This window comes from Lonchura striata, chromosome 1A, assembly GCF_050655825.1.
Source record: "Lonchura striata isolate lonStrDom1 chromosome 1A, ASM5065582v1, whole genome shotgun sequence".
In the NCBI taxonomy this organism is placed as follows: domain Eukaryota; kingdom Metazoa; phylum Chordata; class Aves; order Passeriformes; family Estrildidae; genus Lonchura; species Lonchura striata.
The window spans coordinates 56,009,836-56,114,570 of NC_140741.1; the positions used below are offsets into that span (position 1 = coordinate 56,009,836).

At 36.7% G+C, this 104,735-nt stretch overlaps 3 protein-coding genes across 7 annotated transcripts; all 3 read right to left on the reverse strand.

Moving 5' to 3' along the window:
- Nucleotides 1–13,363: 13,363 nt before the first annotated feature.
- EPYC (epiphycan) lies at nucleotides 13,364–49,870 on the reverse strand. Of its 3 annotated transcripts, none has more exons than XM_021528069.4 (7): nucleotides 49,733–49,870; nucleotides 30,171–30,351; nucleotides 20,001–20,154; nucleotides 17,541–17,699; nucleotides 16,745–16,947; nucleotides 15,076–15,171; nucleotides 13,364–13,827 (listed from the first exon to the last, which is right to left on the reverse strand). In XM_021528069.4, exons 2-7 carry the CDS (start codon nucleotides 30,336–30,338, stop codon nucleotides 13,657–13,659), a joined length of 951 nt encoding a protein of 316 aa, XP_021383744.2. In that variant the 5' UTR covers nucleotides 30,339–30,351; nucleotides 49,733–49,870; the 3' UTR covers nucleotides 13,364–13,656. The 3 variants fall into 3 exon arrangements, with proteins under 3 accessions (XP_021383744.2, XP_085426348.1, XP_021383743.2); XM_085570222.1 differs by lacking the exon at nucleotides 49,733–49,870 and adding an exon at nucleotides 48,287–48,420; XM_021528068.4 differs by lacking the exon at nucleotides 49,733–49,870 and adding an exon at nucleotides 32,399–32,582.
- A 614-nt stretch (nucleotides 49,871–50,484) lies between these two features.
- Nucleotides 50,485–70,074, reverse strand: KERA (keratocan). Of its 3 annotated transcripts, none has more exons than XM_085570220.1 (3): nucleotides 68,568–69,361; nucleotides 67,220–68,114; nucleotides 50,485–62,759 (listed from the first exon to the last, which is right to left on the reverse strand). In XM_085570220.1, the coding sequence occupies exons 2-3, from the start codon at nucleotides 68,103–68,105 to the stop codon at nucleotides 62,587–62,589; spliced, it is 1,059 nt and encodes a 352-aa protein (XP_085426346.1). In that variant the 5' UTR covers nucleotides 68,106–68,114; nucleotides 68,568–69,361; the 3' UTR covers nucleotides 50,485–62,586. The 3 variants fall into 3 exon arrangements, with proteins under 3 accessions (XP_085426346.1, XP_085426345.1, XP_021383598.1); XM_085570219.1 differs by lacking the exon at nucleotides 68,568–69,361 and adding an exon at nucleotides 69,654–70,074 and having other exon boundaries at nucleotides 55,752–62,759; XM_021527923.3 differs by lacking the exon at nucleotides 68,568–69,361 and adding an exon at nucleotides 69,439–69,728 and having other exon boundaries at nucleotides 55,753–62,759.
- Nucleotides 70,075–78,649: 8,575 nt separating this feature from the next.
- On the reverse strand, nucleotides 78,650–89,411 carry LUM (lumican). Its single transcript, XM_031507654.3, has 3 exons — nucleotides 89,220–89,411; nucleotides 85,290–86,186; nucleotides 78,650–79,685 (listed from the first exon to the last, which is right to left on the reverse strand). Exons 2-3 carry the CDS (start codon nucleotides 86,164–86,166, stop codon nucleotides 79,531–79,533), a joined length of 1,032 nt encoding a protein of 343 aa, XP_031363514.1. The 5' UTR covers nucleotides 86,167–86,186; nucleotides 89,220–89,411; the 3' UTR covers nucleotides 78,650–79,530.
- Nucleotides 89,412–104,735: the final 15,324 nt, after the last annotated feature.

Below are 104,735 nucleotides of genomic sequence, written 5' to 3' on the forward strand. Positions count from 1 at the left end.
TTATCAGTTGTAATTGCCACTATAGTATCCTTTCTTCAGATGTTTTTAACTGAGTTTGGACAGAAATTTTCCATCTTAGATATATTCTTCAATTTTAACCTTTGGGAAACTTATAATCAAATTTATTTTAGCTCTTTCTGAGAATATAGAAAAGTGTCATGTCCATGTTAAAAATCCTTGTGACCCTTCTTTTTCAGCCTCCTGAACTTCCTCTAAAGGGCAGGAACTTGATATTGAACTGAAGTATGACTTTTATTTTAGGGCACACCTCTTCTTTTGCGAATGAAAAATACATCAGCATTTTTTCTTACTTTTATGAACCTTAAAAAAAAAAAAAGTGCAGTTTAGTTATGACTATAGGAGGCTTGCAAAGGTTTTACAGTTTGGCTGAAGATTCTACTTGCTCTGAGTACATGAGTCCTATCCACACAGACACATGTACCAGCTCATATTCCAGGTCTGGGTTGAAAGGGCTACAAAAGGATTTGGGCAGCTCTGATCTTTTATGGGCTGACTTGAGAGTGCGGACTAAACTCAGAATAATAGGAAGCTTACTGCTGTGCTGCTACCAACAAGAAAGTTTGAACCAGGAGGAGATAAAAGTTGGCTCAAACAAGGGAAGGAAAGACATAAAGATAGCAACAAAGTCTCTGAAGCTGCATTTGGACTTGAGGCCTACTGACACAGCATAGCTTATTTCTATAAAACTCTGTCCCTTCCCACCCAAATATAGCCTCATCCAGACTGCTGGCTTTGAGCAGATGTCAGCCCTTGCTGACTACAGGTATTGTGTAGAAAAACATTAATTCATTCAGGTTAAAAAGATGGCAAGTCCATATTGGAGGTATACACATCTGCACAGCCAGTGCCTTGTGCATTTTACTCTTCTCATGTAGACAAAGACTTCTGGTGGTAGTGAGGTGGAAACAGAGAAAACATTGAACAGCTCAGTCTGGGAATATTAGAGAAGATGACTAAGTAAGGAGTCTAAATAGAAAACATAAGTTTGGAAGAAAGCTAACTTTAGAGAAAGTGCTTACCATGGATGAAAAGCTGGATGGAGAAGGCTGGGATATGAAAGTAATTTAATTGCAATATTTATAAACAACTATATCATTTTCAAATGCTGGATACTTATCTCCTAGACATTTATCAAAGCAAGGTGCCCAAATCTCTATTCTGACATAGCAATAACATCAGTCAGACAGAATGATAATCAGTCTGGGACTTTGCAGTCCCAGATTAGATTTCATGGATTTTGAAAGATGTTGCATTCTTATGTTTTTGTAATGACATCAATACATAATAAAGCATAACTCATGGATATCTCATTTACAAAAAAATCTTAACCAAAACCAAATTTGCATTATTTGGATTTCTTCTAAGCATATCCTTCATGTTGAAATTTCTTACAACTATATGGCATAATTTGTTTAATGTTTACATTTCAGATGTATATTCTAAGCCATACCTCCCATTTAAACTGTAATTCCTGCAGGAATTTTATTACTTTTTGAAAAGTTAATTCATGATCAGTAGGAAGGTAAATGCAAGGGAGAATTACTATGCTCTTAATTAATGGTGTGGAACTGCTTTTTCAGTGGAATCACAGATTTGCTGAAGTACTTCTTTAGCAACTAATCTGTGTTGCTAAAGGACAAAAATACAGCCAAGGTAAAGTGCTTACAGAATGACACAATAGCTGAGCCTGACATCCATTTGGAGACTGTGGAGCCAAACCACAATGCTCAGAGCAAGGTCTGCTAGAACAGGTTGCCCAGGACAAGTCTTAAAGATCCAGAGACAGAGATGCCACAGCCTCTCTGGGCAATCTGAGTCAGTGTTGGAGCATCCTCACTGAGGTGGTAAGTATTTCTCATATTTACATGAAATTGCTTATATTTCATTTTGTGCCCCTTGCTTCTGGTCATTACTTGGGCACCACTAAGAAGAATCTCCGACTCTGTCTTCTGTACTGTCTTCCTTGGATGTTCACAAACATTCATAAGATCTTCCTCAGCCTTTCCTGCTCTTCACCAAAATACTAAACTAGTGGCTGCAAGGTTCTTCTCAGCTTTTATTTGGTCACTCTTTGCATGCAGTACCTAAAATGAAACACTGATCAGCCTGATCTCTGGCCTCTGACCATGCAAAGGAAGAGACACCACCTTGCCGTGCTGCTTGTATGATCTGCTCCCAAGGAGAAGGAGCAGAAAGGCATCCCTTGTTCTGTCAATAGCCCATTTGGTAAATGAAGAATGGGTCTCTCTCAACAGGCACCACTGCTAGGGTATAAGGAGTAGTAAAAATGGTCTTGCTTCATTACTGTGCAACAGAGAGATATTGCCAGGTCTGTGGACTGCCATTAATAACATTCCATAGCAATATTCTGTCAGGCTCATTTACTAAATTGAGTATATATTTAATTATGTACAGTAAAAATATTAATGATTTAGATTTTTGTGTAATGAGCTTTTTTTTAGTGTGAACACCAAGCTGATCTTTACGTATCAGATCTTTATGATCTTTACATCCAATGTCATCCGAAATACCTATTAAAACACAGTGCACAATAAATTCCTTGTTTAGGAAGTGTGTATTGTGAGAGATATTAAGACGTTTTATTTTGGAGGCCTTCTGGTGATATGCCACAAATTTGAAAGTATTTAGAAAACTTGAAATTATTAGCTACTGGTTGTCTGGAGAACTTAAATTGTAGTTTGATACATTAGATAAATTCAAGCTATTGCCATAAAGTTAGGGTTGATTAATTCTCTAGCTGTGAGAGCACTTTAGAGAAAACTATTACTCTATATTAGCCTGCATTAAAAAAAAAAAAAAAAAAAAAAAAAAGGGGAAGAGGAGGAAGAAGCTGTTATTTTCTCTCAGCTAATGTTTTTTACTAGAAATTAATATGTGTAGCTTATACCTTCTTGGGGTATCATTATAGATAATCAATCCCTTTAAAAGAATTTGCCCAGACTCTTTACTATTAAAAGAAGATTTTTTTTACTTTCTATCTTTTTTACTTCTCCAATTCACAGCAGTAAATTAAAAACCCACAATTTTTTCCTTATGCTCTTAAGATAAAGTAATATTCCTGAACAGCTCTCCCCTAACAGCTGTAGCTTCTTTTGTCAGAGGATGAAGATTTTAAAAGTGCAATAAGCTGATTTTCCTTAGAAACACTTTAGATAGAAAGTCAATATTTAAATCATTCTCTGAAACATTATTGAGCAGTACCCAGAGCTGTTTTTCCCAATGTATCACAAATGCAGATGAAATTCATGAAAAAATCAGATATTCAAACCTTTGGATTTAAACGGTTTTATTGCCAGATTACAAATATGTCTAAAAGACTAATATATATATATATATATATATATATTTAAATGTCAGAATTTTGAAGAAAGGCATTTCAACCTTATAACTTTTAAAGTTGTAGAGTTTAAGAGTCTTATAGAGTTTTAGTCTTTAAAAAATATCTTCTATGACCAGTACAGTGTCAGTGGTCCACCACTGAACTCAAAAAGATGACATACAACTTGTACACTGTGAATGGAGAAAATAGTCTGTAATAATTTGAACTCAATCAACTATGTATTAAAATGATAAATATTTTGTACTAACTGTGGTGCAGTCACCCTTTCTAGTGTGATAACAGAACAGGAAAAGGGAATAAGCAATTGCAATTTTATATGGCCTTGGTATTGCATTGACGAAAGAATTCTTGAGTTAAGAAGCCAAATTTTTTTTCCTGAGTTTTGAATGCTGATTGATGTTGCTTGAAATATAAATTCAGCTGTTACAAAATAAAATTAAATAAATTGGACAAATCTTTCTTATCCATAAAAGAAAATAAAGACATTTATCTTAATCTTTCGATTGAAAAAATAGTAAGAAAATTTGAATATAAACAGTCTGAATTAGATTGTGAAATACTGGAGAGCTACATTTGAAATGCCTTTGGGGAAGGTCTGTTTTTTGTTTTAGTGATACTGCAGTTCTTGTTAACCTTCCAACATTAGAATAGAATAGAATAGAATAGAATAGAATAGAATAGAATAGAATAGAATAGAATATTTTCAGTTGGAAGGGACCTGCAATGATCATATAGTCCACCAGCCTGACCATTCCAGGGCTGACCTAAAGTTAAGGCATGTGGTTAAGGCTATTGTCCAAATGCCTCTTAAACATTGACAGGCCTGGTGCCTCGATCACCTCTCTAGGAAGTGTCTTTCAGTGGTTGACTGCCCTCTCAGTAAAGAAACACTGTTACAGTGAGCTCATGGGCACTCTGTGCCCCCTTCCCCGGGACCCTGTGACTCTGATCAAGATAACCCTGGACCCCTCGTTCGTGCTCCAACAGGGTTGGTGGAGAACCAGGGAAGCCCTCCCTGTCCAAAGTCTATATAGACCCCTGACATTTCCTGTTCACTCTCTTTTGTCCCGCTCTCCCCTTGGACACCACAGATTAAAGAGAGCTGAACCAATGTATATCGGGGTAAGAGCCTCTTTTGGAAATCTTTGCCATCTCCTGATATTCCTCCCTTCACAGCCTCAGACCTCTGGGCTAGCCTGATATTCAGAGGGGCTGTGTGAGGGGGGGAACGTCAAAACACTTCTCAATGTCCAGGCTAAACCTCCTGGCACAGATTCAAACTGTTCCCATGAATCCTGTCACTGGATACCTGGCAAGAGAGACCTCTGCCTCCTTGGGAAGCTCTAGAAAGCAATGAGACAGCCTCTCAACCTCCACTTCTCTGAATTAAACAAGTCCTCAGCCTTCCAGCCCTTTCCTCGTCTTTGTTGCTGTCCTCTGGATTTAAGGATCTCCACAACCTTCTCAAATTGTGGGCCCAGGATTGCACACAGTGCTCCAGGTAAGCCCACACTCAGTACAATGGGACAATCCCCTCTTTTTCCCAGCTGGTCATGCAGTGTTTGATGCAACCCATGCGTTTTTCCGTCTGGGCTGACAGAGCTCACTCACTGCTGACCTGTGTCAAGCCTGCTGCTCACCAGCACCCACACATCCTTTCTTGAAGGGCTGCTACTTTTACTTTGCAGGGCTGCTGCTTTCTTGCAGTGGCTTTCTTGCAGCCACTCCTCTTCCAATTTATACTTGTGTCCTTCTCTCTTCCTAGGAGCAGAATTTGTACTTGTTAAATTTTGTCCCATTGTTGATTGCCCAGTGCTGCAGTCTATCAAGTTCCCTTTTGCAAGCCAAAGTTTTAGGAAGGTTTTTATTGTCTCTGAAAGACAAAAATACACTAAAAGAGATACTATAAGCAGACTATTAACCTTACATTTCTTCAAATTGTTTTCTTCATTATTAGTGAATTTGAAGTAATTTTTACAGACAGTAAAAAAATAGAAAATTACACTGAGGAATAAATTTAGTAACATGGTTTTCAATTAAGCAAGGGTTTGATAAGTCTAGCATAAACTTCTACTCTTTACTTTTGGCATATCAAAGCTTTTCTTGCTTTACTGCCTCCCTCTTACTCCCTCTATCTCTCAACACCACCCTATCTTATTACAGTCCATGATATTATCTTTTAGGGCTATGTCAGGATATGGGAGCTAAAAACGAGGCTTTTTGCCAAATAAGAGATTTGCATCCTGCTAAATGTTCAAGTTCTAATAGTTTAAGATGGTTTCTATTAACTAGCTGTGAAGAAGAGTGTGAAGGAAGAAGACCAAAAAGTAGGAAAGCATTATGAGATTTAAGGGTGGATGTGGCAAGCACATTTCTCTCCCTCTCGGGATTTTTCATAGAGGGGCACAGAGAGAAATGAAAGAGAAAACAATTTCTATTTATGCTCCTTGTTTTTCCTATGTGGAATGTGTTTGGAGAATTGTTTACCTGGGGTAATTGCTTGATTGGATTCTGGTGAGGATTGTTTGAGCCTGATGGCCAATCCAATCCACCTGTGTCTGGACTCTCGCGAGCAGGTCATGAGTTGTGTTCAGAGAGTCAGAGATAAAGTAGTATGTAGTAGTATGTAGTTTTAGTATCTTCCTTTTTATATAGTAGATTAATGTATTTTAGCATAGTTATAATAAATTGAATCAGACATCGTCATTTCTTCCCATTGGGTTTGCCTGCATTTACAATAGGTGAACTGCAGGAGGAGAATTTAGGACTTTTAAAAATTAGTTGGAGAAAAAAGCCCAAGGAAGAAAAATAGATCCACAGATTTAGGTGGGCACTTACTTTTATGAAGGACTCAAGAAATTTAAATATGTCTATTTATATATACAAATATGTATAGTTGCTTTGCACAGAAAACCTATCAACACCTATAGCAACATTATATTTAATATTGATTTTATTTCCCTTTTTTTAGTGACTTGTTTCCCTATAAACTGAAAAATTTAATACTTGCATAACAAATCAAGTTTTAAATCTTCTCTCAACTTAGACCAAAGTTAAAAAAGGCTTATGGCACCTCATTTTATCTTTGGCTACAAATATAAGGATCAGATCCACACCCTTTCCCACTAACATTTTTCCTTCTCCCCATTTAAAATCCCTAGCCCACATCAGTATCATTCTCTCCCAAGCAGCTTCTTAAGCCAAGAGACTTGACTGTTGGGAATACTAGTATATTTGTGATGGTTTCCATGCCTGTAATTTCTGCCACTTTATAAAGCAAAGCTATGTCATATCACCAACCATCTGCTTCTTGACATCTTCTAAAAGGAAATCTATATGAGCATTCATGACAGGTCAGGGTGCATGGTCTGTGATCTAAATGGGATTTTTTTGTTCTCTTTCTCTTATTTTTGCGATACATTTAATTTGCTAGTATATATGCAAATGCACACTTCAGTCATAAATAAACAGGTTGTAGTGTCTGTTTATAGCAAAAAGTATATTTATGTATCAAGTACTCTTTTTTTTTTCCTAATGCTCAAAAAAGCCTCCATTCTGATGTTTGCTGAAATACATGTTGGGATCTTTAATAATTTAATAATCTAGTTAAGCTTTCTCTTTTCATTATAACATAAAAATTAAATATAACATAACTTAAATAAACATATAACTTAAATATTATGTTAATAATAATACATATATAATATAATAATTAAATATTTAGTACTTCAGTATAACTTGAAAAACCTTCCTGAATGGGCTATAAGTATCTGAGGGGAACAAAAGGTCTCTAAAAATAAATCTCTAGGGTAGCAGTTTTGACCTCTTTGACATATGTAACGTTAACCTTCTGGTTCTGGTTCTTGCCAGCCATCTCTTAGTATATGTGAATCATTAGACAGAAGGCAGCAGGGTTGTACAAATATATATATTTATTTAGGGAGCTGAATGTCAAGCAGTTGCCTGCTCTTAATAGCTGATGATTTTACAAGTCAGACACTTTCCTTGTGCTGTCACTCTGGTTTGGGTTTCACACAAGATCATCTTGGCACTTGCAGTCTTGTTGGGCAGGCCGTGTGCTCTCCTCTTCCTCATCTGCTGATGTGGCTTCAGCTTACTGATCTGTTGGAGGGAAAGCAGCCATCAGAGGGAAATCCTTATCTTCAGTGTTGTGGTCACTAACTTCTCCAGACACCACCTCCACTGCCGCTTCTCTTCCATCTCTGTACGCGCGGTAGCTCATGAAGTACTGGTTGGTGTTGTGGGGTGTGCACATTCCTGGCAGGCGGTATCCTGCCAGGTTCATGGGCCGGAGGCGTGCTCTTGCCTCTCGCTGTATTGCTGCGGGCAAATGTGAGGTTGTGATCCAGCAGCACTTCTTTGCATTCCAGAGCAGTTCACTCTTTTCATCACTGCCACTCTGCTCACCTGCCTGGTCTTGGTGCAGGGGCTCAGTGCATTGTAGTGTTGGTTGCTTCCAATTCCTGCCGCACTTGTGATCCTGCCACTGTGCCTTCCCAAGCTGCTTCTGCTGTGGTCCATGCACAGGGCTACTGTGCCGGCCACCCTGTCTCTCACAGCCATTTGAGGAAGATGCACAGGGGTCCTGCTCCATGAGGTGCTTCTCTCTCTTCTGTTGCCCTCGCTGACTGCCTCCGTTAACATGCCTTCTGCCCCTGTGCTTCCATTCCTGCTGTCGTCTCCTGCCCCTGCCAGCCCTGTTGCTACACAGGAGCACGATGAGCATGTCTTTTGCCTGTACTTGGAGGCGCTGCCTTTGTCCCTTGTGCCTGTCCTCACCTTGCCATGCCTCCTTGCGCTGCCCAGCAGTGATGGCAGCCGGCAGCATGGCGGGCCGGGGGAGCGGTGCGGGGCTGGTTTGCCCTCAGCTGCGGCCTGGCCCTGCAGCCATGGCCCCGTGGGGTGCTTGCCTGGCAGGCCTGTGGAGGAGCTGTGTACCGTGCCCCCTCCATGCTGACAGCCTGCTGCCCTGCAGGGACCCTCGGTGCAGGCGCTTGGTGACAGACTGCCGTGCCACTGCCTGGAGGAGCCAGCGGTGCCTGGCATTAGCACGGAGCTGGTGACAAGGGCACAGTCCATCGGGCAGGAGGCCGCTCCTGTGTGGGCCCTGCTGGCACAAGCCTGCCTTGCTGGGACAAATCGGATCTCTGACTCTGATGCCATCACAGCCCTGCTCTGTGCTTCCCTCCAAACACCTCGTGGGACTGAGGGAAAGTTGTCCTGGGCAAGAAGGGTGAAGAGAAGGGTGACAAAGGGTGTGGAGGGACTAAGTAGCTGTCATGAGCTGGCACAGAAAGTCAGCACCTGCAAAAAGCCTTTCTCACCATCCTGACTGAAAATCCTGTATCCAGCCCTTTGTGTCAGCTGTTGAAATGAATTCCTACTTTTTCATTGTGGAGCATGGAAAGATAGATACCAAGCTTATCTCGAGATTAATTTTCTGTCACCCTGATTCTTAAGATTTTCTAAAGCCGTCTGAGTTTACAGTCTGTTGGAGAACTTTCCCACACAATTTCTATAAACAACATATTGTTCCTTTATGGGGGTGGAGAAACTTGATGTACTAGTGGTTTGTCCATTGTCTTTGGAGAGGTGGCCCATTCACACTCCAATCCAATGTCACCTTTGGGAAAGTATCAAAGTTGGAGTCAGAGAAATAAACCCTCTCTTTTACCTTGCAAATAGCAGGTGGCTCACATCGTGCTTTCACGTGTCCTATAGCGACAATTTTCTATACACAGCAGATTTACATAACACCAGGTACTATTTGTAGCATTCTTCTTGTGATACCAAATAAAAACTAAAAAATCACAGAATTACAGAATGGTTTGGCCTGAAAGGGATCTTAAAGATCATGTAGTTCCAATCTCCCTGCCATGGGCAGGCACATCTCCCTCTAGACCAGGCTTCTCAAAAGCCCCAACCTGGCCTTGAATACTGCCAGGGATGGAACTAAATAAAATAAAAACTTTTTTTTTTTTTTTTTTTTTTTTTTAGTGTGTCTGTTATAGTGAGAGAAAAAGCTTTATAGATGACAGCTATGTTAAAGAAAAGCATGTCCTCATTCTCACCACACAAAGATAAGAATTGGAGTTTTTGGGGCTGTGTTTGTCTTTGGAAGTTTGCACACTTTGTGTTGCTGGGAATAGGTGGGTATTTAATGTTTTAGACTCCCTGTCCATCCACTGATACTGTCAGACCAGGCTTATGGTTTCATAGTAAGTGATGCATATCCACATTCAGACCAGAAACTATATTTATCTTTTGCTGAGAGATATCATCAAGGACTCTGAGTTTTTGTATTTAATGATTAGAGAGATTATCTGTATAGTATCATGCCCTGCAGCATAAATTCTTTGGATGGCATTTATAGTCTACTTTTTTAAATAAAAAAAAAGTAGAATTAAAAAAATATATAAAACAATTATTTGCAATATGCTATACAAAAAAGGAGATTTTCCTCTTTTTAATTTTTTTTTATTTTCTAGGATGATTTAAAAACCCCAAACAAAATACCAAAGCCAAGCAAACAACCCCCTCAATAAAAGCAAAGGCAAAAACATTTCACATAATCTTCCTTTGTTTTTATCATCAAAGAGTTTTCCATTCCTTCAGCTATCATTAAAAATGAAAGGGGAAAAAATGGGCATAGGGTCGAGTTTACCAAACAAGTAAAGAGAAGCCTTAGTGTCAGGCTTTTGGTATGATTTCAAGCATCACTATTTATCAACACATGATGGCAGTAGCAGTCCATTAAATGTTTAGATGACACTGTACATTAGTGAAACAAAATCTGCCTAAGGCCTTTTTTTCTAGAGATAGCTACAGTCTTTGCTTATGAATATTGACAGTTCTGAGCCCAGCTCCACAGAGAAATTAAAAAAAAAGAAAAAAGAAAAAAAAGATGAAGGTTCACAGTCTTTTCTTGATCAAGGTGACCCTAGACGTTGTCCAAGGTACAGTTTGTTATCCCAAACTCCACGTAAGAGATCAGTGCTTTCATTAAGCACAAGACATTTTGGAAAGCTTTCTGGCTTATAATGTTAATTATAGCAGGTTCTGTAGTCAGTCTTTATCTCCTGATCAGATTGTATTTTGGGGATCTTCTTAAATCAAAGATTTCTCTAGCAGCCCATTTAGCTAATAATGCTTCTTTATCTGTGATCAATTTTGAGTGAGGTATCAAAGGTGCTTACTGGAGAGCCATACTGACTAAGCAAATACAACCTATTTCAAACTGCATAGGCACTTCAGTTTCATTTCAAGGAAAAGTCTTTTAAACATGTAGCTTAATCCTCACAATTAGGAGTTTGATTTAATGTCATTACTTGTCTCCCAGTTGAACCCTGGTAGCTTCAGCCTTTCTGCAGAACATGTCTTCATGTATTTATTTTCAGGTGTGATATTTACTAGAAACTAGACATTTAACATCAACTCCCTGTAACCGTAATTAAAGTAATTACATGATTGAGATTCTCTTGGGTCTCCCAACTCGAGTTTGTAGCTGAAGGAGTATTTGTACTGGTCAATGGATTGTGCTGCTGAGGTAACCCTGTGTGTTTCCCAGTGCCAGAACCCAGCAGCAGAAATAGCTGCACCACTCCAAAAAGCCTAAGTTAACAGGATTTGCCAGGAAGATCTCAAGGGTAAGATAGGTTCACTGTTTCAGACACCTTATATTCTACCAGTGCTGTTCAGTTCCCCCAAGAAATTATTAACAAGTTCTTAATTTCTCCTATGATAGTCCTTGCAGACATTCTTAAAAGATGTCAAGCACACAACTGCTGCACTGAAGATAAAATATATGAAATCTAATAATAGCAATCTTTTATTTTAAAATCAGCACTGATTTTACTTTTGTGATTCACTAACAGGAGCTATTTTAAGAACACTGTCTTTCCAGCAGAGGCCAAGTGGCAGAAATTACCCCTGAAGAGACAGGACTTTGGTATACGTCTGGACAGGAATGGTAGAAAGCAGTAGCAGATTGACCCATATATGATTCAAACATGTAACCTTGGCATTACTGCTGCTGCTAACCTTTGAACTGTTATCTGAGGTAGCAAGAGCAGCAACCTCTGATAACACTCTAATGCAGTAAGGGAAAGCACACACCCACACAAAAAAGGAGAATGTACACACAAAACCTGTGAACTCCCTGGCTAGATTTCCACAACTGAATAATGTCTATATTAGATGAGTACAGTTGACCACTACAAAAGAGAGAGAGCTCGGATCTGTGATTTTGGAGGTTTCTTCCAAGGCAAAGTTTAGAGAGATCATATTCCATTTAGTATTTCTTGACTTCTGGAACACAATAGTTGGTTTTGTTTTTTTTTTTATTTACAGTATGCCCTTTACATAAAGTAAAGGGCATACTGTAAATAAAAAAAAAAAACAACAACTATTCGAAGAGTATCTTGCAAAAGTGATAGAGTGATCTAAGAGTATTTTGCAAAAGTTTTGACATTGCAGGTTTGCACCATAGAATATGCTTGAGGACCAGACATCTGAATATCCATATTCCTTTGTATAATTGAGGTGCACCATGTTCTTCATGATTAGCAAGGTTTGCCCTTTCCAACAGAAATGCACCTTCTTCCCTGAAACAGATGTGGTATGGGCAGCAAATCCATCACCATGGCGTGGAGCTTGACCTCTGTACAATAGCTCAGGGGCTGATTCAACCTACTGCAGCAGCTGTGGGAGGGGCTTTAGTGCTCTCCCTCACCTTCCCCTCAACCTTTGAATTTTTATCTTTCCCAGAGCACATGTGCTCTGCTGGGAACATGAGTTCATGATGGCATGAGAGGTGGCATGTGGATGGAAAGGAAAGACTATAATTTCTTGAAAATAAAGCTAAATGCAGCTAGGGTCTAAGACTTTTGGAATTTTGCTGATCTGCCTTTCAGCAAGATAGAAGAAAACAAAAATGATCTGTCTCTGGTCTCAACACTGTTGACTTCTTGTCTTGCTTCATCATATGACTCCATATCCTGTCCTTACCTCTCTGCACCTCCTTTCTGCCAGCTCAAACCATGCAAACTTTGTCTGATGCTCAGTGTGTGTTCACTTCTAGAAACTGGCACTGAGGGTGAAGAGTGAGGTCTCTGTGAACAGTTTCCATTGTCTGGCCCAACAGAAATTTATAATTTACATTTTAAATGAGCATATATGTTCAGCACGATTGAAAGGGAACTTAGATATAGAACAAATACCAGATGGTTTAGGTTGATCTGTTATGTTTAAAGGGAATTTTCTTTTTGCCAAAGCATTTCATCAAACCTTTATCACTGAAGGTGTGCAGGGGTTATTTGCTGCTTGTCACCATATAACAAAATGAACAGGTTATATCTAGTGCATCTTTCCTGGGGGCCTTCTCTCTAGAAAAAGGTATTAAATCTCCTCATCTGAAGGAGAAGACTTAATTCTAGGAGAGAAATTTTCTAATATTTCCCTGGAAAGCCTGTTAAACAGTAAAGCAGGGATTTTTTTTGTGTGAATCAAGTAATTGGAAATTGAGCTCCACAAGGTGATTTTTGACTTTGGTCTCGGAATCCTGATCCTTAGTGTATTGATCTGCAAAATTTTGTCTATATAAATATGACAAAGGGATTTTTTTCCCATTTGCTATGTAGAATAAAATCTAGTATTTCTCAAATAGGCTATATTATGTGATATTTTTATTACCACATAATCTGTCAGGCAAATCTATCAAAGATACAGACAACAGCTTTTGGTCTCATCAGCATTACAGAGATAAATTATTGCTGCAAAAATATAGATAGATTATGGGAGGGTAATCTGAAGGAAAGATTCTGTTTTCTAAAGGAAAAAATAGTCTTTTTTGGAATGTTACTTGTACTTTTCAGAAATGAAGGAATCTTTAAGGAAATAAATAGTAAAATGGATGTATCTCTGAGAGAATGATAGTTAATTAAAATAAAACCCAATAAATAATCAATTTTGTACACAATTTTATTTTTATTTATTTATTTACTATGTAATATTTTGACTTTAATATGTAAAATTATTTAAATTTAGAATTCATACATTAGATCTGAACAATTCAGCAAAAATTTTGCAATTGCTTTTGTAGTAAAGTATTTTTCTTGATATCACTAAATAACTTGCAGTTGGGTAGATAATGGATTTTATCATTTAATAATCTTCTTCAGTAATCAATTCCAATATTAACAGAAATATTTCCCAAATAAATGATGTTTGTAAAAATTAATCTAGGTTAATGTCGCTTAGATGAGGTTACCAACTGGCAAACGGGGTAGACACATGTATGCGTAAGGTGTTTTGCTCAGGTTGATGGGATTACCATCCAGTCTGATGTCTTCAAGAGCCTTACGCACATAAGTAAAATCTCTCATTTTGCAGAAAGTATCTTCATGCATCTCTTGAATGTTGTTGTTCTAAAAGAAAACAAGTAAACAAAAAAGAATCTATCAGAATAGTTACCTGAAAGTAATTTTTTACTCTGAAACATCATTTATGGACATATTTTCAGTGTCTAGAGGGATACTTGTTTGAGCTCAAGGGCCCAGATTGTGGTGACAAGTCATCAACAGAGAAATCTTCCAGGCAGGGGTACATTTCTTGGCCAATGTAAAGCTTCAAAACTAAGTAACTCAAACCATGTAGCAGAGACAGGCTTTGAAGGAGGAGCCTGGTAGAAGTATAGAGCATTTTCATTTCCAGATTATAGTGAAGAGCCATATTAAGACAAATTTGATCCACAATAGGACAGTCCAAAAAATCATAGAAACATAATAATCATCCTGACATCTTAATATGCCTCAACCTGCAAAGGTACAACACTGTAATTTGATCTGCGACAATTTCTTTCCTCCCAGCCCTCTCATTAGTTTAACTCACACCTGTATATATACTGGCAAAATTGAATGCTTTTGGTTTTATTCCTTTGGTATAAATTTCTCTTACATGCCTTATATTCACTGAGCTTCCATTCTTGAAGCGAACCATTATCAACCATGAATTGCTGGAATACAGCATTGTCAGAAAACTGGGACTAAAAAGCTCATTACCTAAGGTGAGGGCTGTCTGAAAATTGTTCCCTTCTCCATTCCTTTACTATTGAAAAATTGGTGTGACAAAGTCCTGCTTACTAACTTTTTTCTGCAGCACATAGCACTGAATATTTAATTTACAGACACACACAGGTGAAAAGTCAGCTGGCAGGCAGAGAGTTTCAATAAATTTACTTACTGAAAGATCGAGGTTAAATGATGTGAGGTACATTACATTGCTTACTGAAAGGTTTTTTTCTGTATGATGCAATAAGTAAAAACAACTGATAAAACTGTAAGTTGGCACAAGAGGAGATAAAGGGAAATAAGCAGAGCTGGAAAAGGCTAAGGAAGGATTCAGAAAGAAACTATTAGATCATAGTAATTCTAGAATTTGATTTTTAAAAAATATTCTATTACAAATTCTGAAAATTAATGCTTAGCTGAGCTAAATTTTACTTCTCTAAAATATTTCAATCACTAGTTAATTTTATGTTTCCCATAGCTTGTTTAGTCAAAAGAACACTGTTGGATAAACAGAAGAAACACTACAAGACAAATATTTGCCCTTCTGAGTTGTGCATACTCTTTGAGTGTGATATAAAAAGCCATTTCATGATGTATAAAGCCTACCTGAAGATGAAGAGCTTGGAGGCTTTCAGGGAGTGGCAATGGAATGTGATCCAGGTTATTGTCAGTGATATAAAGATGCTGTAGTTCGTCTAGATTCTAGAGGAAAATGGAAGAAAACAAAGGGAAATGACAGATATATTTCAAAATCTCTGGCCAATAAGTTTGAAATCTATCACTGCAATGAGCATCACTGGATTGCAAAACATTTTATTTCAGAATGATATGGTGAAAAGGCAAATTCAAAGACAGTCATGAACTCTGATTTGCATAGGTTAAGAGTTTTGCTAAGGGTTAGGTGTTCAGATTAAAATGAAGGGGAAAATGTTTTTCAAATAGCTACAGAATTATTAAAGATGTAATTTTAACGATTATGTTGTTTCCTTTCTTTTGTGACAAGTCTACTCAATTTTGCAGAAGTGTATTATGTTGAAGTAAATTATAACTGTATAAAAAATGCCTGAGTTAAAAATACATTTCTCATTCCATTACAGAAGGTAGATAATTTTCTCCCTAGACTTCTTGGAGGAATGAGTGCTTAGAAATCTGGCAGACACCATAGCTAGGCTGCTCACAGTGGTCACAGGGATCAGGAGAAGTGGCCGAGGACTGGAGGTAAGCCAGTGTCACTCCAAGCTACAAAAAGGGCACGGTGGATCTAGGGAACTACCATTCAGTCAGCTTCACCTCCATCCCTAGAAAGGTGATGGAGTGCCTCATTCCAGAGGCCATCTTCATCCCCAGGGATGATAAGAAGGTAATCAGGAGTAGCCAGAATGGATTCACTAAAGGTAAATCATGCTTGACCAACCTTATTGCCTTCTAAAATGAAGCAACTACCAGAATGGATGAGGGGAAAACACTGAATATATTCTACCCTGACTTCAGCAAGGCTTTCTCTCATAGTATACTCTTAGCAAACTCAGGAAGTGTGGACTGGAAGAGTGGAGAGTGAAATGGGTTGAGAACTGACTGAATGGCAGATCCCAGAAGGATGTAATAACCAATGGTGCAGTCTAATGGGAGGTCTGCCACTGATGCTGTCCCTCAAGGTTTAGTGCTGGGCCCAGTATTGTTTAACATGTTCATCAATGACTTGGGTGGAGGGACAGATGCCTTCTCAGCAAGTTCACTGATGACATGAAGCTGGGAGGAGTGGCTGATACCCTAGAGGCTGTGCAGCCTTCCAGAAGGACCCCAACAGGCTGGAGACGTGGGCTGAGAAGAACTGTCTGAAATTCCATAAAGGCAAATGCAGGGTCCTGCACTTGGTAAAAAGTAACCAGTACAGAATGGGGGCCAATCTGCTGGGGAGCAGCTCTGCAGAGAAGGACCTGAGGGTCCTGGTGCACAACAAGCATGAGCCACCAGTGCCCTTGTGGCCAAGATGGACAATGGAGTCCTGGATTACGTTAGGAAAAGAATTGCCAGTAGGTCAAGGGAGGTGATTCTGCCCCTCTGCTCAGCCCTGGTGAGGCACATCTGGAATGCTGTGTCCAGTTCTGGGCTCCTCAGGACAAGACAGAGACATGGAGCTCCTTAAGCAGGTCCATTTGATGGCTACAAAGATGACTGGGGGACTGGAGCATCTTTCTTATGAGAATAGGCTACACTTCTAAACACATCATCTGGGGATAGGAAGAAAATATTTTCCCATCACACCCAAACTTACTTTAAATGCCTCATTTGGTATCCCTCTGCGACCAAGCCTGTTCTTACTAACATCAATGAATGTTAAAGTAGATGGTAACTCAGGGAGTTGCCTTATCCTGTTGTCACGGAGCACCAGCTCCTGAAGTTGAGGCAATCTCCAGAAGGCATCCTTGTGGATATCTGATATGACATTTGCAGTCAAATCAATCCTCTTTAAATGGTCTGCCAGAGAAATAAGATACAACAGACTTATAAGAATGTATTTCCTGAAATTTTAAAAAAACCCTGCCTGTGTCATTTTTTGTACATCTTTCAGTGAAAGACTTCAAAGTTGAGTTTTAAGATTTCTGTGCATTTTGGGAAACTTATAAATTATTGTTCAGAAAAATGACACTTAAAGGGAAATAAATGTATTTTCTACTACTTTTTTCCACATTTCTTTATTTCAACACTTTCCTATATGAAAGAAATTTGATATATTAACTTCTTTATAAAATACACTCAAACATTTTTCCAATTTAAAAAACACCAAAATTAAATTGACTATTTGGGGGGGTTTATTACTTTTCTAAAGATGATTGCAAGTATCCGCAAAAACATTAATGATCATTGTTTTATCATAATTTGGAAGTTTGACAGAGAATCTGCATCTAATGTATGGACCTTTATGCTCCAAAGTAACAAAATTATTGTGCATTTATGTGTAAAATTTATCATAATCTAATGTTATATAAAATATATCACTATATATCTGGTTGATATGAGCCAGAAATAATCAAAATTAAAGCTGAGTTCAATGATAATTTTATCCATACTTAAGTTAGCAAAGTCATTTCTGCTGATCTTCTTGATTCTATTATAGCGTGAATAGAAGTATGTGGTTTCCTTAGGCAATGGTGGAACAGCATGAAGTTCACGATCATCACAGTAGACTGTGGTCCCTAGACATGTACACAAAAGGCAAGTGGGAAGACCTATCAAGGAATTTAAAAGAAAACACTTTGTTAGAAAGGACATGAATAAAAATCATATTAAATTACTACAATGAAATGCTCACATAAGCAGCTAATGATCAGTCTTTGTCTATGGTAAAGTTGACTTCCCATTCTGCTTTGATCACCAAATCATATCATTGCAACACTAAAGTGACTAAATTATTTTTAAAATGATTTTGTTTTTCTCCCTGTGCCTAGAATAACAATTAATTTGTTCTAATAAATTGTTTCTCAGACTATAATAGGATATTTGGTGACAGCAACCAGCCAGATATTGATTTCCCCTTAAGCGAGATTTCCTCCCTCTCCCTCTTTATATTTCTTTCTACCTCTCTCTCCCTCCATCTCATATTTGCTATTAAATAAAATCCATCCTATTGACTTTGGTATATGGCCTCATTTACATCTCAGTTCAGGCAGAGGCATCCCCCTAACAATTTTAATAACTGGATTATAACACTTGTGACACTGATTTTTTGATACATCTTTTATGAGTGTATTGTGAGCATAAATCAGCATATCTGTTTATCAGTTTTTAATCCCATGGAAATACTTTTCTCTTTCATGTTTTGCTCCTCCTTGTAGCAGATGGGGTGGTTTGCTCTTGTTATTTATTTATAGAATAGTAGGAGAATTCAGGAATATGAACATGTTTTTCTCGCAGATTAGTTTTTTTCTCCAGGTCAGATATGGCTACATGAGAGATGTGCCCTCTTAATCTGCCCCATTACCTGTAGGTTATTGAGATGCCTTTTGAGGCAAGATTAAAAAATCATTAACCAGAGTACTCTTATTTTTATGTGATAATCTCTACTTGGACATCCAGAAATACAATTTTCCTAGAGATAAGGAAATTTTCATTTTCATGCTTTGCCTAACTTTCTCCACAGGAGAGATTAAATTGGCTGCAGAGAGTAGGTCTGATACAGGGAAAAAATCATTCACACCTTGAACTATTCTGACAAATCTAGGCCTAAATGAATATTGAGTTAAGGTTGGCTGACAATTTTTCATAATATTGCAACATAGTATGGGGAAAGGGTTTCACCCTGTCCTATTTTTGATCCTGAAGGAATGGTATTTTTCAGCTATGTCTGGTGGGCACTGAAAAAAAGCAGAGGTAGGGGAAGAATTCAAAAAGTTATCAACGAGAAAAATGAGCTTAGCTTAGTGTTACTGAGACTTGTAGTCTTTGATTGAGTACTAGGCCAATAGCAGCAACCCCTAACAGGAAAAAATGTAGCTAAAAAAAGGAAGACAAAAGAGAAATCTGATTTGATATATTACGGTCTTGAGCATTTCTTTAGTTGATGCACTACTTGATTTGCATTCAGTACTCAACAGAATTCATCATATACAATATTTACAGGATATAATGTAAGATATTTTGATTTGTTTTGACAGTATATATTTTTGCCTGGTCAAGCTCACTTGTAGTATGTAACAAAATAAGACTAATATGTATTATTACCAAAATAATAATATGTATTATTAACTTCACCGAACGCACAATTTTGGAGAACTCTGGGTTTTATGTTTGGGTTTTTTTTTTTTTTTTTTCTATTTCATTTTTCTTCTACGGCACTCAGCTCTAGTGTTGGGCATAGTAGAAAGTAGGATTTTCCTGTTATTGTATGTTGATCACTGTGCAACACAAAGATCCCTCACAGAAATTGATAACTATAGTGAACTTTACCTACTATAATTTGGAGGAGCTTCTGCCAAATGCCAAAAATTACAGTGTAAATATTGTGGGGGGGAGGGACAGATTATGTTTCACAATCTTAATTCTCCTGCAAGATTTATAAAGTTGTTATTCCAGTATTGATAGTGAGAGGAACTGAAAATAATCTGCATTAAAAAGTTCTATATAACTCCCTTTCTTTAAGTTTTTCACTTTTTATAGCTTTCATGGTCAAAAATTATTCAACATTTTAATTATACTTTTTAGGAATACATTTCTAAAAAACATGTCACAAATCATTATAAGTAAAGGCAGTTGATAATGATATTGAAATCTAAGACAGAAAAACAAGTACTGGTAGTATTTCCAGCCATCAGCAAATTTTCAAGTCATAAATCTTTGCTGGCACAGTTCTTTTCATAGTGAAATAGTATGGAAATCTTTTGGCTAGGCACCTATCTGACTTTGGAGGATTTGAGATAGGCATGTTGTATCTTATACAGAAATTATGTATTTCATTTTCAGTAAAAAAGAAACCAAAATGAGCTTGCTCAAAATCAATACTACACACAAAAACATTTCTCTTTCCTACTAACCATCTTGAGTCTGGGGTCCAAGAACCCCTGACCCCTGTGCTGAATACCCATCAATTAGTTTTGGCGTTGATGCTTCATCCTCAGTTTCTTCTGTCAATGGCTCAGAGGAATGACTCTCTTGAATTACAGAAGGTAGTTTTGTCCCAATGTCTGTCTAGGGAAAATGAAAAGGAATTGTTACTGGTTATTTCCCATGGAAGCTGTTCCTCTTCCAGTTACTCATATTCTCCCACTAGAGGTCACATTTTTTCTGAGTTTTAGTGCTTGAGCTGCATTTTATCCAAAAGGTATAATAAATTCTGATGGTATATAAGTAATTTATGAAAATCCAACATACTTCTTTACTTTTTATCTCAGTGTTTTGAGTGGTTTTTATGTATGCAACATACATGCACATACTTCACATGTATATACTTCATTACTGAGAATATATATTAGCAAAATTATTTTTATGAAGTTATTTAAAGATAAATTAGATTTGCGATAAAAAATGATAAGCTGCGTGTGAAAAATGAACATTTGCTATGAAATATCAAAAAAGTGTAAGTAATTTACCATAAAATATTAAATTGTACCATAATAAATCAAATCTAGTGTAGGTGTGCAGGCTCTGATTAGAACACTAACATGATTTAAAAATATTACTAAATAATCCTGAACTCCAACTTCACATACAACTTTGTAATATGTTAAAGAATTATTAATTTCATTCATTAGTAGCTGAATTATGTAGTATGAAAAAACTGATATAGATAAAAATACTGAATAAAACCTTGGCTTTAAAACACAAAATTTGGAAGATCCTTGCATGGAACTAGAAAGCTTAATTTTTTTGTCCTTCACTCAATATAACTAATCAAAGCAGTAAATTTGACAGGTTAAATCTAATTCTAAAAATGTATTCTATTGATTTTCCTATATGACAATTCAGGATAAAAATTAGGATTTAGCAATTTTCTTGTATCACACCACTGCTCATAAATAGAGTATTGCAGATTTGCCAGGCTTGTTGCAGAGGGGTCTATGTTAGCAAAGAGACAGAGTTGTTTTCTGTAATCACCCAGATGTAGTTGTATGATACTTGCAAGTTACTTTCCCACCATATCTTCATTTCCCCATGTGTAATAATATTGTCCAGCTGAGCCAGAGCCCCTTTTGAAAGTGCACTCTTTATTCTTCAAAACCAAAACAATTAATTAGTGTCATTATAAGGTTTTGCACGTGAGGTGCTGTTAAAAATGTAGGTAATGCATTTAACCCTGCGGTGCTGCATCATAGTGCTGCAGTTAGCACTCCTTATCTTTTTGTAAGGCACAGCCAAATGTAGGAATTTTGTCACAGTATCATTATTCCAATTGCAAAGGCACCAAAGCCCAAAATTCTGTTTCAGTTTTCATCCACTTCAGCTTTCTAGCAAAACACCACCACAAAACTATTGAATCCTGAGTTTTTCACCTGACCAAGCATTTCCTTTTTTGACCCCATCCCACAGCTACTGCTTTCCTTGCTGTCTCCATGAAGAATTAGTAGTTGAAATCAATCACAGTAGTGTTCATAAATTCTAACTGTAAAAGACAGGCAAAAAGTAATTGCATCCAGACTGGCCAAATAGTTAGAATTTTTTAAAAATTATTTTGTATGTAGACAATAGAAGTTAAAGGAATGAAACCACCTAACATCTGGATTCCAAGCACAGGCAAATCTTTGCTGTATTTGATCCCTATTTGAATCTCTTTGTATGTGTATATATATTTAATATGTAACCAGCAGCTCAAGGGATGGATTCTGCCCTTCTACTCTGTTCTTGTGAGACTTCACCTGCAGTACTATATCCAGCACTGGAGTCTCCAGCACAAGGAGGACATGGGCCTGTGTGGAGCAAGTCCAGAGGAGAGCCAAGAAGATGAAGACAGGCTGAGAGAGTTGGGGTTCTTCAGCCCAGAGGAAAGAAGACCTTATAACATCTCTTCAGTGCCTAAAGGGGACCTACAAGAAATCTGGAGAGAGACTTTTTAGAAGGACATGTAGTGATAGGACAAGGGGGAATGGCTTGAGGCTGAAACCTTTATATATTATTAAACTATTTACTGCGAGAGTGCTGAGGCATTGGAAATAGTTGCCCAGAGAATTTTTGGATTCCTTTGCTCAAGGCAAGGTTGGATGGGGTTTTGAGCAACCTGGGCTAGTTCAAAGTGTCCATGTTCATGGCAGGGGGGTTGGAAGTAGAAGATCTTGGTCCCTTCCAACACAGACAATTCTATGATTCTATGAACTGTGAAAATTTCAGAAAAAAACAATTTACATCTCATAATAGATTATCTTGCAGCATAGCTATTTATAATTACAAGCAATATTAAGCATTATGATCTTGGATTGCCCTAGAACATCTAAATAACTACCTAAAATCTAATTTTTTGTATATAAATAATTTGGTTTAGGCTATATAATGGCAATAGATTTAAATATTTTATATCAATTTGTTTCACTGAAGACAGAGAACATGAAAGCAATAAAAAAACAGTAAGCACTCTGAACCACACAGGCTCAGATTTTGACTAAGAACATTTTAGGTTTTCTGTATATTCTTTAGTTGTATTCTACTAAGCCACAGATGCTATTACTAATTAGAGTTTGTGGATAAAAATTCCCCAATACAGTTACCAAGATTATAACCTCACAAAATACAAGGTAATCAAATGAACATTTGATGACCTTCAGCTGAACTGAGTAATTTGATGTAAGAGTAAGGATGTACCTTGTCCTTTTGTGCAGATAAATACACAATGCTACCATCTGTAGCACTGACAGTAGGCAGCTTAACCAGGAATGGACTTGGGGACAAATCAAAAGAAGGCTTTGGGAACAGAGGAAATGGGACAGCTGTTCTCCAAATGGAGGAAGCCTAGAGGGAGAGATACATTCCAGGCTTTTATTGACCCAGGTTAGTGCTGCACTAAAGTTCTTGCACATGCTGTCTACTTCTTCAACAGATTTGTGGAACTCAGATAAGAATCCCTCTTCTGAACTTCTGATTTAAATCCAGAGATTTAAGATCTGTTTGTGTCTTTATATGCAACTTTTGTTCTATTGAAAGTAATCTGTAGAAGAGTATTTTCAAGATAGGCTTTGTAAATAGCCTTCAGACCAAAGATAATTTTCTTTTCACTTGTTACGAGGTTTGGGTCATCTACACTGACTGCACATTTGGGACATGCTCTATGGAATTTACAATCTGGGGATTTGTTATTTACTTTATGCTTTCTGAGGGTTCTTGATTAATCACTGCAGCTGTTGGGTAGCAAAACAGAGGTGTTAACCTCTAGTATTTCCATTTCTATGCTGTTTTCTCTTTCTTACTGTAGGATGTTACCTAGATTTGCAGATACACAGTTAAAAGCCTCACAGCAATTTCCCTGCAAATACACTATGTCTGGGGTTTAGGGAAGCTGTTCCAAGTAGTTAGCATTATCTATTCTGTCTCCTGCAGTCATGAGTGTCATAAGAAAACAAAAGGTATTGATGTTAACTTAATGATGTTGCAATTTTTATACTTGTAACAGAATAGGAGTTCACTGATATATGTGTTTACCAGACCCAGAGCATGAGCACTATCTTCTTGCTGTACATAACTTGGACTTGGACCAGTGACCTAAAGGTAAAAGTCTGTTTCCCATTATTGGTCATCTGATCCATGCAGCTTTGTATCATCTACAAGTTTGATAAATCATGTGAAATTGTAACAAGACAAAGATGTTTCTTGGACTATTTGCTGTACAGAATAATCCCTCATTTTCCAGATGTTTGTTTATTTTTGGCAACCGGACTTTACTAAAAAAAAAAAAATAAAAATTGAAACATAAATTATTGTATATCACTTAATAGCATTATTTTCCATAGGGCTTTTTGGAGGAAGGTGGGAGCCTAAAATCAGGCAGGGAGTGGGCTTGTATTTCATCTGGTACTTTAAGAAATATTCTTTGTGAAAAATCAGAAAGCAGGAAGAACATTATAGAGAAATACAATAAAGTATGTTTCTCTTTGCCAATAGTTACAAGGCTTCAAATAATAATCTGCCCTCTAAGACACTTTTAATACACAGCATAAGAAAAAACGGAATGGGTATCATGTCACCTATCTTTGGCTATCTATGTGGTCAATAGTTACCCTACTCTGTCTTTGGAATCAATCAAGAGATTTAGAGAATACCAGTGCAGATTAATCCCAGAGCATGCCAAAGGACAGTGATATCTTTCCTAAGATTACATGGAGTACCTACTTTTTCCCCCATCCTATACTTATCCAATGTGACTATTTTCTGTGAAAGTTCTTAGTGGGGCTGGCCAATTCAGAGGCACTTTGAGCCCAAGAAGCCACAAAAGTCAAGAATGAAGAAATCAGAACACATCAGTAAGTGATAAAACACAATTTTATCACTGGTAAATCCAGCTTGCAACTTGCCATCCATAGTCTGGGAATTTAGTTTATATTAGCATCGCTTCACAGTCAGTACAGAAAGAGACAAAACTTCTGGAAAGCAGCTCCAGACATTGGCTACAGAAATTCATTTTAGGGTGGGCTCTTCAGGTATCTGTATCTCACTATTGACAATAAAAGATGCAAGACAAACAAAAGACTAGGAGAGGCTCAGGAGTTTATTTATGTATCTTTTTTATGTGTCTATTTTATGTCTACATCTTTTAGGATCAAAGCTGATGTATTACATGTGATACGTTTAAATCCACAGGAGAATCTGAACTGTGTTCTGTTTCAGGGTTTCTTTTACAGCAAAAATACATTTAATACACAAATAAAAATTCAAAACATAAAAAGAGGCATTTTAACCTTGAATGGACAGTTGTTCCACACACTGACTCATCAAAAGGAACTGGTTTCTCCCATAGCTGTTTTGAAACTACCAAAGACTTACAAGAAAATATCTAATTATGGTGCAAGTTATTCATAGAATCACAGAATGGTTTGGGTTGGATGGGATCATGAAAATCATCTATTTTCAATCCCCTTGCCACAGGCAGGGAGGTTTGCTTTCCTTTTCAAAAGTGGCCTAAACTCATTCTTGAAATTTGCATTTAAAGACTTATTTTCTCCTATTCTGTCTTAAAAAGAAATCAAATTGTTAGTCACTGCAGACAAGTGAATAACAAGAGGTGTAGTCAAAACCTTTCTGAAAAACTAGAAGAATTCCTATTTGGGGATAAAGCTTCTAATGATAAGTTTGATTAACTGATCAACTATGTGGCTATGTGACTTGTACATGACTTGTACCAATTAATAGGGTTTTTTCAAAATGTATATGATATTCTGAAAAGTCATTGCATATCCACTTTGAAATCTCTTTACCAGCCACAAAGATGGGAACATGTAATCTTGTCTAACTGCAGAATGGCAAGAGTGAGTTCTTGTTCAACCATGGGTCCTCTTCATGTGTGTTATGCCAATAGGAGAGACGGTTTGTGTGTACGCACACAGACATGAACAAATGTGTGTGGAACTCAAGTTCTGAGCTTTGTTTGTTATTAATAATTTTATTCAAATTCAACAAACTATCAACTAATGCTAATCAAAATGCATCAAATATTAGACTTCTACTGTGTTTCTGTCTGAATATTTTGTGGATCATATTTTACAGCTCACCTCTTTTGTGCAAACTAACCCAGACCAACCTGTATTTAACTCCCTTGCTTTTCTGCTTATTCAGTGCTAGGCAAACCATTCTTGATTAAGTGCTCCTTTGCTTTTCAGCCTCACTGATAGCCTGTTTTAGCAATGAAAATATTTTTTCTGATGCTCCTATATTTTACTTCTTATTTTTCTAACTTAGTTTTTCCTATCTAAAGAAAAATTGACTGATTATATTTAACACTGTCATAAAATTGCAGTGCCATTTTATTAGGTATTAGTAACTGATATATAAAAGAATCTCTCTCCACAATTTGTTTTTCTCACACATTTTCCAAACAAAGTTTTAGTTTCAAAGAGGGAAAAATTTAGAAGCTCACACAATAATTTCTTTGAGAGCCTGGCTTGATTCTATTCATTTTAAAGAAGGAAATCTCTCTTTGTATATACTTTCAGAGCAGATGGCCACTTGACTGTCGCCTCTGGACCCTATAATGATATAAATATTAATTCAAAATACTAATGAACTCTGAAGAAAAGGGGAGATACATCAGCTCATGTTTATACTGTTACTGTCTGTTTCAGAAGATAAATCCAACACAAAGCTTGTACACTTAGGGTGACATTTCTTTGCCATAGCTTTCTCCTTGGGTACCTTGGAATTCTTTCCTTGATAATAGGCTTTTCTTTTACACTGCTTTTTTTTTAGCCATTTGCTGTGAAAGAGTTGATACTGCTATCTTAATGTCTCTATGCACATTTTATTTCTGAATGATATATAACTTTAAGTTTTTCCAGTAATAATTTCCATTTGGATGCAAAACATTAGCTAGATCTTCTGTGTGTCACTATCCTGGGATCTTGAAAACCATAGATTTTATAATCTATAATGTCACCTAACACGTGACAATGCACAGCTTTGACTAAGGATTCAATACAATTCTCACAAGTAATTCACAGCTACAATTACTTTGCCCCTGCAAATATTTGCATTAAAAAAGTATTCCATGTATACATTACATAACCTTTCCCAACCTTAAGATTATTCCAGAATCGATGACAAAAATGGACTTCAAGCAAAGAATATCAAGAGCCATTATCTAGAAATTATTTCAGAAAAATGTTTTCAATCCAGTGGAGTGTGTGTGTGTATGCACACATACAAGAAACAATACTTCCAGAGATTGAGAATTGGCAAAGTCATGAACTTGGACTCAGTCACTCTTAGTGAACTGCAATAAGATGAAAATCTCATACTAAGCCTGAAACAGTTGTCTAGGGTTTATCAAAAGTTACTTGAGGAAGAACATGTGTATGGGGTCAGGCTGGGATGGAACTAACTTTCCCCATGTCATTGCTCAGCGCTGTGCTTTGTGTTTTCAGCTGAAAAGATGTTGATAATACACCAGTGCTCAGTGGGTGCTGAGCAGTGCTGGCACAGCACCAAGACTATCTTTCCAACATTCCCCTCTCACCAGTAGGGTAGGGGTGGTCAAGATCTCAGGAGGGGATAGAACCAGGACAGGTGACCCAAGCTGAGCAAAGGGATATTCAGCAATAAGAGCTGAGAGAAAGGAGGCAGTGAGGGTAGGGGGTGGGCTTTCTTATTAAAGTGTTTGTCATCAGGAGCACCAGCTACATGCACTCAAGTCCTACTTCCCTGGAAGTGTTTGGCCCTCACCTGCTGATGGGAAGTAGAGAATAAATCTTTTGTTTCCCTTTGCTTCTGCATGCAACCTTTGTTTTTCTTCATTAAACTGCCTACATGTCAACACAAGTCTTTAACCTTAATTTCTTCCCTTGTATGTCTGAGAAGGGGGAGTGAGAAAGCTTTTAGATGGTGACCTTTGTAGCCAGATAAGATCAACCCTCCTCAATACATATCCTAAGAGAATGATTCATACTTGTCTTAGAGCATGGTATGGAGATGCCAAGCCTAATTTTAACCACACAGAATGAGTGGAAAGGATCCCTTTCTAATTATCTTCAGGACTTTCCACACTTTGGTGATTACACATTGAATGTGTGATTACAGTACCTAATGGTCTGGAAAAGGACATGCTGACACAGGGGCTTTAGTTTAACTCCTTAAGGTGCACAGGTTAATTTCTACTTCAGTTCACATTGAAATTAAAAGGAGTAGCACACTAAATGCATCTGAAGTAGTAGAACTGGTCAGTCTCCTGGACCTTCTGCTAATCAGTTGTATACACAACATTGGTAAAGTTTGCATTTTGCCAGTGCATCTAAAAATGAATTAAATAAAATTACTTCTATTTGGACATAGCTGAATTTTCAAATCTTAAATTGAGGACAGCAACAGAAAATGCTATTTGAGTTTTTTCTCCACTGTTTCAGAAGTCTGAAGACATGATTCAGAGCTCTCTAAAGAGAAATTCCAGTTTTAAAGAGTTACTGCACGCAGGCTAGATCTGTTGAAGGCCTGCTGTTTGTCTGGGTCTCTGTGGTATTGCTCATCATGTAAACTATGCATAATAAAAACTAACCTGTGACCTTGAATAAATATTGAATTTTACACATAGACCCACTTGTGTTGTTCACATCATTATCATAACAAGATTTTAAGCAGTAAAATCATAACCACAGTCAATAAATCAAATGTATTCTGCTTAAAGCTTGGGTGACATCAGTAATATCAGTGATTAAAATATAACTTGGAAGACTGACATGCCCTATCTAATAGTACACTGACATGTCTATAAAATTTGCTTGATTCCTACAGCACTGACCACTCATATCTCCTGGGATGTGGGGAACCATGAATGCTTAGGATTCTCTTGGGTGGTAAATGGTATTAGGTATGTAAGCAAAAAAATTATTTTGGCTAAACATCTATGGAAAAAAGGCTCTCACAGGGAGGTCCATCCATATGCAAAACAAAATTCTTTTCAGCTGCTGTGATGGATGAACTTCATCTGATGAATTTTAAAAAGACTGTCTGAAGAGCTCGGTAATGGAAGATAACCTTATTCTGGAAAAGAAGCTTACCAGTTTACCCTGACTTTGCCTATTCCATGCCTTCTAAAAAAACAACCTGTGTTGGGAACTCTTGTTGGGTGCAACATCAGTCATCCTGAATTTCCTTTCAGCTGAGAACACCCATCTTAATCCATTGCTTTATCTCTATCCTTCACTCAGAAACTTGGAAAGGGATAGCCCACGTTTTGGTGTAATAGGACCTCACAGAGAGAGCACAGTACAGGAGAATCCCACCTACCATTAAATACATTCCTAAGAAATCTGTTGTTTGAATGAGAAAAACTCAGTGATGAGGCACATTCAAAATAACTTCTCCCATTTCTGGGAAGTCATTTCTGTAGGAATGATGAAGACTTCACTTCTAAGAGCAAAGAGGGACAGAAACTGTGGTATATTAATCAATGTGAAATAGAGCACTGCAACTAAACTTGATAGTGACTTTATCAGGAAAGTGAGCTCAAAGGAAAGGGAATGAGTGGCACAAGGGAAAGGTAAGGAAAGGCCAAAGGCAAGGTAAGTTCCTTACAGCAAAGTTCTTCTCAATCCCTCTTAGATTGAAAATTTATTTCCTATAAATTATAAGGTTCTGATCTTAGTGCTAGCTTTAAGATTAGTTTTATCAATTTCTATCTCACATTGATGAAAGAATAGCTCCTGTCCCTCCTGCTTTAATCATGAATCTTTAAAAGGATTGTATTTTCATGAATTATGCATTGTTATGTGAAAAACTACTAAAACATTATGTATAAAAATGAAAATACCATATTATTTAAATGTTATATTTGTTACTCAACTTCTATCACACAAAATCCTGAATCACAGGGAGCTTATATTACCTTCAGGGAAGTTGTGCCAATGTCTAATCAGCAGGGTGAAAAAAAAATTAACATAGCCTTTTAGTAACTGTAAAGAAATAAAGGATTGTAAAAGAGGAAGGAAGCATTTAAGTTAACAAAGTGGAGTTCCTTGCTTCTACAGGCAACATATCTTACAGGCTTGTACTCTATCAGAATTTCAACAGTTTTTTTCCAGTAATTTTTCTTACTTTCCTGTGTTTGAATTCAAATGCTTTCCCTTTCTTTTTTGTTCCTTCTGCCACTTTCCTAACAGCAAGAGAAAACATTAGCATTTATAGTCTGACACACTTGTAGTGAACATAAACATAAGGAAACAGCATTTTACAACCTCATTTAATGGGAAATGCTGGAGATCCTGTCTCAACTGCCTCTGTGCATCACCCAGACAAGTAAATTACTATGATGATTTCCAACAGAATTTGTGGAATTACATGGAGACCTGAGGAAACATGATACCTTTCACCTACTCTTAATGATTACCTCAAAAAACCCCAAAACAATTAGAATATATTTTGGCTGTGTTTGTAGGTTAGGGAAAAAGTAAATGAACTGCAAAGGCAATTGAAACCACATAAGTAGATTTGTCAGATAAGTATTTTCATGGCAAAGAAGAACTGATCAGTAGCTACTGCATTTATGCATTTCAGAAAGACAGAATAAATTAAGTTCTAATTACCTCTACTTGCTCAGACTGCTTGTTTTCATCATAGGCAAATGGATGAGGGAGCTCTCCAAGTGGTATGTCATAGAACTCGGAATCATTAATTATTCTATCACTGATAGAGGCAGCTCCAACAGACTCTATGATAAAAAATCCTAGAAAAATATTTACAAAGGTCTGCATTCTGTTTTCTTTTCTGAAAGAGAAGAAAATGGACAGACTATAGGTACTCTAGTACTGACAAGGAATCCATGACAATTTAGTGTTACAAATACAGTACTTATATATATAAAATCCACAGTATTTCTGATGAATACTTCACATTTATTTATGGTGACTCAGTAGTTTAATCTGGTTTTCTTCATTAAGAGTCCCCGGAGCGAGAATTCTTCATACTACTTTGGCCATACTCACATAATTTATAAAAGACTTATGGGATTTTATATTGGTGTAAAAATGAACATCTAAATTTTACCCTTTCATCTAACTTCACCTATTTCCATTGAAATTAGATATGAACTTTTGAGAAACTAGAGAAATGGTAAATTATTATATTACTTGTTTATATAATCTTTTGGAATGTAATATTATATCTCCATAATAAAAAAACCTGAACAGAATCAAACAAACAAAACCAACAAACTGTTAGAAAACATTAGAAACTCTGTCATCCCTGGATAAGCATAATCAAAACACTTTTTACCCGTTAGTTGTTTTGTCAGAACATAATTTTACTTGGTGTAGCACATCTGGACCATACTTTTTCAAAGTTCTCAGGAGCAAAATAAAAAGTAATATAAAAAATAAAAAGCAATATATGTCTTCCATCACTCTGTGGACAGTAGTGCCAGTACTCTTAATTCCTCTGTTATTCAATCAACACCTTTTATAAAGTAGTGTGAAATTGTGGTGTGGTGTAGTCACCTGTTCTCTTTGGAAAATAGAATTGTAAAACTGAATTATCACCCATTTAAAGTTCTCTAAAATTGAATTATCACCTATTTAAAGTTCCAGAATTTTGTAAAACCGTAGAAAATTCATGCTAGGTTTGAACAATAATGTTTATGTATTCCCTTTTCCTTGTAAATGTTGCATTCACTGTTATGAGATAAGATGCCTGACACAAGGCTGTGTTCAGTGTTCTTTACTTACATCTTTATTTATCTACAGCTCACATTAATTTCACCAAAGGCACAGTGATGATGAGCAATGCATAAGTTGAATAAACTGTATTCCTTATGTGAAGCCATGATAAATACTCTTTTTTTAATGTATGTACTGGGCAACAAGCTGAATTTTAGATTCATGAAAAGAGGTCTTTATAAAGTTGGTTTAGGCATGAGGATATGAAATTCCTCTGGGGATGGTCAGTAACACAAGGCGTTCATTTTTCTCTCATATTCTTTATTCAGAAAGACTTCAGCTGCTGCTGGAAGAAGCTAGAGTCACTGGGTCTTCTCTTTCATAAAGCTTAGATGAATTTCACCTTTCAGTATTAGCTTCTCATATTACTAACAGTATTCTGCTTTATTTAAGAAAATTAAATAAAGAAAAAAATAGAAACTCAATCAGTCTCTGAAATAAGCAAGTATGCTAGAATTAGCAGGCTTTTGTCAGTCTTTATGTTTTCTGCTGTCTATTTTTGCCAGAATTTATTTTGGTCTTGTTTTTCCTTTCCATGTCATTTATCTCGGATGATTCAGCTATAGAGGGTGTTATCAACCCAAAATGTAGTACTAAAATATATGGTGTATATATTGCTGTAATTTTGGTGTAATAGCGTAATTTTTCCTCTGAATAAACAATTCTTAAATAAAAAATTGTTCACTATGCAAAATTGTTTTCACATCACAACTCCTAAAAATAAAAGATTTTTAAAGGGTATAAGGCTTGATAAGTATCAATTTTTGCATATATAGAGACAAAACCAGCAAATATCTGTCAAAAAAAAATGGCTATAGTATCTGCACTAATTTGCAGAGTTTGCATGTCTCTGTTTCCCTTTCATGTAATATATTGGAATGCACTGTAGAAATATTGGCATCCGCATTAGCTGTAAGATCAAATGTTTTGATGAAGATTATGTACACCTCTCACAGGAAGGAACTAAGACATATCCAGGGGAAAATAAATAGTCTTCACAATCTGCGAGCCATGAATCAGTATTAAGCATGATAAAATAAAACAACTAGTAGTATTTCCAGCGATAAAAATTCAACTAAGAGAGAAGTGCCAAAACTTACCTTTAGCTTCCACTGTCTCAAATGGGATGGAGTTACTCAGAATGCAGAGCCAGTGCTATTAGACCCTGACCAATGGTAGTGGCATTCTGCAGCTGTGGGAGGTAGCACAGCTTCTGTCCTCAGCTGAAGACCTCAGCCCAGGGAGTTTCTCAGACTTCAAACCCCTTTAGTATATGACTTTGCTGAACTGAATTTTTGGAATGTCAAACAAAGATTTGTTGTAAGGAAATGGCATCGGTTTCACTTGACAGTTTTTTACCTCTTCCTCTCAAATTTCTTCCTACTCCTACCAATAGGGCAATAACACTCTCAGTTGTGCTCTGAAACAATTTTTTTGTATTACTTGATAACCTATGAATACAAATTTGTCAGTGTCCAAAATCATGGCTTAAGCAAATTGAGTTATATATTAATATTTTCCCTATATGTAACATCTCTATATTGTGACTTATTATACATGATAACATTTAATGAATTTCCATGTACGGCAGGTATTATCTGGTATGTATTCAGAAGTACTTCCACCCCCTTTTACTTTTCTTTAAGTACTTATGAAGCAGTGCTCATAGAATATACTCTTCCATGAGGAAATGCCACTTTCTTAATCGATATGAACCTCTATCATAAGCTGCAAATGATGGGCATACACTCTAGTGTGGGCATGTGTCACTATAGGACACGAAAAGCACAACACGAGCCACCATGATGGCGAGGCAAAAAGAAGGGCGTTTATTATTTTGACTCTAAGTTTTATACTTTTCCAAAGGTGACGGTGGATTGGAGAGTGAATGGGCCACCTCTCCAAAGACATTGGACAAACCACCAGTACATCAATTTCCTCCACCCCCACGAAGGAATGCAAAACAATATGTTTTTTATAGAAAATGTGTGGGAAAGTTTTCTAACAAAATGTAAACTCAGAAGGCTTTAGAAAATCTTAAGAATCAGGGTGACAGGCATGCACTTCTATTACACCAGAAAGAAGTTTCACTATATTAGCATGTCTAGCTATCTCTTTTCATAATTGATTGTGTTTTCTTTATTATCCATTCCTACTTAATTCTGTACTTTTATATTATCAGTATTTGCACAACATCCACTTATTCTTCTGAATATTTTAATCATTTTTCCAATTCTTCAACAAAATATGCCTTCTAATACTATCAATGTTAGGAAAATAAGGCCTTTTTGTTCATATAGAGTCTCTCATATTCACAGAATAGAGTTTTAATTAGAGCTTGTACTTGTCTGAACATGTTCTCATCTTGTCAGGCATTCCAGTGTCTATCTCATGCATTCCAGTGACTATCTTTCAAGGTTGACTTCGTTACGAAGTTTTTAGGGAGTTAGAACTGTTTTGAAAAGGCTGCTACTAGGCACCCAAACACCTAAGCAACTAGATATGTTTCAAGGATAGTTCCGTTACAGACTTGGCAAAACATGTAAACGTGCCTCGAGATAACATTTCTTATTTTTGAGGGAATTTCCAGGTCGCAGAGACAACCTTAAAGAAGACCACTGGCGCCATCAAGAGGCAGAGAACAACCACCTAACAACAGGGTGCGCCTGCGCAGAAGAGACACTAGAGCGTCACCAGAGCGTCACACACCCGGAAGAGACAACCCAATAAGTGGGGGGGAAACGGAGAGCTAGGCGCGGTAGTTGAACCGACTGCCGCCCAGCGCGCGCTGGTTTGCTTTCGTTTTCCGCTATTAATAAATCCTTTTAATTGGATTTAACAGCCTATTGTGCTCGTTTATAACAATTTGGTGCCGTGACTCGGATCGGGATCTGGGGAACCTCTCTCTGAGAGGGGCGCCACGATTCCGCTCCCTTGAGCGGACTCAGACCGGGGTTTTTACCCTCATCCCGACCGACGAACCTAAAAGCATAGAGAGCGAAAGCAAAGAAAGGGAAGCGGGCCCAGGGTACCCCGTAATTTTTGTGCACAAAAGTCCGGACGAAGACGCAGGACGCGTGAGTATAAAGGGGATCCGTTCGGGCGGGGTTCGGGATCCCGGAGTACGGCGAGTGTGTGTGTGTGTGAGAGGAGGACTGGCAGCCGGATTCTCCAAGCGAGTGTGGACCCTCAGTAGTGCGTTTTCCAGAGCCCGCGAGGGCCTGGGCCACGAACCAGGGGAAGCGATTGTGCTGTCGTGAGTGACTGAAGGTACTCCGGAGGACATGGGGCAGGGGAGAAGCAAGGATAAATCCCCCTCCCCGGCGGGGGTAAAACTTCCCCCAATTCCTAAGGAGAGTCCCTTAGGGTTTATGCTAACAAATTGGGAGCACTTTCCAGGGGCACCTGGGAAGGATAAGGCAAAGATGATACACTATTGCATAGAAGTATGGGGAGGACAAGAGATTTCTAAAGGAGTGTTTTGGCCCATCTTTGGGTCCTCAGAGGACTGGGTAAAGCAACTATTGAATGGTTGGGTACACGCTAAACAACCTTCTAACCTTGAGGAGAGTGCCTATGCCCAAGTCTGGATAGAAAAGCCGGAGGTGCTCGTGTTTAAACTCTCGGAGGCTTCAGGGGGAAAGAAAAAGAAGGGGCGAGCGGAAGAAGTAATCATTGCACCCCCGCCCTACATTCCCCCTGCACCAAATGCACCCCCTCCTCCTCCACAATCGGATGAGGAAGAATCAGACTCAGACTCTGATCAACCCTCAGGCTCGCGTGGTCCTCTTACCCGAAGTAAGATGCAAGGCAAACTATTTCCCTTAAGGGAAATGCCGATGGGGGGACCAGAGCCGGGGATTGGATTTATTTCGGTGCCTTTAAGTTCGGGGGATGTTAGAGACTTTAAGAAGGAGATGGGAAATTTGCTAGAAGACCCCTTGGGCGTGGCAGAGCGGGTGGATCAATTTCTAGGTCCTAATATATACACCTGGGAGGAATTACAAGCTATACTTAACATTTTATTCACGGCCGAGGAAAGGAACATGATAAGAGTTGCTGGAATGCGAGCCTGGGATGCCCTGCCTGCGCATGCCCAGCAGCCGGCCGATACCAAATGGCCTCTCCAGAATCCTAATTGGGATAACCAGGATGAGGCCCATAGAGCTAACATGCGGGACTTTCGGACCATATTAATTGATGGCATAAGAGAGTCCGTTCCTAGGGGCCAGAATATAAATAAAGCATTTAACGACCGACAAAAGAAGGATGAAACCCCCACTGAATGGTTAGAGAGGTTAAGGAAAAGTTTCCAGCTGTACTCGGGATTAGACCCGAATAACCCAATGGGACAGGCAATTCTCAAAGTCCAGTTTGTCTCTAAATCTTGGGATGATATCAGGAGAAAGATACAGAAAATGGATGATTGGCAGGACAGGGATTTAGCAGAATTATTGCGAGAGGCGCAGAAGGTTTATGTCCGCAGAGAGGATGAAAGTCAGAAAAGACAGGTGAAAATGATGGTTGCTGCAGTGAGGGAAAGCAGGCGGGTAGAGGAAGAACAAAAGAGAGTTACTCGAAAAGGGGGGGGTGACAAGGGAAAGGTAGGAGAAAGGGTATGCTATTATTGCGGTAAGAAGGGACATTTCAAGAGGGAGTGCAGGAGGAGGCTAAGGGACGAGGAGGAGTTCAAAATCGAATAGGGGAGTCAGGGGCTCTATTTTATGGGGACCAAGAAACATCAGAAAGAGCCCTTGATAAAATTGAAGGTGGGTCCCCAAGGCCAGGAAATAGATTTCCTGGTCGATACAGGGGCAGAAAGATCTACTATTCAATTTCTGCCTCAGGGCTGTAATTTGTCAAAACAGACAGCCACGGTAATAGGAGCCAAGGGGGAACCTTTTGAAGTACAAATTATCAAAGGGGTGGTGGTGGAATCGGGAACTAAAGTGGGGTTGGGTGACTTCCTATTAGTTCCTGAAGCGGATTACAATTTGTTAGGGAGAGACCTGATTGTTGAATTGGGAGTTCAAATTGAGGTGGTAGAGAAGGAATTAAAGATCAGACTTTGTTCCCTCCGTTTAGAAGATGAAGAGAAAATAAACCCCGAAGTGTGGTATAATCCAGGGACTGTGGGCAAATTAAATATAACCCCATTTACAGTGAAAATCAGAAATCCTGAAATCCCGGTAAGAATAAAACAGTATCCAATTTCACTAGAAGGGAGGAGAGGGTTAAAACCTGAGGTTGAAAGGCTGTTAAACCAAGGACTGCTAGAGCCTTGCATGTCGCCTTTTAACACCCCTATACTCCCGGTAAAAAAGGCAGACGGATCCTATCGGCTGGTGCACGACCTTAGGGAAATTAATAAGCGAACCGTGGCCCGATTCCCAGTAGTGCCAAATCCCTATACTCTTTTAAGCAAACTGGGACCTGAAAATGAGTGGTATAGTGTAATAGACCTGAAGGATGCCTTTTGGGCTTGCCCTCTGGACGAATCCAGCCGAGATTATTTTGCCTTTGAATGGGAGGACCCTGACACGGGGAGGCGACAGCAACTCAGGTGGGCGGTACTTCCACAGGGCTTTACGGAATCACCTAATTTATTCGGGCAAGCCCTGGAACAAATTTTGCAAGACTATAAAACAGACCCAGAGGTAAAGCTAGTTCAGTATGTGGATGATTTGTTAATAGCAGGTAAAGAAGAAGACAAAGTCCGGAAGGAAAGTATTAAACTATTGAATTTCCTGGGACTAAAAGGATTAAAAGTCTCTAAAGCAAAACTACAATTTGTAGAAGAAGAAGTTAGGTACCTGGGACATTATTTGAAAAAGGGAGAAAAGAGAATTGATCCAGATAGGGTACAAGCAATCCTATCTCTGCCCCTACCGCAAAGTAAACGACAAATTCGTCAGGTATTAGGACTTACAGGATATTGTAGGCAGTGGATTGAGAACTATAGTGGGAAGGCAAGATTTTTGTATCAAAAACTTACCCAAGACGGGCACCTCAAGTGGACAGAGGAGGAAAAATCTAAATTCCAAGAATTAAAAGAAACTCTGGTCCATGCTCCAGTCCTAAGCCTCCCAGATTTAAAGAGGCCCTTCTTTTTATTTGTTAATATCGCAGATGGAGTAACTTATGGTGTACTTACCCAGGACTGGGCGGGGAAAAAGAAACCTATTGCATATCTGTCTAAAATCTTAGACCCTGTAAGCAGGGGATGGCCGGGCTGTTTACAAATAATTGCAGGCTGTGCGGAGTTAGTAGAAGAAGCAAGGAAGATCACCTTTAATGCCACTCTGAAGGTATTAACTCCACATAACATACGGAGTGTAATGCAACAAAAAGCAGACAAATGGATCTCCGACGCCAGGCTCCTAAAATATGAGGGGATTCTATTAGAAACCCCTAATTTCACTTTAGAAACCACCTCATTACAAAATCCAGCCTCCTTCCTCTTCGGAGAGCCCAAAACTGAATCACTGATACATGACTGTGTAATTGCTATAGAAGAACAAACCAAAATTAGACCTGACCTGGAGGAAGAAGAATTAGAGACTGGAGAAAAATTGTTTGTTGATGGGTCATCCAGAGTAGTTGAGGGGCAAAGGAGATCAGGATATGCCATAGTGGGGGGGGCTGATTTAAAAGTAATCGAATCTGGACCCCTAGACAAAACATGGTCAGCCCAAGCCTGCGAGATATACGCTATCCTAAGAGCCTTGGAACTATTAAAAGGAAAAGAGGGGACCATCTATACAGATTCTAAATATGGATACGGGGTGGTGCACACTTTTGGAAAATTATGGGAAGAGAGAGGCCTCGTAAATTCACAGGGAAAGGACTTAATCCATCAGAAACTAATAATAGCCCTCCTGAGGGCCTTGAGAGGCCCTACTAGGATAGCAGTGGTCCATTTAAAAGGGCATCAACGGGGAATGGATTACCGGAGTAGGGGTAACAATGCGGCAGACTATGAGGCAAAGAAAGCTGCAATTATCAAGACATTAACCTTAAGTGAGGGAATTAGGAAGGACCTTGTAGATACCCCAAAGAACCCTGGGTCTACTACCCAGGATAAGCTTATATTTACAATGGAAGAACAAGAGAAGCTTACAAAATTGGGAATAAAAGAGGAATCAGGGAAATGGCTGTTAAAGGATGGGAGGGAGGTTTTACCTAGAGCCATAGCCCAGCGGATGCTCAGTAAATTACACCAGAGAACACACTGGGGCGCTCAAGGACTGGTGGATCACTTTGCCACCCATTATATGACAGTGGGCCTACATGACTTAGCGAAAGGGATTACTAGAAGTTGTCCAACCTGTCTACGAGTAAACAGAAGAAACCTAAGGAAGCTACCCCTGGGTGGGAGGCCAGTGGCAAAGAGGCCCTTTTCAAATTTACAAGTAGACTTTACTGAGCTCCCCAAGATAGGGAGACTAAAATATCTTCTGGTTATAGTGGACCATTTAACACATTATGTAGAAGCAATCCCCACTGCCAGAGAAACAGCTCGGACAGTAACAAAAGCCTTGCTGGAAGAAATAATACCTAGATATGGGGTCCCAGAAACGATAGACTCTGATAAAGGCCCCCATTTCACTTCAAAAATAACACAGATGCTAGCAGAAGCCCTGGGCACAAAATGGAAACAACATACTCCCTGGCATCCACAGAGTTCGGGAAGGGTAGAAAGAATGAATGGGGAAATTAAGAAACAACTCACCAAATTAACACTAGAAACTAAATTATCCTGGATAAAATGTTTGCCGTTGGCATTATTAAATGTTCGAACTCAGCCACGAGCTGATGTAGGACTATCCCCATTTGAAATGCTATATGGGATGCCCTATTCCCTAGAAAAAGTTCAAACCAATCCTAATATTACTGATCAAAGTATTAATAAATACTTAACCATTTTAATGAAATATAAAAAACAGTTATGGGAAAAAGGGATGTGGGCCCAAAGACCACCCCTAGATCTTGTGTTACACCAGGTACAACCCGGCGACTGGGTCCTCATCCGGAGCTGGAAGGAAGATTCGATCACCCCAAAGTGGGACGGACCATACCTGGTTTTAATCACCACTGACTCCGCAGTCCGTACAGCAGAGAAGGGATGGACTCATGCTAGCAGAATAAAGGGGCCAGTGGATCCAACTCGATTTCATACAGCTTCCAAAGAAGCGAGCTGGAAAATTGACGGGAAGCCGGGGGACTTAAAGCTAACAGTAAAAAGAACTTACAAATAATTTTCATGAGCTCTATCAGCTCTAAAGACATTTGGGTTGGAGATAACTGGGAACTGCAAGTACAACTAGTTGGAGAAACAAAACCTCCAGGATACTGTAAACGTCTAGAGGATTCAGCCCAGCAGCCCTTCTATCGGTTCATCCGACTTGAAAAAGAACAGAGACCTTGGGAAGGGGAGGGCCACGCTGAACATCAAAGTATTAGAGTAAGGTGTAGTTGGTTAGATTGTCGTTGTTACCCTTTTGCCTGTTTTTCCTGCAAAATCTGTAAAGGATTGTGGTGGGCTCACTGCAGAAAGGGGAGAGCTCCAAAAAGTGTATGTCAACGCTGCTGGCTGGAGCAGCGCAAATTGACATCTGAAGTACTAAATTACAAGGTTGCCACTCGGGAATTGACTAAAGGATCCCCTGAGTGGTGGGAGGTTTTCGTAAAGGGAATCAACCCTGAATTCCACTGTTACCATTCCAACGAGCCCCTGGGTCCGTTTCTCACGGATATAGTCCAGGTTAAGTGTCGCAAATTAGTTAAAAAACTCAGGTGCGACACTCCACAGTTGAATACAAAAAATTGGATCTCCCGGAGATCAAAGTGGGAGAGAGGGAACGATCCCACCCCTGAAGAATATCTCTGCTGTCGGGAAGATGGCTTGCCCTGTAACTTGTAGCAACCAAGTTGACAGGCGAGACAGAGAGGTAGATAGTGGGGATGAGGGGCCCTCCCGAACCTTGAAAGAGAACGTAAATCATCATGAGTATGAGAATGGTGACAATGGAATAAGGAAAAATGGGAATGTAAAACTGAGCATGATAAGTAACATCCTCCCCTGCAGTGCGTATCACTCAATCCTATGGGTTTTTATGTTTGTATGGTTTCCCCTTCAGAGTGCTACAGCTAACTCACATGAACCCTTTAAATGGACCTTAAGCAGATGGGAAGATCACGATACCCGTCATATTTTACAAACAATAACGGGACCTGGAGCACCGAGCTTCAAAGTTGGAATCTGTGATTTAACTCGGAATTTAAAATGCGGGCGACTGTTAAACTTAACAAGCTTCTATATGTGCCCCGCTTCAAACCCAGGGAAGCAATACTGTAATTACCCCAAACATTATTACTGTGCCTATTGGGGCTGTGAAACAATAGCATCAGCGTGGGCTCCGGGTGGGGGATTAGATAAATATTTAAAGGTAGGACATGGACCAGTAGGATGTAAACGACCACGAGAGTGGCCTTGGACTGGGAAAAACTTACTTGGGAACTGCACCTTTCTTTACCTAAATATCACTCAACCAAGCGATTCTGGGTGGTTAATAGGCAAAACATGGGGGGTTAGGCATTGGATAGAAGGACATGATCCGGGAAATCTGATTCAAATAAAAAAAGAAGTAGCACCGCACGACCCTAGCCCTATAGGCCCAAATCCAATAATAAGCAATGACTTAAAAGAAAGTAATAAAGCCAGAGATAATGTTATAGACAGAGGTAATCAAGAACCTCAGTTATTAGTGCAGAGGTATACAACTTTATGGAAAATCATGCAAGCTACTTTTGGGGTTCTAAATCATACCCATCCTAACCTAACTAAAGGATGTTGGCTTTGCTATATGATAAATCCACCCTTTTATGAAGCTATTGGGATTACATCCGAAGCAAGGGAAATAAATGGTACAAATCCAAAGGAGTGTCTCTGGAAAAAAGAAGGAGATAATGTTCCAGGCATTACCTTGTCCCAAGTTAGTGGGCAAGGAAGGTGCGTAGGAAAAATTCCTGCAGATATACGACACCTCTGCAACACAACAATAAGCATTAACAGAACAGACAAGCCTTTTGATTGGCTTATGCCAGCAGTCAATACTAAATGGGTATGCCAACAACTTGGAGTTACACCCTGCCTATTGGTAAAAGCCTTTAATAATTCAGACTTCTGCATTCAAGTTCTAATAATCCCCAGAATCGTATACCACCCAAAAGAATACGTGCTAGAACATCAACAAACCCCTGAACACTACTTGGTTAAGAGAGAACCACTTACAGCACTAACGGTAGCAATCTTGCTCAGCATAGGGGGAGCGGGAGTCGGAACAGGGGTCGCTTCCCTAGTAAGTCAAACCCAAGGTATGAAAGCTCTGCGCACATCTGTAGATGAAGATCTAAGTAGAATAGATAAAGCCATAAGTGAACTAGTTAAATCAGTAAAATCCCTTTCTGAGGTAGTCCTCCAAAACCGAAGGGGATTAGATTTGTTGTTCTTACAGCAAGGGGGACTATGTGTTGCTTTACAAGAAGAATGTTGCGCTTATGTAGATCACACAGGTATTGTAAAAGACACGATGGCTGAGTTACGCAAACAAATAGAACAACGAAAAAGAGAAAGAGAATCCCAGCAAAGTTGGTATGAATCCTGGTTTACATATTCTCCCTGGCTGACCACTCTATTATCCACCCTTGCGGGACCAGTAATTTTACTAATTCTAATACTTACTTTTGGACCATGTATCCTTAGCAAACTTATTACCCTAGTGAAAAATAGGTTAGAAGCTGCACATTTAATGATAGTAAAGCCAAAGTATGAGCCACTTAGCGAAGTAGAGACTGAGGAGTATTTGGAGTTAAGCAAGAAAGAGTTAGAACGCTTTAATGAACAAAAAGGAGGTTAAAATAAAAAGGGGGGATATTGTTAGGAAAATAAGGCCTTTTTGTTCATATAGAGTCTCTCATATTCACAGAATAGAGTTTTAATTAGAGCTTGTACTTGTCTGAACATGTTCTCATCTTGTCAGGCATTCCAGTGTCTATCTCATGCATTCCAGTGACTATCTTTCAAGGTTGACTTCGTTACGAAGTTTTTAGGGAGTTAGAACTGTTTTGAAAAGGCTGCTACTAGGCACCCAAACACCTAAGCAACTAGATATGTTTCAAGGATAGTTCCGTTACAGACTTGGCAAAACATGTAAACGTGCCTCGAGATAACATTTCTTATTTTTGAGGGAATTTCCAGGTCGCAGAGACAACCTTAAAGAAGACCACTGGCGCCATCAAGAGGCAGAGAACAACCACCTAACAACAGGGTGCGCCTGCGCAGAAGAGACACTAGAGCGTCACCAGAGCGTCACACACCCGGAAGAGACAACCCAATAAGTGGGGGGGAAACGGAGAGCTAGGCGCGGTAGTTGAACCGACTGCCGCCCAGCGCGCGCTGGTTTGCTTTCGTTTTCCGCTATTAATAAATCCTTTTAATTGGATTTAACAGCCTATTGTGCTCGTTTATAACAATCAACGTCCAATATTAACAGCAGAACCTCTCCTGCATCTCTTGAGGGATGTAAGATTCATATATAAGGCTCCAATGTGCTAAGGAAAATTTATTCCCTTTGCTTTATGTAACTTCCACAGCACTTTTTTTTTTTTTCCCATTATGGCCATCCTAGAGGCCAGAATTTGCACAAGGCACTGAAAGCACACCAAGAATTTTGAGCCACGTGCCTTGTGGCAAGAATCCAAGATGTTTGGCCAATAGGTCAAAGGGTAGAAAAGCAAAAGCTCTGTTAACAGACAGTAGATGTTAGGGTGCTGTGGAACATGCCAAATAGCTCAAGGTATCATTTTGGCAATTGAGTCAAGTCTGCAGTGGCTTTTAGTAATATGACCACTTTTGGTTGACAGATTTCTTTCTTAGGAAGGTTTAGTATGAATTGCTTCTATGAAAGGTCTTGAATCATTAAATCAGCTGTTTTTAATTTGTTTTTTCATTGTCTTACTTGTTGCAAAAGCATCTTCTTCCATGAAGAATCAGGACAGTAAGTACAGTGAAAACACCACACTATTGTATACTGTTGCTCTTCTCTTTCTTCAGATCAGTAGCCTCAGTTTACTCATTAATTTAGTGATCTAGTTGCTTGCAATGCCTGTGTATGCTCCTTCCCAACAACAAAGCAAACATCTACCTGCTGCAGCAAAAATTTGTCATTCACCTTGTTAGTGCTACTGATAATTTTTATGCTGCTCCATTTGCAAGCATTAACATTAATTCACTTTTCAGTATAGTATTTTCTGTTGTACTTGGTAATTTAAGATTTATTCTGCTAAATCCTCACTTCCAATGTGTCCCCTTCATTTACAAAACAAATTCTTTCTGGGAAGGTCAAATATTCATTGCTTTCACTTGTGCAAAATATCCCAATTTTTTATTTTTTGTTGAAGGAAAATTCTTATCTGTGAGAAGTTATTCATATAATTATTACTCTTTATCATCATTCTTACACAACTAAATATATTTAGGTATATTGAGACCCAGGGCCTGAAACCTTTGTATCTGTAGGTTGGCTTTTTTTTTTTATAAGACCAATGATGTTCAAACCACTTTGTGTCTGGATCTTAACCTTGATTTTAGTGATATACTATATTCCTGTGAGAATGCAATATGCTTTGCTGGCCTTGTTTTCAGAAACACTAAGCAAGTAAAATTAATTGAAGGCAAATGTTAACTTACAAATATTGAACTTCTATTTTTTGTTAGATCTAGGAAAACCAGCTCTAGGAAATCTGAAAGCTAGGAAATCTGAAAAAGAATATATTTTATATACAAGCTTACAAGAATGATGGTTTCTAAGCACACAAAAGAAAACTGTTTTGTTTGTTTTGGTTTATGCTTTAAAGAGCAAGATTTTGGAGACTGAGTGGTGTATCTGTAGGGGACATGCCTTAGTTGATGCCAAAATTAATTTTTGGCAATTTGTTTCAGCTTGGATGACAGAAGTCCTGATGCTAGCAATCCTAGACCAGCTAGAAACCCAAGAGACCCAACAAAGAAAAGAAAAAAAAAAAAGATTAAAAGAAAAAGACTACTTAGAGGTCTTGTGGCATTGCTGAGCTAAACCCAAAGCTTAAAAAGCTCACAGAAAATTTGTGCTTGAGTTAGAAACTGATTCAGATCACTGCTTGCATTTTCTGAATCCTGTTATCACAGAAGATAATGAAATTCCTGAGGCTGACAAAAGGACATTTGAGAGTGAGCTTTTCATGTCCTCTAATTAGTCCCTTCAGTGACACTTGGGCTTTTTCCAGATCCTCTGGCCTTGTACAGTCTATGTTACTGCCTTGTGAACTTCCTCAGCTGTCTTTAAATCTTGCTGTTTGACTTAGTTGGGCTTGATTAAAAGCTCACTGAAGTTAATAGCGAGTTCCATCACATTCAGTGGTTTTCGGGCACTGCTTAAACTGGAAGTATACCCAGCTGTGACCATTGCCTAACACATGGCAGAAAGCATTCCCACTGCATAATTTCTGGCAGTAGTTAATGAATTAATTTATTGCCCTGTTTTTTTGAGAGGGCTTTGTTTCCATTTCAGTTCTCCCAGTTTTTGGAGGTGCAATGACTTCTAAGAGTATTCTTGAACTCAGTGCCAAAGCCTCAGGGTTGTCCTATTCTTGTTTTTCCAAAGTTTTGATTATAAAACACTGAGTCTTTGATTCAGACTGTCAACATTCACTCATTATATTTTTTTCTTTACTTTCTTTTCTTTCAGTCCTCACAGATTTCTCCCCAGGAATTTATGATAAGAAAAAAATGTGTGGAAAAAATGCTACCTTTTCCATAAAATAAAAAATCCTGTCTGAATCTCAGAAAGAGCTTGGGTATTGTACCAACTTTCCCTCTTGTCAGCTTCTTGGCCTGCCAGTCTGAACAGAAGCAGAGATCTTCAGACTACTGTGTCAGCTCTGGAAAATTCTAGTACTGTTTTTTAACAAGAGCAAGATATGTCCAGCATTGAAAGGAGTTACAGGAGAATCCCAAAATTAATTTTGTTGTTTCACTTTGGCACCTGGCTGAAAGATTCTCCTGGACTGAAGCTGGTCTGAAGCTATAGTGTAAGAGTAATAAAGCAAAGTTAACGTGTTGATGTATTCTCATCTAGAACAATAGTAACAAAATAAAAGATCACTTTCACCTGAGCCAGGGACCAGTCTTACATAAGAGGGGAGGTAATACATGAGTGTTCCTGTAATGGTGACCGTAAGTTCTACTGTTGGGTAACACAGTCTCTTAAAAAGTCAAATTCAGTTTCCTACAAATTTTTCATGTTCTGTGACCAGAAAAGCATCTGTCAGATGAACAAAATTGGATCACCCATATTGTGTGACAGAGACAATTGTTTTTGGTCAGAAGTAGAAGGTCCATGAATATTCATTTCTCAAAATATGCTATGACTCATGAGCTTGTTAATGTTAGTATGAGGAAGCAAGTGAATGTTTGTTTTCTTTGAGTTTAATGTAGACAAGTAACCAAAAAGTAGATGTAACTCCTTCTACAGACACTTTAAATTCTTTGGTAAGGCATGTATTATTGTGAATTTAAAAAAATAAATTAGGATTTAAAATATGACTTTTCAAACAATATCCTTTTACCTACACATATGTAACTTTACCTAACTCAAATTGATTTGTTTTGGTTTTATAAATAAAAGTAGTATTTAGTATTCCAGATTAGGCCCACTGAATGAAGAATTTTACTGCAGTGCATACCAAAGAGCATCATTGACATCCTACTTCTCCCAGTCATTTAATATGAAAATCCTCCAACATGTTCACGGATGTTACACGATGCACCAGTGTGTCTGCTTCACATAAAAGCTTTTCTCACCTTGTTTTTGTTGACTTTATTATTTCCTGCATCATTATTTATCATTCATTTTCCAACCTTAAATATGTGGTCAGAACTATACTGAACAAAGGAAAAGCACAGTGTGAAATTCTGCAATCATTGAAGATCAGTTCAATCAGTTTCAGGGCTAAAATTCAGGCCAGTATTTTAGATTGATTCCTTCTCCAGTACTGAACACTCTTGACTCATTTGTTTGTTTGTTTGTTTCTTTGTTCTGTAGGAATAGGAAGAGGATGGAGAGGTAGGAATCTGCTTTGATAGATCCCTTGCCTGTCTCAGTATCACTTGTGTTTCATGAATTGCTGGGTTGTGGAATTTTGTTCACCCTAGGGCCCTGGGAAAAGGAGAGCATCGCATGAACCTTGCTGGGACTGGGGAACAAAGGCTGGATAACAGAAAAACAAATACCTCAGAGAGCAGGAGAAAGGAAGGAAATCATGTGTCTGCAGAAGGGATTAGCATTTCCATTTTGCTCATCAAAGTTAAAAGAAGTATAAAAGAAGGATTTAGTGTGTTCCGACTGTTCCATCCCCTGTGCAAATTAGCATAAACAGCAGGGAAAAGAGAGTTAAACAGAAAATGTGAGATGGCTACAACTGTTTTTGCTAGCAAAGTCTTGTTTAGATTTAATTATTTCTGCATAAACAGTGAATGCAAAAAAAAAAAAAAGAAGCTTTTTAATGAGTCACAGAAATAACTACCCTTTACATACAGATCTACTCAAGTGTCTTATTTTTCATGTTTGCCTGATTTTTTGTTCTTGATGGCAGATTCCTTTTCAATTCACATACTCTTAGTCTGTTATTTTTTTCCTCTATGTTTACTTTAATTTTCACCTCTTACTTCCATGGTTGATGCAGGCAGATAGCATATGACTTTTTCCCTGTCCTTCAAATATATATTGCTGCTTCTTTTTGTACTGCCTGTCCAGCTGTTTGGTTTTGGTTTGGGGGTTTTTCGGGTTTTTTTTGGTGGGTTTTTTTGTTTGTTTTTGTTTTTGGTTTTTTTGGGGTTTTGGTTTTTTTTTTTTTTTTTTGGTCAGGGTTTTTGAAATCTCTCAGAAAAAAAATAACATGATAATTTAAAATTTGTCAGATGTATGCTAGATCCATCTAATATTGCTTACTAGCAGTAAAATCTCAGCATATTTTCATGCAGTCTGGTCTACCAGACTGATGAATTTCTAAATGAGCATTCATAGTATTATATCCTTGCATATGGAAAGACCATTATCTATACAGTTGCTGATACATCATTGCATTCAGTATGCTTGGAATTTCTTACTTAAGAAAAAGTATTCTTTTCAACAAAGACCATGCACATTTACAGTAGAATCAAACAATCCATAGTTATAGCAACAGGAATGGATGGCTCTTACTTTCAGAAAGGGTGATTTAGTGCCTTCAATATCTGCTTCTGAAATTACTAAACTTTGTTGCAAACTGTGAGCAAGATCCAAAATGTATTACTTTCAATTGCCTTAAGCCAGACTTGATATAAAATTCAAAGATCCTCCTTAAATACATTGCTAATTTTACATCTCTAACATTTTTTGTATAAGCCCATAAGTTAAATCCATTATAGCATGCTATTCACTCTTTCTGCATGATATGAATTTTAAAGTAGATGAAAAGCTTATCAGATTGTTTTATATATATATTGTATACAAATATACCATATTGTTTGCCTAGAAAAGCACTTTGGAAATCAGAGAAGTCCAATTATTCAAACTCTTATAAAACAGGTCTGAAATATGGTTCATAATAAATTATGTTCCTTGCACTGCTTTTTATTTTATTAAAAAGTATCAAGGCAATATATATTTTTGAAGGATATTTAGTAATTTTGGTTTTGAAACAACTGGGAGGTAATACTGAAATATAATCTAATTTGATGTTGATGCCTAAGATAAAAATTTTCCCTGTTCCATGCAAATATGCATGTGAGAGAAAGCAAGATGATTTTCTTTCTGAAGATTTTGCTGGAGAAATCTTAATGGGTCAATTTTTTTCTGCCATGTTTCTACTCCTTTAATACTTTTGAAATGACTTGTGTTACAACATACCTGGGCTGGTCTGTCCGGTACGTGCATGCTCACAGATATTTTCAGGTTATACCAGGGCTCATTAATGAAGTTTCAGGAATTCCCAGCGAGGCCAAAGTCAGGAGTCAGAGTTTCAGGCTCACATTTTTGGATTCTGTTCCACTCACATTAAACAGACTGTCATTCTTCTAAAACCAAATTTACAATTTTCTGTTCAAGAGGTATAATTTACGTCAGTTTTGAGAAGGAGCAGGGAAAGAAATTGCAGTTTTTAATCATGGTTGAATATAAGATAGTACTGCTGAGTATGCAAGCATGTGGTGTTGCAAAATGGTTTTTATTAGTATACAGAGCCATTGTCTGCTGTTCCAGCCCAGCCTGTGGACTGGTGATGTTAGTCCCTTTCAGGAAAACACAGTTCCTGGCCCCAGAAATGGAAAATTTCAGTGTGCGTTGCTTAGCTAAACAAATACAGTTCAGAGCTGGGTTATCATATTTATCTCTAGAAGACGAATGATATTTTGCTTGGGATTGAAAAATAAACCAGAAACAAAGTTAAATAAGACAAGGATTTAGAATTCAGTAGAGCACAATCTTTGTGTTGTATGTTGACACCCCCATTTATTCAAATGAAACTGCGACCACTATTATACTACACTTATTTCATGGATACAGAATAGAAAATATTCTATGCAGCACAGAGTCCTCAATATCCTGAGAAAATTTGAAATTGATGTAATAAATTAAACTTGGTTTTCTCATTAGCATAAATATTTCCCAGTTTCCTATGAAGTTTGAATATGAAATTGTGTGTGTACTCTTAGGCTTGCATTTTATATTACATGTATTGCAGTGGTTTATACCCTCTATATATGTTTTTAAAACGTTAAAAAATGTTTATAAAGAAGTTGGTATGATGATTTGGATTTGGCTGCCTTCAACATTTGCAAAATAAAAGTGTTCTCTGGAGTTATTGACTTTGTTACAAAATGCATGGATAATAATAACTTGAAGTATCTTAAATCTTATAACAGTACAACTCATTAGCAAGTAATTCTCACACACAGTGATCCAAAAAAGTTATAATTCCTCCAGACTAGAATACAATCTGAGAATTATTAGTGAAGTGTATAAACCAGTCATTTTAATGCTTTGCTCAGTCACCAGTGTGTCAGACATGCATTTAGTATTCATATTCTCAAAATATCAGTTGCACCCTTCAATGCATTGTTTCCTTTTGATTATTTCTTCTAGCAAGAGCCAAGGTAGTGGCTCTAAGGGCTTGGATCTCAACATAAGCTCTACTGACCTTAATTTATATTGCTCTGATCTAGTATATTTGAAATATATTAATTCTCTTAATCTCTTATGGAATCAATTATTGAGTACAGGTCCTGTTAGATGATCCAACTCTGACTATAACACAGAATTTCAGGCTCTATACAGCTTTTGGATGCTTCAACTTACAGAGCTGAAGGTCCAGAAGGAGTGATGGCACAGAGGGGGTGCCTGGGAGGTGGGTGCAGTTCTCAGAGAACACAGGGCAGAAGTGGAGGAGCCAATTGCACAGAGTGAGACAGACACAGCTGGTGTGGGCCAGGGCTAACCACAGCCTGACTGCAGGACGTCTGACACTGTAAATAAGGGACACATCACCCTTCAGCCAATAGTTTTGGTTTGAATTTCTGCTTTAAACTGTTTCTTTTCTGAGTAGATGTGGGAACACGTCCTTTGAGACACTAATGTACAAAGAATGTGAAAATCTTGGCTTTTCTCATAGGCTTTAAGGAAAACTATTTATTAGCTTTAGTTGTTAGAAAGACTATGGATTTATTTATTACCTATAAAATAATGTGGCTGTAAACTAGAATTAAAGATGGCTTTGATTAGACTTTCATTTATACAAATAAAATGTTTGGAAAATATCTTTAAAATGTTTGGAGAAAATATCAACACAGATAGTAGTTCAGCAAAAGTGCAGGTTGCTATGAGCAAGACAATGAAAGAAACTATAATTTGTTAATGAGCAACATGTGAATTTATCTGCTATTTTATGAGTCAGACAGTAATTTTTTTAAAAATGCAGATATCCAAGAAAAAAACTCAATATAATACTCTGTGCTTATGTGTGTAGTTGAACTGAATATTAAAACATTGATTTTCAGCTTTATGTGATATATACGTGGCATTTTCCAAAAGTGTTTTTCTAATTTATACACAAACACACACACACACACACACACACACACACACACACACACACACACACACGTCCTGGTAGCTTCCAAAGATCTCAAGATAGTGTGTTCAAATGTCTTTTAAATTTTTGATTAGTGGCATTGTATTTTAGGAAGTTTCTTTGTTGTGTTTCATTGGCTGCATAATGTGTCATTGACCCTCATTGCTTAAAATCACTATTTACTCAGTTCACCATCTGCATCAATTTACCACGTGGTCTCTGCTCTGCAAACTCCCTCATCTCTCTGTTGCTGTTAACAGAAGCAAACCAGAAGAGGGTGATGAAAGGCCTTTTATCCAGCACCTTCAATACCTGTTTTCACACAAAGCTGTGCTGCATGTGTGAAGGAATCATTCATGGGGAAAATTCAGCTTGTGCAAGTTTCCTGAAGTCTGTATACCTAGATTAATCTGGATTCATCCGGTTTTAGACTAAGGGAATAACTCCAACTCTGTGCAGAGAAAAATTCTACATACAGGCACATGGGAAACAGTGTTAAATTCCATTGTATAAATGGTGCTTTATTTTTGTTTCTGTCATTTGATGAACAGTGCAGTGATTATAGTGTTGTTTGCCTGGATGTCTGCAGTTATTTTGCTGATTCCTTTGGTAGTTAGCTGGTCCACTGTAAGTAAGTGGGGGAAAAAATTATCTGTTGGCACCATGGCAAAAGGCCTTCTGTCAGCCATATATACATTCAAGTGAAACTTTAAAGTTTCGTAACTGTAAGAGCAGTAAAGGAATAGTCCTGTGATGGTGAAATGCCTTTGGTCATTTTAGTGTAATATCACAAAAATGTGTTAGTTAGATTGTGTGATAACAAGTAAAGGAGACTTTTGCTCCAAATGAAAAAGGTATTCATGGAGATCAGAAGGTTTTTTTTTAATATCTGGGGGAAAGGAGTAAGTGGGAATATTCAGCTATAACCTGTCATAGTCAAAATGGCAAGTAAGGAATATTTGAAACTCAGTGTTTATAATGAAGTGTATGACCATGTATGACTCCATTTCCCCCATTTAAAATTCCGGTTTGTTTAATATAGTTGTCAGCAGGAGACTGGAGAATCCCTACCACAGAGACTAAAGATCAACTAGTGTGAATCAATAAACTTGTCCAAGGAAAATGAGCAAAGGGAGATCAGCAAGGAGTGGAAGAGATTGAGGGAAGGACTAAGCTACTGAAGAATGACTTGAGAAGAGGGCACCCAGTTACTGATGTTACTATTTAACCCATAAATAAGATGCAGAATCATCGCTTTTTACATAATCATTTCCTGGAAGGAAAAAAGACATTCTATATATGCAAAGACATAAGTACTCATCTTGTGTGTAATTTCTAGTATTCATAGATTTGCTTTGACTTAGTAAATTCTGAGGGACACAGCTGCAGCTGGTGAAAAACATCAGATTTTCCTGTCAGAGTGCAGATTAATGAAAGTTGAGGCCTGAACTTTTTATAGTGGCTTAATGATAGCTAATACATAAGCATGATAGGCCAAAACTAATTAAAGAACAGTGCAGTGTGACTTGTAAATCTACATTACTGAAGTAAAACCATCTCTGAGGTAAATCACTTGGAGCCTGTGGTGAGCTTAGTCTGCTGGCAAAAGTCATAGCTTTCATTTACACCTCTGAAACCCCATTAACAAAGGTAGATTTTGGCCCATGTGCTACTTTAAATAGAATTCAAGGGCAGTTACTAAGGCAGACATGTCTATCATTAAAAAGAATCCTGCTGAGGGGACCAGTCAGCTTTGGTTGCCATTCTGTAATGCTAGTGACTATCACTGTATCAGCTGGACTTAATGCAAGAGCATTTGAAATGGTTTCATTTCATTATGTATGGAATTTTATATCACTGAATAAAGATAATAAAGGGAGCAAAGGAGAACTCCATAATATATAGTCTGAGAAGAATAACCAAAGGCAACAAAAACTTTCCCTTTGACAGTTAGTTTTTTCCCTTTTACTCCATGAAACATGAGAACTCTCATTATATAAAACTGTGCTTTCTTCTGAATTTTTCCTTTAGGTTTGCCAATGAGAGATGATGATTTAATTCTTTCCAGATATTCAGTTGATTTAATATAATTTCTTTCATGTGGAACAAAAGGGGATAAATGGGCACAGAGCCTAGAATATCTATTCTTTTTCACAAATCCTTAAGGGTACATTTCATGGAACCACAACATATTTTTGGCACTCAATTCTTAAAATAATTACATGGTGTTTGATTATAAAGCTGTTTATTGAAGATCATATGGTGTTTGTCCTGTGTGTTTACCCTGTTTTTTTTCTTTGTTTTGATGGACTGAGATGTATGCTTGAATTAGAAATACTATTAAAACAGACATATTTGAATAAGAAGCCCTCTTGTCCAGGTTCTCTAGACACAGATGTTACTTTTGCAAACCCAGAAGCTTTCATATACTTCATTCTCATTTCATTTGTCTTGGATTATTTCCAGAATAGCTGGAAGCATCAATTACAGTTAAAGCTTCATTTTCCTCTAACTAAAACCAGTTTCATAAAAATCTTCATTTCATAGTATCTTTTATGCACTCTTGTGCCTCTTGCTCTATCCTGTGTCTTTTACATGCATGCAGTATGTTTCTTTTGTGTGCTGCACATATTTAGTTGGAAAAATTCATACTGAAACAAGCATATGTATCACTCAATTGGGAGCTATTGACACAAAGAACAACCTTGCCACTGTGGAATTCTGGCAAGAAGATGAGTCACTGTGAAGAGGGAATGAATAATCCAAACCAACATTTTATTCCCTAATTAGATTTTGTATTGAAATAAAAATATGTTGTGTTAAGGTTGAACCAAAAAAGCAGTTCTGTGGGTACAAGGATTTGGTAGGAGAGCTGTTGAGTATTTTCTTCTCAGCTTTCCCTTTCCTTTGAAATTCACTTTCAAAATTAATATCTTTTTTTTTAATGTTCTAGATATGATTGAGGTAAAAAAGAGCTTAGGGAAGTTCACAGTTTACCTTTTAGCCCTTCCTTCTCCCTTAGTTTTTTTTATAGCAACCCATAAGATCACCCTCCCTGTCTGGGAATGGCTGCTTCACTGACTTAATTGTCCCGAATGAGAGAACAGCTGAATTTTGTTGCTATTGCTGTCATGACCATTTCAAAACAGTGCTGCTGTTCTCACTGTCAAATTGTTGACCAAAATCCATTTGCGAACAATGTAACCAAATCTATCTGTATAGTAAGAAATTCAATTTTGCATTCCTGGAACCCCAGGGGATATAAGATCAGATCATTTATCTGCCTTGAAAAAAATGAAAAAAAAAATCAAGTTGGATTTCTGACATTCTAAAATATTAATTGAAATTTAAATTTGGTCCATATCAGTCAATATTAAGTATTCAGTTGTTTTCTCATCAGGAGTAAGATGACTTTGCAAAGCCATCCCATTTAGATGGCCAAAGATTTTATATTAATCAATGTTTGGATCTGAAGTTCTTTGAATTTCTTTAAACATTTTTTCTATAACCATCAAGTATTGACTTTTCTCCTTCAGCATGGACAATTTGTTTCCAGTGTTCCTAGACAAAAATAGGAGTTTTTCATTGCATGATGTGAAATGGAGGCTAAAAAGAAGCAAAACTTTGCTTTTGATCTTGTTGTACATCTGAGCCATGATTCAGCACCTGAAAGTATTTAGGGGACTGTAGCACTTCTGTAAAGCCCAATAAGTAAACATGCCTCTGAAAATTAGTAAACCTTGGATCTTACATCAGCCAGTGTCTGATATGTCAGCTGATAAAAATAAGCATGATAAGAATAAAAATAAGCTGATAAAAAATAGAGAAGTATATGTTTTACAGGATGACGACTAAGCCTGAGAAGCTGCCAGAGCTAATTTGCCAGCTAACATTACCTCTTCATGTCATTTCCAACTAGTGAAATTGATAGTTGTGGCCTATTACTATATTCCTTTCAGAATTTATTCTAAAAGGCATGAAAAAACTTGAAACACAGAATACAGCAATGCATGATCTGAAGAAAGCTCACAGGTGTTATTCACATGTCTGCACACTTCCTTTGTGTTTGGACTGCATATTAATCTGTGCTTTAGCCAGCATTACAAATATTGAATTCTTACTCTTAGTTGTTTCTCTCATGCCAGTTCCCAAACACTAGACCAGGCTGAAAGATTATATTTCCCTTTCTAATCATCCTTTTAATGTCTTATTTTCTTTCTTCTAGAATTTGACATCTTTTTTCTTCTTCCTTATCAAGGTGTAGTTATATTGGTTACATGAAAAATGAAAGATAAAGTTGTTTTGTTCCTTTTTCAGAAACAGACCACAAAAGCCTTTTCCTATATCTGGAAATACTTGGTTAAAGTGGGCAACAATTAATACTCCTGCACACATTTTTGAGATCTCTAAGATTTCCCCCTAAAAAGGCAGTTTTTCTACAATTACAATACTGTGAAAGGGCACTTTTTTAAAAAGTGGAAAAGGCCATCTATAGGGCTAAAGTTAATATACCTTTCTAAGTAAAGAATGCCATCCACAGCTATTTTGACTGTGATCTGTTAACTGATTTCTGTATATCATATCACATCACTTCCTCTTCATCACAGTTTCTGTCTGCTCTCAGTTCTACAATTGACAAAATAACTCCATGATTTTGTGATGCAGAGGAGGAAGTCTCACCTAATCCTGGTCCAGAGCTGTATAAGCTACCTAATTTTTTTCAGCAGTAAAAGGAACAAGGTTTCAGAATATTCAGCTCATCTTTAGACAAGTTAAAAGGCATCAGTCTGAGGGCTAAGTCTCTTGAAAGAGTAGGAATTTATATTCCTAGCAAGAAAGTTAACTGGAGTCAATAGCTCCAGTAATTTCCAGTACATCAGGCATGTTTGCACTTAAATGGGAGGCAAATATTCCATACAAAATGTGTTTTCTAGCAGATCAATGTGAAAAAGTTTATCTAAAACTTTTCAAATTGTCTACTAATGACAAGATAAGCTTGTCCTAAGCTTATTTTCTTTTAAATAAGGCATATGAATTCCTCTGAAAATAGTTTCTGAAATAATGAAAACTTAATGCAAACTCTAGAAGTACTTAGTATATTTACCATGTAAACAATAACAGCTTTCAAAAGAGAGGCGCTCTTTTTAGTTTCCTGGATTTTTTTAAGCAAGTTAAATGTTTACATGAGCTTTCAGCAACACATATGACTGCTGGGCTATGCATAAGCTGGTTTAAACAGTTTCTGAAGATCTAGAAATGTTGCCTGATGACTGTTTTGACCCAATCTCAGTGATCAGTATGGGAAAAAAATGTTTTAAACCAACCTTAATGACAGCCTGCATTACCTGTAAGAAGGTAAACAAGAGACAAACCCTTACACACTATCAGAAAACTCTGAGAGTTTTCATATATTTCAGTAATTTAGACAGTGCAATCAAAAGAGGCAGTTAGAGGGGATAAAAGTGTTTCCATTTCTGCATTCACAGCTTTCCACTGTTTCTTCTCTGTGAAGTCTCTCTGGGTTAATGCCATAGCAGCAAACTGCCCAAGCTTCATGATAGGTTTCCAAAGACCTGTGCGAGTGCTTGCACATACTTTTAAGTTTGACAGTTTGCCCCAATTGCATCTTCATCTCTGTCTGTCTCTCTCTGGATGATTTTCTGCCTTGCATCTTTGTGATGAAATAGACTTCACTGAGTTGTTGAACCCATTTTTGCCTTGATTCCTACCACATAATTCAGTGCCTTCATAAGCTGAGCTGCTGGTTATTTGCTTCAGCTCCTCAGTCACAAGACAGCCAGACTGTAATTCCCTCACCAAGCCCAGATGACTCATGTCAGAAGCAGCCCACCAGCAGCCAGACTTTATCCCTCTCCATACCTTACAGTGCCTACATTGGGGAAAATCCCAGTGTGGAGCTAGTGTTAAACCAGCAGGAAATAGATCCACCTGAGGCTTGGGAGCAAAGCAGAGGATGTCTAAATGTGGGGAAAGTAGGCACCACAGAAAGCTTTGGATCTCTGGGGGCAACTTTTTTCCTTAATAAAAAAATGGGAGCTGTAGTGTAGGGTTTTCAAAAGTAGGAAAGTACAGTTCTAAGCCTTGAGAAAAATCGGTAGCACGGATAATACTGCAGCTGAAATAATTCTCAATGTTCCTCAATATCTAATAAGTCTGCTACATTGATCCCAGACAGAATGCAGATGTAAATAAAGAACAACAGAGAAAAAAGGAAAGCATGGAAATTTTGGCTTGAGAACAGAAAATTTACTTTTCTGATTATTTGATGGTCAGTCCAATGTAAACATGTTTAAATTTTTTTGAGGAGGAATTAATTATTTTAGTCTTCTTATTCTTCATATAAAAATGAAAAAAAAACCTCACACCATGTTCATATGTGGTATTTTACATTTAATGTTAAAGAACTTGCACCAAACCAAAATAAACACATAAATAATCAGCTTTTTAAAAGATCCAAACCACTGGGACTTTCAGAGAAAACCTTCTTTTTCTTCCCAATTTGGTCATCAATTCAGAGGAAGGGGATTTGGGGACCTTGTTCCTGGCAAATATTAAGTGTAACTCACTTCTATTCTGCTGCTAAACAAAGTTGAGAAGTCTTGCTATAATTCTCCTTCATTAGAAACAGTTCCAGTTATTGAAAGAAACAAATCTTAGGATTCACAATAGCGCATGGACCTCTAGTCTGGTGCTGAAAACAGCCTCCTCAGAGGAAAAAAAATTCTACACTCCAATCTGCTTCTGATTCAGACAGGGTCTTGAGCCTAGATCCTATAATACCATGAAGCCTATTGTCACTGCCAGGAGAGAGAATAAGTGATTATTTGAAGTCTTGTAACAAAGTAGAGCATCACAAGGAGATTACCATCCTCAAAATAGGCTTCCTAGTAGTGGGAGCAAATTCAAAGGATTTCATTAATTGGTGAAGGGAATATCATCCTACATGGACATCTTAGCAACAAAAATATTAAGTAAGAAACATGAACATTTTTTTTAATTTCTTTCCCCTGCCTGAAACTATTTGATTTTTTTTTTCTGAATCCAGTAACATTTCATAAAAATGGTGATAGACCATTTTAATGAATAAAAAATTATTGAAAAAACCTAGCTTCACTGAGAGCTGCTGAGCCCGTATTTCACTTTCATTGCCTCACTCCCTATTGAAAAATATCTTTTCTTTGTAGAAGATATGATTCTAGTTTCTTCATAAATTTTCCTACAAAAACAAAACAACTGGGAGTGGGGAGACAAAGTCTCAGAAAAAGATTTCCAGATATACTCTACCTACAACATAGCTCCAGCCAGGGTCTGCACAGAGACACTGGGGACGGTGTGAGCCCTGTGAGCAGTGGGGCTGTTCTGCTGCCATGACTGTTGCAGTCAAGGCAACCCTTTCCCTGGTGAATTCCAGATGGAGCTGAACTACCAGGAAAGGGCAGGACATCAAGAGAGACATTAACACCACATGCATAAAGATGCCTAAGCGAAAAAACACTGAAGAAACAAAACTAAATCATGCTGATAGGCAGATAGTTTGGTCAAATGGATGTAGAATCATAGCGAGATTTAGATAGGAACAGACCTTTAGGATCATCTAATTCTAAGAGTTCTGCCATGGGCATGGAAGCTTCCACTGCATTAGGTTGCTCAGAGCCCCATCCAACCTGGCCTTGAACACTTCCAAGCATAGGGCTACAACTTCTCTGAAGCCTTCTCTTCTTCAGGCTGAACAGCCACAACCCTTTCTGTCTTCACAGGAGAACTGTTCCAGCCTTCTGATCAACTCAGAGACCCTCCCCTGGACTTATCCCACTGCTACAGATATCTAGGCAAAACCAGTAAGAAGAATATACAGGCTGTTGGCAACAGGGCAGGGAGTGTAAGAAAAATCTGTTTTGACAAAGGTATTGAATTCATTAAAGTGTAGTTGCTGGAACTAGCACTGCTAGGGCAACCACAGGGCTTAAAAACAATATGACTTCCACTAATGGGTGAGATAATAAGTTTTCTAGGGCAGAACATGATGTTGAATTATGGATATTGTTTCATACACTTGACCTGAAATGGTTATTACTATTCCTGAGTATCACTACACAGACAATGTGGTGCCCTATAGAGACTCTTGTCATGTTTAAATGGGCAAGCAATTCTGAGTAAAAAAATGCAATTATGGATGGGACTTTAAGTCAAAAGAAAAATATTGACTTCGTGACTTTAACAGCACTAAGGATTCTCAGCTATTTAACAATCAACACAGAAATGTAGATGTTAAAGTTAGGTAATGAAAATAGCTGCAATCTGATATTAACAAATAGTTTTTCTAGGGTGGAAAAGTGAACAGCAACTACTTGTAGCAAACATTAGAAACCATTTGTGTGCAGAAAGGGTCACTAAAAATCCCTCCAAAGACACAGGAAATCTGCTGGAGTTAATTTTTGCAAAAATGCAAATTAGTTTTCAAGTTATCTTCTGAATCAGTGTTTGTGTTCAGGTGTCATATAGGTGCTGTGGTCACTGGCATTTATGCATGATTGTTATGGTGATGTTTTTCCTTCAAAATGTTGAAGAATAGTGGTATCACAGTGGACTCTTGAGAAAGAAACAGAAAATGCCAGAGAACAGTATGGAGCAGGGAAAATCATACATGTGACTAAATTTTTAACTATGTTGGCAGCATCTGAAAAGGACTTTTCTTCCTGCAGAGCCAGCTGTGTTATAAAAGCCCACAGCCTTTTGATAGATCCAGCATTCCAGCCTCCAATCATGCTGGCAGATATGTCAGAAACATCTGGATATTTTTCAGTCCTTGAGTTTCTCACTTTGCTTTAATACTTTTCTTTACAGGACAAAACTGACTGTACCCTGGGCTGAGGTGATAGCACATCTGTGTTAACAATCCTAATTTCAAAATTATCCAGTATGTAAGATGGATTTCTGCAAAAAGCACTAGATGTTTGTGGTTTGATTAGTGATGAACTATAGCTGCAGTATGCTTATGGTGACCTGTTCTCAGCTTCTCATACTTGCAAATTTCTTTGTTTCTGTATATGGTATTCCATTCAAAACTGATTGCAATGTGTTCTGACAAGTAAGGGAAGAAAATGACTGTTCTATGATGCCAGCTGCAGTTTCAGACAGGATGGCTGAGAGGTGTGTTTGTCCCTTCTTTCAGAGGAAAAGAATATATATTTTTTTCTGAACCAGGAAATATCTGTAGGAAGTCTTAGAGAAATCTTAGATTAGGAAGAATGAACATCAGATTTTCAAGCACAGTGATGCTTTTTACATTGTATTAGCAGGTCTCCGCATTAGGAAAAAGACAATGTGTTTTACATATTCCTTTATAGTCTTCTGCACAATGAATGAACTGACTCCATAGTGGCTAAAAGCCTATATTGTTTAGTATCACACAATACTGCAATTTAGGCCTGCTATTGTAGTCTGAAAGGAAATTTCATAAACTGTCCCAGGACGTTTAAGAATATTAAAAGTGTTGCAAATGGCCACGTATATGCAGTAAAGAAGCTTAACCCCCAGTCAATATTGATTTATTTTGTGAAGGTCACTGCAGCAACATAACTGTTTTTTATTCTACTTCATAGAGCTGGCTCTGGGAGAGAGCATCAAGATGGAACAAATTAGTCTAAATGAGAATACTTAAGATTTTCTCTTTATTAGTAATTCCCAGATGTGGAGTCAGTGCATTGCCCCAAAGGTGTAGAATACAGAGAACTTGGCAGCAGCAGCTCTTAAGCCCAACAGAAGTTTGTCCTAGGATGTATCACAAATTTTCACTTCACTCAGATTAACTGGGATTTGACAGAAACAAATCTTGAGCATCAATCTGCATGTGTTCTAGAATTGTTGCATAGGATAGTACTGACTATTTGAAGGACCGATTTATAAGGATTTCCACATTACACTGTGTTGGAAAAATAGCAGTAGAGCTGGTGAAAGTAACTGCTAAAAATTATTTCATCAGATCTTGTGCTCCTGGTTCTATCACAGAATGCCCTTATCCAATAAATGGAGTACCTTGATGCTCTAGTATCCCTTTATGATTTTACATATCAACCTTTGCCATATTTAACCTTAATGTCTCTTTGGGAAGGTCTAGTCTTTTCTTCAGTGTGTATATGGTACCTAAAAGGGTAACTTTTTACTGGATCTTCAAGATCCTTTCTGTATGATTAGAAGTGTAAATAATATTAATAAGTGCATATATGCCTGTGAATATTCACTTTGGAGTACATGTATTTGTTCTTTGTTTAAAGTAGAAATTAAATTCCAAACACAAGAACATAATTATTGTTATAATTTAATTAGTAGTATTGTCACATAATTCTTTTTCCAAAAATAAATTACTATGCTATTAATGAGTAAAGAATATAACTAAACATGCATACATATTGTAAAGACTTTTTAAATCTGTATTTTTTCATATAGGGTGAACACAGAGGTACAGAAAATACTTTTGTTAGAAGGGCAAGATGTTCTCAGAAATCACATCAAAAGAACAGCAAAAATAAAGGGTTTAGTGATCAGATTTCTGAATGGGTTATTCCTATGCTGGGTTTCTATACTAGATTTTTTTTCCTCAAGTTTTCTGGATCAGAATAAGGCCTGATTTTCAGATAGAAAGGATTGATTGTCAGAATTTACCATTCTCAACAGTTTTAAAAATCTACTTTTAAGAAAATACCTAATCTGCAAAGCAAAAATTATACCATGTGCATAGTCTTTAAATGCTTGCTACTGACACCAATCTTAAAATACTAGCAATAGATGCAAGATAACAATGAGCAACTAAATTGCTTCTATCTAGAAATGCAAGAAGACAAAAATAATGACTGATGGATAGTCTGTTGTGCTGGCTAGCAGAAATAAGAATGTCATACTCTCTCAGTGAATAGCTGACTTTAATATTCAAGTAATTAATTGAAAGGCAATATTATAAAATAAAAAATATCAACTAGATTTGATAAAATCAGCCGCATTTCATAAAAAGTTGCCTTCTGATATCTCCCTTGTTAGTGAATTGGTAATGTATTGTGTTCTAATAATCTGGACCCCTCTAAAATCCAGTATTATTGTGTGCATGTTTGTGAGTTAGCAGATAGCTGGATACTGCTCTGAGTTGATTTTATTTGCTTAAATGATACAGTTCCTATACAAGTGCTTTCCTAGTTCAGTAAATAATTGGGAGGGGATGTATCTCTTAACTTCTTAATTTTTTCTTCATCACCATTGCATTAACTAGCCATTCAAATTTTTATGAAGTACCTAGTCCATGAAATATGTAACCATTACTATTCTTGGTTGTATCTACTAAAATGAACCAGATATTCAATTATGATCCCAAAGTTGTAGAAAGAAACAGTGTCAAAACAAGAAATGGAATAAAACAGCAGAAAACTGGGACTTTGAGAGAACAAGATTGTGTGTCATGTTCTCTTGTCCCTGGATTTTTATCTGAATGAATCCCTACAATTACATATATTCAGTATACTGCTTTGGATGCTAAGCCTCATGTACTTTTCACCTTAAAAGTCATCCTCAAAGGATGACAGCAATTTATGGGTAATTTGCATTTTAAGTGGTTATTCACCATGAGCCACTATCTGAAGTGTCAGTGGCAATACTGATTACTAGTAATCATTCAGCTCATGCTTTTATTAGCATATGTATTTGGCCAAGTGCACCCAAATTCATTGTGCTAGTTACTATATAACAAAATAAGGACACATAATTTGTCTTTAGGAATTATGTTAGGAGGATAGGCATTGCCACATTTGACAAGAAAGATGGAGTAGGCATCCACCAATGATTTTCAATATATTCACATTATGAATTTTAAAGATAAGGTGTTTAGCACATGTTTCAGGTCCATATAAAATCCCTTCTGAAAGAACAACCTTTTGAGCTGTATAAAAGTTACAAGCAAAGAAAAATTTAAAGTCAAATAAAGCTGTTACTTCTTGATTTTAGTTAGAACAAGTTTCATTCCAGCAAAACTTGTATCTTGGCACTCTCACAGTACAAGAGTGGCACTGCAATATCTTTATATGACAACAGCTTGAAGTAGTCGGAAACAAATCATGATGTCCAATGGGATTGGAGGTTGAATTTCATTTCCATCCAGACGAAGGTATCGGAGGCGCGGGCTGTTGCCATAATAACCGTAATCTTCTTCTAGGGCAATGGAAACTGGGCATATCTGAGTACCATTGACACCTGAAAATGTAAATCAGCATGTTAGGTTATTTCCGTGGGAAAAGTTCATGAAGATAAAATTCACTTAGGACACAAAGTAAACTTCCATTGATGTCACCATGGGAGACTGTTGCTTTTGTATCCATTTAAATACTTTGTTGACTGAAAACAAGCACCTTCATATAATGTGACCTGGATCAGTGAATCACATATTCTGTGCTGCAATTATGAGAAAAGGCCATTAGATGCATAATTTATCCTTGGACAAAGGGGATACTAAGTTAGACAACTACATGATATGCATTTAGAAATAGCTCTTTACACTCTGAGTGAGCAAGGCAAGATTACTTCTGAGGGGTTTTGAACATCTTATTTCAATGACAGTATATTAATTTTAGACTGATGAAGATCCCCTAATGAAGATCTTGCATTCAAAACAATAGCAGTATTGAATCAGAGGAACTTTTTGTATAGTGCTTTTAATTTTTAACATCTGGAGTTTTCTGTTCTTTGACATTATTAAGTGGATTTGGTTTTATTTGCAAGAATATAACTTGTGCAATGGAATATTTTTCTTTCTAATCTGAAAGCAAACAAATCCTCAAAATGCTACATACATCATGCATAATTTGTTTCTGTACAGGTAAAATTTGAATCTATGACATCCATCATTACCCATATTTAGAAGTGTTGAATAGCTTGGGCTTTTTGTCTCCTCTAGGTTACCTCTGCACTGCCACTTGACTAAAATGCTTTTTATATTTTGTCTTTAGTTGCTAAATAGTTAGGCAGCTGCTGCTCTATTTCAGCCTCAAAATGTCCTCTAGAAAACACTGAAGTGGTGTTTGTTTTTCAAAGATGTCAAATTACTTAGACCAAATTATGATATTTTTTGATTAATCTAACTGCTTGAGGATCTTGGCCTCAGACTAACTGAAAAAAAAGTGACTGGAGAATGTGTATGTAACAGATTTTTTTGAACAAAATTCTTTACTAAAAAAGAGATAGGAAAAAAAATACTTCTATTATATTTAGTAATGATACCATCAAAAAATCTTCTGATTACAATACCCAAAATCAGAAAAATGTTATGAAGTAAAAATAACAACATAACTTACTTTATTTCTCCCCATAACTTACTTTTTTTCCCCCTCCACTCTATTTTGAAATACTGCCCAGATGTTTGCAACATCTTGGAAGTGGACTCTATCTTTGTCATGGAAACTAGATAAATACACCCAGTTGGCCAAGGCCCGAAGCTTTTGTTATATCCGTGATATCAAAATGTGTTTGTTTATCTTGTGAAAATTGATTAATGTTGGCAAAGCTTTTGGTATTCTTGGAAGAAACAAGCTACAACTTATCTCTATGTATGAATTTACAACACAGAAAGCTTAATAATTTTCATTACTAAGGCGGCCATTTAAAGTTTTGGGTGAATCAACACTATCTAGGAGAAAATATCGGCTTTGTTTGACCAGCACTACTGTTCACAGAGACAAGATGGTTTCAAGTGTATCCTAAATCTCTGTCTTCTCTGACCAAAAACAATCTCACTGCACTCATTTTCACTGGGTTAATTACTCCAGTCATGAAGTGAGGCAGCAGTTATCTAACCACAGGCCACCTAGGGAGAAGTTATTTCCTGATGATGTGTGGTATGAATTGGTTTGGGTTTTATTATTTTCTTTCCATAAACAGTAAATCCTACCCAAACTATCAGAGGAGTAAAAGCCTCTCTCTCTTTTTCTCTCTTTCAATACTCTTCATGGATATATTACTGAATTTTATTTAAATAGGAGGAACAATACTTCCAAAATGGGACTGAAAGCTCTTTAAGATGGGATGAATTTCCCTATACAATTGTGTTATCCTTTCCTTTAAGTAGGAGGTCTCAGACTCAATGGAAAGGGATACACAATTAAATTGGATTTAAAAATCTAGGATAGTTTTTTCAGAGAAGATTAATTCCACCACTTGTCATCAGAATTGTTATGTCCTTTAAACATGAAGCCTAGAGCTGCTGTAAGGGAAAATTTCCAAAGAGGTTCTCATTAATGGCTAACACTGTATGTCTGCTGAAGACGTGCAGATCTTTTTCCAGTAAAACTTACAATTTAGAAACAAAATTTAGATACATGGCCCAGGGATTTCTCCCTTTCTCTAAATATGGAATAATATTAGCTCACAGTATCTATCTTGGCATCCTGGTGTTTTGCCAGAGGAACTTACTGTTTATTCTCTTTCCTTTGTCCTTTGCTAGCACTGTAATAATATCACCTGCTTGTCTTTGCTCACTTGTTACATCATTTCATACCTTCTCTTTGCTTAGTATAACATTCTCCTTTCCATTCTTTAAGAATTCCCCAGAGCCTCACAAGTGTATATCCCAGGTAAATGTGTAGGCATGTGTGTTTTAAAATGCTATAGAACAAATGTGTTGCAAATCTGTTGGAGCCATAATTAGTTTTGGATTTGATTTTACTTCCAAAATTAGAATGTTTTTTTCCTCTGTGCATTGAGGTCCTTAGGGAAGGGATTACAGGTGAAATTCTTGTTCCACTGAGACAAATGATGAGTCAATCATTGGCTTTCCTGGGCTTCAGAAGAATACCTTGTATCTTCATAAATGGTCTCTGGAGAAATAAAGCCGTGCACTTATATGAAGAATTGATATTACAAAATAGCATATAATAAAACATAGACAAATGGTTTTTACATAGAAATGCTGATGTATGAACTCTTGCAATAACAACAGTGTAACTAGGATTCACCAATAGAAAATAAAGCAGCAATTAGCAGTTGTGAAGGAAGACCTGAGAATTAATGTTACAAAAAGGGCTTGTACTGCATACATAAAAGTAAACTTTCAGCACAACTCTTCTGTGAAGAAACTAGATCAGGACTTTACAAATAATTTTCTTTCAAACCTTTTATATTGATTATCTTAAAATAATGACTGATCTGGGTTTAAGAAGACAAAACCAATCTGCAGAACTAATGTCAGCTCTTATTACTCTGGCCTGATGGAATTACATTCCTTGTTTGCAATCTTCTAAGATATTATCTATTAGAGCAATGTCTCATGGAGGCTATGCATTATCCCTTACTTCTTGAACAATTATTCTATGTGGTAAAATACCTTTACATGATACCCAAATTTCATTTAAGGTATCAGGTTGCAACTCTTTTATATTCAGTTGTCAGAATTCCTTTTTTTTTTTTTTTGTTTTTCAGCTAAAGTCAGTCACAAGCCAACTTGTGCTTAAACTGACAGTGATTTTTAAAAGTGGTAAAGACATTAAAGAATAGAAGATTTGTGGAAAAGCATCATGATTCAGTTTCACAGGTCATGTGTCATTGAAACATGAGGCTTGATTTTGTACATACCACAAAATCTAATTTTCATGGACATAAGCTTTGCCAAACATATTCAGGGAAGGAAGAGGACTGGACAACTATAAATACTACTTAGACACAAAACTGTTCTTAAACTGGACAGGCTACATTCCACTGATTTTGTGTCCACTTGAAGTGACAGAATAAAGTCTGCCCCTGAGGCCTTTGCAGTGAAGCAACTGAGATAAATCTCTTAGTAACCAGGAGGCAATTAAATATGTTCAGAAACAACATCTGTCATAAGCTTTAACTCTAATTAACAGATAGAATTCTTGCAGTCCACTTAAATATGTGTCAGTTATACCATTTTTCTTATTTATATGATTTCACATTTTTATTTTGCCAAATGCAGTGAGTGAATATAAATTATCAAGAAGTATCTTCATTTCATAGGTCTTTCTTTTGTGCAAAAGCTAAATCATTATTTTTAGTACATATTTGGACTACAGTGGCACAAAAATGTGTTAAAGGACCATGTATTCAATTAAATCATTATGATGGGAAGATAAATATAGAAACTTGGCTTCCTTCTGTGCAGTGGTGAATAAAAAGTCATCATTTTTATTTTGGCTTTTGGCATGAAATAAAGTACTTACTGATTAGATACTTTCTTTATATAGAGTATGTAATGTCCCTGACCACCACACCCCCTCTATACCTGGATGAATTTGGAAACAGTCCTGGAAATGAAACTATTAAAACTAACAGGCTTCTGTTGCCTTGGGTACAAAACCTCTTCTCATTTACATGAAATTGAAAACTTTTGAGGACATAAATCTTTATAGAACAATATGCTGTAAAAACAGTAAAACACAAAAACATTTTGCTCAGAGAGGTGGTGGATGTCCCATTCCTGGCAAATTTCAAGGTCAGGCTGGACAGGGCTCTTAGAAATCTCATCAAATATCCCTGCTTATTGTAGGAAAGTTGGAATAAATGACCTCTAGAGGTTCCTTACTTCCCAAATTATTCAATGATTCCATGATTTTAATCACTTTATCTCAAAGAGCATTTTAATAGTTAAGTAGACATTTAAAATGGATATGGTTTTGAAGGGTTCCACACTGGTAATACACACTTACTTTTGATTTTGTTGTGATCAAGATGAAGGTGCTCAAGGTGAGCATTGATTGGTGGAATTTTAGTGAGCTGATTGTGAGACAGCTGTAGGTCTAGAATAGATGAAACATTAAACCCATTTGGAGGGATACCATCATCAGATAGTTTATTGTAGTTCAGCCTAAGGAAAGTCACTTTGGGTATTGCACTGAAGTAGTTTTCTGGTATAACTTCGATGGAGTTGTTGTCCAAAAACAGCTGCAGTGTATTAGCTGGAATGCTTAAAGGCATTTTCTTGAGTGAATTTTTTGCTATGTTGAGCTGCATAAGGTTGTTGAGTCCTTGGAAGGTGTCACTTTGAAGAGCGCTGTCCAACAAACTGTTCTGGTGGAGGTCTAACATGGTAAGGTTTTCCAAGTGGCTGAAGACTCCTTCTGGGATTTTGGAGATTTTGTTTCTAGCTAGTCTTAGCTGTTCCAGACCCACTGGTAATGGGGCAGGGACCTCTTCCAATTCGTTATCTTCAAGGAATAAATAAAGTAGTCTTTTCAGCTTGCTCAGCACACCACTCTCAATTCCACTGTTTGTGATCTTATTCTTGTTCAGATTTATCCATCTCAGATGAGTGGCATTTGCAAAAGGCTTCTCTGAAATTTTTTCAATTTGGTTGTTTTGAAGATAGAGGTACCAAATTCTGGCTGGAATTGGAGGTATTTCTTTAAGTCCTTTGTTATCACAGTATAATGCATTGGGGAAACTAGGAGGACAAAAGCACTCCTGTGGACATTCAGAAGTATAGTGAGACCAATGGCCAGGATCCAGATCATCATAAACTTGTCTCACAGTTCGAGTCCACGCAGAATTGACCAAGAATAAGAGCAAAAGGCTTGTACAGACTTTCAGAATCATGGTGTTAGCCTTGGAAGGGGAAAAAAACAATTAGCTGTTTCCCAATAAAACTCCCTAGTAGCATACTAGATTAACAAAAGGATTTTTGCATACAAAATAATATTTCCTTTATAAACAGCCAAATTCTGTCATCTAGGGTATTATCCATGGTCTGTTAAGGAAAAACTGAAAAGTAATATAAAAGATATATGTGCTAAATGTTGATAAATATTTCCTGATTCATCTTAGACTCCACATTGGCTACCAGTTTAACTGATGTTCATGCAAGTACCATTTCCAAAAATATGAAAATATGGATAATTTTTAGACAATAAATCAGTACCTCTTTTAAACTTGCATAAGTTTTCCTGTACAGATCTATAATCTACATTATATAATGATTAATCTTCAGAAAATATACAATTACCACAAAGATATAAATACTATTGTAATTAGTGTCCCTCCTTTTTAAATTAATCATACCCTCTTCTCTGTTTTTGCTCTCTCTTAAATTGTAATGGCATGTGGATCAGATTTTCCAGGGTCTGTTGTCTTAATTGAAAAGTGGAAGATCAAATAGTGTTTTAACAGCTGTTTGTTGGGCATGTTCTTAAAAGCTTGGAGGGAATATGTTTGACTAATCCATTCCCCGCCTCGTTCACTCTCTCATATCCAAAGTTACAAATTTCCTTCCCTAAAGCAAACAGATAAAACAAATGCCTGCTCTAAATGACACAAAAAAATAGTCCTAACCAAATTATATCCACAAAAAAGCAAGTCCTGACCAAACTATTCATATACATTTATGCATATTTTAACTATTTTTCTTACTTAATTATTTGCTTTTTTTAGCCTCTTCCACAATTATAATTATGACCAAAATTATCACAGATAATTTACTCAGACAGGAAATACTTGTGTAGCACAAAAACAATGGTTTACAATCTCTGTTATCTTGCTTACTGGCTCATGGAGATTAACAAGTATTTTGAAGTGCAGAGGCAAAAGACTGATAGCTGAAATTTCTGATCAAAATTAGGTTGATTTTGACAAAAATAGTATTTAAATAAAAAGCTCCCTCATAGGATTAATGCATCAGTAAAGTTAAGAACTCAGTTCAAATATGTAGAAATTTAATAGTTTTCAACATTGTTATTAGCAGTAACAAGTGCAGAATCCTATAGCCTTTCCAGCCCCAGAAACTGCTATCTGGAAGCATTCCAAAGAAAGGGACAAATAAAGTATTTTTAAAGAATAACATTTATATTTCACACAGTGAATTTGCAACCTTCTTACTCTGTAAATATTCATAACCTTAATAACACTTTAAAAAAAGAAATATAAAGCAATTTACCTTGTTAGTCAAGTTCCTGGAGCTAACTGAAGCCAGTTAGAAATCACTGTAAATTCACCGCTTTTGGCTGCTAACCACTGTGTTTGTTTCCTGTCCTCCTAAGAATTAGCAGCATATAAAACTGGAAGTACATACTAGTATTCCCAGATGTATTTCCATGCACACCTTGTTAGCTATTGCTTCTAGTTTGACATTGTTTCAGAGTTTGGGCTTACCTCAGCTTTCTTGGATCTTCTTCTCTTTCTATTGGTCCCTGTTGTTAGACTGTAATAGCTTGAGTCAGGCTGCAAGCTGTGTTCTAGGAATACAGCCTCATATATACGCATCAGTGCTTACAGCTTTTAACCCCTGAAATAGCTAAGGCACCTCAGCACCTAGGCAGGGAAAGAAGGAAAGCCTGGCCTTAATACCAAGCAGCCACTGAGCTGAAGGCATTTGATTTTTTATGTTCTGTCAGATGAGGGGAGCTGGTCTAGATGAAACAGGTAACCCAAAGTGTAGGTTTATTCAACATTTTTGTTAGAAGATACTTTACATGCAAAGCTGACTTACATCATAGCTCATTCTCATAATACCTGACTTGGCCACAGAGAATTAAAACCAGTGCCATCTGTTTCTACGGAAATATTTTGTTTGACTTTTATTAAATGCAGATGCTGTCATGCCATTTAAAGACAAAATTATTGATTAGGAGAAGAAGACAGCAAATGCATTTGCTAAGAATTTTTTAATAACATATTTTCAGTTCTTTAAAGATTAAATCTTACCTTTTCCTTTTTGTTCAGAAAGATATTTACATGTATTTCTACAAAGTTATAAATTCCCCAGTGTCTCCTGCAATTTTCTTTTATCATTAATCTAAAGCATACTCTTTGCAAGCAACTTGCTCTCCAAAGATAGACACATATTTCTCACATTAAGTATTTTGGAAGATTTTTGTTTTCCTTTTTAGTCCAAACTTAAAGTAACAGCTTCATATCAGAAAAATATTCATATTCAAAGTCAGAACAATGGCATAAATATTTTAAAGAAAAGTTAATGAAAAATATGAGTTATATTAGTTTTAAAACTTAGTTCAATAATTATTTTAATTCTGTTTCATCTATTTGATTTTAACCATTAAAGCTATAACAAGCTATTTCATCATTTTCAATCCCTTGCTTAAACTCAGAATTTCTCAAAAGAAGTTTAGAAGCAGAAAAGACCAAAGTAGTCAAAAAAAAGGGAAAGCAAACCTTAAATACATGGGCTGCTTTCACTGACTTCATTAAGGCTAATGTTAAACACATACTAATTTTTTTCATTAGTTATGTTTTTACCACGATGTTTCTTGTTTATGAAAAAATGCAACCTTACCATCAATAATTTTTGCATTGTTTATGTGCTTAAAAACAAAATAAGTGCTTAAGTGTTTTACTCTGCTAGCACTCCAGGCCCTTCAACACCTCTTAAAGATCAGGGATTTCTTACAAAGCAGGTGTAAAACTATTTAAATAATTTAAATTAGATTAAATTAATTTGCACCTATGCCTAAAAAATAAAGGTTCTAGTTTTAAGCAGATTTCTAATTATAGGACAAAAGCAATAATAACTGCCTATTTTCATTATGAGTGTCACTTTAAGCATCTAGAACTTAAAATGTTTAAGACTTGGACCTCCTGCAGCAGAGCTGGTACCCCGCATTAGTGACAAAGATTCTTGTCAGCTGGAGTCCAACCAAGGGAGATAGGAAGAGGCAGAGACACCACAGTGTGAAATGTAAAATAGTTGTATATCTAATTGTGAGACCTTTAAGGAGGCTTCACCATGAAAAGTGCATCTGTGATTCTTGCAAAAAACAAGCAGTGCAGTATAAAACTGCTTTGCTTTTATGCTAAATCTTCACAAAGTGTGTAGAGAGAATATTGAGGCGCTGAGGTCTCTTTGCCATTAAAGAGCGAGCCAAGTCCATCCCAAATGTTGTACTGAAGGGTCTAAAACTGTGAGTCCTCATGGCAGAGATCTGCTGTGACACACCTAAATGCATGTTGCCAGATGTTTACATTTAGCAACAACAAAGAATAATTTATCTTACTCTTCATGGTGGCCTGAGTTTACCTGCTATTTTTACCTGCTAATCATGTTCAGATATGCATTATGTTATCACAGAAGTCCCTGGCAAAGGGATTTACCATTTACCTTATGGCAGGCAGTAGTACTATTTGTATGAAATACTGTTAAGGAAGGGGTCACAATCTGCCCTTTGTGGATTTAGAGGCCAGGTATTTGATCCTTATCAAACACATGTTTCCATCCCATTCAAAGGAGGAGTCCTTCACTAGGAGAAGAAATACAAAATACATTTTTTAAGACTTTCTTATTAATGTGAATTTCCATTTCTTCTGATGCAAACAAAGCAGAAAAAGAATGACAAGAAATGTCCTCAAAACCAAGAAGCAAGAGTGTTTACAACTGCCATACGTATTTTCTCACATGCTCCCAAAATTTTTTAAAATATTTCTGTAGAGACAAATGATTGCCTGGGTGTCTAAGCAGATTTTGCAGAAAGACTGCTTTCCATAAAGCCTTCAAGATTATGCACATATCATGCATTTGTTGTGTTGAGTCTTCTGTCATCTGGCGTAAAATATTTCTTATTTAAAGGCTGCATTTTATGGTGATAAAGTTTTACAGACTAATAAAGACCATGGCCAAGATTTTCAAAAATGACTAATGGTTTGGGAGACTTTTTGTTTTGCGGATCCAACCTGAGACTCTTTCCAGAACCTCATTTCAGTAAGAGGCAGCTAAGAATTTTGTGTTAATGAGGTAATTTTTAACTTGAGAAGCTGAGTGATCGAAGGCACATATCAGTGAAATACAAAGTGCTCCTGAGACCATGAACATTCTCTCAAAAAGTAAAAATCAAAATCTCTCAGTAAGTATGAAAGATATTTGCACAACAATAAAAGGAAGTGGAAAAAATATTACAGTAAAAATACTGTGGATACCCACCCTGAGTTTTGGAGATAATGTCTAAGAGATATTGTTGGATTTGTTCTAGTTTGAGAAAGATGTCAGAAGCCATTACAGAATTTTTACTCCATGTGTCTCCTTTCAAGCCACACTGTTAATCAAGAGAATTTGTATTAAAAAAGTATAAAAGAGTGAGGAGCTTCAACAACTGCAGGAGGTAGTAACATTTCCTTGGGAGGAGTAATGTACATGCTTGAAACTGCACCAGCTCACAACCTCGAGAAAGACTAGAAGAGTAAAAAAGACAAACTAGAAAGACCCATTGGGAGGAGAAATGGACTGGAAGTGCTGTTTGGAGCTGCTCTGTTTTAGCATCAGAGCTGCTGACAGTGAAAAAACGCATTACTTTCTTTCAGTAATGGCTGCCATATGTCTCAGATTGAATTAGAAGCAAGGTCTGTTAAGCATCAAGCATGTGTATAGTTCATCACTAGCAAACCCAGGAGTGTACTGCAAGTAGAGCTTACTCATTAGCCCTGTGCATTGCTCCATTTAGCAGAGGCTGCAATCCAGGGTGCCTTAATTTGGGCAGTACTTTACTAAAAGCTATGTGCCTTGCTCCACAGGACAATCAATTCATCTGAAACAAGCTCTTAAATTATCTTCATGGTTACTAGAGAAAAAGTAGCACTTCAAAAGCTGAAGACAGTAAGTCCAGTTTGTGTTCTCTTATCCTATACTCCAATGGTAGCTCCAGATATCTTCATGGAGGTGCTGACTTTTACTCAGGCTTGTCTGCCTCCTTAATTTCTGATGAAAGACATGTAGTGATCTGTCTCTTTCAGCATTGCTGCTCTGAGTTTTACTCAAGAGTCAAAAAGACAAAACTTCTATTTCCAAACTGTTCCCTGACCAACAGACAGTGATATATCTCAATTAATATTATCTGCTGCTCCTTTTAAAAAACAGCCAAAGGTCAGCAAGATCAAAGAGTCTAAAAGAAAGCAGATGACTGAGCCCTTCAGGCTAGCCCAAGGGACACTGCACACAGATCAAAGGACCAGACCAGATGTTCCAGAGCCTATTCCTATGGATGTATTTTAGTCTACATCATTCCTAGTGAACAAAAGAAATTAAAGCAAAACAAACTTAGGAGCAGGAATGCTGCACCTCTACTAGAAGTCTAGAATTACCTGCTTAGACCTCGCAGAGGAAGAAATTTTATTTCTTATTTAAATAGGCATTGTGCTTATGCAGGCAGCTGAAGTATAGGCAGTTTATGTGGGGAGCTTTCAGTTTAGATCAGAATACATTGCTTAAAGAAACCCTGGGGAGCAGTTTGACTGGCTTAATTTGTTAAAAGGAGATGTCACCTGACCTCTTGTTTATATAGGATGTAGGAAGATAAGATCCCATTCTAAAAGTCCAGAAACAAAACTTTAGCAGTTTATTTTCTGCACAAGTTCACTCCCTTATCAAAACTACAGTGGGAGCAGAGTAGCTTAGCAGAAAAGAACAACTATGGGAAAGGTCTCAGCTTTTATGGGAAATATATTGGCCTCCTGAATATACTTAATTAAATAATTTTTGGCACTTTATTCTTTTTCTCTCTGGTTTGAACTCTTTACCATGGTGACACCAAAAAGGTTCCATGACATAATGCCAAAATCTGATATTTGTCTTGGATTGCTAGGTTTACTTTAACTACTATGGAAATGTTACTGTCAATCTCTTACTTTGCCTTGTTTTCATGATTTCAACAATTTCAACACTGAAACAAATCTATCCCACCCTGGAACTCTATTTTTAAAATGCTAAATATATCTCAAATTAAAATATCTAACATGGATTTATCAATTACACACATATATTGAGTTGCTGGGACAATTTCTATTTTCCAGACACCTAATGGTAAATGAAAATATGTATTAGTGATGTGATGCCCATTCTTTAAACATGCAGAAGTTCTGAACCATAGAGCATCAAGGATTAAATATTCTGAGATAATGGAATGACAGTGAAAACAAATTGGTTTTACTATCCTTTAATTATATCCTTATCCTTAATTTATGTTAACGTCTGTTTTCTTGTTTACTTCTGTTGTTAAAGAAGTCCAAAAATATTTGAATTCATTTTAGATCCCCACAGTAAGACAAAAGATTTCAAGAAGCTTAGTTATACAAAGTTCTGTCCTCTAAAATTAATGAAAAGGGTTGCATAAAAGATAACTCCCACAACTTAATGAAAAAAATATTTTATTCCCTTTACAGTAATGATCTGCTACAGTGATTTTGCCACATGAGAAATTCAAGATTCAGGGGCTTTTTTAATATTTAGAAAGAAAAGCCAAATGTCATAAGCTATATGAAAACTCAGCTCTTATTTTCCATTAATTGTAGTAATTTTTGCTCTAATTTTTAATGCAGATACTCTTGGGAAATACTGAAATTAAACATTTGACTATGTGATTTTTATTTTCTTAAATCGTAATATCAGTCATCGCTTTCAAGAGCTCGCATTTCCCAAAGCACTCGAGTTTTCTTCCAGAGTCTCAACTTCAAGCTCAAATCTCACTCACCATGACTACTCCAGTCACTGATTATCCTTTCAGATGGAACATGTTGAAACTAAGTCTTTATTGTGTAGATGAAATTCCTCAACTCCCAGCACTTTGATGCAAACTGACACCACATTTTCTTTGAAGACAGCTCTGGAACCCAGCTCCAGGGAGAATTCATCACCCATCCGTGCCCAAGCACCATGCAGTGCTCCAGAGCCCTAAATAATGACCTAAATAACCCTAAATAATCAAAGGGGTTTCAACACTACCTGCCCTTTTCTTAGATGATTCCATGCTCTTCATGGTGGCAGCTGGGAATTCCAGCAGTAAATTCTTAGTTCCCTTCTGCATTTTCTGTGTGATACATATCTCAGCTGTGATTTCCATTAGGAGCAACACACCTTTCCTTCTTCTGAATTGAGGGTGGGAATTATAATATTGCAGGGGGTGGTTCTTCTTATCCAAAATTAGGAAGATGAACCAAAAAAAATCTCATTTTTATACACCAGTAATCCCAAATTCTTCTTCAAATCAATGCAGCATTGCACATAATTTTGAGAACTTACTGGTCTTGCTGTGTTGTTTTGTTTTTTTTTTTTTTTTTTTTTTTGTTTTGTTTTTTGTTTGGTTTTTTTTTTTTTTTTTTGACACCAAAATGACTGTAATGATGAAATCTAAAAGTGAAGCTCAGGAAACTATTATTCATGTAGTTTAGAAACCAGTGTGTGTAGTAAGATGGAAAGCAAAATCATACAATGTGATTGATGTGATACTGGAAAGATGATGTAAATAGGAATTTTGAAAGACTTATTTATCTTCAATACAGCTTATTGGTATATAATGTATGAAATTGTTTTATAACATATGGAATTTATAAAAACCTCCAGTACTTCTGTCTGAAATATTTTGCATGTTTCAATGAAAGCATTATCATCAACAGAAATATTTTTGCAAGTATTATTTAATAAGTTCCAAAGTGTCTTCATAGTTGTTTCAATATGTGCTCTGGTCAGGTTGACCAAATACTGTGACAGACTTGTATGCATTGTCCCACACTGGGATTCACAGAATAAAGACAAAGCTGCTTTTTTTTTTTTTTTTTTTTTTTTTTGCACAGTGCAGCTTTCCTCTTTTTCAGAAGTCAGGTGCATTTGACCAAATCACTTTGTTTCTACATTGTCATATGGAGAACATAAATAATTAAATAATTTTTATCTTCTCATGTATTTACCTCATTTCTTCACTTCCTTCTTAATTAGATTTTATTTTCTGATTTTCTTTAACAATTTCAGAATAAAAAGGTAACTGTACCAGAGGTACCATATAAGAGGGATGATACTTTAAAAAAAATATATTCTAGTAATCAAAACTTGTTAAAAATATTGTGTTATTTGATCTGTAGATTAAGAATGCAAATTATGAAAATGAACATAATTCACCTCTTAAAACAGGTAGAAGGGGTTACAACCACAAAGTATCATTTTATAGCACTGAAGAGTAGCAATACGTACATGTCAGCCCACAATCACTATCTTATCTCATAACAGTGTGATAAAAAGTGCTCCAGCCTCTAAAGCTGATTTCTTTACATGATGAAGTGATAATATGTCCTGGTACTTAAACCTGACCTATCTACATTCAAGGTGAGTGTCCTAAAGTGCAGCTAGCACTCTTTTCTTTCTCATTTCAACTGATATTGAACTTTTGAGACTAAGTAGAAAAGAGAGTTATTTCTGTGTGAAAGCCTTAAGACCTACAGATTAAGTTCTTTTTCTTATGGATGGAAAAACTTTCAACCAATGTCAGAATCTGGAAAAATATTAATAACCAACATGTCCTCCATGAACACTCTGTCTATTAGGTGGCATGTTCGCTAGTGCTGATCCACATGGGAGAGTTAGAAGGGATGGCTCTCTGATTTCACTGCCACTACTCAGTAAATCACAAGTATTAAAATGGGAGCAGATTTGCACAAGCCAGCAAAGGTATAGAAAGAAAGCTCCTGCCTATGGAATATATACCCAAATCTATATCTAGATCAGCTAAGTTAAGATTTTGTGAGTATCATAGGAGTTGGAATTATGGACTGGAACCTGAAACAAGAAATTTTTCACATGAATTTCATGCTAAACACTTCATCTGTAGAACTGGTTAGTAAAATTGATATTTTTCCCCATGGGTTACTAGTATTCTTAGAATCACAGATTCACAGAAGTTATAAATAAGTCTGAAGAAACATCTGAAGGTTGTTTAGTTCAATCTCCTTCTAAAACTAAGGCTAGCTTCAAAGACTAATCTGTCCCTTAGGGCACTGCCCATGCACATTATGAAAATTTCTGAGGATGTAGAGTCCACAGCCTCCTGGGGCAATCTGTGACACTCACTGTGAAGAATTTTTTGCATGCCCAGCTCAAATTTCTCTTTCTGGAACTTTCTATTTGCCACCGTTCCCTTTCACCATGCACCCAAAAAAGAGTGATACACTTTTTCTTTATGACTCTTTTCGGCAGACTGCAGTAAGACATGGACTGAGACATATGGTATATTCAGAGAGGCTATGGGAAGTACTTTAGCCTTACCTGAAAAGAAGAAGGTTGAGGGAAATTCTCTTAACAGCTTGTAATCTATCATGAGTTGGACTGTTCTCAGTCTCACTGTTCACACTCTTTCATTTTGTGTAAAACTACTCAGTGTACTGAAACAAGCTGAAAAGAATAATACTTTTCAGTTGTGTTGTTAGATTACAGCAATCAGGTGACATACCTCATTATCAGTTTGCGCTCTAGAAGCTTTAGTGTTTATTGTATTTTTCCATGAAGGGAACAATTGAGTTAAAAGCTCTCTGGAAATGGTTAAATACCATTTTCTTTTTCAATTTTCCTTTTTCATTTAATTTTCTTTTCTTTGGGGAGTTTTGCATGCACTTCCTTCTTTTTTTTCTATGTTGCAATGCCTAGGTGCTATTCCGTAGTGATTCCCACCCTGATGTGTTCAGAAAGCCCCAGATTTAGACTTCATTTTGCAATGAAAATTCTAGCCAACTTGTAACATATTTTACTGTCAATCCTTCCTGTACATGGGTAAAAAAGCAGCAGCATTTATGAATTACAAAATGAAAAAAAATAAGGAGGGAAATATTTCTATTGTTTTCTGAATCTCTCCTTTTGTTTTAGTCCTAGGTCTCTTTGTGAATTGTGTTTTGATTTTGAACATCTGGAACTGGCAACATGCCGACTAAATGGTTTGGTATGAATTGGTTTGGGTTTTTTCAGAGGTGATAGTTTCTGCTTTTGCTATAGAAACTAGCAAAGTTTCTGTTTGAGTGTTTAACAGTCTAGTAATTGAAAAGAAAAGAGTACCCATGGGATGATCTGTACTTGCAAGCAAGCCACTTACAGCTCTCAGTTACTAACACATTTATTTTAGTGTGTTCCAAGATGCTGACAATATTTGGACTATTTAGTCCTGGATGGAACATACTACCATGTCTTTACCATGTGTAGCTGCATTTTACTCACCACCTGTGGTTTCTGAGAGATTTCGCTGTTCTTTTGACAATAATGAAACATTAATTTGCATGTCTTCATAGTGCCATGATTCCCATACTGTAAACTTCATAAGGCATTGATTTATTGGCCAACACAAGTGTAGTTGCACATGTTAAATGATGTGTACAAACATATTGAAGCATCAAAGTAGAGAAAACAGTTTATTTAACCTTACAATAAATTTTAATAATACTAGAATAGCTTCGATTGTCTTGTCCTAACCTGGTTTTTTTTTTCATTTTATAAAAGAAACATAGTTGTCAATGATATCAACAAAAGGACACTATTTTATATGTTTTATTTTCTACAGTCTGATTAAAAATAGCATGCAAGTAACTGAATAAAAATATTTGTATATATGATTTATTTTGAAATAACAATTTTACCAGCAATGAATAAAAACTCTTACTATGACAGTTAAATGAAAGTATGACAAAAAGAAGAGTAAACAATTATTTAACCTGAATATTTTTTTTCTTGTTATCTTTCATGTATTCCATTAAAATAACAATGGCATAGGCTCTAAACACATATTTTCACAAATTTTAAATTGTTCATATATTGTTAAATCATTTTTTCCTTTGCAGTGGGTAACAATATATAAAAGGCAGGATGATTAGGAAAGTTGGACAGGAATCTTGTATGGACATATGCCAGCCCACACTACTCACTGTAACTCACAATGAATCTCACCTAACTTCCCTGTGAGTCTGGAACCCACTGGCATATATTACATGCATGAATACAGATTTTTATGAAGTTGAATCTCTTTCATCAACTCATCTAGCCAGATAAAGACATATTTTGCATCAGATTTGGTAATTCTTGTGCTTTCTAAATAGAACCATTTGTAAAAATATGCACACGTTCCCTTAAGTTTGCCAAGTCCTTGCTAAATATTAACAAACAGAATGGATAATATGCAGATTGACACTTGCTTTAAGGCGTATCCTAATTTTAAAGCACTACCATGGTGTGTTATTCCTGCAGTTACTGCCCCTGGAAGGGAACTGGATGATCACAGGTATCTCACTCCAGTGAAATCTCAGCGGCCACGCGAAGGCAGTTGTACATCTCCTGTGGCAGGTCAGCCCGAGTGAGGTTGTTTCCATCCAGGCGCAGATGTGTTATCCTGGAATAGCTCGTCGGTCCAACTACCTTACAGAAGCTGCTCAGTGGGAACTCTGAAGCAAAGAGAACAGAAATAAGAGGAAAACATTAATAATTAGGACAAATAGGACAAAACAATTATTTTTCTGCCTTTTAAGTTGAAAATTATGACCTTAATTCATTTTACTGTTTTAAATATTTTGCATTTACACTGATGAAAATCCCTGTAAATTTATTAGAACTTGAGGGGCTTGTGTTGGGTTAGGCTCTTTCTGTTGTGAAAGGTTCAGAATTTCAAGACTGAGTTTTTCAAATGCCATTTTCTTTTAGACTTCAGATTTTATATAGAAGTCTAATCTGGCACTTAGATAAAAGGAAAAATCAGTCTTTAAAAAAAAAAAAAAACTAGATGCAGAGGGATGAATCAGTCAATGGAAGGGTAAAACTGTTTTATAAGATATTGAAGGAAGTAAAAAGTTTCTGGAGAAATTGAAGCCTTGATACAGCTTTACCCTAAAGTGCAGGCAGTCCAGTGGGTGTCTGTGTATTTTGTGTGTATTTTGTTTCACCTGTTTCATAATGAAATTTGGGTCTAGAGTTGGAGAAGAGTTTTACATTTAAACTGTGCAGTTGAACCTTTCCACATCAGAATTAGGAGTATGAATGCAAAAATTACTTATTAAATATATATATTTATTGCAATTTCGATATTATGCTATATGTGGTCTCTATTCAGTTGAGGTTTTATTTGGTTCTCATAACACCAGATAGATCTTGAACAGAAATTTCTCTTGTGTCCTATGGTCAGTATGAACTGTAATTCTTTGATCAGTATGAAGAGCACACACCCACCCATATTATAGACCTCTTTCATGCAGAGAAGATCTATCCTCAGGAGAGAATGTATGTGAATATATCTGATGTCCCCTGCATACCACATTGAGTGATTTTGCAAAGAGGGTCTTCATTCCCTGTTTCCTTTGAGTCAGACAGAGGATTAATCTACTGAAAAGCTCCATAACTACTAAAGAAACAGTCTGAGAGACTTGCTTTTCTTCAGAACACTGACATCACACAGATAATTCACACTGAATTCACAAAGAAAATACTTTAAAAGGCTAAAGGGACTTCTTAAGTGAACCCATGCATCTCATAATTTCTGAGACATCAAGTTAGTATTATCAAAATCAAATGCCATTTTTCATAAGTCACCTTATGTATCTTTTCTACATGGCTATAACTCATCTATGTATGATCAAATTATAGTACTAAAGGAAGTGGAGGAAGTGCCTTTCATACCTTCTCATTAATTTTTGAATTAACATCCTTCTAATTGGATTCTTCTAGGACTTGAATTACAATAATTTTCTATCAGTAATGAAACACGGCTTTTGTAAACTAAGTATAAGTGTACAGGCAGCTCTTAAGAGCATAAGAGCATAGGTAATTTTTTGGACAAAGATATGATGTTAAGAGAGGGTAAAGAATCATGTACCTTCCACAAAGTAAGTTGTTTTGAGTAGGGGTTAAGGAAATATAATTTAAAAGTCAGATCTTGATCTCCAATTTGATCAAAGAACATTAAAGCAATTTCCTAGATTTTGTGTAGTGTTCAGCCTTCTTTTGAAAAGTTGTAAGATTAATAGCATCCTTTGGGCAGTCCATGTTGCAATACAGTAAAATTGTAATACTTCAGACCAAATCTAATACTCTTCTGGTTCAGAATTTACTAGCAGAAACAAATTAATGATTCTTGTTCATTAAGATCAAGAGACATTTATAGGATTATGTCTGTGTGGAATTTTGCTGAATGAAAACATAAATTCCTGACATTTAACTAATTTTTTTGGGCTATAGACTATATCATTGACTATTTAGTTCCAGTTTTCTTCAGATAACTTGGGCTTAATTTGTAAAGTTTAAAATAAACCTGAATTCTAGTATAGATTTTTCCATCTTCTTGTCATTCAGGAATGACACAGTAAGTATATATTTGCTGATGACAAACACTTAAAAATTTATAAATGTAAATTTTAGGGTTTTTTCCCCCATATTGTTACTTTTGAATATAAATGCTTACATTTGGTTGCAAAAGAAGATATGTTTATACAAGCTGGATAGATGGTTAACTATTCAAAGGACATAATCTTCATACACATAAACCAGAAAATTTAACTGTAATAACAAAATTCTGATCTGTGCTGACTGTTTATGAGGCTAGAACCACTTGGGAAGTGGATAGACATCTTGTCCTCCCAGAAGTTAAATGAACTCAGTCATGGACCTCAGTGGGATTTTGTTCCAATATTCGGTCTGCATCATCTGAATGTGGGTATCAATTTTTTTACACAATTCCCATATATATATAACTCTTTGTAAAATTTTCAGTCATTAAAAGCATATTAAATAAATGTTTTATTTTAGGTGCAGTATCTACTAGAAGAAAATAAGACCAGTGGTTCTTGTGAGTGCACTTGATGAGCTGTTACCTGTATATCTGTATGGGGAATTGCAATACTTTAGACTGGAGTACTATAGCATCAAATATCTCAGTAATTTACTTCCTCTTTTGTTACACTTATTAATGTTTCATCTGAAAAAATGTCTTCCTGAATTTATGAAATTCAGGTTCAGAGACAGTGCACCTGGACTTTTTTCCCCACATATTTTCCCAACAGAGAATTCCTGCATAAACCAGACACTGAGAGAATAAGAAGCATTGGATGAAAATTAGGTTTTCATCTAACAGTACAGTGGACAATCATAACAGATTGGAAGTTATATAGTCATCATTTGTTGGTTCATTAATCACATGACACATTTTTAGATAGGCCATGTTAAAAAATATCCTTTGGGAATTGTTGGAGTGAGCCAGATAAAGGACTATAAAGCACCTACACAATTTGATAAATACTCAACTGTCCTCTGGAATATTTTCATATTTCCCCTTTCATACTCCATTTATATGGAGTAGCCCCATTACTTCCTGGGGTTTCCTTCTTAATCCCTTACAAGTACAGATGAAATATGGAGAAGGCCGTCTTTGGACCCTTTTCTTGTTTCACTAAACCTCTTTGATTATTGATGTTTTTTTCCATCCTGCAGAGTTTCTTTTTGCCTTGAAGAGCCTGTAACATAAGTCTCTGTGTGTGTGTTTGTGTTTGTGTACATGCATATGTATGTGTGCATATAATAATAATGTCACCTTAAAGACATTTTAATTTAGGAACTACAGTTTAGGTTTGAGCTGTGGAGAAAGCAAAAGCTTTTCTAAATCTTCCATGGTCCTATTATAGCTTGGAGATCCAATGAGCACCAAGTACAGTAGATAAAACTGTAGATTTGACACCTACAAACAGTATAATGGATGTGCTTCAATTTATTGGTTAGAAAACAGAGGAGTTACTCTGAATTTGATTTCACAGAGGGAAATAGCAAGTAATAAGGCAAAGCCAATTCTGCTACATATTTTTATGTGGTTATTCACCAGTTCTTGTTCAAAAAACTCAGTCACTCAAGAGTATTTCTCAGATTATTTTTTATGAATGACAATGCACAAATGATTGTAGCAAGTCCATGGTGAAACTCATGGACAGTAATTTAGAGAAATATTCTTTCCAGTAATATCAACAAAGTTGGGACCAGATTATTCTTTCTTAGTCAAATATAAATTTTAACTGCAAGCTTTAAGGTACGTAAGAAAAAGGGAGACATAGTAATTTAAGAACTATGGAGAAATATCTTTATGTTAGTTCTCAGTATAATGAAAACTTCTAACTAAGCAAGCACAAACTGAAAGATTATACCTTTTGTGTATTTGAGGACAAATTATCATTAGTCCTTAGAAGTGTCTCACTGCATATGTTTACCATAGGCCATTGCATGGAACAGAAGCTGGCCTAGTTTACTTTCATAAATCACTTCACTGGTAAATCATAACAATTTATTAAACAAAGGAACTGGTTGTTGGTTTGAGGCTTAAATAATTGCAGATCAATCAACAAAATTTCCCAAAAGACTAAGCACCCACAGCTGTAGGTCAGGTATCATGAATGATGAAATCCAAGGGCTTTGTTTGCCCTATATAAAGGATTATTTCAAATTAATTTTTTTGTCCCACATTGTCAATCAGCATCTTAGTGAACTATATATTATGCCTATAAAATTAGAGAGTTGAGAAAATTGATTCTTGAAGTGTGCTAGATTTTATGATAAAGAAAAAAATCATAATTCTGGTGCATCAATCCATAGGGTATCAAGGATAGTGTAGCAGTAGCTCATGAATATCCACTCCCCACACCATCCCCCTGAAAATGCAGCTTGCGCTGAAAAGCTAAAATTGTTGTCATAGTCCTTGGCTCTGATGTCCCTGGAAAAGTGAATAGAAGCCAAGCTTGGTACCTGGTTGACTTGCAGAAGGCTCACATCATTCTAAGCAGGGGAAAGTGCTTATATCTCATAAGAAAATAAAAATCATATTTTTTAGCTATTTTAGGAGTGGCAGAGTGTCTGGTAGAGTTCACAAGTTGCTGTATGTAGTGCCTTAGGTGGGAACTATTAACTCATTGTTTTTGCTCATGAAAACAAGAAACTGAGATGCACTAGGGAAAAAAAAAGCCACTGAGAATAATGAAATATAGTAAATACAAAACATTTCAAAATATCTTGCCCTCAGTCTGGCAAGATCCCCAGTAAAAATATTTGGTTTTAAATGCTATGTCTCCATGGAGTTAGCTATGTATGGAGTAGCTAATGCTAATATCATAATCTTTGATGGATTCAAGCAGACAAACAGAAGGGAGGATTTTGTGGTTTACTTTATATCAACAAGCAAGATGATCTAAATCTTCCTGAAGAACCACATCTCCATCAAGGACTACCACTGACAGATGTGCAGCTGGAGAACTTCTGGCATGGTGGTGAGGCCTCTCCACCTCTGTAACACCTCCTTGTTAATCCAGGAATGGGACAGCCTTGTGAAGGCCCTGTCTCTGCAGAAACCTTCATGGTCTCATGCAAGGTGTGGCATTTCTTGACTTCAGAAGGAACATTTTTCAGCTTGTGAATGGAGACAAACTTGCAAACTGATCATATGATGTGTGAAACAGTAATAAAAAGAAAAAACAGGGGCAGCTCTTTGGATTTCAAGAGAGCTGTGGAGGGATGTTGCATGAGGCAAGGGAAGAAAGAAACAAATGCAGTTTTTCACTGCATTTTGTGCCTGATACCTATGAATTTGGTGGTTTCTCCCTTTCTTCTCCCTCCAGCATTTTGATTCCTATCTCCTGAAAGGTTAACATAGTCATATCCTCACCTGACACCTCTCTCTTTTTATCGACTCAAGAATTTTGAACATCTTTCTGCACTGATTAAACTTTTTATTTTTTTCCTGAATTGTATAAGACAGCTCCATTGGCTTCTATGTAGTTACTCCAATTTACACAAGATGAGAGTTTGAGGAAAAAATCCACATCAGTATGAAAGCATAAATTTCTCATTTTGAGTGTATTCAGTAAATATCTGTCCTTTAATATGAATGTGGACAACTATTAGGTAAATGTCAGTGTGCTAACAGTCTAACCAGTCAGACTGGTTCATGTGTTATTTCAGATACTTGCATTGAACATCAGTATCTAGTCTGTGATAAACATTAATGAATGTGTGTAAATTTAACTTACTGTTAATTTTGTTGACTTGGAGGTAGAAGTTTTCCAGGTTCTCACTGACAATTGGAATGCTCTTCAGCTGATTGAAGGAGAGATCCAGCTCAACTAGTGATGTGATGTTGAAGACATTACCTGGTATTCCAGAATCTGTTAATTTATTGTGGGATAAACGTAAATATTGTAGGGCTTTAAAAGCTTGGAAGTACTCATCAGGAACATTGGAAATCTGATTATTATCAAAATACAGCATGAGCAAGGAGTGAGGCAGTCCTGTCGGTAGCTTTGTAAGTTGATTGAAGCTTAGGTCAAGATACAAAAGTGAATTCAGACCTTTAAAAGCCCCAGAAATAGAATCTGCTTTCAGCTGGTTGTTCTGGAGGTGAATGACAGTCAGATTCATCAGCCCTTCAAATGCACCAGGATTGACTTTTGTGATCTTGTTGTGACTTAATTGCAGGTCATCTAGAGTTTTGGGAAGTGGTCCAACAGCTTCAGTCAAATTGTTGTAGTTAATGTGAAGTTTCTTCAGGTTCTTCAGTTTAGAGAAGACTCTCCCCTTAATTTTAGAATTTTCCAAATGGTTGTGATCCAGGATCAGCCACTGTAGGTCTGTTACATTGTCAAATGTGTTCTCCTCAATTCCCTCAATCATGTTGTTTCGAAGATAAAGGTATTTTATCCCACTTGGTACAATTGGAATGGTTTTCAGCCTAAGATTGTCACAATACATGGCAGTAGGGTAGCTTAAAGGACAATTACATTCTGGGGCACAGACTGCTGCAGATGGCCCAAAAGGATCATAACCATAATCATCTCCAGGACCATAATCACTCCAGCAGAAACTGCCACCAATCAACAGCAGAAAGACAGCTAGGGAGTTTAAACCCATCTTTCTAATGTGTCTTGTCCCTGTATGGTGAAAAGGAATAAACAGGATATAACATTAGTTTTTAAATCTCTCAGCAATATTTGAAATTTTACCATATAAAGATTATATTTAAAAACTAATTATGGTTCTATTTAAAGTTTTTAGTTAAGAAAACAAAATTGAGTTGTTAGCATTACATTGTTAATACTATGTTACTGTCCCTGTGGTGTATAATCTTCCTTTGCAATGCAAATTTTTTGGCCATTTTGCTGTTGTAAGTAAAACTTTTTTATATTTTTATGCATTCATTGATTAAGTTACAATACAGATGATGAAGTACAGGGTTTTTAAACTTGCCACAGAAGTTTTCAGTTTTGCTGAAGGCCACTTTCAGAGACAGTGCCACCATTTAAATTCTACCAAACATTCCTAATGTGCTGAATTGTCTCATTTCTAAACATGTGGCTATTTAAGTTTGAAAGAGACAGGGAAATTAAAACTGAGGGTAATGCTCTCATGCATTGTGTGTTGTTAAGATGTGTGTGGCTTGAAAACTCTTTTTCTCATGGATTATGGTCTGTAAAGCATGGTCCACAAATTTCATAGTCACCTAAAGAACAAATGAATAGGACTGTAAAGTATATTATCTCTAACATGCCAGCCAACTAGTATTACATATGTGTGCAGTGGATCTGAAATGACTGAATCTGACAGTGGACTTGAAATTACTGAATTTCAGATAGTGAAAATGTTCTTGCAAATTCTCTATACATCAAAGGTGTTGGTTACATTTTATGCCCATTGTAAATTAATTGAACAATGAAACACTGGCTTTACATTATTTGTTTTTCAGTTCACATACAGCAAAAGGACATTCGGTGTCCTTTGTGAGGTGACTTGACACTTAAAGGCCACAGCTTTCTCATCAGGCACTCCACAAGATGCCAATTAATCTGTGAAGACTTGTGTCTTGTTTATACTTCTTACTGGCTAGATATATGTTCTCCTGGAAAAGTAGGTCTAGAATCAATAAGGTCAGGGAGCTTACTTTGATTTTCAGTAGTAAAAGACAAGGCTACAAGTACTCAACTACTGTTCAGAGAATGAGAGGATTAAGAAAATCCTTAAAACCTTTTTTTTCTCAAGGAATTTCAGAAAGTATGTGAAGCCTGTAAACAGAGCACAAGACATTGATCTCAGATCTGGGCAGTCTTCCAGCAGAGTAAGTTAGTCTTGCTATTGGAATTGTTACACAGAGAAAGTGCAGGGCCATAGCTACAAAATTTTCTATAATTCTAAATGTCTTTGCTTCTATTGGCTTCTTAAAAGCCACATCATATTCTAGTGAGATAACAATCTCATTTAAAGCATCTCTAGGCAGGGCCTATTGATCTCATGCAGTACAGTACAAAGTCTTTTTAAAAAATGTTTTAATGTTACCTCCACTGAATAACCCATAAAGTCCTACTGCTAGATATTAAGCTGCTGTTCCCTGAAAAAGGAATCTGATTGCATATCATCTCCATGGTGTTGGTCCCATCACATTTACCTAATTACAAACCCTAGGATAATCATCAAAATATTAGTTGTCAGTGTAATTTTCTTTGCCTGTTTTTCATTACTGCGTGAGAACATACAACATAAATATGAGCTCAACCTTTAGACCCCTGCTGGTATAAATAAGTACAGCTCATCTGAAAGCAAAGACTGAAGTAAGACAATTCATCTCAAAATCCAGTCCTGTTTAGGTACTAAACACTAAAGAAAAGAAATCAAGTAATTCTGTATTCAAAGTATAAAAAGAGGGTAATGAACTCCTTGGACTACATTCTTTGGCCTTATAGTGACATTTTTTACACAACTCCTTAATTTTATAGTTTTAAAATAACATAGACATTTTAAATTAAAATTCTATTTTTCTTCTAGTTTAAAATAATATCTGTAATGCTAAGTTTCATTATTGTTATCATAGTCTTACTGTCCTTTAGAGTATAAAGTTTTACTGCTCTGCAGAACCCTAGAAGTAACTAAAAATGTTTGATAGCAAGTGTTTTGAGTAAATTTATCAAAAGATTTTAGAATTTATGTGACAATTCTGTAGTTAAAGGGCATATGGGCATCTGTGTGATATAAAATTGCAAAGTAAATAGGAAATTTATTTAACTTGTTATATTAATGCATTTCTCATTCAGGTATCTGAATGTCTCACTGTCAGAAGTGTAAAAGGTTAATAGATCATGCGTGTTTGTTGCACTGAACTACATAAATCCAAACTATAAAATCAGAATACATTCTTTGATGTTTATCTTACAACATAAACATGTTTTAATTAATTGCCTGTGCCTGTTCTAAAGAGTTGTGTTGCAAAATAACTGTGAAAATATTTGTGAAGTTGCTCAGGCAACTTGCCAGAACATATTATATGGTAAATCCATGATTTTGGGAAAATATTTGCTACATTAATGTAGAAATCCTATTCAAACTATGTTTGATCTTGTCTATATTTCCTTAATCATTAAGTTATTGTAAAACAAAATAAATATAAAATTAAGAGTCAATCAACTTTAATTCTGTATTTTAACTTCTTATACAGTTTGCAAAAGACTGTATTTTTTTAAAGTTTCACTGGTGTATTTAAAATATGCTTTAAAACTGATTAGAAATTTAAAAAATACCTAGTGTTTCCCTCTCATTGTTTATGTGATTAATTATTTAAATATCAGGATACGTTGTCTTTTTCTAGAATGAAGCAAAATGATTTAGCAAATGGGGTTTATGAAGCTCTCACTATTATGAATGGAAAAATAAACACTGAGTACTCTTACAAACTTCTTTGTACTGTATGTCAAATCTTATTCTGATGTAGAACAAAACAGACTGTAAAAAACTGCAACACTGATGTACAAAATATGTGAAGCTGTTTTAAGGAAACTAAGAAAGTGAATCGACAGTGAAACTGTTGATTTGTGCTCAATTTACAAATTGGCAAACTTATCCTGTCATGTTTTCATGTTCCCATTGCAGCTACATTTAAACAGCTGAACATTACGGTTAAAGCATGCAGCAGCACTTACCTTACTGCCTTGTAGCTGCTTTCCTTAATTCCCAGAGCAGATGCAATAAGAGGCTGTATCGACCAATATATGCTCTAAACAGTGTCAGGAGGTAAAAGTCTGCCAGATCCTCTGTGTTACAAGAGGGAAAAAAAAAGCCCTAGTCACGCTGTTCTCTGAAGCTGCTATGTCATCATGGTGATCTTGTGGTGTGGCATGTACAAAAATGCAGCTCTCTAATGAACTGCAGGTGGATACCATATTTTGTGCAAGGACAACCCATCAGTTTCTCCTGTGGGATCAGAGAATGATGTTTCACAAACCTGAGAAAGTTAAAAAGCCATAGGTTTATACAAGATTTTTTTTTTTATTTTAGAGAGAAAACGTGTTATTTTGTAAAATAAATTGCAAACAGGCTTTTGTTTTCCAACTTATTTTATACTGCTAGACATGAGCTAACACATAGCACTCAGACCTCAATGCTGCTGTTCTTCTTCAGCCAAGTGACTCATTCATTTTCTGCCTTTTTCTTTAACTGTCTTATGACCACAGTAAAATATCCTTAATGAAAACTTTAGCCTAAGGATCAGATTCAAAATTATCTTTGAATCATACCCTTTTCCACATTACATACTGAGTTCAAAGATTCTTCTACAAATCGGTGAAATTGATTTGGTCTGGAGATTTTCTTTGGTGGTTGAATGTGTGTTTGTTTAATAAAGATACATCCCAGGAATGGGTTTTGAGCAGTTACTGTAAATTCACTCCATACATTTGTTCATTTTGCACTTACAGTTTTCTCCTGCTTCTCAGTATCTGGAACTACTCAGCTTTATGTTGTCTGTTTCTTATTCCATGGATGTAGTTCAAGAATGCATCTTAATGCTTGGATGAGATGTTACTTTCACCAGGCTATGTAGAAAAATAATATATTCATAAAATAACAGTTTAAAGTGGAACTTAATGCTTCCATAAGAACTTTCCCTTATCTCTAAATGGAGGATGTCTTCCTTTTTATGAGAAACATAATTTTTTTTATAGATTTGGGTAGGGACAAATGTCAAATGTGCATATAGAAAGCATTCACAAGCCATTTTAAAGTGTCTTGTGTGTTTAATTGCATTTGACTGTAATTTCTGGGGTAGAAAGTCAGAGATTTTGTCCATTTTCAACTTATTATCTTTATGAAAAATGGTAGTACAGAATGTGTCTGGGCTGGAGAACCCTATCAGTTTGCTGAAGAGAAGCCTGAATATGAGCTTCTCCCAAAATTTGCTGCTGATGTGTCTCAGTCTCCAGAGCAGTGAAGGCTACTGGGAGCAGGGAAAAGCCAGTGTCCTTCACCAATAACAGGAAAGAGAACAAACACTTAAAGACCTCTGTGCTTCTGCAATGCCCCAATTAGCAAACAATTTGCTCAACACAGTGCAATGTTATGCTTTTGAAGTTCCCTGGTGTTAGAGAACCATTTACACTCTGGGAAACACGCTGGTGACAGATTGTTACTGCATTACTGCTTGATTGGTGCCAAAAAGTGAATGTGAAGCAGTGGGATTACAATAGTGAATTAATCTAAGTGAAAAACTGCATGGTATTAGGACTCGAAATGTAGAAGTGGACAAAGCTCCTGTTGTTCTGCATGTAGACAAATGGAGACCAGATGGGGTTTCTCATACACAGAATGATATTTATCTGAAAACTACTTCATTAGCTTTAGTTGACCAAGGAAACCTCAACTGTGACTTGACAGCAAATGTAGCAACAAGCAACACTTAGCAAGAGATCAGTTGGAATAAAAAAATATTTTTCATGCAGAAAGAGATAACCTTTAAGGTAATATCAATATTTGCTCTATGGAAGAATACATAACAAGGTGAGCAATGGAGCATAGTATTTGTAAAGAGAATTTAAAAATCACAGGAAAGACATTAATTGTGCTTTCTCTGACTATAGATTTGTTTAGAAGGAAAAGCCAAATATTATGATAAATTAATGTATATTTTGATCCCTCAGTAATAACTATAGTTTTGCATTTGCAGTACAAATAGAATTGAACATTGTCTGCAAGTACAAGATAATCCAGGCTTAATATGCTTTTGGCACAGTTGTATTTATGAACCAGTTTTTCTGTATATCAAGTATACATCCTTTTTCACACTCTGATAACAGAAATACAAAACATGCATATCTTTTTAGCTTACAAAACTTATTAAGCAAGCATATTTTGAAATTAACATAGTAAAAGCTTGGGTCACATAAAGTTCAGCTGAGACTTGTTCATTCATATAGTTCCTGTCTTGCTGACTGTTTTAAATTAACTATGGAAATTGCACAGTCAAGATGAAGAATCACATACCTTCTGAGGTTAAGATAAAAAACAATAGATTTTCTTTCCCTTTTAATAAGATTTTTATTGTCTCTCCAATCTGTATTTAATACTGCCCTTTGGCATAATTTTTATGCTTTTCCAAATCTTACTGTTCTAACTCATGGAGCTATCACCTCATAAACCTGTTTGGGAGAGCAGGTAGGTACTACAACCCAGCAAATAAAGGTATTGCTTCTTCTGCAACAGAGGGTGGGACTGTGGTTGGGTGATTTCTTTGTTTCTGGTCCTATTTTGTATTCTGTGCAGTAGTTCTTTTTGTAGCTCTCAGAAGTCATTAAACAGCATGTGAATGAAGTCTAGCTAATTTCCAAGGAATACACAAAATAATATATAAATTCACCTGTGTCATCGAAGTTGTAAACTGGTTATGAATATGCTTCATCCTGATGATGTCAGGACATATTAATATTTCATCTTTACAACTACTGTGTTGCAGTTTTTCTTCAAAATTTGTTTTCTTTTGTACCTTAATTATTCATCTTTCTCCGATGGGAAATATGATCAAAAGCTATTATAATCTAATTTTCTTTGACTTGTGATTATGAATAGAAATATTTCTTTTATGTAATACAAAGCTCCTTTGTGATTTTTTTTTTTTTTTTAATTCATATTTTCATGGCTGGAGATGCGCCAAGTCTAATGGGTTGTAATGAAAGAATCTGAAAGCAGGGCTCACTGCAAGTAAATTTGCACTGGCTGAGATCTAGCTGTCAAATATTGTCAAGTTACAGTGTCATCATTTTGTTTCTACACTCATCAGTGATACCCTCTCTTCTTTTTCTCTCTTGCAAAAATGCCTTCTTTATAGCTTCTTTGCACTTCTGCATAAATGGAAGTGCCTCACAATCAATTTGGATTTAATACCCTTTTCCCCAAAAGACTTAGGTTACCAAAGCTTAATAGATACTATCTAAACCAACTGATGTTTTATTTTCACCTTAAACCTGTGCACACATCTGGAACACAGAACCAAGAGAATTGGGTACCCAGTAGCAGGACTAAGGTATTATTGACATGGGAAGATAAAGCTCCAGAAAAATTCCTTGTGGAACTTTTCACACTGCCACATGAAATTAACAATGGTGGTTTTCCTCTGATCACTCAGAATTTAAATTAAATATTACTCTCAAGATTAAATGAAGGTTAGCTCATTTTATTTGGCTGCCCACAGCAGGGGTTAAGAAACCTCCATTAAGGGAAAAGGCTGTTCCATGGACACCATGCAGCAAGTCACTTAAAGAGGCAACATAATGTTTATATATGATGTTTTCTATGCCTCTAATTATACAGCCTGTTAGCCTACATATGGTGAATAAACAAAAATATGACATTGGCACATATCTCCAGGAACAATTAGTTAAGTATTTCTGTAAAACTCTGGAGCATTTTGAAAATATTACTGAAGACTGACTCATATTTAATGTGTTCTACTAAAAACAATTTAATTCCAGGTTCTGAAGGTTGTAGGTGCTTATTTTTTTCATCTGAAAACTTCCATTCTTCATCCTAATTGAATTTTTTTTTTTTCAGCCTCTACACTGGACTTACATGTTGAATGGAAAGTGTTAGAGCACATACTATAAGCATTACAAAATTTGTGGTGATCCAAATCCTTCTTTTCCTTTCTCCTAAAAAGGAAATACCAGCTACGGAAACTTACAAAAATGGTAACAGTGTTACAACCTATTAGCAGACCGCAACAGATATTTTAGTTAGCACAAATCCTTGTTTTTGTCCTTCTGAAAGACTGTTTTGCTTCAAAGCCGATAGTGTCTATATTCTAGTAGTGTTATTCTCCTCTCTGTTGCTTTTCAGACTGTTTTTGATTTGATTCAAATAGTCAACAGCAAAATTTCTTTGAGCTGATCCAAAGTTTGATCAAAACTTTTCTTTTTGATGAGGACTAAACATGAGGGCAAGAGTCTGTTTTTAAACCAGACTTCTTAATATATCCTGTAGGTTTTATCATAACATTTAAAATCTGCTGATCCATGTATAATAGAAAATTAGGTGGCCTTGGAGCATGAGACAATTCAAATGATTCCTAATGTAAAGAATCTAAGAGTATCTCAAGGAGCTGTTGAATTTGTGGGTACATTGTGGTTACAAGTAAAAATTTTAGCAACATGTCTGTATTTCTGTATTGTAAACAGTACAGATAATGAATGGAAAAGTTGGACTTGGTCAACTTAGTTTACCACCTATTATTTGTATATGCTAATGTTGTATTAACATACACTTCATTTGAAAATCATTGGATGCTAAACACCTTCCCAGAATCTAAGCATTATCAATGTCAGTTTGCATTCAGATCACTACAGCTTAAGGTCAGAAGAGATGTTAAAACATCTGGATTCTGCTGTACAACAATAATATAGCATTCGTCCTTCTGCTAGTTTATGTGACCTTGGAGTTAAACAGATCCCCTAAGTCATAATTCGTCTTTGCCATGACAGTGGGACAGTTTGGGAGCCACTTAATATGCAGCTTTTAAAAATACTTCCCACTGTCATTTCTAAAATGAAGCACCTTGGACAAATCCATGGCAATCATTGGCTACCTATTAGTATTTATTTTGAAATTAGCTGTCTTAGCTGTCACTTAGTTCATTACCTCCTGAATGCTGTGTGAGATTTTTACATTATTTTCCCTAGGACTGGTGGCAGATTAAGAACCTTGATGAAGAGACAGCACTTACCTATTTAAAATCCATGAACAGTAACACCACATCAGTGTTCTGGTATTCCCAGGTCCATAAAAATGGACTGTAAATGAACTAAACTATTATTAAATGTCTTCCTGAGATGTTTAAGTACAAACTATTATGACAGCCAAATCTAAAAGTATTTCTCATTATCAAATATTTTTGTTTTTTTTTTTTCTTTAGAAAGAACATGATATAATAAAAATACATCAGTCTGAACAAACAGATCTTTCCAAATGCAGCAAACAATGATTATTTTTATTCATACTCCATTGCTAACCATTGGCTTGTGTCTCTTTAGGTGTAGTAAAGACAGATATATCTACTATATATATGTACAGTAGTAGTAAATGATGTACTATTATAGATAACATTACTAGAATTTATTTTCCTCTAGAAAATCTGCATCTTCCAACTATCTTCTGTCATATTCATGTACAGGGATACTATTATTTAATTTGAACCTTTCTTTTTTTTCTTCATGTCTCATAATGTTTTTCCCTTCTACTTACATTTTACTTTTCAAATGAAATAAAGAAAGTTATGGTTAAAACTGGCCTTTTTGGGTGTTATATCAAGAAACAAGAGGTATATGAAGAGGTATTTTTATTTTTCTTACAATTTTTTCCTTTCAGACAAACTTGTTTATCCTTTTCCTGTTTGGAGACATTGAGCTCCTCTGAAAGACTGGCTGGAAATATGCCTTTGGCCATTTTAAATGGTCAGTTTTGGCAACCACAGATTCCAATCCAGTGATTTAATTGTCTTTATTTTTATCAGGAAATCCAGAGTGGATTAACCTCATGCTGTATGAAACATCTTTTGTCTTAATAATTGTGCAGTGTTTGGAAATTCTACTAATGCTTTACTACATGGCCACATAGCACTGATAAAAGCATCTCAAAAATCAAATTTCCCATTCATAAAACTACTTTTTTTTAAAGTTATCCACCTTATAGGTCACTAAGGTTTCCCCCACTTCTCTACAAGATGCAGACTATCTATTATTATAAACAGTGCCATGTATATGATGTATCTGACATTTTGGTCCTGAGAGATAGCAAACAGAGATGCCTACATGTGTGATAAGAGTCCAGGCACTTCTCAAGAGCAGTGGGGATGTAATAAACAGCTGTGGAGCCTGGGGAGTGATTCAATCATCCAACACAGACACTGTAACAGTATTCACTTACCTAAAGGTAGACATCCAGTATTATCTGAGTGGCTCTCAGGTGTCCAACTCACCTGGATAGATTATGGAAGATGACTTTAACAACTGTGCCCTTTCAAATGGTAGCTGATGGCAAAGCAAAGAACTTCACAGTGCTTAATAACAAGACATCTGCATTTAGGCAGTTGCCTGTGGTCAAGGGTTTCAGTCAGGTAGTGCAAGGACCTCTGACTGTTCTCTGACATGCCCTGGGCTGAGCAGCACAGCCGGGGGGCCTGGCTGCTGGGACTCAGGATTCTGAGCAGACTTGTCCTGTCCTGAAGTAGCAGAAGGACACCAGGCACATATAAGCAATCCAGAATGATATTAAACACTTATCTTTTGGAACATAATTGTGCCCTTGGAGCTCCAGTCCAGGAAATAATCAGTCTCCTAAGTAATAGCCTCACTTTATGTAAACTGTCTGAGCACTATTCTCCAAAAATTTTCTCCACAATCGTCTCTTAGCTGTGTATTCAGCAGAATACCTGCAATGAAATGTTGCAGAAATAGAGCCAAGCAAAATGGGATGTACAAGTCTGGAAGCAGTCATGGTCTATTAACCCACAGGTATTTTCCATTTTCTTACCACCTCTAAAAATCACAATAGTAAAAAAAGCCAAAATAAGCAATTCTCTGAAAGGTCAAATAAAAACACTGAAGACAGTTCTCTGATTCCATTAGACCATCACCTGAGGCCTCACAGATCAATTTTCTTTTTTTCAGTCAAGCAAAGCTTTTCATATATAACTGTTTCAATTGTATACATAGAAAAGGAGAGAAACTATTTAAGACATTTTGTGTCACAGAGTTTTGTAAACTTATTTTGAATGGACACAAATATGCTTAATGTCTAAGTTGATCTCCATCCAACTCAAGAATGGCCCAGCTGCACTAACTTTTCCCTCATCCTGCAATGTTTTAAGGTGAATACAGCATTTCCCAAATAAACTTGTTCACCTCCCACAGCTTTCAGACCTCTGTCTATTTAGCGTAACTCTTTTTTCTTAATCTCATATTTTTTTGGGCTTCAGAAATAACATAGTTATTGTATTTGGATAATTCTTTATCTGTATATTTTTGTAAATGTGTGTCTGTTTGTTAAATGGCAAACTGAATTGAATCAAAAACTGGAATCAACATCTGGCCTTTTAGCTTCTGAGTAGACCTTTTAATGCTTCCATAATATTTTAATTTATATATATATAATATAAAATGCATGAATACATTATACTAAAAAACAGAAGAGCATTTTGAAAGACACTGCATCTTTTTTGGAATAGTGATAGAAAGCTAACTCAGAGGGAATGCCTTCTCTCTTCTCAACTGGGTTGCAATGGCTTCTGGGTTGTGTGTATGGAAAGTAAAGTACTGCAATCAAATACAGCAACTCTTCCCAAGTTTCAGTCAGATCAGAATGCCATATTATCAGTTGTTCAAAGATATAAAAAGCCCAGAGATAAACATTGCCATGAAGGGTTGCAAAAAGCAGCATTATAACTGACTGAGAAGAAAAACTAAGGAGAGCATTCAGGTAACAGGCAGATTAACAGCAATTTCAATATTTGGGTAGATAAATGCAAAATATTAATGTCACCAAAAAATTATTGTATAAAAGGAAATTGCTGACTTCTCTCTTCTTTAGGCTTTACCTACACTAGTAAATCACATCATGTCCCTGACAATGGCAAGTCATTCTTTGCAGTACTAGTATATAAGAATGGGATTTTGCATGATTCTAGCCTAACTAAATTCCTAGCCAGGGTTTGGGACTTATCACTCTCAACACAAAACTTAAATAAAGCCACTGTGTTTCATGAGGTAAGAAAGCTTTACAACAAAGATGAGACCAAGTCATGTTCCAGGCTTCAAAAATGGCATGATTTCACTTAATAACATAAATGTACCTTTGGACTCTAGAATATAACCTAAGCTATCAATAAGAAAGTAGACATTCAGGTCCTAAGGCTTGCTGACATGCCCTGATCCACAATTTGAATTTTATCAGATTATAATTTCATGATTTCCATCATTTTATCAACATTTATGTATCTTTGCATGTGTATGGTTGTATTTATATATACTTTTGCTTTACCCTGAGGTTTTGAAGCAATGGACTATTTTTAATTTTCAAAGGAGAAACAAATGTGTTTGAGAAACAAGATCTGATTCCAAGATTTAGGAGAGGAATAATATTTAAGTGGAAAAGCTAGTTTCACATAGAACTGTGACACAAACTTAGCCACAGCAGTACTGGTGAACAACACTATAATTTAAATTTTCTTACCTCATACATAGCTCCTAGATAGACGCAGATAATATGACTACTCAGTTGTGATATGGCAAACCCATTGCTCCTGTTTAATTCCATGAAAATAGAATGAGACTTCGGATCACATATTTGTAATAATTTCACTCATAAAGGGAAGGGTTTTACCCTGTATTTTAGCAGCTAAATTTTTGCCATTTTTATGGACTTTTTAACACAACCATAATTAAATAACCCTGAGACCCATCAGATACGTGTTGTCTCAGAATGGTTACTTTTCCAGGGAGTCTACAGGAGGGCCATTCTTTCAAGCAAGTAGGGAACAGATGTGCAGGTGATAGCCCACATCAAAAAGTTGAATCAAAATGTTTCATTCAAAGCTTGGTGAAGGGAAGGAGGTGTTTGCTTTACCAATTAGCAGAAAATCCTTCTTCTGAAAGCCACTGCTAATGACTTTTCTCATACATCAAAACATTTTTAGAGAAGTGCCTTCCAAAGCTTTGGAGAACAGGGCTTGTGTTCCTAATTAACTCAGGTGATGTTGTAGATTTTACTTTAGTTTCATCCACATTCTCCAGCCACACTGTCTCCACCCACTGTCCAGCAGCTGTATTCCATCTGAATCCCAGTACACTGTTCCTAATTCTGTGCCTGGCATTATATTATTGACTTGCAGTCTGAGCTTGACCTTAAGGCTGCGCTCTCAGTGGACATCTGTTACAGTCACCCAAAGAGCTCAGCTGTGCTTCACGGGGTGCTGTGGCACTGTGACCTCAGTCCTGAGGCTGCTGCCCTGCCTTGGGTCACTGCTGGCTCCCAGCTCTCCTTCTCCTGCACAGCTGCTCTCTCCTGCTGAAACCCAGATGTAAGTTCAGGGAATAGACAAGGAATTGAGCTTAAATGTAGCTCTTGAACAATGAGAGGTAGAAATCTAGGTGGCAGAGGCTGTGGAAGTGATGGTTATGGCAGCAAGATCCTACTGGTGTACTGAGGGCCCTGATATTGCATTTGGAATCACAGAATGGTTTGGTTTAGAAGGGATGTTTAGAGATCATGTAGTCCAACTTCCTTGCAATAAGTAGCACCTTCCATGAGGCCAGGTTGCCAAAAACCCAATCCTACCTGGCCTTGAATGCTGCCAATGATAAGACAGTCACAGCTTCTCTGAGCAACCTGTTTCAGTGTCTCACCAGCCTTAATTTAAAGAAAATCTTCCTCATGTCCAACCTATTTCTACCATCTTTCAGCTTAAAATCATTGCACCTTATCCTGACACTCCAGGCTGTGGTAAAAAGTCTCAGTTTTTCTTATAAGCCTTCTTTATATAGTGAAAGATTGAAATAATGTTGCTCCTTAGTCTTTTTTCCCCCAGAACAATTCCAATTCTCTCAGAGTTTCTTTGCAGGAGAGGTGCCCCAGCCCTCTGACCCTTCTTGCGGCTCTCCTCTAGCCTCACTCTATCAGCTCTTTCCTGTGCTGAGGACCCAGCACTGTATGCATAACTGCAGGTGGGTTCAGGAATGTGGAGAAGAGGAGCAGAATCAGCTCCTGGATTCCCTGATGGCCACGCTGCTTTAGATGCAGCCCAGGATATATTTTGCTTTCTAGGCTGCAAGTGCACACTACTGGTCCGTATCCAATTATTCACCACCCAGTCTGTGCCAATGCTGGGATTGCTTTGATCCACATGAGATTCATGTATGTTCATGTACTACATGCTCTCATAGCAGCCCAGAAGCTGTCCATGAGGTAACCAAGGGGCTAGAAAGTTTTTTTATCTCAATTTCCTCACTTGAAAGGTGAGGGAGGGTGGAGCTAGGCTGGAGGCATCCTCAGCTTCCTCCTCTGTAGGACAGAGCTTTGGCAAATGGGACATGTCTTCTTCAATTCCTATAAATGCTATTTCTTTCTCAGCTCTGCAGAATAATCTAAAATCCTTGTGCTGTTACATTTTTTTTTCATACTGTGAGACCATTCCTACTGTCTAAGATGTAGGAAACATGACAATCCTGTGTGCCAGAATTCTAACAAGGCAATTCAAAGGGACTATTACCACTTCATTGTAATCTAGTCGTTTGAGAGCAGTCAAGAGCTAATATATTTAAGTTTTTCCATAACAATCCAATTATCTGTATCTGTTAAAGAGAAATTCACACAGTCTTCTCTATCTCGCTCTAATCTGCACATGCAGATTGGCATGTCTTTAAAGAATTTGGTGCTGAAAATGAGCAGTAAAGGATAGAAATCTAAATCATAGCCAAAAGGCTAATCTTTTTGCTTCATTTTCTTGATGGCATGATGGAATATTAAGTCACTTGAGGTTTAAGATCTCTCAATCACTCTCTGTTAGCCAACACTTCAAAGTCTGTTCTTTGTTTCAAGAATTCATTGCAATGCAACTATGTTTTCCTTCCATGTTAGAATGATGTGTATTGACAAAACTCTGAAGGTTTATTCTCAGAAGGGAATATGAAATGCTTTTGAAGCATTTCAATTGTCTAGGGTTTCTATCATAGGCAAGCAGTAGTTAGAATTATTCTGTCTTTCATTTTGAGATTATTTTATGCATCTTGAAATTTCTTTTTTTTCTAGACTGGAATTTGGTTTATTCTTTACAAGCATTTGATTCCTGAAAAGATTCAATACCTTGAAATGAAAAGATTAAAGGATTCAGCATCAGAATGCAACATGATTAGCTTTAATTGGTTCTGAGTTTTTTCTGTTGAAAGGGCTTTCTAACAAGTATTTAGTAGTGACACATGGTCCCTATTTTCATGACTTTAGGGATTTGAACACTTTCAAAAATTACTCTTTAGAGCAGGGCTAGCATAATTAATCTCAATTAAAGTCTTCATCTGGAAACAATAATGTAACTTGTATAAACTTGTAGTTTCAAAAATAGCAACAAAATTCTTAAGGCTTTTTTATTCAAATATTATATATGCTTTAATACGCTAGTTGAAAATTAATAAAAGGTGTAAGTATGATTTATCACAAAATATATACTGCAATGCTGGTTAGACAATAATATAAAGAGTTGGAAAAATTTTGCTTGATTTCATGTTAAATATGACTATAGAACGTTTTATAAATTGTAATACTTTGTACAGAATCACACCTTAGTGTAAATAAATTTTTCCTCATATTGAGATGAAACTTCTGGTATTTTATGTTCCTCTCCCTGTTGCTGGGCACCACTGAAAATAGTCTGGCACTGTCCTCTTGACACCTACCTTTCAGATATTTACAGGTGTTGTGAGGCCCCCTCTCAGTCTTCTCTCCAGACTAAGCAGGCCCAGCATCCCCAGTTTCCCTTTATAAGAGAGATGCTCCAGTCCCTAAATCATCTTTGTAGCCCACCACTGCACCCTCTCCAGTAGGTCCTTTTCTTTTTTGTGATGAGAAGCCCAGAACTGGACACAGCACCAGGACTGGCCTCACCAGGGCTGATTAGAGGAGCAGGATCCCCTGCCTTGACCTGCTGGCCACTCTCTTCCCAATGCATGCCAGGATATCACTGACCCTCCTGGCTGCAAGGCTGCTGCTGGCTCGTGGCCATCCTTGCAGAGCTGTTCTCTAGCAGGTCAGCCCTCAGTCTGTGCTGGTGCCTTGAGCTATTCCTGTCCCTGTCCAGGAGCCTGAATTTGCCCTTGTTGAACCACATTGGTTTCTCTCTGCCCAATTCTCCAGCCTATCAAGGTCCCATTGAATGGCAGCACAGTCTTCAGCAGATCAGCCAGCAACCAGTCCACAGTTTTTACCATCAGTGACATTTCAGAGGGTACATTCTATCTTTTCATCCAGGGAATATCCAGAATAAAGCAGTAAATATTCTATTGTCCATTCTGCCAAAAACTAGGAAAAACACCACCTATCAATTAATATTTGTGCATCTAAACAAAATATCATGCCATTCATGACTAGAAATCATCATTTTCAAGTATTCAATTTCTCTCCTTCTGGGAGTGAACCAAAGGAAGTACCTGGGACATTTCTGGCATAAAAATTTCCTGGATAGAACTGTTTTAGGTAGTTCAGGATTTTTTTTTTGTTTAAAAACAGCTTTTTGTGTTTAAAGAGTGGGAAGCATCTTTTTTCTTCTTTTTTTTTTAGTTTATCTTCAAAATTGATGCCCATCTGTATTTTTTCAGCTCATCTGAGTGAAAATATTGGAGCTATTCATGTGGGTAAGTGTTTGCAGATGCAAGGCCTACAATTATTGCTGCTTTTCAAAAGCTTCTTTACTTCATGCTGCAGAGGTACACATGGGTATAAGAACACAACCATCACTGCTTTTCAACACACTGTTATAAATTTGTTATTAGCTTTTGCTGTAGTCTAAAAAGATGTGTGAAATACATTAATAAATATATAATTATAACAATAAAATTTCTCATATTTTTTTTTTCCATCATTTCTCCTGTAGATTTAAGTCCAATTCACGCAGGCAGCAACAAAGCATTAACATTCTTCTGGTCTGCTGACTTAAGACACCCACATAGAGGTAATCTCCAAAGCTTTCAAGCAGCATAATGTACACACTGAGACAGAAAACTGCCTGACAAAGCAGTTATGAAGAAACCACTTCTTTAAATCTCAGAAAGGAAAGTGTGCTGTTTAACAGGCAGGATAAACAGCCTTCAGTAGTGCCTGTATCCAGCCTGATCCTCTTATGCACTTATGGCACAGTAACAGCCCTGAACTTCCAGAGCAGGAAGCAGGGCAGGAGGCCAAAGGCTGGTTTGTGTCACTTAAAATGCAGCCATTGATGAGTCTAGCTGTTTGAGTGTTTGTGTTGAGTGTAATCCAAACAGCTAAACAGTTTTTGTGCCTTTTCAGGACATCCACAGAAACTTTGTTCTTTTGCAGATGGAGCTGCTGGAGCACTGTTAAGATAATGTTTTATGCTAAAAATTATCAACTATTTTTAATTTCACATTTTCATTTTGAAGATGAGGCAGTTAATATTGAACCTCTATCTCACAGCCCATATTTCCTCTTCAGTGCTCTACAGATTTTCACTAACATGACTGTTTAATTTATTTCCCTTTTTCTTGAATGAGCTACTTTCAGCTAAATTAGGGCAACTCTTTAGAAAAAGAAAAACAAAACAGAAAACACAGATGTAGGCAGTTTTCTGAAGCAAAACTGACTTCAGAGCAACGTGTGCATATAAAGAATAAGAAAAAACCCATTCTTGTTCAGAGCAAATGCGTTTGATTGTGGGTGTACAAAAAGAGTATTGATTTCACAGCTCTGCACCTCTGACTTAATAAAAAGAGAAAACCAAAGCAACAGATTATGTGAATTTGAGTACTGTCTTCTCATAAAGCTTCATAAACCTTTATCCTTTTGGTTAACAGTAACTTTGTTACTGTCCCTCAGTGACACTAGATGGCACTTCAGAGTAGCGGTGGGATCAGAAAGTCTGTAATTTTTTAGTTATTTTGCATTTGATATTAGAAATACATTAAGTTAATGCTTGCTTTGAACAAACACAACTTTCAGATTTTTCCTATTTTTTACGCATGAGTGACAGCAAGGTAGAAAATGTTCTCTGTTTTCAAAAATAGCTAACATAAGCAGAAATAGATTATAACAGAGAGGTTTACTAGCAGCTCAAAAAATCAAAAGAAAAAAAACTAACCAAGACCCCCCCCCCCCAAAAAAAAAAAAAAACAAAACCAAATTATGTACCAAAGACCTGTTACCAGACCTTGTGCTTAGATAATTTTAGAAACAGTTTGTGGAGGCAAATGTATGGTCTTGAAATGAGAGCAAGACACTGATGCCAAGGATTTAAGAGCTGATCCTTTCCTGGAAATAAAATTAGATTTAGTATCATTTATACATCAGAAATTGAGTATATGTTAACTGACCATAACCTGGTGCATTGTAGGAGAAACCAGATTAAAAGATGGCCACACCCTTGTTGGCAGTAAGGGATAAGATGCTTTAGGCTGCACCAAGGGTAATAATTATTCTTTATGTGTTTAAGTCCAACAGTTGTGACCAGTTACTGTCTTCATACTTTACAAAAAGTTGAGGATGTACTGCAGGGCCCAAAGGCTTTCTACTTTAGTTCTCTAATTTCTTTCCACCCAATTGTTTATAGATTGGTTGTGTTTGTTCTTTTTTTTTATTTTTCTTCTTTCCTTGTTTTGCTTTTAAGTGGAAGAACCATCTGTTCTTTATTTATATAAAAAGCAGTTTTAAAAGTATTTGGCTTCCTTCTGCTTTGAAGTCTCTGCAGATTCTGTATGTGGATAGAATCCCATCAGTCAAATATCATTGGTGTGGCTGCACAATTTATAGAAATCCAACAATGATTGGTTTACCTTCCAAATCTGTCATGATCTTTCTTAGCTTTCTTGTTAAATTGCTTATTTTGTTTCATTGAGAAAGACTGGTAATCAGAAAAATCCTGCTATCTTTGCAGCCTTTGGTTGTTAGAAGGGAATGTATTTTATGAGAAATAACTTATGCTTTAGCAGCAAGCAGCAAGCTTGATAGGGCACATATCATGGGTATTACATAGGAGGACCAGACTCAGATATTTTCTTCTGTACTTGTTAAGGTTTGTTCTAATTTGAAAGAAAAGCCTTTGTATGTGAGATGTTAAAACTATGGATGGAGAAATGGAGAGTTTGTGCATATGTCGGCATGATGCCTATGTAATTGTTATTTTTTCTGTGAATCTCTTTCTGTAATCATATACATACAAACTCTGTGGAGCTTTTCAGGCTAAGACAGTGCCTTTGTTCTCACTTGAAATGCCAGTGCTTAGTTTTCTGCAAGAAGTCTCTGTCTGCACAACAGACAATATCCAAGCAAGAACCAAAAGGAAAAAAAAAAAAATACCATAACTGATGATTTTCTGGAGTGTTTTCCCTCCTGTGACAGCAAGATATCGTATACTGTTTGTTTTATATTAAAATAACTCTCTGAAAATATGAAATCCAGAA

Coding starts and splice junctions, on each gene's coding strand:
- EPYC (XM_021528069.4), bottom strand. CDS start 30,338: ATGCAGACCTTTGTAAATATTTTTCTAGGATTTTTTATCATAGAGTCT. Junction 20,155..30,170: donor AGCAGTCTGAGCAAGTAGAG/GTAATTAGAACT, acceptor CATTTTCCCTAG/ACAGACATTGGGACAAAACT. Junction 17,700..20,000: donor TGGACCCCAGACTCAAGATG/GTTAGTAGGAAA, acceptor ATTCCTTGATAG/GTCTTCCCACTTGCCTTTTG.
- KERA (XM_085570219.1), bottom strand. CDS start 69,764: ATGCGTATATATGAGGCTGTATTCCTAGAACACAGCTTGCAGCCTGAC. Junction 68,115..69,653: donor GAAGATCCAAGAAAGCTGAG/GTAAGCCCAAAC, acceptor TCCCCTTCCAAG/GCTAACACCATGATTCTGAA. Junction 62,760..67,219: donor TGATCACAACAAAATCAAAA/GTAAGTGTGTAT, acceptor TTACATTTTCAG/GTGTCAATGGTACTCAGATA.
- LUM (XM_031507654.3), bottom strand. CDS start 86,166: ATGGGTTTAAACTCCCTAGCTGTCTTTCTGCTGTTGATTGGTGGCAGT. Junction 79,686..85,289: donor CCAAGTCAACAAAATTAACA/GTAAGTTAAATT, acceptor TCTTTGCTTCAG/AGTTCCCACTGAGCAGCTTC.